The 144,179-nt window shown below is 41.6% G+C and overlaps 1 protein-coding gene across 2 annotated transcripts; it reads right to left on the bottom strand.

Moving 5' to 3' along the window:
* Positions 1–26,929: 26,929 nt before the first annotated feature.
* LOC126481498 (2-acylglycerol O-acyltransferase 2-like) lies at positions 26,930–141,265 on the bottom strand. 2 transcript variants are annotated; one of them, XM_050105284.1, is made up of 6 exons: positions 141,161–141,265; positions 76,276–76,500; positions 49,461–49,726; positions 44,032–44,206; positions 42,380–42,570; positions 26,930–28,017 (listed from the first exon to the last, which is right to left on the bottom strand). In XM_050105284.1, the coding sequence occupies exons 2-6, from the start codon at positions 76,497–76,499 to the stop codon at positions 27,857–27,859; spliced, it is 1,017 nt and encodes a 338-aa protein (XP_049961241.1). In that variant the 5' UTR covers position 76,500; positions 141,161–141,265; the 3' UTR covers positions 26,930–27,856. The 2 variants fall into 2 exon arrangements, with proteins under 2 accessions (XP_049961241.1, XP_049961242.1); XM_050105285.1 differs by having other exon boundaries at positions 141,157–141,207.
* Between the last annotated feature and the right edge of the window lie 2,914 nt (positions 141,266–144,179).

Genomic DNA, 144,179 nt, shown 5'->3' with positions numbered 1-144,179 from the left:
GATCTAACCATGTTAAAAACCAGTGTAATACTACTGACTTTTAAAACATTTTCTTGAAGGAAAAACACCTGACTAATCTTACCCATAGGTATAGACACCCTTGGGTGGAAGTCTCTATGAACTGTGTCCATGTGAGATTCGGATGCAGACAACAGTCAGTGCAATGAAGAAGATGAGAAAGTTGGTACAATAGCAGGCACTATGAATAACAGTGATGAGTGGAGTGACATTCCGTAAGGTCCACCAGTATTTGTGTTGAAGGAGAATGAGGGATTGAAATTAGACCTACAAAAATTTGGCATCAACGCACTTTTCTTTCCTGGAAAGTTTCTAGTGTCATTATCTAAATGCAAGCCAGGAGCAGAAAAACATGAGAGTTGAAGACCAACCAGGTTCTTGAGATGGAGAGATACAGATGTTGTGGAAATGATAGTATTTCTGGGGCTTTTGCTGTAAATAGGACCCTGTTGTTCCATTGATAGAACATTACTGGAGTACAAGTCCTTTATACAGTGTCATGGTCTGGAGATCTGTTATGAGTAGTAACAGATTTCATATGTTATCGAGATTTCTAAACTTCTCAGACAACTTGTTGCAGTCTAATGACTGGCTCTACAAAATTAGGCCCATTTTGGACCATTTCAATAGCATCATCAGCAATAATTACGACCAGACAAGAATCTCTGCATTGATTAATCAATCGTTTTGTGGCATGGCTATCTGTTTTCCAGGCAGTATATCAAGAATGAGAGACACAAGTACAGTGTAAAAATTTATGAACTATGTGAATCTAATGGTGTGGTTCTCAAAATAAAAATCTGCTATGGCAAGTCACAGGGGAAGGCTGAGATGGGTCATGCATCTGAAGTTGTTTTACACCTGATGGAAGCTTTCTTGAAAAACGACACATGCTTCATACCGACAATTTTTATAATTCTTTGTCACTTACAGAATTGTTATAGACTTACAAATCCTTTGTGTGTGGAACATTACATAACAACAGAAAGGAAAACCCAAAATCGTTATTTGCTATGAAACTGAAGAAAGGTTGGAGGGACATAGAAAAGAAATGACAGTGTTGCTGTTGGGAAATGGAAGGATGAAAGGGAGTTCCTGACCATTTCTAATATGCATTGTACTGAAGTGGTGGAAGTTTACAATCAAAATGGCAAAGTTGCTTTGGGACCAAACATAGTCAGAGACTATACCAATGGCAAGGCAGGTGTTGATCAATCTGATCAAATGCTGTCATATTATTCAGCAGTATGAAAAACTATTAGAAGACTGAAAAAGTTTGCTCTACACGTAATGGTTCAAATGGCTCTGAGCACTATGCGACTTAACGTCTGAGGTCATCAGTCGCCTAGAACTTAGAACTAATTAAACCTAACTAACCTAAGGACATCACACACATCCATGCCCAAGGCAGGATTCGAACCTGTGACCGTAGCAGTTGCTCGGCTCCAGACTTTAGCACCTAGAACCGCATGGCCACTCTGGCCAGCACATGTAATGGAAATTTATCTGCACAATGCAAGGAAGAGTACCAAGAATCTAGCTTTTAGAGAAAAAATTATTCAGTCATTGATGGGAGACAAGATGCCAGACACTCAAAAGAAAATCACAACAGATTGCAGCTTTCATTATTTAGAGGTAAAACCCAGTACCGAGCAAAAAGTGCGGCCAAGAAAACCGTACAGTGTGTGCATTCAACAAAAGTATCACTGTGAATCATGGTGCTTTTGTCCCACATCATGGTGCTTTTGTCCCACTTGAGAAGAAAAGCTGGGTCTTTGTGTAGATTAATGCTTCAATACGTATCATCAATAAAAAACTTTATTTTAATTACCATTAGTGACACAAAATATATATCTTATTTTTAAAGCTAAAATATTTGTATGCACTTTTCTGTTTGTTTATTCCAAGTGTGAAAATAAAAATCCTGCTCCAACACACCCAGACAATACTGTACCTGTCCCTGACATCCGAGATCTGTGAATAAGATGTATTTGCTACAAATTTTTCTGTATCTGACTTTATGCATAAACTCCTTTCCTTTGAGTTAATTTGTAGTGGGTACATGCAGCCGGGTCATCAGACACAAGATAACTCATAATTGGCAGTAATAATAAAATATTTCCTGGTGAACTAATTATACTCGAGTCACCAGCAACAGGAAAATTACACAGTGAACAATAAAGATTTACAAGTCCCTGCTTGAACAAGACATTATACATTGCAGTTATTAACAAAATGAAATCAGGCAAGGAAAAATATGATGTTGATATCAGAACTGGTGTAAAAACAAGTAGGACAATCTCACCCTGCTCTGTTACAACCACACTTCAAGTCATTAGCCTTTACTGCTTCTTCCTTAACTCTGCATGAATCATACCATCAGTCACATCAACACTATCATCAATACGTAGTAAAATGTCTTCACCACCCCCCTCCCTCAATACATGATTTCCAGAACCACCTGTTACCAAATCAGAATCACTGTCACATCTAACTTTTGTCTCAACATTACCCATGCATCAGCATCAGCATCCAACTCAAATTCTTCATTACACACATAATTAGAATTATTAATCCATTCACCTGATATGCCTCCTTGTTACACTACCCACAAAATCTCTGATTCCTCCCTCTTTAAACTCTTTTCTAAATTTGTTAGTCTAAGTTTGATTTACATCCCTTGTCACAAAATGAAGTGTTCCTAATAGTATGACATCAGTTTTCCCACACATTTCCTCTGCCATATGGTCTCCTGTTATCTTGTAATCTAGTTTTCCTTTCCAAACATCTGATTCAGTACTCAAATCCTTCTGTTTACATTCCTGTTACTTTCATTCCAATTAAAGACCCATTTATTTCTATTGCCCCCTTTCGCAACATTCATTCCCAACATTGCTAACTCTTTTTTCTCAAAATTTCCCTTATTAAATTGGTATAAATTATAAAAATATTTTGGTAGCAGGTAGAACTTGAAATATTTTCTGAAAACAGTAAGAACATATGCAACCACATGGAGTTTAAACAGTAAGTCAAAAAAGACAACATATCATTAAGGGGGCTGGTCCATGAATACCAGGGGAAATCTTGAAGAAATCTTGCAAATGAAATAAACCATGCTAAATATTTACATACATCATAGGTACACATTAGTCAAAATACAAACAAAGTAGAAGGTTTATTTTTTCCTGTAAGTTCTTTACACTGTTATCTTTAAAGCATACTATTGAATAGATGGTGCTGTCATAAATTGTGGTACAAAAAAGTTTTAAGTATGATTATCAAACATTTTGGAAATGAATGCAGGGTTTTTCTTCAAAAAAGCATTTTATTTTCAAAGTTAAGTCACAAGACTAGTCTGGTTTTTATTTAAGCATGTTTTAAGACAGTATACAAAATTTTAGCTCTCTATCTTTAATAGATTTCAGCCAAAGTGTACCAGAACAAGAAATAATTTAACTTTCGGGACATTCAAGGTGAAGTTAAAACCTGCTTTTTCTACTAAACTTGCATGGCGCTAATGCATCCCAGGTCCATATTCATCTTGTTTCCTGTGTTGTCCTTCCTCTCTTCTCTTTTTCACACTTCTTATTCTTGCTTCTTAGTGGCTTCCAACACTGATTTTTCTGCTTCAAAGAGTCTCCTGTGGCCAGTGGCTATTAGAGCTCTACGCATATTTAGTCCGCCAGGCACTCCCATCAGTTCCATAACATTAAGCCTTGACACTGCACCATCATTGATACATAAACAGTATTCTTTAACACACCTATTTTCAAAGTATTTAGTCCTACTAGAACAGCTTTTGGTATCCTTTCCCAGATACAATTGTTGAACCTTTCTTTGAGTCCTACTATGTAAACATTTCTCTAATAATCTTGTGTCACTAAGATCCCTATATGTAGGTTTTATAGCTTCTTCCATTATAGCAAATGGGAAAGAATGTTTATGGTTGTAGGTCTCACTCTGAGTAACAGCCCGGTGGTAGTCACACAATGTCACAAAACAAATGGCATGCTTGGAACAAGTGTTCCATAAGGCTGTTTAGCCAAGAGTCCTGTAGTCTCAGCTATACTCCATGTCTTCCGAGCCAAGATGTTAGCATCTGGAAATGCTTCAAGGCCACCATAATCTGCTTGGTTGCTCCATACAACAGCAAGTGTCAACCAGTTACTACCTCCAAACACTGCTTGTACACCACACGTGAAGTTCAGATGGAGTCCAGTGCATGACATGGATTGTCATCTGTGGAGGATTTATGAAAGAAGGTAGCCCATACTGCCTTTTTTACTCCCTCAATGTCATTTTTATTTTATCTTATGACTTGTCCATAATAATACTGCAACCTGTCTATTTCTTCGTCTGTAAGCTGATCACTCCACTAATGCTCTTACTATCAGCTAATTTCTTTCCCTAAAAATCCCTCTTAAAGTTCCTCAGTCTTGTACCTAACCTTTTCTGGACATGTCCAACACATTTTTGTGTCAACATAAGGTTTGGATTCACAAAATTTTTGGTACCCTTTTAAGTCTCCACCTCCTAGGTTATATCACACCATATTTATGACCTGTGAAATATCTTCACGACACCTTCTGATTCCATCCTACACTACAAAGACTAAAATTAATCAAAACATTTATGATGTTCATTTCCACTAGTACAGCCATGACAGTATTTGGTAATACATTCCACATCAATGACTTTACCACTGTCCAAGGAGGTAGCTGTCACTACACAATTTAGGGAACTATGGCCTCTTTGTTGCCGGGATGCATCCAGGGGAGCAGACATGCAAGTATTGCTGTCATTCATGTCCACCCTTTCCTGAACAGCATTTTTCATACTATCATTTGCTACTACTTCTGAAGTCTGTAGAATAATTTTATTGTACCTGTCAAACCTTGTTGGGAGAGGTAAGTCCATAAGAAAACAGAAAATCTGAGCACTTCTGTACCCTTTGCTTATACACCTCACAGCATAAGAAAGTTTAATATTTGTGTTATACACTCTCTGTTTAGTTATGCCACAAGTATAACCACATTCACTTAAATCACACAAATTACAAACAGTTCTTAATTTTGATGCACAACCTCTTCTACCACGTATCTCCTCAACCACCTTCACAACACTCTTACCACATTCTTTAGACTGCAAAGCTTTATTTATTAATTCAGACAGAGCAGAGAGTTCAACAATAACACAACCTGAATCAATAGTTGGCATCTCTGTATTATCAGCATTAATACTGTCAAGCCCATTGTCCAAATATATCAGCTTTAGCTTCGAAGCACTTGGAGCAGTTGAAGCTGATTCAAGTGTTATATCATGCTGTATTTCAGTATTAGCAGGGTTAATCCGCTTGGTGTACTGATTTCCATAGAATTTATGTTGTTTAACACTAAACTTCTTAATTCTTCCCAACACTTTCACGTGGGATAAAAATACTCATACACACAATTACTTCGCTGTAAACACAATATTTGCACAAAAACAACAGCAAACATGGACTAAACTCTCTGTATAAACAAAAGATAAGCAACTGCAAAGCTTTTGCAGGTTACTCAGCTTAAGGGACTAAAGAGCCACCACAATAAAACAAATGAGAGCAAAATTTTATTTTTAACGGAGTTGACTGTGTGCCATGGGGACGTTGTGGTGCATGCAGCCACTTTTAAATTCCTCTAATATGGTACTTCCTGTGGTCCATTTTCCTGAAAGTAAACATTTTCTCATTCAGAAAACTAGAGAGAATTTTTAAGACAAGAAATAAAAAATCGATTTTTTGACAGTTATTCACATACAAGTCCCCTTAAACTTATTTCTGTGCGTAACATCAGATACGAGAAAAATTATCACACAGTGACATTTATTGGCAATACGCTTGCACAGTGGAAAACTAGTTGATGACAAGATTCTGCAGTGGAGAGACGGATATGAAGTGTATTTTGTAGGTGATGAAAAGACAATGCTTCCTTATGCAATTTTAACTTCACTGTCTCTAGTACATATCTGCAGTGGTAAATACATCACAGGAGGTCATCTGCACAACAACACCTGCTAGGTATACCACATGATATGTAGCCCAAGGCCTCTGTATTATTTTGGGCTCTCAATATTGTTCAATCTCATCATCAACTAGTTTTCTGCTGTGCAAGCATATTGTCAACAAATGTTACTGTGTTACTATTTCACTTGTATCTGATATTTTACAAAGATAGAATTTTGAGATACACCTTACCATATTTTACAGACTATAAGATGCTATGGACTATAGGACACACACAATTTTTTTAGGATTTAAAGAAATATATTCTTAGTTCATAAAACTGAACTGACCTTTAAAATCCCTGAAAATCATAATCTGAACTCTCCTCTTCCCCCCCCCCCCCCCCCCCCCCCTCCCATCCTCTCATAGTTAATGAAATTTAAGAACCTCACCAGACATCATCCTCATCTTCACACTAAAGTTAAGTATTTCGTAAAGTTCTTTTAATAAAGTATTGTTAACTGTAACTTACTTAGTGTTGTCAATATTATTTTGTTGTAGTTCCACTCAACATATTTGTCTCCTGTGATAAAGCTGAGTGGTTGCTCTATGCTTAGCATGTTACCTCAATAACAGCAACTACTTTCTGTGGTAGGGGGGCTCCCTTTCTGCCAACTTTATGTTAAATGACAAGCTTATTTTGTGAACACAACAATAACTTTAGACTTAATTAGAGAAATTTTTTCATAAATATCACATTTGAATAACCCATCCTTCTTTTCTAAGGATCCTTTTATATCAGCAATTTCTGATCATATAACTTTTGTCCTCTCCTTTTTTTTACATTCTGATGAATCCAAAATTTTTGGAGTTTTTTCTCATTCTTCAGACAAGTTTAGTCTGACATTTTCAATCCTTTTACCAGCTACTTCCATCCAGTCATTGAGTTGTTTTGATCCTGATTCAGTATTAAGTTTTAATTCACTGATCTCTGCCTTGAACTTTTTTATTCATTGTCTCACTTTGAAATTTCACCGTTTGTTTCCACTAGCTGACAACACAGTTCATTTTTAGTTTGTCATTTGGTTGTGTAATTTTGTTCAGTTTTTGACTCATCAGTTGTGTTATTTGTTTCTGCTACCTAACAACTTATTTCACTTGTTAGTTTGTTCACTTCATTTTACTGCCAAAATGTTTTATCTTTCTCAACAGATATTCTGTTTGCCACGTCTGAAAAATCAAAAGAATTGTGTTAGAACACAACTTACAAACACACATCCCACCACAACATCACAAGAAATGTTCCTGCTCACATCTGAGATGTAAACTGCTTATCTTCATGAAATGGAGGTGTCTATGATTGTTAACTAAGTCCACATTCTTTTTGTTCACTGCAGGTAGTATTTAGATGATTCTCTTGAATATAATGCATCCTTACACCATCGGAAGTAATATTCTCATGACAAAAATGTTTAGACATTGACAATTTATTTGCAGTTTCTTCCCTTTTAACTTCTCCATTACAAAACCTTTTCATTATCAATCAGACTGAGCAACTGTTGTACCCTAACTGAGGCATAAGTTTTTTTACATATATAGACTGAAGCAGTGAGTGAAAATTTGTAACAAGTCCAAGAATCAGATCTGGGTAAATCATATCTAACAATGGAAAATCCAGGATGGAATAATGACAACATTACAAAAAGGAAAGTTGCTACTCACCATATAGCAGAGATACTGAGTCACAGACAGGCACAACCAAAAAACTGTCAAACAAAGCTTTTTACCAAACAACTCTGTGTGATAGGCTTTAAAAATCATATTTGTATGAGACCAGTAAAGTCTCTGATATTGTATCATTTAAGCTGAGGCTCAAGTGTTGACCAGGGCTGTAACCGTGGTTGGAGGAGACTGTCCAAACTGAGCCATGCAGTCACTTATGTAATCCTTTAACAATTAGAATAGTGTGTACTTCTTTGTTAAGATTTACAATGTAATTACAGTCTTATAAACCTACAAGGTTCACATTAAAATTTGCTTGACAGTTTAGATTCACACAACTGTTATGACTATTTTTATCATTATTTTCATTACCAGACTTTTCTAATTTTAATATTTTTTGTTAAAATCTTTCATCTCTGTATGAAAATTGTGTGGTATTAACAATATACCTAACATATTGCATATCTCTGTGGTTATTTTGTTTGTGAACTATTTCATTTTCTAGAGTAGTAATGCAAATAAAAGAAAAATAAGAAATAGCATATTGAATAGCACTGAACTGATACCATGAAGCAATATAATAATTGAAAAATTAGCTACAAGAAATGAAATATACAAGTGTACATGAGGTATATTAGTTGTGTGTATTGTTCTGAGAGTCTCAGAATGTTACATTACAAACTACAATTATAATTTTTTAATAAAAGTAATGTGTTTACTCCAATGTTCCTTGTAACATGAAGAATAAGATTGAGTTTGTTCCAGAAATGCAATTTACATCCCTTAAATACTGAAAGACACATGGTTTCCTCTTTGTGGCCATTATTAACAACTGGAAGTAATGCATTCAACAAAATAAAATAAATGTTTGCTGTGCAAATCTGTCCATTGGACACTGTTTCAGAAACTTACATATCAGTTTCATTGTTTATTTTCTGTAGTGCCATCAGGCTGAATAAATCCAATTGCAGACTTAACCCATACTAGAAAAGTTAAGCCAATCACTGTGGGTTGAACTTTAGGCATTCATCTCAGCAACCAGAAGGGCTACTAACCTCTGGCATAATAAGCACTCAATTTAGTGAATTCAGGTCTGTCAGACTCGAGTCAGTGGAAGTGATCAAGATCTAACAGAAATTAAACAACTTTGCTATTATATGAAGTTGCAAGCATACCAGTTTGCTCATATACTTTAATTGGCAATAGCGGATCAAATCTCTGTTTGCCCACTGAGCAAGAAGTCAAATCTTTTGCCATTCTTTAGTGTGCACAACCATGACAAAAAGGAATACCTTGAGAATTGGATGAGGCACACCTTATAAGAAGAAGACAGAAAGTTCTCAGACCATAGTTATGCTGCCAAACAAGGACATTAATTAATGAGGGGACACAATGAACAGGTCCTAGTAGAAGGACTGGGTAAAAGTTGAATATTGTTTGTTCCTTTTAATTAATATCTTGACTATATTTATTATCACATTAAAGTTGACCAATATATTACAAACATCATCAGCTCATTTCTTTTGAGAATAAATCTTTTTTACTAGCTGCTAAAATTAAATATTTTTCATCTATTAAGACAGTGTAACATTAGGAAAAGTTCATCTACATTGAGAATCCAAATTTTTCATTATATTCCAAAAGCATTACAAAAGCAGTTAACTTGCTTCAGCCACTGAATCTTTCTTATTAAAACAGTGCCATATAATTCTTTATGCTTCAAAAATTTAAGGCAAAACAATTTATACAAAGAGATTCCTTAGACCACAATCAATAAATGATGGGGAACAAATCAGGTATGAGATCAAGGTGCAAGACCACAGGCACCACATTACACTTCAAGGTAGACCTCGGGCACCAAAACTACAAGGCATGAAGTTAACACAGGCTCAACTACAACATACATAAAACCTCTCTTAAATAAAGCAAGGATAAAACAACAGTTCATTGGCCCATCTCAAAAGGCACTGTACTCAAAGCCAGAGCAGAAGTGGGCCAAGAAATTTGACAGCATCAAAACCAACATTATTCTGAAAAAAATTCATATTAAAGTTAATCAAGCATGCCAAACAATGCAGAGTATCTTTTCAGGGTGCAGCATGCCATCTATCAGTTACCTCAGTCATGAATAAATGCTTGGCTAGAAAATTTTAAGTTAACTACATTGAAGAGAAACAAGTGCTTCAGTATGTCTGAAGGATTACTCAGGCAACTATTAACTAAAACTTGACAAAAATTACAAATTACTAATGGCTCTGCACAGCAGTTGTCACTACTAGAAAAGTGAGCTTGTTTCTTAATAATAATAAAAAACACCTGAACAGTTAAATAGAAAACAACAATACAGGTCAAAAAGACTTAAACCTAAAATTATCTCCCAGTGCTATTTGCCTTTTTAGTTTAAAAGGAATTAGCCTTAATAGATCCAGTAATTTGTTTACGAAGTAGAGGGTTGAACACACATGACATAAGTTCAGAAATGTGTTGTTGTTGTTGTTGTTGTTGTCTTCAGTCCAGAGACTGTGCAAGCTTCTTTGTCTCGTAGTAACTACTACAACCGACATCCTTCTGAATCTGCTTAATGTATTCATCTCTTGGTCTCCCTCGACATGTTTTACTCTCCTTGCTGCCCTCCAATACTAAATTGGTGATCCCTTAATGCCCCATAACATGTCCTACCAACCAATCCCTTCTTTTGGTCAACTTGTGCCACAAATTCCTCTTCTCCCTAATTCTGTTCAGTACCACCCTGTTAGTTATGTAATCTACCCATCTCATCTTCAGCATTCTTCTGTAACACCACATTTCAAAAGCTTCTATTCTCTTCTTGTCTATTTATCGACCATGTTTCACTTCCATACATGGCTACGCTCCATACAAATATTTTCAGAAAAGATTTCCTGGCAAATCTATATTCGATGTTAACAAATTTCTATTTTTCAGAAACACTTTCCTTGCCATTGCCAGTCTACATTTTATATCCTCTCTACTTCGACCATCATCAGTTATTTTGCTTCCCAAATAGCAAAACTCTTACTACCCCAATTATCTCACTTCCTAATGTAGTACCCTCAGCATCACCTGATTTAATTCGACTACATTCCATTATCCTCATTTTGCTTTTGCTGATGTACATCTTATGTCTCCTTTCAAGACACTGTCCATCTATTCAATTGCTCTTCCAGGTCCTTTGCTGTCTCTGACAGAATTACAATGTCATCGGCAAACCTCTATGTTTTTATTTCTCCTCCATGGATTTTAATTCCTACTCCGAATCTTTCTTTTGTTTCCTTTACTGCTTGCTCAATATATAGACTGAATAACATCAGGGATTGGCCACAACCCTGTCTCACTCCCTTCCCAACCACTGCTTCCCTTTCATGCCCCTCAACTCTCATAACTCCTAGTATCTGATATGAGAGGGAGTTTCACCTCACAACTGAGCTTAGAGATACGTAGCCAAACTCTTGATAAATAAAAAGAAAAAGCTTCTCAAAAGAATAGAATAGTGCTGTACCCTAACAGTGCATTGTGAAGTACACACATGCTCAAGTGTTAGAAATGCTCCTTCAAAGCATGACAGCCTGTCTGCCATAAACAGTTGCATTTTCTGTTCATCAGCCATAACTGTTACAAGAATTAAATGGAAACATTTTAGGTAGTGCTTAGTCACAACTTATGAATGGCAATTAAAAACTCAGCTTACTGAAACCAGAGTTTAAGTGGTCACCAAGTGTTTTTCTAGTCATATTTACATTGCGCACACACTTTCTTTAAACTTCACTGTGTCACGAAAATATCATTGGAAGAGCCAACTGTTATGTTTGAAAGACAGTGACAGTCCACTCACAAAAAGTCCTATGTGAACATCTTTGATTTATTAACTGAAATAAACCCCCATCATCATGGAGGCACAATCCTCTGAAATGCATAGTGGAAGCAATAATAAATGTGCCTGATTACAGTAACTTGCACTTTCAGTTTATCTTTGGCTAATTTAGGCCTATCACTCAGCCTTAAAAAATGGACATAATTTCATCTTACAATTTGACTTACATTTCTTCAAACACCAAACAGTGCTTGGTCACAACAGCTACCTCATTATTTTCTGCACCTAAGCCATATCAGCAACCTGTGTTTCAAATTTACTGTGCATTATGTCAAGCAGCTTTTCATTCAGACTCATGAGGCTGTGTGGACTCCATTACAGAATTTTCCATTGTTGGAACAATCAATCCACTGACAATGTGTGATATGTTATTGGTGATGTAATGTGTTGTCTTTGAAAACACTGTTTTTATGTCTGGAGTTGCTTTGTGATCATATCATGTGTGTTATACTGTGAGCAATAAGGCGATTCTTTGTACATTAAGAGTTAATTTTATTTCTTCGTGTACAGTTGGGCTGAAATGAGACAATTGATTTTAACCTTATGTGAATGAAATTTGGATTTGAGAGGAGCAGTATCTGAAGGAGCTGTGGGCTGATAAGGACTGCAGAGCATTACGACTGTGTGTGAGTGTACACATTCAGTTCCTTTCATGTTTCACTAGTATTAGGATCCTTTAAGGGCAAGTAATACTGTGTAGATCAGCCATTTTCATTTACACAGTCTAAAGTTTAAAAAAAAATTAGAAGCCTGTAGTGCATGTTTATCATGTCATTTTGCTTCTGTTTTCCTGTGAGACAGTGTTACAATTAAGTGATTTGCGGTTACCACAAAATTGGTTCATTGTTAAATTACTGTTAGTGTGGAAGAGAGCATTTTTTCAAGAGTTTGAGTAAATTTTATGATGTGTTATGGTTACAACCCATCACAAGTTTAAAAAGGCACAACACACTGAATATTAAGCAGGTAGTGAACAGTGGGGAGCAGGCTGTGTGTAGTGAACAGGCGTTGGATCCTTTTTCTCAGATGTTAAATAAGATTCAGTCATTGTTCAAACACCAGAAAGAAGATCTGGTCCATGCACCAGCAAACTTTAAAACAAGATTTGTGTCAGAGTTTAAAGCAGGAAATATCCACACAAAAGCAAGAATTCAAACATCCTTATGTACTGAGATTGAAGGAGTACGAACTACACGAGAGAGAGAGAGAGAGAGAGAGAGAGAGAGAGAGAGAGAGAGAGAGAGAGAGAGAGAGAGAGAGAGAGATCCAGTTATCATGGTGCCTTGCAGAGTGGAATACAGGAAGTTTCAGTCTCATTCTACTCTGCTTAATTGGATTGCTGAACTTAGGAAGACGACAGGAAACTGCCTGAAATGGTTAGTAATTTACGTGGTGAAGTGTCAGAATTACACAAAGATCATGAAGCCTTATCTGGTACTGTTTAAAGATTAACAAACAGAGTTTTGCAGTTATTCCATGGGCAAGACTGGGCTCTAAACAAAATATATACTGCACGGAAAGAGAAATTAGATAACTTCCATACCTGGCGAACATATAAGGATACTCAATTGGTAAAGTGCAGGAGGAAGTCAACTCAGCTGTAGAGACAATTATATTGCAAAATGAAAATTTGACTAAAGCAATCACTGAAGGATTAAAGGAAGTGAAAACACAGAAAGCAGATGATTTTGGCCAATGGTGGACTGAAATAAATCATTTTCTAGAAGCAGTGAGTCATGAATTAGTTGGGGTAAATGGAGAGTTGTGTGATAACCAGTCTTTTATCGGTGAATGGACAACATTCCATGGCATTTGCTCCACAACATCAAATCACAACTAGTGGTATGAATTTGACAATCCAATTGCATACAGTGCATGCGGCTCAGAACAAATTAGTTGCTCTTACGTTGGAAGCGGAACTCATTAAGAACTGGGGAAAGAGTGTGTGTGTGTGTGTGTGTGTGTGTGTGTGTGTGTGTGTGTCTCAACATACCAACGCTTTTGTCTGGTAAGTTATCATCATCTTTGTTTTTAGATATATTTTTCCCATGTGGAATGTTTCCCTCTATTATATTCATTAAGAACTGGCAATTTCAAGATTTCAACCTGGAATGGAGGACAATTCAACCCACTGTTTTTCTTCGTGCATTTGAAGCTGCATTGCCATGAGTGTGGACTGAAACACAGAAGACTGGTTATGCGAGTGGATCTGATAGTACCCTTTGGGCAATGGATGCAGCTGAGTCATGCCATACCTATGAACAATGTGAGAAAGCATTTATTGCAAAATATTGGTCAAATGTTATACAGGAGCATGTGGGTAAAGAAGTATATGGTCCTAAACCTTTTAATGTTCATCAAGATCATTTATGCGAGTACTCTGAAAAATATATTTATAAAAACAAATATTAGATGGAACCAAGGGCAAATAAAGATTTACCATGGATTCTCAAGGCCAAGCTGCCACTTTAAATAAAGGAAAAAAGGTACATGTGAACAACTAGTCTGGAAGAGTTCTTGTTTGTGTTAGACTCTCTTGATCTGTTGTATGAGGAACACACCCATGCATGTTGCTGCCAGTCCTAAGTAGTCAAAATTTAGCTTCCTGCAAATAATATTTTTAGGTCACTTACCCTCTCCTACTGGTATACTACTGGATAACAAAAGGATTAGTGCAATTCAGAATGCACCTGTACTGAAGGACGTTTAGCAACTTAAAGAATTCTTAGAACTGATGTCATTTTAGTATCATTTTCTCTCAGATCATGTCATGAATGTGGAACCTCTGTTTAGTTTGCTCAGGAGGAATATCCCATGGCAGTGGACTACCGAGTGTCAGTTGACTTTTGAAAGGATCAAACAGCTTTAGTCAACTCATCTTTATTGGACTATCCCAACATGAATATCTAGTCTGGAATTATTACAGATGCTTCATCCTGTGGGGTAGGTTCCCATGTAAGCAAATGGAGTGCCAACGTTCTGTGCAATTGCCTTTGCTATACACATTATAGTGTTTGTGAATGGACTTGTTACACTACTGAATTAGAGGCTCTAGCAGTTGCCTGGTCATTTAGAAATTTTCATTACCACCTCAGTGGGACACACACAGTTGTGTATTATGATCGGCAGGCATTAAGCTTTTTACAGAAATGTAAATTACTCCATCCTTGCCTAGCTACATGGACGATTCTTCAAGAATGTGGATTTGAGATTGTTTATGTGAAAGGTCACGATAATCTAATTTCTGATGCACATTTTCATTTGCCTGAAGGATTAAACAAGAACAAAGAAGTAGATGAGCATACATCCAAGTTTACACACTTGATGGCAACTGGAAGGCCATTTTAGACTGTGCGGATTTGATGGGGTCCCTACCTCGAGCAAAGGGAGGGAGAAGTGTGTTGTAGATTTTCATGACTTATTTTCATAGTACCTCAAGCTATATGCCTTAAAAATAGCAATGTGTCAGCCAATAATTAAAAGGCTCACCAGACACACACTCCACACACAGGCAAAGCCGAGGCATTGTTTGATGGTGCAGCCAAGTTCACAGAATGCTGTTCACAGAATGTTGTTCACAACATTTTGTATGGGGGATTGGTATCGAGCAAACCCTGACATCACAATACAATTCTGATTCTAATCCAATTAAAGACTTTTCATGAATTGCAATGCTTTATGAGAACCTACTGTCACTATCGTCAAGTGACCTCAATCGACTACCTTCAACCATTTGGAGAGAGATAGAAGAGTGAGATACACACTTCTACCAATGCACCTCTGTTTGAGTTGATGTTGAGAAGGTGGGAAAAAAGAAAATGGCTTGACAGACTGCCAAGAGCTCCAACTAATAATGAGTCATGGGAACAAAAAATCAGAGTGTCAGTAATCAGTTTGACCATAAGAGCATGTGAGTGAAAGCAACTATATAACAAAGGTACCCCAAAAACTACAATAATTTGAAGTTGGCATTAAAGTACTTCTCTGGAATCGTCCTCAGTCTTTGGTCCTAAAAAGCAGGACGAGAAATGACAATTACTTTATACAGGACCATGCAAAATAACACACACACACCACATCCTGGGATTTATCATCTGGCATACCCAACGAGTAACCAAGTTAAAAGACTTTATCCCCATAAGAACTTAAAGAGGTACTGCTCTTGAGCATTAGTTCATGATCCTCTTTAAGAGTAATGTTTTTAGTAATTAGGGTTAACCTACGTCTTAAGTTTTTTTCTCTCCAAATACAGATAGGCTATTCCCTCAGTATATGTGTAATTATGTATAGTTGCAAGTTTCCAATTAAATGAGTTTTTTAGAATAAAATATAGAAAGGAAATGAACAATTTAACTAGGAAAAATATTGTGTGTTACCTAGCTAGGTTGTTACAGCATACTAGTCACAATGAAGTTTTATTAATAAATCTAAGTGGTTTGTCTTTTTTATTTTTTTATTTTTTTAATTACTAGAATCTTACTGGCTGCAACATGTCACACAAGGGTGAATTGTGTTAATAGGGATTTCTGGTTGTATGCTTATGAATTTTTCATGATTAGGCTTCAAAACCTACACTGTTGTACTGTCATGCGACTAGTAAACACCCAACCCTCAAACTGCTAAATGCCATCATGATGGAAGGAAGACATTACAAATTAATTGCACTAGTAGTTGATGAAGTGATACCAATAACTTGAATCCAAATATCTCTTGACTTTAGCTGAAGTGAAAGCAAGTGAATGATAACCCATACTGAATCGTTTTTTTTAACACTGATTAACAAAACAGTCTTTTCCATCTCTCATTTGACTGTTCATTCATTTCACATCTGCCACCAGTGGTGGTGGTGGTGTCCACTCCTACCTGAAAGAGTGCCGCCACCTTGCGGCATCATTCCACATTCAACCATTTCCCAGCTGGATCCATCCTTTCATGGACTTCCCAACTCCTTCCTATCACCATCTCAAGTCGACACCTCCAGTTGCAGACTTACAGCTGATCCAAAGCCGACTTCAAGAATTATGATAACTGTATCTTGTAGTGGTTTTTTTTAACCAACCTACCCTTGACTCACACTCATTCTTAACTATTTTTTTTAAGTGCAATAGCATCAGTATGACACTAACAAGCATTGACATCTACCACAATAACTTCCCTCAGAACTGAAGGCCTCACGCTCATTTTTAGCTGTTTTTCCTTAAGGTGTCCCCAAATGGGGAGGCAGAATTGTTAATGCTGGGTTTATGAGCTTTTCTGGTTTTGAGATACATAATTTTGGGTGGGAATGGGTTGTGAAAATTATACTATGCCTACACAACAATACAAGAAACTAATATCTTTATTTATTACTGTATTGACCTTTATCATATCCTGTGTACTGTATTAACTATGCTCATAAATTAGCTGTACAACAATGACTAACATATGATGAAAAAATGATTAAGAGAGATTCTTTACAGCACACTTTAAATTTTTATAATTTGTGGTGTGAACTTCCTTTATGTATACGAACTTTCTGCCATGCCAAACTTACTGAGCTAACTTATCTTCTACAAATAAATAAAATGGTTCAATGAACTCACGTGTTTCCATGCTTTAAGGATATGTTCCCATTTGGGGGAGGGGCTGTATCTCCAAAGCATGCAACAGAGTACGACAAAACATTATTTTGTCCACAGTAACATCTTTTTGGGACTCAGTTATAAAATAATCCATTGAAACTCGTGTCGCGGAATGTCTGGTGAACCCTGACAACGGCTACCAGCGGATAATGTGTGGAATCCCATCACCTCCATCTGCTCCAGATGGAGATGCCAGAATACTCTGATAACTTGTGGTGAGCGGCAATGCCAAAGACAGCTGATCCTTGCTGTTCCACCAGCAAGGGCGCTGACACTGGGTAGTGTGGTCCTCCTGTCACCACGACTGACACGTACTCGGCAATACTACAAGGGTGGTTTGAAAAGTTCTCTGAATGAAATAGAAAAAAATTACTTACATCACTGAAACTTTTTTTTTGCTTTTCAATGTAGTCTCCTTGTAGATTAATGCACTTGGTCCAACGATGTTCCAGTGCCCTAATCCCACCTCGAAAATTAGTTTCTTCCAGTCTGCAAAATAGTTTTCAACTCCAGCTATCAATTCTTTGTTTGAAGTGAACCTTCATCCACCAAGAAAAATATTCAGATATGAAAAGACATGGAAGTCTGATGGAGCAATATCAGGTGAATAATGTGGATGTGGCAACAATTTATATCCTGGTTCATGTAATTTTTATGGCGACAGCACATGTGCGGGCGCACTTTGTCTTGATGAAAGACGACTTTCTTCCTCACTAAGCTTGCCCTTTTTTCACGTATCTTTTGTTGCAATTTGTCCAGGAGGTTAGTGTAGTATTCTCCAATAATTTTTTGCCCAGTGGGGAGATAATCTGCATCTGTAACTCTGCCATTGCCGGTCCCAAGCCTGGGGCCCCATCTCGCAAGTCATGGGGAAGGAGGAGGGGGAGGAGTAACAACCTCGTAAAAAAACCTGGGTCCATCTGGCTCCGAACGGTAGCACCCAGTTAGGGCCCCTACCTAGGGTTACAGGTGAAGCCCGGCCAACGGTCTCGAAGGCGGAAGAGGAGCGTCGCTTCCCAACGGCAGAGAGTGGAAGAACCACTGAGGCATATCAGGTAGCAGCTGTAATCCATGTTAGGGGCGGCTACCAAAGGCATCTGCGTCCCCATGTCAGGGGTGGCCTGAACACATCTTCTGGGGCTAACAACTTCAGTCGTATAACTGGACAGACATGAGCCGTCCCATCAAAAATTTTTTTTAGCTCATTGAATGGATCGCACTATGGAATCAAGATTACCCCAGGGGGACAATCCCCCATTAACGCAAGCAGGCATTCGGATTCTGGGGGACCTACCAAAAAGTGCATAAGGGAAGAGTCAGAGCTCCCAAGAACCTCAAAGAAGATTAAAATTAGAACGACCTTCACAATTAGAACCATAAATGTACAGACAATGATTAAGACTGGCAAATTTAAACAGGTAATAGATGAGATGAAAGAGAGAAGCATTGGAGTACTAGCAATGCAAGAAACAAGATGCACTGACGAAGACACAGTGGAGTCAGAAGACTTCATAATACTGAAGGGGAAACCAGAAGTTAAAGTGGGAAAGGAAAGACATGCACCTAGATGCTTTGGTACAGGGTTCATAGCAGACAAGAGATATGAGGATGCCATAACTGAAATGAAGAGCAGATCAGAAAGGATATCAACACTGACTTTTCAAGCAGGGAACAAAAAGTATACAATAATAAATGGACATGCACCTACAAATGACAAGACCAGTAAAGACAAGAAAGTTGCAGGTAGTTGCAGATAGTTTCTCGGAAGAGCTAGATGATACACTGAAAAACATACCATATAGACATGTAAAGATACTCGTAGGAGATTATAATGCACAGATTGGAAGAGAGTAACAACATAAAGGAGTAGTGGGTGAGTATCCTGCACACCAGCAGACAAACAAAAATGGAGAAAGACTAATTGAACTGTGTCGAGAATACAAAATGAGATTGATGACAACAAACTTCAGGGCCAAACCATGTAAGAAAAAGACATGGGCAAACCCATGCACCCCCCTTGGGAAATTCCAAATTGACCACATAGCAATCAGCTGGACAAATGCTAAAGAGATCATGAACACAAAGGTCAGGAAGAACACAAGAATAGAATCAGATCACTATCTTACGGAAGTTAAGTGCCTTTGGATTCCAAACAGGGACAGACCGCCAAAGACAAATAGGACAGAAAACATAAAGGTAGACAGAGACAAATTAAGACACAATCGATCCAGATATGAAGAATGGGACGACATGAAGTGAAATATGGCGAAACAGGCTGAACTATGGGGAAAGGAAGAAAAGAAATGAAAGCACTGGTGGTGGAAAAAGGAATGTGAGGAAGTGGTAGACACTCGCAGGAATGCCTGGAGAAACTGGAGCAGCAAGAAGGGCCCAGAAAAATGGGAAGTTTTCTTAGGAGCAAGAAAGGAAGCGGCCCGAACAATAAGATGGACCAGAAGACAGAAGATGAAGCAGGAACTGGACAAGATTGAGACCAACTTCAGGAAAAACAGCAGCAGACACTTTTTCGGGCAATTCAAAGAGAGAGTGATTGGATACAAGGGTAGAGAACTGTTTATAAGAGAGAAGAAAGGGGAGCTGGCTGTCAGTGTGAAGGAGAACGTCGTATTTTTGCAGAGCACTTTCACAACCTGCTGAACTGTGGACCACCTGAAGAAGAGCTGGAACTGGGGACTGACACAGAAGAGAGAGAGAGAGAGAGAGAGAGAGAGAGAGAGAGAGAGAGAGAGAGAGAGAGAGAGAGAGCCATGCCCTCCAACCAGGGATGAAGTTGCACATGCCATAAGTGATCTGAAGAATAATAAGGCAACTGGAGAAGATGGTATAGCAGCCGAGATGATAAAGTGGGGAGGCAAAAAAGCAATACGCAACATGACCAACATAATTCACCAGATCTGGAGGACAAAGAAGTTGCCAGAAGGATGGATGGATGAATGAATGCAATTGTAGTACCAATACCCAAGAAGGGGGACAAGAGAGATGCAAACAACTACAGATGAATATCGCTACTAGAGGTTGAATACAAGGTGCTGTCAAAACTATTGCTCAAGAGAGTAGAAGAACAGGTAGAAAGTACAGTTGGTGACTACCAAGTGGGATTCAGGAAGGGAAGAGGTGGTGTAGAACAGATATTTATCCTGAAGCAACTGATAGAACATAGGGCCTTAAAAAACAAAAAGACAGAAATAACCTTCGTGGACTTCACAAAGGCATATGACTCCATCGACAGACAGACTCTTGTTAGGATCCTGAAGAACAGAGGACTTTATGGCACTGCACAAGAACACACACAAGAAATTCTGACAGATACAAAAGCAAGGCCGAGATTCAGAGGAGCAATGTCAGAAGAATTTGAGGTCAAGACTGGTGTTAAACAGGGACATGGATTGTCACCATTGTTGTTCAATATAGCACTGGACGAAATGATCAGGCACTGGAGAGCAATAAACGAGGAAATGGGAATACCAAAGACCCATGTGGGGGACAAAAAGGACAACAAGGCTCAAGTGGACTGCCTAGCCTTTGCAGATGACAAAGCAATAGTAAGTGAGACGGAGGAAGACGCAAAGACAACTCAGCAACTTAAGTAAGGTAGCCAGAAAGGTGGGACTGAGGGTTGCCTATAACAAGACAAAGACATTAAACACCACTGCAGACTGGGAAACACCGGAAGGCACTGTGCAAATGGTGGACAAATTTAAATACCTGGGAGAATTTATAACAGGAAGGAACAGGAGCAAGGAGGGAATAACAGAGGATAAAGAAGATGGGGTCATCCTTCTGCATGACAAGAGACATATACAATAAAAAGAATATATCCACAGAGGTAAAGATAAGCCACTACAAGGCAACAGTGAGGAATGCAGTATTATATGCTGCTGAAATGATGACACTAGGAAGAAATGGGGCAGAGCAACTAGAGAAAGGAGAGAGAAAAATACTGAGAAAAATACTAGGTCCCAAAAGAGGTGGACAGAGGTGGATGTGAAGACCTAGGGACAATATCAGGGGAAATCAGACTCAAAAGGGCAAGGTTTGCTGGGCATGTAGTTAGGATGAGTATGGTCAGAATGACGAAGAGTGTGGGAAACAATAGGGAGGACAAGGGGAAAGACAGGAACCAAGTGGGTCGTTGAACTTCAGAAGGACTGGTTGGAATTGGGGGTCAAGGTCTAAGGAAAGAAAAACTGGAGGAACAAATATACACTGACAAATATGCCGGAGATCAATGACAGAAGAATATAGGAAAAGATTAGGATGTCACCAGTGAAGCCGCCAGGAGAAACGGAAGCTGAAGATCTCAGAAGAGAGCGGGAGAGAAGAGAAAGAATGAAGAGGTTCTGGGAAAAGAGGAAGAAAATGCAGTCCACAAAGGGGCTACCTGTGGTCCTACAGAGGCCGTAATGCAAGAAGTAGTAGTTTCCTCTGTGGTCACAAGCTGATGCAAAAAAAGTCTTGTTCTTTTCTCATAAAATAGGCCAAACATTGTTCAGATATATCCATTCTTATGCGTTTTTGAACCAGCATCATGAGTTGTGGCACCCATCTTGCAGATAGTTTTTTCCATTTCCAATTCTTCAGTTAAAATGTGATATACCCTATCAGATGACATCTAACAAGCGTGAGCAATTTCACGCACTTTCAATCGGTGATTCTCCATGGCCATTTTGTGCACTTTTGCAGTGATTTCTGGTGTAGTGAGGCATCTTGGCCAATCACTGTGCAGTTCATCATCCAAGCTCTCCCAAACAAAATTAAATTTATTTGTCCACTTGGCAACAGTTGAATATGAAGGAGCCGAACTCCCCCAGTGTGTTCTGAAAATTGGTATGAATGTCCTTTGCTTTCATACTTTTCCTTATGAAGTACTTAATCACTGCTCGAATCTAGATTTTTTTCCACCTTCGCAAATCACTACATAGGAACAACAACAGAGCCATGTCACCACCACAGCTCTCCTCCAAGAGCACTGACGTGGCAAGTGCTTACAGGCAACAGTCCAATGAAGATAATGTGAACAACTCATTGTGATCTCGTGACGATTGCGAGAACTTTCCAAACCACCCCGTAAGGCGGATAGGAGAATGACTTCGTCAGTCTTTGATGGCTCACCTGAAGATGACTGGCAAGGGTCCAGTTGGACAATCAGCTGCAATCCTTACATCTCTTCGAACATTTAATTCACCGGGAAAATTTTAAAATTCACAGGCAGATTGCTGTCACATAACCATTCAATGACAGCAGCATAATAGTTGGTAAGCCCTCAGTTGCACTTCAGTGTCTATTCAGACTACTGAAATGCTGCTGCCACTGGTATACACTGTGGCATCACAGCAATTACTTTATACATGCATTCAGGCTTTTTTTCCTGGTTGACACTGCCATGCATGTCAGAACACTCCATGCTTCATGTGTACCTGATTGTAAGCCAGATAATCAATTGCAATTGAAAGCTGTAAACAACTTGGCATTTGGTACCACTGGACACAGGATTTTAATAGTCAATGGAGGCCTCACCGCTTCCTTTGAATGGACATCTCAGGTTGCCAACATGGATGAGCCTATTTTAGGTGCATATTTTCTTGCTCAGTATGCTCACAACTTGTAAACACAGCTGATAGTAATACCATAACTGGAACACTGTGTTACTCTGCCATTGCATATTTAAGAGAATAGACCACATTGGCATATATGACAGTCAGCAGCTGGCAACAGTTATGAACAAGAACACTGAAAACAACAGTCATGTGTCAGCATAAAAGGTATGGTGGTGGTGGTGGTGGTGGTTGTGGTTAGTGTTTAATGTCCCGTCGACAACGAGGTCATTAGAGACGGAGCGCAAGCTCGGGTTAGGGAAGGACTGGGATGGAAATCGGCCGTGCCCTTTCAAAGGAACCATCCCCAATAAAAGGTATGCAAAGGTACTGTAAATCCAGATCCAGTCAATACAAAACCTGTTCAGAGCCACATGGTGATCTATATAACTGTTCATCTGTTGGAAAATATTCTCCATGCTTTGTTATCTAACCTGGATAATGTCAAGAAGTAGTATAAGTGGTGAACAATGGTTCCATGTCAAAAATCACTACTTAAGATACAAGCCGTCTTCCACAAAGAAAGTTACAAGCTGTTGGGACAGAAACAGTGACTTTGAAGATGGAAGATGCTTTCTCCAAAAGCTTATGCAATCATCACATTGTGGAACTTCTGCTTGAATTATGGACACAACAGCATAGCATTAAACACAATACCATTTATTATACACTGAAGATCCAAAGAAACTTGCCTGCCTAATAGCTTGTAGGGCTCCCACAGCATGACATGGTATCGACTCTACTAATGTCTGAAGTAGTGCTGGATGGAACTGACACTATGAATCCATAAAAGTCTGAGAGGGTGGAGATCTGTTGGAAAATATTCTGAACAGCACATTGCAAGGCATCCCAGGTATGCTCAATAATGTTCATTGGAGAGTTTGGTGACCAGCAGAAGTGTTTAAACTAAGAAGAGTGTATCTGGAGCCACTCTGTAGCAATTATGGATGTGTGGGGTGTCACATGGTCCTGCAGTAATTGCCCAAGTCTGTCGGAATACACAGTGGACATAAATGGATGCAGGCAATCAGACAGGATGCTTATGTACGTGTCACTTGTCAGTCATATCTAGACGTATTTGGGGTCCCATATCATCTGACTGCACACGCCCCACACCATTGCAGAGCCTCCACCAGCGTCAACAGTCCCCTGCTGACACAGGATCCATGGATTCATGAGTTTGTCTCCATACCCATACATGCCCATCTGCTTTATACAGTCTGAAATGATACTCTTCCTTCCAGGCAACATGTCTCCGGTCATCAGAAGTCCAATGTCGGTGTTTAATGGCCCAGGCAAGGCATAAAGCTTTGCCTCTGGTGGTCATCAGGAGTACACGAGTGGACCATCATTTCCAAAAGCACATATGATGTTTCGTTGAATGGTTCACTTGCTAATACTTGTTAATGGTCCAGCATTGAAATCTGTAGCAATTTGTGGAAGAGTTGCATTTCTGTCACATTGAATGACACTCTTCAGTCATCATTGGTCCTGTTCTCGCAGGATCTTTTTCCAGCCACAGTGATATGGGAGATTTGATGTTTTAGCAGATTCCTGATATTGGTTCAAATGGCTCTGAGCACTATGGGATCTATGGTCATCAGTCCCCTAGAACTTAGAACTACTTAAACCTAACTAACCTAAGGACATCACACAACACCCAGTCATCACAAGGCAGAGAAAATCCCTGACCCCACCGGGAATCAAACCTGGGAACCTGGGCGTGGGAAGCGAGAATGCTACTGCACTACCACGAGCTGTGAACTTTCTGATATTCATGGTACACTTGTGAAATGGTCGTACAGGAAAATACCCACTTCATTGTTACCTCAGAGATGCTGTGTCCCATTGCTCATGCACCATGTTTGAACTCACTTAAATCTTGATAACATGCCACCGTATCAAAAGTAACCCATCTAACAACTGCACGAGACACTTGTCTTACATAGGCCTTAATGAATGCAGCACCACATTCTGCCTGTTTATGTATCTCTGTATTTGAATACCAATGTCTATACCAGTTTCTTTGGCGTTTCAGTGTATATGTACTGCTCTGTGCCAAACAGTTTCACAACATGTCTGTAGAATTGCACCTGAGCTCCTAACAAACAAAAGCAATTTTAGAGGACATCCTCCAGGCTGGAATTATACATTGTTTCCAAAGTCTGCTGTTGTTATCCTAGCATCTATCACCTAAGAATGATGATTCATTGTGTCCTTGTGGTGAATCCCAGAACTTTTCAAGACAGGTACCCAATACTAAACATTCAGGACTTCACATGTGCATTAACAAGCTAAAGAGTTTTCAGTGTTTTATAGTCTGATGTAAAGCTTAAAATCAAATTCCTGTGACACCCAACACATCCAAAAAACAGCAGTGATTGCACCTTCTGGTCTGTTTGAATTTTTGGTTATGCCATTTGGCACTAAAATAGCACCTAACTTGGCAAAATTTTGCTTTGCTTACCTGCTTGACATTATGGTTTTCTCACCAAACTCTTGTGTCTCATCAGATGGTATCTATGTGTTACTATATACCTCAAGGCCAGCAGACTATCTACAATTAAGACGTTTCCTTAAGGTGGAAAATTTTTGTCACCAACCTCTCCCAGCAACAGTTCAATAATCACCACTCGCAGATTCATTCTCAGGTCATGAGACCACAGGCAAAAACAGAAGCAAACTTTAGTAATGGAGAAAGCTTTCCACAATCGCCAGGCTAATCTCTCTAGTGCAGTGCTTGTTCACTGTGCCAATAACTATCATCATAGATGCTAGCCAAAATTCAATTGACCACCATTAATAACCATTAAGTTTTTTTCTAAAAGCTATCGAGTCTTTATGACAGAACATTTGGCCATTTATGGGAGCATTAGACATTTTCAGCCTCAAACTGAGGCTCGACCTGTAACAATATACACGTAGTATGTGACAGTCCAAAATGTGTTGTGTGTGGTGTCATGGTAAAATCAGTCACCTTAACTTCATACACATCAACTGTACAATCAATATAAGTTAAAACATGGTGTATGGACATATGTGATGTCTTTATGTTAATTACTGTGAAAAAATTGTTATAGATGGAAGGGGAGTAGAAAGACACTGAGCTGTGGGTGTTTCCAGCTGTACAGCAACATGGGCGGCACTGAGAGGCAGCTGGTCACAGAGAAATGTGCCAACAGCCATCATATACAAAACATAACTTAAAAAGTGGTGGTAGCACTATTTGTTCAGAAACTTTACTACCAATGAATACAGCAATTTAATGGGGAACTTTAGCCGATTTCTAAAAATGTTAGTATCCAGTCCTACAGAGGTTTGAAGACACAGTTCAAATGTTATACAGCACTGAATTGGATTCGCATTTTTGTTATTCTCAAATGAAATGAGAAACAGATTTCCATCTCCATAATTGTCCTATTTAAGGTTTTGTTCATTCTCTTATGATCTCTTAGTCAATCTCATGCTGAAACCCATCCTTTATGTCCTTCCTGTATTGTGTAATGGAACAGTTCCTCATAATGGGAACTATGTGGTAATGGATATTTTCCTTATTTCACTTTCCTAGTAATTCTTTGTTACAGTTGATAAGAAATGTGAAACTGTCAGACTATTTAAATGAGGATGTTGGCAGTGAATGTAGTAATCTTATCTGCACATTACCCATTAAAGTCCAAAACATCAAGCGTAAATTTCATCTAACATCAGCATGACTACCAGTACACAAACACACATTACATTGAAGTTTCAGGTGTCCTCAGAAGCAACAGGAAACCAACTCTCAGTCACACAGTACAGTATTCTGTATGAAATGTAACAATATTAGGATGGCGTGCAGTTTCAAACAGTCTTTTTGTTGTGCCTGTCTGTAACTCAGCATCTCTACTAATGGTGAGTAGCAACTATCCTTTTAATAATATTAGTACAATATTCTACTTAACTCTGGCAGAGTACCCTTAAATAGCACATTGCTTATACTATGACGAGAGAGAGAGAGAGAGAGAGAGAGAGAGAGAGAGAGAGAGAGAGAGAGAGAGAGAGAGAGAGAGAGAGAGAGAGAAATATGCACAACAATTTTCCTCTCTGCACTGGAATATTTTATTTCCAAACAACATTGGGTAAATTCTCCAAAAGGATTGAATATTTTCAATTTATTTAGAACAAATTTTATCCATAACCAAAAGTTTACTGTGCACATTGCCAAAAAGAAAAAGAATTCTGTACCGACCAGGTTTAAGTGATACAGTATATGCTAATCAGAAAAGCTGCTACAAAATAATTTTGTCCATGTTCACACAAATAATTGAGTAATCAGTAATAAATTGACAAGATAAATCTCAAGTCTCTTCAGCACAAAATTATTCTTACTTTATACTTATATTAATCCCTTGAATCTATTACAGTTACGTCTCTATTCTTACAACTAATCACAGCCATTACTGTCTTGGAAAAGTTTACTCCTTACAAATCTGCCACAATACAGAAGTTTGAAATAAAATACCGGTATCAATTTATAGTTCATTGAATGTGTTTTCTGTTTTATATGTGATACTTAATCTTCAATAAATTTTTATCTAAAAAAATTAGATTTAACAGTGTTATACTTCAGCATTGCAGCAGATTTGTATCTAAGCAAAAGTTAAGTAAAATTTGTATATTTATCATACAGACTGTTTTGCTTCAGAAGTTAACTATATAAATCTCTTTTACACGTACACACACACACACACACACACACACACACACACACACACACACACACACACACACACACACACACACACACACTAAATAATTTCATTGAGCAAAATGACTTACAATAATTTGTACAATTTCTGGCATATTTAAACAGGAGTAACAGTGGTCCTTTTCCTATTAACTGAATGCAGGAATGTGAATGCATTCATATTACAAGAAAAAATCAAATGCATATTATCCAATACTGTAAACAACAGACAATTGGAAGTGATGTATAAAACAGAGTCATATGCTCTGCTGACAACTAAGATAGTTATTCTTCAATTTCTAAATGTACATTGTCTGCATCTGAAATGTATTTGTGCTTGTACTTCTCAAAAAAGTTTACAAGTTCTTCAGAGAATTTATTGTGGAGCTCAGTGATTTGTTCCTGTGTCGGGTCTTCAACTTTCTTCACTTCAATTGGTGAGCCAACTGTAAAAAGAACATGTTAATGTGTTAGTTGGTTTGTTATAAACAATTAAATTTATTTCCATTTACATTCACTTACTTAAGGTCACAAAAGTGAATATTTCTACTATGTACTGATGAATTCCTCATACTGTAATAACAAACGACAATACTGACTTCACAAAATCTTATTTATGCACTTGCTATCCTAGAAATACTTATTTTCGTTTCAGTCAGTTCCAGCAACAAACTATACAGGAACAAGAGTTCAGGCCATTATGTACATCATTTTTTGTTCAAACTGTCAGTGTAAAAATGGAACAACTGCTGTCTTGACTCTCCACATCCTTGATCAGGATACCCAACCGAAGTTTTTGTCTGACTGATGTCATTATCAGTCTTTTCCCTTGCAACAAAAGTGACATTTAATTATAACCCACCTCATTTATGTCGGTGAATTATTTAATGTACCAACACATGTGTAGCCAGTTTTCAATATTTTTGGCACATTGACTTAAAAATGTTTTGTTACCTAATTGACTTTACCATTCAATGAAAGGTACCTACATTTCCCACATAATATGTTACCTCTTGCTGTTTAACCTTAATTCAGCTTTATGTTTAGTAAAGGGAGTTCCTGGACTTTGACTTCAGTTTTCTTTGCTACAAAGTAGCTTACTATTTCCTTGTCAAAACAGAAAGACATCAATCTCTTAAATTTCTGTCCAACAGTTGCTACAGTGGATGTTCATAGTTCATTTGTAGTCTGATGCTGTCTGTGTAAGTCACACTGTGGTTGGGATTCCACATTAATATTTAGGTTCACTTATAACTATATGCATGAGCTGCTTCTTAAAGGCAGCCAGTTCTACGAAGAAGAAATGACCTGATCCCTTGTTTTATTTTGATATCACATTTTGTTGATTGCTGTTATTTTTGGCTATTTCTATCGGTGTCACATGTTGGCTATTTGTACTACTGGTATCTGCATTTTACGTTGAGTTACATTCCATCTTGCATTTTCCATTGTTGAATTGTGTAGTGCTATGTAGCTTCAGAGTTTTTTCAATATCATGTTTCATTCTTTCTTGTTAGCTTTGGCTATTAGCATTACTGGCAGCCTTTAGCTTTTTGTATTGGTATCAGAATTTTAAGTAAAGCTCATAGGTCAAGTAACGTTTTTGTTAACAGTTCTAGTTTGTTTGCGCAATATGCATTTTTTCATCTTCGAAAGCAACTATCGTATATGGTTTTTCTTTGTTTCATTTTGTATGTTTTACTATTATCAAGATTTTGAGGCAGTTATTTTAGGTTTTTATCCATCCCTGCACAAAACCCCCAATTTCTCCTGATTTTCCCTGCATATTCAATGTTTATTATTAAGAATTTGTATGAGTATTTGACATTCATTTTTTGCGCCATGGGAACGGACAATGTCATTGGTCATCATTTTGAAATCACCTTTGTGTTGCTTTTTTTGTAGCTTATAATGCATCATTGGTCAAAGTCAGTAGATGATATTCAACACCTGGATAAACCATAGTCTTCAATCATAAGAATCTTTGACTACTTGTCCACTGATGTAAACAATCTGATTGAAAATAACATTAACTTCAAAACAAACAGAAATCTTATCTGGTTGACAACTACTCTGTTCTCTAGAAGAATTTAAACATTTTTAAGCTGATGAGGATGTCAGTACTTATTCTGCCCTGACTGTACAGAATGTTGTTAAATTGTAGAGTAACAATACTAATTCAAAATAATACAGTCCCAGATAAATTTTACAATGAAAGTAGTCTTAACATTCTCCAAGAGCATTACTCTGATTTCAGCCTCCAGGTATTAGTGTGTGCCGGCATTTCAAGGCAAAGTACTTGACAAATACAAATTTCAGAATGGTTAAAAAAGCAGCAGCTGTTGAATGGTTTAAAATATGATAGCTGTATGTTCTTGTATACAGATTACTTATGCTCTTAGAGTAATTATTTGTATCAAGTTCAGCTGGGCTTTTAGGGCACTACATTCAATCTGCAAATTATTTTGTTTAAGGTTATTCATAAGCATCCCTGGGGTATATGAAGATGATTGCATGTAAACAAGACATACAACCAATGAACACTTGTCAGTGGATAAAGCATCTACCGAAGTTTTTAACTTATAGGTGCTCAATATGACCATTTGTAATACTGAGGCAGTTCAGCATTGACGTAATCATTAACATATGAAGGCAAGTGTGGTGGAGCACCATCTAGTTGTAAAATGAAGTCTTCACTGTACTGCTGGAAGTGTGGCACAACCCATTGTTGCATTGTGTTCAGGGCATGGAACCCCCTCACAATTTTTCTACAAAGAAAAATGATCCATAAACTTTTGAAGAGGACATGGCATGAAAGATGCTAACTTTATGCGAGTCATGAATGCACTCCACAATCTTGTGTGGATGTTCTGTGCCCCAAACATATGCATTATGACGATTCAGCATTCCAGACATGTGAAACATGACTGACTGAAAGCCAGCTTCTTTGCAAAATGATTTTCCTCCAGAAGTCAGTACAAGTCATTGTGAAAGTCAGAATGAAACTTTTTTCAGAGTAGTCAGTGCATGTAACAACTGCAGACGATAAGCTTTTACACACAGATGTATGTTTAATAGGTCAGACAGTTTATTGCAGTATCTGCAGTTCTCTGCTTGGACATGTCTATTCTATGGGCTCCTGCCTATTCTATGGGCTCCCATCCATAAACTTCTCTGCTGATTACATCTGAAATCTTTTCTTCACAGTGTTACACCCCCAGAATGATATTCCGGATAGGTGTGAAAATATTCGAAGTTTTTCTGGCCAGTACCAGAGCCACAGTAGAAGTCAAGGCACACTAACGTACTATATCTAGATTGGAATGACAACCCAGAACAACAGCCAGTATTGCATGCAGCTTGAGCACACCACCAAGTTAAATTACCATAAACTACCCGAGCTAGTGGACTAAGGTGTCAACAAAGTGAAGTGACCCCATGAGGAAAGCAGGATAATGTCATTCTGTTGACCATGTGCAGGGAAGTAACAATACCAAAGACATACACAAGAACAGCTTTCAGAGCACACGGTGCAAAAGCAAGTGAACAGGAAGAGTGAAGAATGGAGTTAGTATACCACAACAGGGTGTAGGCTGCTGACAGGTTCAGAAAACTAGGGCACATTTGGTCATTTTTGCCGCACAGTAGCATCACCACTGTAGACTGATCTGTAAAAAGACCTCTACTTCTGCAGCTTACTTCCCAGTTTGCAGTTTACCAGTCCCAAGGTGGGCCCTGTGACACTCCATCTGTGGCCCACCTAGACGACTACAATTTATGCTGCAAGAGCCAGCCCATTGTGAAGGACTTAACTGCCACAGGCTGCTGCTTCCCCATCATTGATGCCTTCAGCCTCCTACCACCAGGCCCCCTGGAGGCCTCGTTGATGGTACCTAGTGAGTTGTTTAACTACCATCAATTCAAAGGGGCACAGCAGCTGCTGCCACCGCCCAACATATGTCTGCGAGTTGTAATGGTACTTGAATTATGTAACCATTACAGCACCTCATCTGAACCTCTCGATACTAGTAATATTCTACTGTGTTTCTGTAAAGTAGTTTACATATTTCTGAGGCAACATTCACATTTGATTTCATTTGTAATACATCAATATGTTTATGTTGCAATGATATTATTCTTATGTGTATTCTTTCTTTTGCCACTATGATCTTTGCCATACTTGTAACTCTGATTTTTGGGCACATAAGCGATAGTTAGTTAGTTAGTTAGAGTCGGACCTTGAAAAAATCAAGTCTTGGACGTCATATTGGAAAGACTCATAACGTAGCCAGTTTATAAAATGTGAACTTTAACAGTGACTGTGAGGAAGATGTTTCCAAGTATATTTTGTATTGTGAAGTGAAGTTGTGTGTGTTACGTGATATTGCAATAAAAGCAATTAAAAGGAAGTGTAACTTAAATTCGGAGCGCTGATTACTTTTTTACATCACTATTGTGCTAACTTTGAAAGATTTATCTTCAAGAATGGTTTGTGAAGCGCATCTACAAAACTTTTGAATATAGCAGAATAAAACCTAGGCCTTTTTGCATCCGAGCTTGGAATCACCACCACCTAGATTTTCGACGATTGAGCCATGATTTTACAACGAGACCAGCGTGGGAAACACGAAAAGATGAGTGCCTAGTTTATTCATTATTACATGAAATGACTTTATTAACTGTGCTCTAATGACACCTGCCACATAACAACTATGTTGTTGCCCGAAAATGCAGTATTTAGCAGCGTGAGCAACACCACAATCATTATTAAATTTTGACCTTTGTTGTGGTAGGGTTGTTAGAGAGAACACTGGAATCACTGGCTGGTCTCTCTCTGAGGGGCCATGACTGAACACTTCATGACTACAGCCAACTTATGCCGAGCTGTTGGCTGCCTTTCTTTGGCACAAACAGCATCAACGAAAGTGCCCTGGTAACCCACTGGCCATGTCTTATGCTGTCAGCACCAATGCAGGCAGGCAACACTGACCAACTTATGGCTAGCTAACCGATGTTGCAGGGTGCCAAGAACACACACCTCTCTCAGTGGCATTCAGGTGTGCACAACACGCCGGCCTCAGTGCATACCAGTGTGGCCAGCACCCTTATGCTCCCCTGGCTACTGGCAACCTTGAAGAAAGACAACTGCGTAACTATGAATAATAAATGTGTATTTAGAGATGTCATATTAGCCCTTCTGGTGTTCAACATGTCCTCACCACCAAGTGTCATTCTATGCCATCTTGGCAACATAAAGACCACAGATGCAGTCTTCTATATTTGGTGTAAGTAATTGGATACCATTGGTAGACATTTTCACGTGGTACCACACCTGCAAATCTGCAGTATCAACAACCTACATTATCTGCCAAGCTGCTCCTTTAGCTCTCCTGCTACATTTTACACTTGCCAAATATCCAGTGTGATGAGAGACTCATGCGTGCGTGCATGCGTGCGTCCATCTGGTTTGTCATATGAACTTTGAAGTGTCATTTGTTAAACTACAGAAGTCTGGAGATCTATCTCAGTTCCATGACAATTTTAAGGAAGCTTTCTTTCACCTGGTCAGAACCCATATTGTAATTTGTGTCTATATGAATTGCCACATATGCAGGCTGTGTCAGAATATGTAACATATGTAAAATGTTTGGAATGAGGCACATTAGTTTGCAAATTCTTTTTGGGCCACAATATGTTGCAAGGATTAATATAGTATGTTTCTCATATATGCATTGTGGGTACAGTTTACCAATGTTTTTCCTTGTATGACAGCAGATGGAGGTTACACAAATTGTTTACTGTGCATAACAAGCAGCATTCTATGTCTGCATACATTTGTAACATGTGGCAATATGCTGTTTAAGACTTTTCCAACGTAGTAAACGCTTCATCGGTTCACAAGCATCACGTTGGATAATGTAGTGGAAGTTGCACAATATTTCGACAAGACAGCTGCTCATCATCTTCAGGTGCCAAAGATTGCACAATGTTATCTGACATGACAGCTGTTAACTGATGAAGCATATGTGACAGTGTTACATGAGACACTTAAAGCCTTGAAAGGGCAGATAGTCACATGGTTGGAAACCACAACCAAACAGAAGGAGTTGAATGAAGCATTAGTAAAGAAAGTAGCAGCATTGGAAACTATTAGTGAGCAAATACAATCTGATCTGGGTGAGGCAAAAGCCTCATTCAATATACCAGTTCCTTAAGTTGATCCCATAGCAGGTAATCTAGCGACTCATTTTTCAGCAAAAACAGATGAGGTGTGTATTTATCAGTGATGTGAGGACCGCTGCTAAATTTAGGCAATCGGTTGGACAAAACTTGTTTAAATATGGTAAGTTACAGTTAGTGGGTGATGCAAAGACATCATGTACAACAAGACCCTTAGCAAGGCACAAACATTTGATGAGCTGGCTACTGGACTCATCCAGCATTATCACTAACAGAAAATCATGAGTTTTTTGTTTTGTTTTTTTAGGTAGAAACTCGGTGGATTGTCTCAAGAATACAGCAAGTGAATGAAGTCCTCCTCTGATAAAGTTAAGCACAGACTAGAGCTAACACTGAATGTAGAGACTAACATTTTGCACGAGTTGGAAAATGGAACTTCAGTTGTGTTTTTGAGGGGTATTTCCACCAATGTGTCAAGAAGACTGAGGGTAGAAATTCAAAGCGATTTGGTCACTGTCATTAGGATCACTACACAGCTGGAGGAAATTGACATTGTTATTCTGGGACAAAGCGACCATAGTGTTTTCTCCTCTGAGGTAAAGTGTTCTAGATGTGGGTGTATAGGATACATCAAGAAGCAGTGCCATCAGACAAAATGTTATGAATATGTAGAAGTAGGGCATGAGGTGCAGTGTAGCTAATGCAAAAGGCAAAATAAACACTGTCTGGGTAAGTGTTCATTAAATGCACAAGAGGGTGCCTCAACTGTCCAACGGCATTCTCAGTGAAACAAAGTACTGTACAAATGTGAACAGAAATAGAATGCTGCTTGTTATGCATAGGAAACAATAGGAAACTAGTTTTTGGTGGACATGGCTGCTCATGTGTATGTCATTGGTCGGAATCTCTTAGACAGGAAGAGAGAGGGATTACATGGGTAAGGTTATAATGTCCTCATATCATTGGGGACAACACTGCTCAGGTTTAGCGTTGTACCATGCATGGTTTGTTTTGTTTTTATACAATATTTGGATGAAATCATCTTCACTGAACTTGTCACCCACAGCTCTCTGTAAGTTTGTAACATATAGCAGTTTTGTTATAGTTTACCAAGTCAAAATACTAGTTCTAGTACAGGAAATCTTTGTTAATTAAAAAAAGCTTGAATAATACAAAAAGTACAAGTTGGAATATCAACAGTATTAGGAACCACACATTGTGCAACAGGATGGTCTACTTTGCTCTTGGCCAGAAGTTTGGTAGTGGCTGTTATACTGGCAGACAGCTGACTGGTAGTCATACCAATCCTCTAAGCTGTGCAAGCATTGCAGCAGAGCTGGTCTACAGCATGCCTGCTTTGACAAGAGGCCCAGCTTTTCTGAACTGCACAGATAATAGTTATCGTTACAACACATTCTCTGCTCCCAAAATTTTCCTGCCTACGGCATCCTACTGTCACCACACCATCCAACAGTTCGTGCCTTCCCTGCTCTATACCTCTCCCACATGCTGTGCTGTGCTGCCTTTTTGTAATATTGTAAATACTATAGAAAGTATATGAGAGTGATAAAGTGCTTTCTTTTGTACTGTATTTTTGTTGGTCCTGTTTATGCATTTGACATTGGACAAATTAATTTATATATATACAAGTTACAGTTATTTCTATGCATACATAGTACAATTAAATATTTTATATAATACTCTCCATACATTTGAATATTCAGTGGAGAAAAAGCAGTGATGCTGAAAACATGTCTTTGGAAAATTTTTTAAGTTTTTGACCCCAGTAATTGTTTTTATGTTGTTGGGAAGCATGTTATAGATTTTAACTCCCATGTGGAAATTACCCTTTCGGCACAGGGATGCTTTGATTTGGGTGGTTAAGTTTTTGTTTTGTCTGGTAAAGTGATGATGAATCATTTTTTGCAATCTATTATCCTTACCATTTACATTTATTTTAACGAATAAAATATTTTCCATAATGTAGAAGTATATCCATATTTAAAGTGATTATTAAAGTAGGCTCAATACACACACTTTACTGTCTTATCGCTGCAGGAAGATTTTAGTGAACAAACAAGGTAGCAGCTCTTTTTCAATTTTGCTTTAAGATATCCTATATGCTTATTCTACTTTGCATTGTTTTGTAATCATAATTTTAAGAATTTGGCATCTGTCCCATGACAAATGAGTTCACTATTGATACAAATGAGTTGTACATAGCCCTGTTCACAGCACTGATATTTTAATGCAATAGTTTTTTTCTTTTTATTAAATGCTGATTATTGTGTGCCACTTGCCAAGTTTACAAGTAACAATATTTACTGATTACTGTAATTCTTCCTAACTTTCCACCTTTAATATGATAGAGGTGTCATCTGGAAATATGACTGTTTTTATTAGTATCCACATTTAAACTTAGTTCATTAATGAACAAAAGCAACAGAAATTGTCTCATCACTAATCCATTGCATATTTAATTAGATTATAATCTGATAAGTGTTCAGAAATAGTTTTAAGGTTGACAGTGGGCTTGATGCTCACTGCTTGCTTATGATTGCTCAAAAAGAAATGGATCCATCTGTTGAACATACCTCAAATTTCTTACTTACCAGTCTTTGGGAGCAGACTCTTATGATCTACAATGTCAGAAGCTTTCACTAGGTCTACAGACACTGCTCTTCATTCCTTTTTAGTGTCTGTCAAGCTTAAGGTACGTTTACATCTGTGCACCTTGGGACTAATCAACACGTTGCTATAGCTTTCCCCACATGGAGAAACACACCCCGTTTGAATGGAACCACTAGCACACACAAGCTGAGGAAGAGAAATGCACCTACACACATCCCAGTACTTGCGTGCATGGCAAGAACAGTTGCACAGCGATTAAGTGAAAGGCTCACACGTGTAGACGCACCTTTAGTACGTACTTACCACACTTCATAAATGGCAGTAATTGTTGACTTCTTATTTCTAAATTTGTGCTGATTATTACATAGTATTCTGTTCTTAATTACAGTTACCCTACGTTTGTCATGCATAACCTTTTCGGTTTTTGAAATGCAGGAGGAAACTATGGTAGGTGCATAGTTACTTATATATTTTTACGTATTGAAATTACATTAGACAGTTCAAGTAGAGCAGAGAAAGTGTCTGCTTGAAGTGAGCAATCTCAACAAATGTGTAGGTAGTTAGCTGAACCAGATCAGAGCACTCATCTTTAAGATTGTTGCAGAGACTCTAAGTGCCTGCAAGTTGGAGTTTTGTCATTTTATTGCTTTTGCTACTTAATCTTGGGTGACAGTTGTGATTTACATTGATCTACTACACATGCTTATTAATTGGATTTAGTATTGTTATTTATGTTTGATATCGTTTACTGTCTGCAATACCTGTAAAAAATGATGTTAAATCAGTTGGCTACTTCTAAAGAGTCTGTTACTTTATTTTATTGTGGTAGTGTTGTATTTTTACATGATGCTCTGTTCTCACTAGTTTCTGTTTCTATGACACTCCACCTGGTGATTGCTTTATGTGCTGAATTATTTATCATTTTGCATTATTTTTGGTACTCTCATTACTTTGGAAAATTTTTGTAATGTGTATTTCAGGTGAAGAATTATTCAAGTTACACATTTTATGTATCAGTCTTCTTCAGGCATGAGACCCCTCATTCCATAGTGATCCAACTGTTTGCTCTACAATGTCCTTTATGGTTACAGTTTTCTGTGGAAATGCAACTTGAAGGTAATACATTAATACATGAATGAAGTGTTATATGTCTCACTTAGGTCAGTAATTTTAGAAACTTATCATTTTCTTTGCACAGTAGTTTGTTATCCTGACTGTAGCACCTACATGTGGTACTGAATACTGCCTTTTACCTTCAAGGTTAGTATGTGAAGTACATAGGCACTAAAGCCTGAACAGAACAGTTTTCGTGAAATGTTGAATAAACATTGTATAAACTTTATTTTACTAGAAACTGATCTAAAGCTGTTTCACAAGTGTGTATTACTCAGATAGCAGCATATACTACAGCATTTAAAGTCTAGTAAGTAGTAAGTTTCAAAAGAACCTCTGTCTACTTTTTGTAAGAAAATCAATTTTTAATTTCTTAATAATTATGAAGTCACATTCCATTTTGTTTTCTTTGTTTAGTAATGATTCTAATTTATTTAAGAGAAGTTCAAAATTTCCAGATGGTGTTTGGTAAACTTTAGCAATAACCAAACTGCAGTCTCATTGTCCTCAACATTTCTTTGAGTTAAGGGAATAGGGCCATCAAAATCTACATTTGCCTCTATGTACATCACTACCACACCTTACTTGCTGTCATTCCTGCAATAGTAGGAAGATATAATGAATTTAGTTATTTATGTGTGTTTTCCCGAGGGCATGCAGCTTTACTGTATGATTAAATGATGATGGCGTCCTCTTGGGTAAAATATTCCTGAGGTAAAATAGTCCCCCATTCGGATCTCCGGGCGGGGACTACTCAAGAGGATGTCGTTATCAGGAGAAAGAAAACTGGCGTTCTACGGATCGGAGCGTGGAATGTCAGATCACTTAATTGAGCTGGTAGGTTAGAAAATTTAAAAAGGGAAATGGATACGTTAAAGTTAGATATAGTGGGAATTAGTGAAGTTTTCTGGCTGGAGGAACAAGACTTCTGGTCAGGTGACTACAGGGTTATGAACACAAAATCAAATAGGGGTAATGCAGGAGTAGGTTTAGTAATGAAAAGTAAAATAGGAATGCAGGTAAGCTACTACAAACAGCATAGTGAACGCATTATTGCGGCCAAGATAGATACGAAGCCCACACCTACTACAGTAGTACAAGTTTGTACGCCAACTAGCTCTGCAGATGAAGAAATTGAAGAAATGTATGATGAAATAAAAGAAATTATTCAGATAGTGAAGGGTAACGAAAATGTAATAGTCATGGGTGACTGGAATTTGGTAGTAGGAAAAGGGAGAGAAGGAAACTTAGTAGGTGAATATGAATTGGGGCTAAGAAATTAAAGAGGAAGCCGCCTGGTAGAATTCTGCACAGAGCACAACTTTATCATAGCTAACACTTGGTTTAAGAATCATGAAAGAAGGTTGTATACATGGAAGAACCCTGGAAATACTAAAAGATATCAGATAGATTATATAATGGTAAGACAGATTTAGGAACCAGGTTTTAAATTGTAAGAGATTTCCAGGGGCAGATGTGGACTCTGACCACAATCTATTGGTTATGATCTGTAGATTAAAACTGAAGAAACTGCAAAAAGGTGGGAACTTAAGGAGATGGGACCTGGATAAACTGAAAGAACCAGAGGTTGTACAGAGTTTCAGGGAGAGCATAAGGGAACAATTGACAGGAATGGGGGAAAGAAATACAGTAGAAGAAGAATGGGTAGCTTTGAGGGATTAAGTAGTGAAGGCAGCAGAGGATCAAGTAGGTGAAAAGACGAGGGTTAGTAGAAATCCTTGGATAACAGAAGAAATATTGAATTTAATTGATGAAAGGAGAAAATATAAAAATGCAGTAAATGAAGCAGGCAAAAAGGAATACAAACGCCACAAAAATGAGATTGACAGGAAGTGCAAAATGGCTAAGCAGGGATGGCTAGAGGACAAATGTAAGGATGTAGAGGCTTATCTCACTAGGGGTAAGATAGATACTGCCTACAGGAAAATTAAAGAGACCTTTGGAGATAAGAGAACCACTTTTATGAACATCAAGAGCTCAGATGGAAACCCAGTTCTAAGCAAAGAAGGGAAGGTAGAAAGGTGGAAGGAGTATATAGAGGGTCTATACAAGGGCGATGTAGTTGAGGACAATATTATGGAAATGGAAGAGGATGTAGATGAAGATGAAATGGGAGATAAGATACTGCGTGAAGAGTTTGACAGAGCACTGAAAGACCTGAGTCGAAACAAGGCCCCCAGAGTAGACAACATTCCATTGGAACTACTGACGGCCTTGGGAGAGCCAGTCCTGACAAAACTCTACCATCTGGTGAGCAAGATGTATGAAGCAGGCGAAATACCCTCAGACTTCAAGAAGAATATAATAATTCCAATCCCAAAGAAAGCAGATGTTCACAGATGTGAAAATTACCGAACAATCAGTTTAATAAGCCACAGCTGCAAAATACTAACACGAATTCTTTACAGACGAATGGAAAAACTAGTAGAAGCCGACCTCGGGGAAGATCAGTTTGGATTCCGTAGAAGTACTGGAACACGTGAGGCAATACTGACCTTACGACTTATCTTAGAAGAAAGATTAAGGAAAGACAAACCTACGTTTCTAGCATTTGTAGACTTGGAGAAAGCTTTTGACAATGTTGACTGGCATACTCTCTTTCAAATTCTAAAGGTGGCAGGGGTAAAATACAGGGAGCAGAAGGCTATTTACAATTTGTACAGAAACCAGATGGCAGTTATAAGAGCCGAGGGGCATGAAAGGGAAGCAGTGGTTGGGAAGGGAGTGAGACAGGGTTGTAGCCTCTCCCCGATGCTATTCAATCTGTATATTGAGCAAGCAGTAAAGGAAACAAAAGAAAAATTTGGAGTAGGTATTAAAATCCATGGAGAAGAAATAAAAACTTTGAGGTTCGCCGATGACATTGTAACTCTGTCAGAAACAGCAAAGGACTTGGAAGAGCAGTTGAACGGATTGGATAGCATCTTGAAAGGAGGATATAAGAAGAACATCAACAAAAGCAAACGAGGATAATGGAATGCAGTCGAATTAAGTCAGGTGATGCTGAGGGAATTAGATTAGGAAATGAGACACTTAAAGTAGTAAAGGAGTTTTGCTATTTGGGGAGCAAAATAACTAATGATGGTCGAAGTAGAGAGGATATAAAATGTAGAATGGCAATGGCAAGGAAAGTGTTTCTGAGGAAGAGAAATTTGTTAACATCGAGTATAGAGTTAAGTGTCAGGAAGTCGTTTCTGAAAGTATTTGTATGGAGTTTAGCAATGTATGGAAGTGAAACATGGACGATAAATAGTTTGCACAAGGAGAGAATAGAAGCTTTCGAAATGTGGTGCTACAGAAGAATGTTGAAGATTAGGTGGGTAGATCACGTAACTAATGAGGAGGTATTGAATAGGATTGGGGAGAAGAGAAGTTTGTGGCACAACTTGACCAGAAGAAGGGATCGGTTGGTAGGACATGTTCTGAGGCATCAACGGATCACCAATTTTGTATTGGAGGGCAGCGTGGAGGGTAAAAATTGTAGAGGGAGACCAAGAGATGAATACACTAAGCAGATTCAGAAGGATGTAGGTTGCAGTAGGTACTGGGAGATGAAGCTGGCACAGGATAGAGTAGCATGGAGAGCTGCATCAAACCAGTCTCAGGACTGAAGACCACAACAACAACAACAACAACAACAACAACAACAACAACAACATGATGTATGTCTACTTAATTCAGGCTTGCACCAGTGTTCATAAATGCATATTTCTGAGATATCCTTTCGCCGTTATCTTATCTGTTAGTAATACATTAGTTTCACTAATGTTGTTATCAGAGATTTTACATATAAACGTTATAAATGTTTAAATCACGCTCTTTCACAGCTTGGTAGCTGCATGTAATATTTGCAGTATCTTACACCTTTAGCTTATATTCATATTGCCAATAGTGTCACCACCTTCATTGTTCTTGTTCACACACCAGTCCATAGTTCTTTACAGGTCTATACTCTTGCTTTGGTTTGGCAATTTCACTTTGTTACAGTGTTTTTTAACCCATCTATCCATTAATGTGTCATTTGTTTTATTTGTACATCTGAAAATAAGCCCATCAGGTGCCCTGCTGTTTCTCCTTTTCTGCGTATTTCTGCCTATTTCTGCCTATTTCTGCTCACATACTGGTCCATAACTTTCTTTCTGTTGTGGTTTGGTGGTTGTTGTTCTTCAGGGCAGTCTTTTTATTTACTTGTTTGTTCATTTGTGTATGCTGTATTGCTGGTTCTATACTAGGCTTTTTATATTTGCTAAATGTATGAAAGAGGCAAGTCTACTGCAAATGTGAATCTTTATTTATCTGTTTAGATGTAAATCATGAACTGTGTCTTTGCTTTTTTCCAGACATTCCATTTCAAAACACTCAGTCTCTTCCTACAAACAGTAGTAGTAGTAGTAGTAGTAGTAATTGTAATTTTTTGCTATGAAATGATTGGCTATTTTTCCATTCAGGTCTTTGGCATCACATTTAGAGGTACTTTCAAATGGTTCAAATGGCTTTGAGCACTATGGGACTTATCACGTGAGGTCCTCAGTCCCCTAGAACTTAGAACTACTTAAACCTAACTAACCTAAGGACATCACACACATCCATGCACGAGGCAGGATTCGAACCTGCGACCGTAGCGGTCGCGCTGCTCCAGACTGAAGCGCCTAGAACTGCTCGGCCACTTCGGCCAGTTTGAAGAGGTACTTTAAAAATTGTTATATTGATTTTGTGTCTTAGTTTTAATATGCATCCTAGAGGATCCGTAACGTTCATTGTCATTTGAGTAATCAATAACTATTAATGTATTGTTTACTGTGAAATCCTTAGTTAATTTATCCAGTTTTTGAACAACTTAATTTTGAGCTTACACAAACTTACCAACAGTAGTAACAGGATTCCTACGAGGTACAATACCAAAGGAGTACTGAAACAAACCACGACCAATTGGAAGCACTGGTGCCATTCCAGTAATCTTGCGGCAAAAGTGCTGGAATTTCAGAAGTCTTGTACCTTCTAGTTGATCATAGAGATCAGTCTCCCCAAATGAGATAACAGGAACCAGTGGACAACTGAAACAAAAGTGAAACTTACAATTCATTTTCACTTATTTTCACCTAGTTTTAATTGATCTTTTTTCCTTTTGCTTTCAGTAATGTTCTTTATTTGTGAGCCAGTGCAATTAAACAACCAAAAAATTAAAAGACATTTAACAATGACTTGGAACTTTACAGATACAAGAAGCATAAACTAAAAAGTCACTTGGAAGCACCAGTAATTACAGATGAGCATCATATTTATTTTGCAGATAAACAGCATATTACAATTTCAGTAATGTCATGTGTGTGAGGGATTTTTCAGCAGCTGTAAGTCATTTCAAGACATGGTCAAAGGTGTATGAAACACTAGCAGACAATGTGATTAAGCTGATTAAGTGTTATTTGGGGCTGCATGATAAGATGAGTCTTTTTTTAAATATTTCTCGTGTATTCATCCAGATGACATCGTCCAGAAGACATTATATTTTGTTAAGCCGGGAACCCCGCCTTGTAGCTGGATCTCTAATGTCTCTGCATGATGAACCAATGAAGAAAGACAGCAGCTTTCGGGTAAGCAAGATCTGGGACCAGTATGGTGCATTGCCAAAGCACAGCAATAATGTATGTGCAATTACACTTCTGCAATGGCAATTTAAGAATGCAGATCCATTGTTGAACATGCCAGTAGATACGTGCATCCAACACCAACTGAAGCACAATTGAGGACATTGCATGAAGTCAGAGAGAGAGGGAGAGAGAGAGAGAGAGAGAGAGAGAGAGAGAGAGAGAGAGAGAGAGAGAGAGAGAGAGAGAGAGAGAGAGAGAATGCCTGAAGATGGCAAGAAGTCTGTTTACTAAAATATCGCAGTTTCTGACTATTGCTACCCCACTGAACAGCCGAGAAATAGTCAAAATTTTCTTATGGCCAGAAAACTAAAATCACGCAAGGTGAGTGCTGTTTTGTTGCTTGTTAGCAGCATGGCAGAAACTGCCAGAACAACTTGCTCTAGTGTGTTACACCTACTTTGGAGCCAGCTATCCTTGGCAAGACTTTTCAGTGTATGTGGATAGAAAGAATTACTTGTCCATGCAAATGTCAAATCTCTAAGAAGGTGAATATTATGGGAAGAATGTTTTGATGTGGAAAGTATCATTTGTCAAAACAGAATCACTGATTATTTTTAAATGCGGTGTGGACAGGTAAGAGAAATCAAAAGTGAAGGACACCGCAATGAAAGTTTACCTGTTGATGAAACAAACATGTGATGTGGATCTGACAGGTCTTTAACTCTTCAGGGAAGTGGACAGAATGACTCTATGAAGCAGTGAATTTTTCCTACCAGTAAGACGTGGTTGTGTATCATGGATAGGCATTTAATATGAGATTACACATTCCCAATGCACGATCTCCATATATGTTAGCATTTGTTAATATTACAAAAATTTCTGCAGCACTGAAGCATGAAATGATAAAAAGAAAAATCTTTTACATACCCATGTTTCAGTGCTAGCCTGATGAAACCACGTCGTCGCTTCAAAATTACTCGATATGTGCGAGGTTTGCATTTCAGTGCTTCAGATGCACCACCCACAATTAACACAGCAGCATTTCCTCCTCCCGGTTTGTCCATAAGATACCCAATGCTTTCTGCAGAAGCGGAACATCCACCTAAAACAAATGATTTTTTTTCTTGACACAGTTCAAAAGGGGGTTGACAATTTTCTACTATGAAAACTGAATTAACTGAAGTACAGTTTAGTTTGTTCACTCAAATTCTAGTCTACATGAAACTCCTAAAAGTTACAAAGTATCTATTACCTGTGGCTTGGTGCTGCAAAATACTAAAGTAGTTCTACAGTTGACATTAATGAACTTCGTAATTATTTTGGGCAAAGCTGTGATACGAACATCACAAAACAGAGTGCAAATGAACAAGTGTGACAGCTTGTGAGTCTATTCTGAGCCATGTCCTTTGCTTCGACATATCTTCAGTAATGCCTAGCATATTTTAACATTTGAATCTAATGTGATATTAAAAACTGTTTCTTTGCACAGTGCAATTATTATGACTGATTGAATGATTAATGACGTGGACATTCCTTCATTTGATAACTTAACCTTCTACCATTGCTATGATGATTACATTTCTAGCATTCATGTAATTCTGCAGCCCATTGTTGGGGGTCCTGTTTCCACACAGTAGTCTATCGTATGTGTGGCTCAGAACTTATGTTTCAGGAATATTATTTAATATTACACTGATTGTTTTCATATTTTCACTATACAACTTTTCTGTAAGCTATTTGATGTGAACTGTCATATTACAGGTAAAATTTCTGGAGGAGTATTATCTAGCAGAAGGTGAACTTTATATGAAACTTCTGTTTTATGAAAGGATTGGGTAATATATTCTTAGAGTATGTTAAAGTATTTCCTGATGGTTAATTACAACCTACACTCTGCAAGAAACACTGAGGTGCACAGCAGAGGGTATGTCCCCTTGCACCAGTTATTAGAGTTTCTTCCTATTCCATTCATGAATGACAGACAGGAAGATTTGTCTGTCTTCAAGAGTCTTCCAGTTCAGTTCCTTTAATATCTGTGACACTCTTCCATGGATTAAACAAGCCTCTGACCACTTGTGCTGCCCTTCTCTGTATATGTTCAATATCCCTTGTTAGACCTATCTGGTATGGGTCTCTCTCACTATAGCAATATCCAGAACCAGTCATCATTTAAAGTAAGTCGCCAATCTCTGTACCACTTTGAAATCTTAAGACCTTACTGGATATTAATGCAACTATTTTCATATGGAACTTCATTATAGATAACTGCATCATCTGCAAAAAGCCTTATTTTACTATTAATATTTTCCACAAAGCCATTAAAACATGACATTAATAGTAAGGGTCTCAACTCTTCCCTAGGGCACACACAAAGTTACTTCTACATCTGACTCTCCAGCCAAGATAACATGCTGCATCCTCCCTACCATTATGTCCTCAACCCCATGCGTTCATGCTTTTGACAATAAGTGTAGGTCTGGTACCAAATCAGATGTTTCTTTGGTTCTATCGGTAACAGAAAGGTAGGATCAAGTGCTGTGGTAGGGACCATTTCTATACACAACAGAAGGATTGTCTGTGTCAGTATCCTACAGTACTGGCTCAAAGTATGAATATTAAACACTTTTGCCTGCGTAGGCAAATGGAGCAAATTATTTGGTTCTTTTTACATTTCATGTGGTCTATGGTGGGACTTATGAAGGGATCATTAGTTCATGGGCAGTTACATAAAAACTCAAAAAGGTGGTTTTTTACAATTTTTGTATCAAAATCCAGGCCACACATTCTGAGAATAATATGCACAGCAAATGGCTGAAATTTTTGTGATATATTTCTAAGATCCTGATCTCAAAGAAACCCTTAAAATTTTCTCAGTATCTTTATCCATTTCCAGGACAGAAGTTCGAAATTACACTATTTTTACATGTAAAACACGCATGTAAAACACGCATGTAAAACACGCATGTAAAACACGCATGTAAAACACGCATGTAAAACACGCATGTAAAACACGCATGTAAAACACGCATGTAAAACACGCATGTAAAACACGCATGTAAAACACGCATGTAAAACACGCATGTAAAACACGCATGTAAAACACGCATGTAAAACACGCATGTAAAACACGCATGTAAAACACGCATGTAAAACACGCATGTAAAACACGCATGTAAAACACGCATGTAAAACACGCATGTAAAACACGCATGTAAAACACGCATGTAAAACACGCATGTAAAACACGCATGTAAAACACGCATGTAAAACACGCATGTAAAACACGCATGTAAAACACGCATGTAAAATCTGGTGTGAGGCGAAAATTTAGTTCATGAAGTGATGTATCTTGGGAGAATATGCTATAACGTGACATATCTGAAGGATTCTGGGAACCCCATGTTGTTCTGAAACACATGCAAAACTTTTGTGTATGTAAATTGCGGTCTGAAGTGTAAAATTAATTTTGTGTTATTTCAGTTTAACATAAATAAACTATCAAAATTTTACTGACCCATAAAATTCTTTTTATATGAGTGACACGTCTTGTGGCAAGGAAAAGAAAGTAACAGTGAAAAAATGCTAATTGAGCATGAAAAATGCAATTATGATTCTGTTTGAAAGACTGGTTGAAATGTGGGGTACCAGCTGCCTCATTCTACCTCCCTCAGCATGTTTAAAATTTTTCCAAAAATTTTGGCATGTAAACATACACTATGTGATCAAAAGTATCTGGACAACTGGCTGAAAATTACTTACTAGTTCATGGCACCCTCCATCAGCAATGCTGGAATGCAATACGGTATTGGCCCACCCTTAGCCTTGATGACAGCTTCCAGTCTCACAGATATATGTTCAATCAGATGCTGGAAGGTTTCCCAGGGAATAGCAGGGAGTACGGCACTGAGGAGAGATATTGATGTTGGTTGGTGAGGCCTGGCACGAAGTCGGTGTTCCAAAACATCCCTAAGGTTTTTTATAGGATCCAGGTCAGGACTCCATGCAGGCCAGTCCATTACAGGGATGTTATTGTCATGCAGCCACTCTGCCACAGGCCATACATTATGAACAGGTGCTCGGCCATGTTGAAAGATGCGATCACCATCCCTGAATTGCTCTTCGACAGTGGGAAGCAAGAATGACACTATCACACCATAACAACAGCGCCTCCGAATTTTACTGTTGGCACTACACAGGTTGGCACATGACGGTCACTGGGCATTTGCCATACCCACATCGGATCGCCACAATGTGTACCATGATTCGTCACTCCACACAACATTTTCCCACTGTTCAATCATCCAATGTTTACACTCCTGACACCTAGTGAAGCAGCATCTGGTATTTACTGGTGTGATGTGTGGCTTACGAGTATCTGCTATGCCATGAAATCCAAGTTTTCTCACCTCTCACCTCACTTTCATAGTACTTGCAGTGGATCCTAATGCAGTTTGGAATTTGTGTGTGATGGTCTGGATAGATATCTGCCTATTACAACCCTCTTCACTGATGGCAGTCTGTCGGTCACAAAAATGATTATTTGCAACAATGTTAAACAATGCTATAAATATCTGAAATTGTGGTTTTCTTTTCATTTTAGTATCACGGCTTCTAAAAGGAAACTCATTCTGTTTGGCATTAAGCAGAGACTCTAAATTTTGTTAAGTTGAACTGAGGTTCCGCACAGGAAGATATTGCTGCTGCGCACAGTGCTGGATGAGCAACTGCTTATTACATCAAAAAAGAAAGAGTTATTTGACAGTACAAAACCCAGTTCGACAATGAGTTAGTAAAACAGAAGGTTATGTGAAAGAGAGGGAATGAAGTGGTCATAGCTGTTCATAGTACGAGAAAGATAGATGAAGATATCATAAGCATGTAGGAAAGTAATAGTGAAAGTGATGAACAGGCCATAGCAGGAGAGAACAAGATTTCTCACACTGATAGTGCCGTAGCTGCAAACATGTTCCTGGAGTATGCTATGCAGCAACCTTGTACAGTACTGATGTTATTGCTCGTAAAGTAGCTGCGGGATAAATCTTTCTCCTGTCACATGTCACTGTGACAACTGAAAATTTGGGGCATGTATTATAGTGAGTTATACTACTGGACATATACAGATGTAAGGACCAACTTTTCTATGAAAATGAGTTTTTCTTTGGCTTTAACGAAGTATAGTCTCTGTATGTTTCAGACAGTATCAATAATCCTGCAATTCCACTAAGCCAGCACCCACACATCAAGGAATGGCCAGATTACTGAGATTCTTGTGTATTAAAGTAGTTTGTGTGAACTCCATAACCATAATGAAGTCATAAAAAGCACGAGGGCATTGTCTAGTAGAACTACACTATGATGGAAGAAGAATGGGGAGACGGCAGCAAAAACATTAAAGTGAGAGTAAAAATACTGGATAACTATTGTGAATGTATACATATCTATATTTCTTTTCAGTATTATTTCTCGTCATTCTATCATTCACCAATTTTCTCTCTTCAGTCTGTGTGTAGCACATTTTTTCATTTCACTACTCATCCACAACTGTTTTATCTTTCATACAATGACAAGAGCTGTTCTGGTGTAGGCATATCACTTTAAAACATCAACTTCTCAACAAAAGTATTTTTGATCATCTAATTAGACATATAAGAACGAGTGTTTCCCATGATAGTTACTGGCAGTTTCATTTATATAAATCTGCATTCCATATTCAACTACAGTGCAATGTTATAGGAAATATTACCCTTTAAATATGAGTGTCATTGAATTCACATGTCAGATCATTTACTTACTTGTTATTGAGTTGCCCTGTATATAGTTACACTCAAATGGCAATTTTTTTTTTTTTTTAATGCATTCTTGTGTATCTGCAGACAATCATGATTTCTCTCTCTTTCCTTCTTCCCTTCCAGTCATGGAATTAGTTAAAACACTAAGCACATGCAACAGAACATTTAAACAACTATCTATCCATTCTGGAATACAAAAGTATTTTTAGTTATTTGACTAGGATAACTGGGGGGGGGGGGGGGGGGGGGGGGGTTGATGTTGCTGATAATATTTTGATTACCAAATAGAAATGTTATTAAGTGCAAGTATGACTGCAGGGTTTATGTATTGTATGCTTCCATATACTCTGATCCTTTCAGTCAAATGTGCCACTGCATAAACCACAATTCTAGAATTTATAACATAACTATCTTATGAAATGATAATTAGTAAAGTGTCTCCAATTCTCATAAAGATTCATATAAAATTTTTCATTTAATTTATAGACCCTTTATTTTTTTATATATATTAATTCTATGTCACAAACAAACTATCTGATTATTGAAAAAGTAGAAAAGTAAACCAACCTAAGGATAAGCAGAGCTCTCTGAAGAAAGGAACCTTGAAATGTTGTTCCAGTGTAAGAGGATAAACAGTAATTCCTGGGAAAAGTTTGTCCCACCCCATATAATCGGTGGAGAAGCAGCCAAAAACCCCTGCACTCAGCACACCATGTGGAAATGCACAGAACAGGTAATTGCGATTTGGATCCAATGGTTCAATACGTTCAAGGCGTAATGGAAAGAAGTCCCTAAAGTAGCGCCACCACAGCCATCGCCGTGCCCATTGTAACCTGTAACAAATGAATGTGTTATGTCAGGTGTCCAGTTTCAGAGTATATTGTAAATGGCAAAGAATAAATACTCAAATGTGAATGGACATGATTAGAAAAGGTCAATATCAGTCTCTGCAGTTGTCATTGACTTCATAATGGGGTTTAGTTATAGAAAATTAATATCAGCCATTATTATTTAATGTAAACACACGCACACGCGCACACACGTACGTACGTCACAAATATTGTTAGTATTCATACTGCTCTAATCTTTATCAGATTAAAGTGTACAAATACCATGAGCTTTCAAATTTAAGTCAAAAGGTAGATCTATATTTACTTACCAGAAGAAAATGGATGTAAGGGTAATAGTTTACTTCAAACTATGGAATGTGCTGATGATTTGAGCTTTTAGATATCTTTGTTTCTTCTCTGCTCAAAAAAATTAGATCAAGTTGGGGCACCAAAATGTGCACACGTATAATGATTCAACTAGTATTCACAATATGACAAGAAAGTCATTAATTTTAAATACTATGTTGCTGAACCTTTGTTAGCTACTGAAATAACCACAGTCTAAAGAGGAACTGTGGGGCTTGACATCAGAACCACTGATAATTGGTCATTTTTAGAACTGCCACTGGATTATCACTAAATGTTAATAAGACCCAGTTTGTGCATTTCCAAGTAAGGAAAAAGTTGAGGATGAATTAAGTATTACATTGAATGGCAGTGAGTTACTACAAGTTGAGTCAACCAAGTTTCTGGGAGTACACATTGACAACAGTCTAAAATGGTCTGAATATATTTTGCATCTCCACAAAAAACTGAGCTCAGCAACATTCGCTGTTATTATTTCCACTGTATGTGACCGAGACACCACAAAAACTGCTTTTTAGTTATTTCCATGCATTATTGCTGTATGGAATAGTTTTCTGGGGTAATCAGCCACTATCCAAAAATAATATTCATTGCCCAAAAGAGGGTTATTAGGATAATGAGCGGAGTCAGCCTAGACATTCTTGTAGGAACCTTTTCAGAAAGTTAGGGATACTGACAACTGCATGCCAATATGTCTACTCCGTGTTATGTTTCATTGGTAAAAATGGACAATCGTACAAAACCAATGACTCGTACCATACTCACAATACCACGAGGAAGATGGACCTCCATTATGAATCAAAAAAACCTTACTATTGCACAAAAAGGAGTCCATTACATGAGCTGCAAGATGTTCAATGCTCTCCCACCATCACTGAAATTACTTATCCATGAGCTTCCCAAATTTAAACAACAGCTCAAACAGTATTTATTAGATAATTCCTTCTATTCGGTAGAAGAATATTTCAGTAGAGTTAACTGTAATTGATTTTTTTCATTTACTAACTTGATGTGCTATTGTGCATTACGATACTCACAATCACTGTTAACATTACTGTGTCTTTCATTTAGCTATTAAGATATACCATATTTTTAATGTAATTTTTAATGTAATTTTTTCTATACCTATTAATGTGTATTTTGTCTTATACCAGATATCCTCTTGCAAGAGGTACTTGTGTGTATTCCTTTTGTATTATTTGTAATAATTCTGACACATCCTACATCCATGTGAATGCCTCGCAGTATTGGATATGTGGGATATAAATAAATAAATAAAAATAAATAAATAAAAAATCGCTAATGACCCAGGTGTTTGTTTCCCTTTTATAATCCTGTGTCAGAGGGTTATTGTAGCTACTACTAAATCTTTTCTTTTAAGTATTGGACATTTTATTATAATCTCACCAAAATAAAATAACTTATCACCTTATAAATTATGAGAACTTTTCTGAGTGTCCATATCAACTAGCATCACACACTGAGCACAAATTATAATCTTTTGATGTGCATTTTTTGCAGACAGTTTTTTTTACACATATGATACTTTACAAACGATTTGTTTCCAGCACTTGGACTTGACAAGGCAACATCTGGCTTCTTTTTCAGACCAGCCTCAATTTTCACATAAGGATGCATAGTGCTGACAATCAGGACATTCTTGCTGCTCTTTCCCTGAAAAACAGTAATGTCATTCTTCGACAACACTGTACTATATAACACTTTTTTAGCTTTTTGACAGAGGCTTGTATTTCCCTGCAAGATCACTTCATGGTGCCCACATTACTTTTAGCATTTGCTTTCAAGGTTTCAGACAAATCCAAGTAGGTTAAAAAATGGTCATTTATAACATTTCTTCCTGTATTCAAAGGAGGTCAGGCCAACATGTAAACTTAATTGTTGCAGTTGGCAAGTGTTTCTATGCAGCACACAGATAAACAAAAAATAAAACTATAAACATGCATATCTTCTTCAGCATTCAGTAAATCACTACATAGTGTAAGATGATGATCATACAAACTACAGGTTGTGGCAATTCTTACTCAGATGGAAACCCCAGTGGCTCACCTTCAGATTCATGAGTCAAAATCTCTCTTGTAGCATTTACTATGTCCTCCTCTGTTCTCAGATATTTTTCCATAATAAATATTTATGTTTCAAGCACTATTTATATAGTTAGAGTCCCCTATTAACGTTTTATTTCATGGAACAAAGCACTGGCAGTGAGATACTTGTGCACACGTTCAGATGTGTTTCAACCTGATCTCTCCCCTCTTCACTGCTACAGAACTGAACCATCATATACTGACAAAGTGAGTTTTGAGATTGCTGAGCAAACAATATTTCAAAATAAACATGAAGACATATATGATGTGAGATTGCTAAAACAGATGTAGCATAACTGACCTATCCACACTTCTATGTGGATCTTTATTTTTCTCTTTCAGTGTTTCCCCATAAAAAGTAAAATAAAATATGATTGTTACGCAACTTATTTGCTACAAAGTCGTAGAAATTCAGCAGTTTACACAATAATATAAAAAGTGACCTATGGAAGAATTAGGGGATGGGTCATGACCAGCTGCAGTTATGTTAAGAGTACACAGATTACCATCAGTTGCTCTGCAAGGGGAATGGGATGAACACGAAAATTAGAGGGAGAAGGAACATCATAGGCTGTGTGCCTTTATCTTTGACTATTTACACACTTGGATATCCATAGTTTCCTCAGTTAAAAGTCTGAGTTCAATTATTGCCATCACTTTCTTCATTATGTGAGAAGCATAACATGTAACTTCAGTATTCACTTAGGTGTTATCATTTAACACAATAATGTACAAATCTGGCATTTTACAGTTTCTAGAATGAAATTGTGTGTCACAGATGCTCTTCAATCACTTTTCTTTTCATTGATTACATATAGCTTTATTACAATTCTTGCTTGCAAGGACAGATTGACATTTGCACCATGAAAAAAGCCAGATCTCCCAAGGGAATTTTTATTTTATGAAGAGACCCTCATTCACCCAGCCATCAGGACATTTATTCAACTGGAAGAAGAAATGCTCAGTTCCTGTTTTGTTGAAAGGTGTCAGCTGTTGATGGATACACAACTACATCTGCTATTGGCTCCATCTGACAAACTGATGTCCATGCATATCTTTCTTTAGGTTGCCAAAGACATGCAAATCACATGGTGAAAGGTCTGGGCTGTACAGAGGATATTGCACTGTTTCCCAACGAAAATGCTCACTCATAGCCTTTGTCGAGTAGTGGTTCTTTGCTGAGGAACTTGTTTCCATATGATCACCAGAGCTGTGCTGTGAACACATACAGACAATGTCTGCTACACAGCTTTCTGAAGAGCAGTTGAACCATAGGCACTAGTTGTATGATAATATGACAGTTGGATGAACACATTAAGCCAGTCCACAAATTACATAGGCCAGAACCCAACAGCAGCTTGCACCTGTAATGTGACATTATGCCATTACCCTACCACAGCAGTGACAGTATCTTAACTTTATAGTGGTGCCACTTGTTGCAGACACTGTGTTATGGCAGGTATTCAGTTTTCATTTGACTGCCCCTTATAGTAGTGTGTCTAAAGTTTACTAGCAACACAATGTCTGGCATTATATGCTAATCAACTCCAGGAATGCAGGATTATTGCTGCATAAGCACTGACCTGTTCCTCGGAGTGGTCTGGTTCAGCTAAATTTTATATAACAGTTGCCAAGTTAGTAGTGGTCTTGGAAAGAAGTCAAGAGTACACTAGCACTTCACAGCACTTCAAACTGGTGAATCATCAGCATCTGCTCACAGAGCTGTGCATGTACTCAATCAAAAACCTTGCAGTGTAATGTTAGTACATCTCTTTAATACAGAGACTGTTGTTCAGCTTACGTACTGCAACTGGCTATTGCAGCCAGTACACAATGGGGAGGCTGATCCTGAAATGCTCTTTTTCTGATGAAGTATGGCTGTATTTATTGAAGCATTTGGACTCTAACAACTGACATATGAATTTTGAAAATCCTGAATCACCTCACTGTTGTGTGAAAACATGACCATTGTGTTCAATTAAAACAAAAAATAATTTCTGAATAATATTTTTTTATGAAACCTTAACTTCTGATAGGATATTCTGTATCATCAGGAAAACCTCTTAATACTGTGATAGACATGTTGACAATAAGTGCTCTTACACTGTCTTGTGTGAAACAACTGTGGGTTTTTTTCATTGGTTGTTAGTTCTGTTAAAATTGCTATATATAGTTCACATACCTTTGAGGCAACATGGTTTGATGGAGGACAATCAGTCCAATCTCCAATGACACCAGCACTCTACAAACCACTATAAAGTGTGTGTCAGAGCACACTTGCCATTGTACCCATTATTAGGGCTTTATTACTTCTCATTTACATATGGTAATGATTGTGTTTGCTGCGTTACTGCAAACCTCAGTCCCATTTTCACATCACGCAAAGACTCTCAATGTAACTGATGAGGATTTTCTGAACTCCAATGTCAATTTGTTCTTCAAGTTCAAGTACCTCAATAAAGGCAGCCACAGTTCAGAAAAAAGAGCATATTAAACTGGACATACTTGTTGCAGTATATGACACAAGTTGATAGTTCCATTAAGACTGGTTACCTTTTAACTATGAGAAATAATCTGAAGAAATAATAATAATAATAATAATAATAATAATAATAATAATAATACCCCGTGGAGGCCCGGGAAAAGAATCGGCCTCCGGTATGTTCTGCCAGTCGTAAAAGGCGACGAAAAGAACAAACCACTAATAGGGCTAACCCCCCTTTTAGTGTGATTAGTTGGTTCAGGACAGAACTAAAGAAGCCTCGGACAAGCACCGTCATGGTCGGGGACGACGCTTGAACCCTATGCCCGCCCACAATGGTAACGACACTGCTAGCCAACTGGAAAATGATTTAAATCCAAATACAGGTGTTTTGCAGGATATGCTTCCTGCAACCACCCTAGAAGGAAAACAAAGACAGAGGATGAGATGGTCAGATGAAGTTAATCGACACCTCATGTTCTGTTATTACCAAGCAACAAACCTAGGAACCAACACAACTGGATACAGATCACAAGTATACACAACATTTATTACCAGATACCCAGAATTAAAATTTTTAACAGAACAACGATTAGCTGATCAGATCCGTGTAATAATAAAAAATAACAGGATACCCCAGTCAGAATTAGAAAACATCAAACATCAAGTACAACAAATACTGGAACAAAATGTGCAATCAGAAGAAGAAGAAAATACAGTAATGGACTCAAACATCCCAGAGCAAACAAACAAAGAACAACATGCACCAATTAAACAATCAGAGGAAAACGAAATCTTAAGACAGCCACCAGAACAAGCACAAATAGAACACAAAGTGACACAGATGTTAGACATAGAAGAAAAATTTCAGCTAACATATATAGAATACAAAGACACAAATACAGACATTAGACCATTCTTGCGTAGACCACCAAATAACCCACAAGTCAAAACAACAATAAAAACTATCAACACAGTCATACACAACAAAATAAATGAAAATACAACTATGGAAGAGTTACAACTACTGGTTTATATAGGAGCACTCACTACACTAAATATACACACTAGGCAGAGATCAGAACCAACCAACACACAGAAGAAAACCACAAAACCAGCATGGCAACACAGGCTACAGATCAAAATAGAAAAACTGAGAAAAGACATCGGACTGCTAACACAATTTATAAGAAATGAAATCTCGGAAAAAAAACGAAAAAGGTTAGGTAAAATCTCACAACAAGAAGCGACAGAGCAATTAGATGAAAAGAAGCAGAAATTACAAGCATTAGGCAAACGACTCAGAAGATACAAAAAAAGTGAAAATAGAAGGAAACAAAACCAAACATTCAACACAAACCAAAAGAAATTTTACCAGACAATAGATAACACACACATTAAAATAAACAATCCACCAAACATAACAGATATGGAACACTTCTGGAGCAACATATGGTCAAACCCGGTACAACATAACAGGCATGCACGGTGGATACAAGCAGAAACAGACACATACAAGATGATACCACAAATGCCTGAAGTGATAATTTTGCAACATGAAGTCACCCAAGCAATTAATTCTACTCACAATTGGAAAGCCCCTGGAAATGACAAAATAGCAAATTTCTGGTTAAAGAAGTTCACCTCAACACATTCACATCTAACTAAATTATTTAACAGTTACATTGCAGACCCATACACATTCCCTGATACACTTACACACGGAATAACATATCTGAAACCTAAAGATCAAGCAGACACAGCAAACCCAGCTAAATATCGCCCCCTAACATGCCTACCAACAATCTACAAAATATTAACTTCAGTCATTACACAGAAATTAATGACACATACAACACAGAACAAAATTATAAATGAAGAACAAAAAGGCTGTTGCAAAGGAGCACGAGGATGTAAAGAGCAACTGATAATAGATGCAGAGGTGACATATCAAGCTAAAACTAAACAAAGGTCGCTACATTACGCATACATTGATTACCAAAACGCTTTTGATAGTGTACCCCACTCATGGTTACTACAGATATTGGAAATATACAAAGTAGATCTTAAATTGAGACAGTTCCTAAACATAGTTATGAAAAACTGGAAAACCACACTTAATATCCAAACAAACTCTAATATCACATCACAGCCAATACAGATTAAGCGTGGAATATACCAAGGAGACTTATTAAGTCCTTTCTGGTTCTGCCTTGCTCTGAACCCACTATCCAACATGCTAAATAATATAAATTATGGATACAATATTACTGGAACATACCCACACAAAATCACACATTTGCTATACATGGATGATCTAAAACTACTGGCAGCAACAAATCAACAACTCAACCAATTACTAAAGATAACAGAAGGATTCAGCAATGATATAAGTATGGCTTTTGGAACAGACAAATGTAAGAAAAATAGCATAGTCAAGGGAAAACATACTAAACAAGAAGACTACATATTGGATAACTACAGCGACTGCATAGAAGCGATGGAAAAAACGGATGCCTATAAATATCTAGGATACAGACAAAAAATAGGAATAGATAATACAAATATCAAAGAAGAACTAAAAGAAAAATATAGACAAAGACTAACAAAAATACTGAAAACAGAATTGACAGCAAGAAACAAGACAAAAGCTATAAATACCTATGCCATACCAATATTGACCTACTCATTTGGAGTAGTGAAATGGAGTAACACAGACCTAGAAGCACTCAATACACTTACACGATCACAATGCCACAAATATAGAATACATCACATACATTCAGCAACAGAAAGATTCACATTAAGCAGAAAGGAAGGAGGAAGGGGATTTATCGACATAAAAAACCTACATTATGGACAGGTCGACAATTTAAGAAAATTCTTTCTAGAACGAGCAGAAACTAGCAAAATACACAAGGCAATCACTCATATAAATACATCGGCTACACCACTGCAATTTCATAACCACTTCTACAACCCTTTAGATCACATAACATCAACAGACAAGAAGAAAGTAAATTGGAAAAAGAAAACACTACATGGCAAGCACCCGTATCATCTAACACAGCCACACATCGATCAAGACGCATCCAACACATGGCTAAGAAAAGGCAATATATACAGTGAGACAGAAGGATTCGTGATTGCAATACAGGATCAAACAATAAACACCAGGTATTACAGCAAGCATATTATTAAAGATCCCAATACCACAACGGATAAATGCAGACTTTGTAAACAACAAATAGAAACAGTAGATCACATCACAAGCGGATGTACAATACTAGCAAATACAGAATACCCCAGAAGACTTGACAATGTAGCAAAAATAATACATCAACAGATTGCCTTACAACGTAAACTTTTAAAACAACACGTTCCTACATACAAGTATACACCACAAAATGTACTGGAGAATGATGAATACAAATTATACTGGAACAGAACCATTATAACAGATAAAACACCACCACATAACAAACCTGACATCATACTCACCAATAAAAAGAAGAAATTAACACAACTAATCGAAATATCCATACGCAATACAACAAATATACAAAAGAAAACAGGAGAAAACGCGGACCTTGATCAAGCGTCACTTCCTTTTAACTGTACAGTATGTGTTATATTGCATTTAGGAACTTTCGGGTAATTGAACATGTATCAATAACTATGGATTTCTGTAGTTGTATATATATGTTTGGATGTAGCTGTATTGCATTGATGTACTGGTGGATATTGTGTGGTATGACTCCTGTAGTTGATAGTATAATTGGTATGTGTCAACTTTATCCTGATGCCACATGTCTGACTTCCTCAGCCAGTTGGATGTATTTTTCAATTTTTTCTCCTGTTTTCTTTTGTATATTTGTTGTATTGGGTATGGATATTTCGATTAGTTGTGTTAATTTCTTCTTTTTATTGGTGAGTATGATGTCAGGTTTGTTATGTGATGGTGTTTTATCTGTTATAATGGTTCTGTTCCAGTATAATTTGTATTCATCATTCTCCAGTACATTTTGTGGTGTATACTTGTATGTAGGAACGTGTTGTTTTAAAAGTTTATGTTGTAAGGCAATCTGTTGATGTATTATTTTTGCTACATTGTCAAGTCTTCTGGGGTATTCTGTATTTGCTAGTATTGTACATCCGCTTGTGATGTGATCTACTGTTTCTATTTGTTGTTTACAAAGTCTGCATTTATCCGTTGTGGTATTGGGATCTTTAATAATATGCTTGCTGTAATACCTGGTGTTTATTGTTTGATCCTGTATTGCAATCACAAATCCTTCTGTCTCACTGTATATATTGCCTTTTCTTAGCCATGTGTTGGATGCGTCTTGATCGATGTGTGGCTGTGTTAGATGATACGGGTGCTTGCCATGTAGTGTTTTCTTTTTCCAATTTACTTTCTTCTTGTCTGTTGATGTTATGTGATCTAAAGGGTTGTAGAAGTGGTTATGAAATTGCAGTGGTGTAGCCGATGTATTTATATGAGTGATTGCTTTGTGTATTTTGCTAGTTTCTGCTTGTTTTAGAAAGAATTTTCTTAAATTGTCTACCTGTCCATAATGTAGGTTTTTTTATGTCGATGAATCCCCTTCCTCCTTCCTTTCTGCTTAATGTGAATCTTTCTGTTGCTGAATGTATGTGATGTATTCTATATTTGTGGCATTGTGAACGTGTTAGTGTATTGAGTGCTTCTAGGTCTGTGTTACTCCATTTCACTACTCCAAATGAGTAGGTCAATATTGGTATAGCATAAGTATTTATAGCTTTTGTCTTGTTTCTTGCTGTCAATTCTGTTTTCTGTATTTTTGTTTGTCCTTCCCTATATTTTTCTTTTAGTTGTTCTTTAATATTTGTATTATCTATTCCTATTTTTTGTCTGTATCCTAGATATTTATAGGCATCTGTTTTTTCAATCACTTCTATGGAGTCACTGTGGTTATTCAATATGTAATCTTCTTGTTTAGTGTGTTTTCCCTTGACTATGCTATTTTTCTTACATTTGTCTGTTCCAAAAGCCATATTTATATCATTGCTGAATCCTTCTGTTATCTTTAGTAATTGGTTGAGTTGTTGATTGGTTGCTGCCAGTAGTTTTAGATCATCCATGTATAGCAAATGTGTGATTTTGTGTGGGTATGTTCCAGTAATATTATATCCATAATTTGTATTATTTAGCATGTTGGATAGTGGGTTCAGAGTAAGGTAGAACCAGAAAGGACTTAATGAGTCTCCTTGGTATATTCCACGCTTAATCTGTATTGGCTGTGATGTGATATTAGAGTTTGTTTGGATATTAAGTGTGGTTTTCCAGTTTTTCATAACTATGTTTAGGAACTGTATCAATTTAAGATCTACTTTGTATATTTCCAATATCTGTAGTAACCATGAGTGGGGTACACTATCAAAAGCGTTTTGGTAATCAATGTATGCGAAGTGAAGCGACCTTTGTTTAGTTTTAGCTTGATATGTCACCTCTGTATCTATTATCAGTTGCTCTTTACATCCTCGTGCTCCTTTGCAGCAGCCTTTTTGTTCTTCATTTATAATTTTGTTCTGTGTTGTATGTGTCATTAATTTCTGTGTAATGACTGAAGTTAATATTTTGTAGATTGTTGGTAGGCATGTTAGGGGGCGATATTTAGCTGGGTTTGCTGTGTCTGCTTGATCTTTAGGTTTCAGATAGGTTATTCCATGTGTAAGTGTATCAGGGAATGTGTATCAGGGAATGTGTATGGGTCTGCAATGTAACTGTTAAATAATTTAGTTAGATGTGAATGTGTTGAGGTGAACTTCTTTAGCCAGAAATTTGCTATTTTATCATTTCCAGGGACTTTCCAATTGTGCATAGAATTAATTGCTCGGGTGACTTCATGTTGCAAAATTATCACTTCAGGCATTTGTGGTATCATCTTGTATGAGTGTTTCTGCTTGTATCCATCGTGCATGCCTGTTATGTTGTACCGGGTTTGACCATATGTTGCTCCAGAAGTGTTCCATGTCTGTTATGTTTGGTGGATTGTCTATTTTAATGTGTGTGTTATCTATTGTCTGATAAAATTTCTTTTGGTTTGTGTTGAATGTTTGGTCTTGTTTCCTTCTATTTTCACTTTTTTTGTATCTTCTAAGTCGTTTGGCCAATGCTTGTAATTTCTGCTTCTTTTCATCTAATTGCTCTATTGCTTCTTGTTGTGAGATTTTACCTAACCTTTTTCGTTTTTTGTCTGATATTTCATTTCTTATAAATTGTGTTAGCTGTCCGATGTCTTTTCTCAGTTTTTCTATTTTGATCTGTAGCCTGTGTTGCCATGCTGGTTTTGTGGGTTTCTTCTGTGTGTTGGTTGGTTCTGATCTCTGCCTAGTGTGTATATTTAGTGTAGTGAGTGCTCCTACATAAACCAGTAGTTGTAACTCTTCCATAGTTGTATTTTCATTTATTTTGTTGTGTATGATTGTGTTGATAGTTGTTATTGTTGTTTCGACTTGTGGGTTATTTGGTGGTCTATGCAAGAATGGTCTAATGTCTGTATTTGTGTCTTTGTATTCTATATATGTCAGCTGAAATTTCTCTTCTATATCTAACATGTGTGTCACTTCGTGTTCTATTTGTGCTTGTTCTGGTGGCTGTCTTAAGATGTCGTTTTCCTTTGTTTAATTGACGTGTGTTGTTCAATGTTTGTTTGCTCTGGGATGTTTGAGTCCATTACTGTATTTTCTTCTTCTTCTTCTTCTTCTTCTTCTTCTTCTTCTTCTTCTGATTGCACATTATTTTGTTCTAGTATTTGTTGTACTTGTTGTTTGATGTTTTCTAATTCTGACTGGGGTATCCTATTATTATTATTATTATTATTATTATTATTATTATTATTATTACTATTATAGATGTAATACTAAAATAACGGTTTGCAGAGAGAAAATAAACCTATTTTGTAAAAACAGTGCATTGCAAGATCAATCCCGCATCATACAGATATGTAGTAGCCAGTTGCATTACTGACATCAAGCAACAGTATCTGAACTGGTTACTTTGTGAGTTTTCAGTTTTGTTTTGTTTTGTTTTGCTTTAGGGCACAAAAAACAACTCAGGTCATATGCACCCAAGTCAGAACTATAGAACACAAATACAGAGGGGAGTTAAGTGATTATATGTCAGTCCCAATTGACAGAAGAGAAGATAGCTAAAAACAGACACGTGGGAAAAAGGCTAAAAAAGAACAGAGGTCCAAAACTAAAAATTAAATGTCCTTCACCATATTGATTCAGCAGATAAAAAGTAAAACGCGGTCGACAGCCCGCTTGTCATTCGCTAAAATGGCTGATAAATCAGATGGCAAACCCAAGCTGGAAAGAAAATGGTTAGAAAAAGGGCAGTCCATCAGGAAGTGATGGACAGTTAAAATTTGGGCACAATATATACGAAGTGGTGGGGTAGTGCCACTTAGCAAATGATGATGGCTAAAAAGGCAGTGCCCAATATGCAGCCAAGTTAACCTCCTCCCAGCAGGAGGGCCGAGAGGTGGTCATCAGAGGCACTGGGTGAGGCTTAATAAGCCAAAGCTTATTCTCATGAAGGTAGGACCATTGACAATGCCAAAGGGACATCACCTCCTGACATGTCAATGCAGAGTTCGTCAGAGGGAATATAGCACTCGCAGGCTGAGGTACGAGGCCTGCAGCCTTGGCAGCAGCATCAGTAGCCTCGTTTCCTAGCAGACTGACATGACCAGGAACCCACTGAAACACGACACTGGTTCCACCAAGAGTGGTCAAGTGACAATTTTCCTGGACCCGCTGCACTAACGGATGAGCAGTGTACAGAGCGCATAGACTTTGAAGGGCACTGAGTGAGTCTGAGCACAGGACACAATTGAAAAGCCTGTGTCGCCAGATATACTCCATGGCCTGAATCAGGGCAAAGAGCTTGGCTGTAAATACTGAGGAGTGTGCTGGAAGCTGATATCAAAAGAAACGGGTGACAATAATGAAGGCACACCCGACCCCATGGTCAGCCCAAGAGCCATCAGTGTATACAAAGGTTCTATCGCAAAGTTCCAGGCAAATGTCCTGAAACTGAAGGTGATAGACCAAGGCTGGAGTAGTGTCCTTAGGAAGCAAATGAAGGCCAAGGTTAACACTGGCTGCTTCACAAAGCCAAGGTGGTGAAGGGTTCACATCCACTGGGAATGTTGCAGGTAGTGTGAAGTTACTCTGCCGTAAGAAGTGTCCAAAGCGGACTCCAGGAGGTAACAGAAGAGGGACAAGCCCCATACTCACGATCAAAGGAATCATCAAAGATGGAGGCATATGAGAGGTGGACACACATGTCAGACAAACTGCATGCATATTGCTGAGAAGAAAGCCATGGTGGTAAGACAGTGGTAGTTCAGCAGCTTCAGCATACAGACTCTCAACCGGGCTAGGGTAAAAGGCACCCATGACCAAACAGATGCCACAATGGTGGATAGAGTTCAGCTGGTGTAAGAGGGATGGGTGTGCAGATGCATGAACAAACGACCCATAGTCGAGTTTCGAATGGGCAATGGACCAGTACAAATGGAGAAGGGTGGCTTGATCAGCACCCCATGAAGTACCATTGAGGGACCGCATACAGCGGGCTGCTAAGTAAGATACATGGGAGAACCAAGAGTGTTTCCTATCGAGCATGAGCCCCAGGAATTTTGTAGTTTCAACAAATGGAAGGGCAACAGGCCCAAAATGGAGAGATGGTGAGAAAAACCACTTGCGCCATCAGAAATTCATACAGATGATTTTGTCAGTGGAAAAGCAAAAGCCATTGTCGATGCTCCAGGAGTAAAGACAACCAAGACAGCACTGAAGACACCGCTCAGTGAGACATGTCTGTAGAGAATTGCAATAGATGGCAAAATTGTCAACAAAAAGGGAGCCGGAGATGCCCAGCGGAAGACAGGCCATTTAGTGTTAATAGCGATAGCAAAGATTACAACTCCTGGATAAAGGTGTCCGACAAGGCAGAACCCACATGCACCTTGAAAACTCTGTCTTGTACAAATGCCCAAAGAAAACAGGGCAGACGCCCAAGGAAGCCCCACGTATAAAGAGTACAGAGGATACCAGTTCTCTACCAGGTGTCGTAGGCCTTCCCCAAATCGAAAAACACAGCCACAGTCTGGGATTTCCGCAGAAAACCATTCAGGACATAGGTGGACAAAGTAACAAGATGGTCAACTGCAGAAAGCTGTGCTCAAAGTCCATAAGTCCACACTGTGCATTCGCTAGTGAATCGCGAGACTCTAGGCACCACACCAGCCGGGCATGAATCGTATGTTCCATCACCTCACAAATGCAGCTGGTAAGAGAGATGGGGTGGTAGCTAGAAGGAAGGATTTTGCCTTGACTGGGCTTTGGTATGGGTATGACAGTGGCTTCACACCAGCGTCCAGGAAATGTGCCCTCTGCCCAGATGTGGTTGCACGTGTTGAGCAGAAAGCGCTTGCCCACAAGGAAAAGGTGCTACAACATCTGAATGTGGATGGCGTCTGGCCCAGGGCCTGAGGATCAGGATTAATGGAGAGCATGATCTAACTCCCTCATAGTAAAAGCGGCATTGTAGCTCTCACGATTCACTGGAGAGGCGAAGGGAGGCGAAGGGAGGCGAAGGGAGGCGAAGGGAGGCGAAGGGAGGCGAAGGGAGGCGAAGGGAGGCGAAGGGAGGCGAAGGGAGGCGAAGGGAGGCGAAGGGAGGCGAAGGGAGGCGAAGGGAGGCGAAGGGAGGCGAAGGGAGGCGAAGGGAGGCGAAGGGAGGCGAAGGGAGGCGAAGGGAGGCGAAGGGAGGCGAAGGGAGGCGAAGGGAGGCGAAGGGAGGCGAAGGGAGGCGAAGGGAGGCGAAGGGAGGCGAAGGGAGGCGAAGGGAGGCGAAGGGAGGCGAAGGGAGGCGAAGGGAGGCGAAGGGAGGCGAAGGGAGGCGCCCGAGTCACCTCCACTCTTTTCTGATGGAGAAAGGCAGGATGATGGTGGAAAGAGCTTGTAACTACCACAAAATGGTGGCCCAAGTGTCCATGATGACATCATCAGTTACAGTCAGGACAGAAATTGGGGATTGAATCTTGGTTCCAGAGAGCCATCTGAGGTTGGCCCACACAACAGAGGAGGGTGTGGAACTGTTAAAAGAACTAATGAATGAAACCCAGCGAGCTCTTTTGCTCTCCCTAGGAATGCAACGACACTTCACACCCATCTGTTTATAATGAATGCAGTTTGCCTGCATAGGGTGGCAGTTAAAATTGCAGACAGCACATCTCTGTGCATGAACAACACTGCGGCATGCCTCAGTCCACCAAGAGACTGGGACACAATGTGGTAAAGAGAAAGTGTGGGGATTGAATGCTCTGCAGCAGTAAGGGTCACGTTTGTGAGGTTTTCCATCTGGTCATCACAATTGAGGAAATCTTGTTCTTTGAAGGTCGCCAGGGAAGAGTAAAGCTGCCAGTCAGGCATGCATGCAGATGGGGGTAGGAGTCAGCAAACGGAGAGCACATGGGAAATGGTTGCTTGAGTAGGTGTCAGCAGAAAGAACGGACCATTGAAGATGAGGGGGGCAAGCTGGGCAGTGCACAAGGAGAGGTCCAAATGGGAATAGGTGTACAAGGAGTCTGTAAGGAAAGGGGGTGCTCCAATGTTGAAGCACAAGAGGTTAAGTTCGTTAAGGTGGTTTGCCAAGAGGGCACCTCTCTGGCAGGTCCTGGGAGAATCCCAAAGGGGATGATGTGCATTAAAGTCACTCAGTAGCAAAAGGAGGGGAGGTAGCTGCCCAATAAGTTGAAGGAAGTCTGCCCTGGTGACAGAAAATAATGGAGGATTGTATATGGTACAGAGGGAAAAGTCAGGTGGGGCAGGAAAAGGCAAACTGTGATGGCTTGAAGATTGGTAGTCAGGGAGATGGGTTGACTATGAATGTCATCCTGTATGAGCAGCATGACACCCCCATGAGATGGAATGCCAACCTCAGGGGAAAGATCAAAACGAATCAGTAAGAAATGTGAAAGCTCAAAGTAGTAGTGAGGGTGAAATTTCATTTCCTGAAGGCAGAGTACAAGGGAATGCTGCAACGCTAAAAGCAGCCATAAATCCTCTTTGTGGGACCAAAGGCCATGAACGTTCCATTGGGGGAGAGTCATGATGATGAAGAGATGTAGAGTGTCACCTCGACGACTGCCGAGTGACATCTGGGGAACAGGCACTACTACAGGCCACAAAAGGAGGAGGATCCTGCTCTACGGGGTCCATAGAAGCATCAGCTTGCTTGTGCAGCTGGTCTGTGGAGTCCAACACTGAAAAACAGTTGGTGCACAACGGCGACATGGAGGCTGACTGGGCTACGGTACCACTTGACACCACCACCAAAGAGGATCGTCGAGTTGGTGAAGGAGAAGACCGTTTGTCTTTGGTCGACTTCTTCGAGGCTTTCCTGTTAGATGAAGAGTCAGGTGTTGTTTAGCTGGAGGGACAGAGGAAGTCTTCATGGGAGTACTACTACTGTCCTTTGCAGCCTACCGGTTGTGAAGCTGGTGGCTTCACCTCTTGAGGTGAGAGTTTGACAGTTTGTTGCACAGCTGGATGGGGGGAAGGTGATGCTACCTGAACACTGGGCGATTTCACAACCTCAGAGCTGAATTGGAGGTCTTATGTCTGCATGGCCATGTCCTTCATGGAGCGAGGGGTAACAAGAACATATAGGTGCCAGACAGGAGAATGCAGGTTTTGCGACTAGGCACTAACTTGCGAGTGATGGGATACACCACCTTTTCCTTTACCCAGATCTCAAACAGCTGGCTCATCAAGATACACGGGACAATCCTGAGAGGAGGCAGTGTGGCCGCCATTGCAGTTGATACAGCAGGTAGGAGGAGGTGAGGAGGTGGACAATCACCCTTGTGCACATCCCTACCACAGGTGACATGTGGCTGGGTATTGAGAAGACGTTCTAGTGTGGTTGAATGATGACATTGGTAGCAGCCCATCAGGTTCAGAATGTACGGCCAGGTGGTGATAATTTCATAACCTGTTTGACGGAAGCATCACTCTATCAAAGGTGATAAAGAGAGTGCAGGTGGGCACTAAGGAGGTTTCTACCTTTTTCATTACATGATGCACAGCACTGACACCCTGATCAGAGAGGTAAGATTTGATTTCAGCCTCAGACTGTCGGGCAGCCTGGTGTAAATTATACCACAGGAATAATTCAAAGTTCTGTGGACCTCGACACGAACAGGGTAACCATGGAGAAGCTAGGCATCAAGCAGTTGTTGTGCTTGAGAATCAGAATTGGTCTCCAAAAGCAAAGTGCCATTCTGTAAACGAGAGCAGGATTTCACAGCACCAGCAATTGCATCTACACCTCTCTGAATAATAAACAGATTTACCATGGCGAAGGACTGACCGTCTTCAGTACATATTTCCCCATGATTGCCAGCGTCTCAGATGGCACACTCCTTCCAACTGCCCGCCCCCCCCCCCCCCCCCCCCCCAATCACAAGGGGGCGCACCCACCTTCAATTCAATGATTGTTCACACCTCACATCACACCACCTGAACACCTTACAGAGGGACCAATCAGCAATTTGGGGAGGTTACAGCTCAGGCAATCACCCCTCCCTGGGCCTGGGGTACGTGCGAACCCTACCTATCGGCCCAGGACTGGGAATTAGGCATTACTCAGTCACCTGTTATGTGTCAGACATGTGGGCCAGCCTTCAGGGGCACACAGGGAGGAAGACGAAACAGAGTATCCTCAAACACCAAAGCAGAGGAATAGAGGATAAGGGAAACAAAGGAGGGGGGAAAGGGGGGAATAAAGGTGAGACTGTTCGCTTATCAGTGACAGAATGCAAAACATTCCCAGTAATACCCCAGACAAGTTCCCCAAGGGAGGGGAAAAAGAATAGTAAGAGAATAGACATGCAGGACGGAAGAGAAAAAATGCTGCAAAGGCTGGGGCCCCATGGTAGCCAAGCACAAACCCACCAAAGAGTGGCGAGCCCCCTGGGGGGTCAGTTTGACTTGGTGCACAACTGTGAGCAACCAGTCTTAAATGCTACATGATGCAATAAAGTACTCTGATTTATTTATGAGACCTGTTTTAACTCTTCTGTTTTGACTGTAACTGATGCCACCAGACATGGTGTGAGGAGTAGACTAGTGCATGCACAGCAGATAGGGCATTCCTTGATGGAACACTGAATATAGTGCTTGCAACTTGCAAGAAACACCCAGTAGATCTTGATTGTACCTTTTCCTCAGCACAAATATACACTGCCAGGAAAAGTTAGTACATCCTTTTAGAGGTTTCCAGTTCACTCAAGATATATTGTTGCAACAGTGTATGTGGAGTACATGAAATTATTACCTTTACAGATTTAGAGCACTAGCACTTCTAAGGCACCTGATATTGATTCATGTTGAAACATCTCTATTAAAATGGTTCAAATGGCTCTGAGCACTATGCGACTTAACTTCTAAGGTCATCAGTCGCCTAGAACTTAGAACTACTTAAACCTAACTAACCTAAGGACATCACACACATCCATGCCCGAGGCAGGATTCGAACCTGCGACCGTTGCGGTCGCTCGGCTCTAGACTGTAGCGCCCAGAACCGCACGGCCACTCCGGCCGGCAAACATCTCTATTAGTATATTGTGTAGCCTCCATGGGCGACAATGCAGGTGCTGACTGGCATCTAGCTGATCATACACAGATGGTGAATATTACTCATCACATCCAGTCCCACATGTGTTTAACTGGAGACAAGTCCAGAAATTGTCCTGGCCAGGGAAGTTACTGCACACTTCACAGAGCATGTCGAGTTTCACAGGAAGTGCGTGGGTGAGCATTGGAACAACACATCACCTTCCTGTTGCAAGAATGGCAAAAGAACAGGCCCGACAACAATCTGCACATATCAAGTCCTGATTAGCATTTCCTCCAGACCATAAGGCCTGGGGTGGTGCAAGTGTGTCCTGGACAAATGCACTCAAGGAGACAGCACTACCAGGTCTATGTTGTATGTGTAGATGACAGTCACTTGCACACAGGCAGAATCTACTTTCATTGCTGAAGACCAGCGTGCACCATTCCATCTTCCAAGTGATCCTCTGATGGCACCAGTGAAGCCATGCATGTCGATGCTGTAGCATGAATAGAAGATGGGCTAGAGGAGTGCATGCCCATAGTTCCACTATTAATATCTGGCTTGCAACAGTTTGTGTGGACATCTCTGGGCTGTGGTGGCTGTACCGTCTGCCCCTGCTGACTTACAATACAGTGAACCCTAGCAGAGATCTGAGCTGCTTGAACATCCAGAACCTTGGCAACAGGTGTGAGAATGTCCACATGATCACTGATAGCAGCATTGTTGCACAATAGAACTTCAATTTTTTGTAGCAATTCATCCAAAGTACCATCACTCCTCTTGGAAGGTCAGAAGTTGGTCCCTTTCAGATTTGCTCAGTTGGCTGTAGGAAACACAAATGCCTCTGTGCCATGGTTGCCTGCTTGCTTGCTTCACACGTTTGCTCCACACGTTTGCTCCACACTGAGCCTTTTGGCTGTGAGCATTCCTGTTAACAGACAGACACAGATGCTCTGGTAGCTGTGCCACTACAATATCTGCTGGTGGATGACACTGAAATCACTATCAGTGTATCTGTTACCCCATCTACATCTACATGGTTACTCTGCAATTCACAATTAAGTGCCTGGCAGAGGGTTCATCGAACCATTTTCGTACTACTACTACTACTACTACTACTACTACTACTACTACTACTACTACTACTACTACTACTACTACTATGCTACCATTCCACTCTTGAATGGAGTGTGGGAGAAAGGAACACCTAAAACTTTCTGTTCGAGCTCTGATTTCTCTTATTTTATTCTGATGATTATTCCTCCCTACGTAGGTAGGTATCAACAAAATATTTTCGCACTCAGAAGAGAAAGTTGGTGATTGAAATTTTGTAAATATATCTCGCTGCAAAGAAAACTGCCTTTGTTTCAGCGACTGCCACCCCAAGTCGCATATCATATTGGTGACACTCTCACCCCTATTGCGCGATAACATGAAACAAGCTGCCCTTCTTTGCACTTCTTTTATGTCCTCTGTCAATCCTACCTGGTAAGGATCCCAAACCATACAGCAATATTCCATCATAGGATGGACAAGTGTAATGTAGGCTGTCTCTCTAGTGGGTTTGTTGCATCTTGTAAGTGTTCTGCCAACAAAGGGCAGTCTTTGATTCACCTTCCCCACAATATTATCTGTGTGGTCTATTCTATTTAAGTTTCTCATAATTGTAATTCCTAGGTATTTAGCTGAATTGAGAGCCCTTCGATTTGTGCAATTTATCCTATACCCAAAATTTATCAGATTCCTTTTAGTACCGATGTGCACAGACATCCATTTTGTGATATGACTGTCTTCTTGGGAGGACAGTGTAATTAGAGAATGTGTTAATGATTTACTTGACTCATGTGTACTTCTGTGTGTTAGATTCCCACACTAACAATCACGTTCTAGGACACCAACCAAGCACAGTATGTGGCTAACCAATCATCCATGTACAAATAGTAATAATCAAAACTCAGTCTGGCCATAAATCATAGATTATACAGCATCCGACTGCAAATGAAGTGTGTGATACGCAAACATCATGTAACCTGTATCACTGATAATAGCCTACTTTTTGACCACCACTTTTCCATCAGATTAGATTGAGGCACAGCTACCGATGTCAGACGTGTACAGGTAAATATGGTCAGGCTTCAACAGCCAACATTAAATTAGTTTTACTAGCATATATTGAAATGTGCAAGTAAGCAAATTTCTACAACTGCTGCATAGAACAAAATGATTAAGTTGGTTAAGCTAAAGACTGCAAGTTGAAGACATTGAAATCCTCGAACTCGCCTCAATCATTCTTTTGCTTTTTGTATTATTTTGGCGACTGTTTCATTGGGTGTATCTCCTCTCTTGTATGATTGCAGTATGTATGGTACAGTACAAGTGTGATGCTATGCATGGAAAAAATGATGAGGGGCACCATAAAAACAAGACCAAAACAAAACCCTCATTATATATGTGCTTATCTTTCAAACTAGATAGTTATGTGAAGTTATATTTCATTGGGTCATTTTAATCCATGTTTTTTTTCTATATTAAACTGAAGTAAAATGTGATACCAGACTTTGAAATGATAGTGTAATTATACAAGTTGAAATTCACAGGTCATAAAAGAATGAGCACGAGATGAAACAACACTCCAAAACCACCACCTTCACCAGGCCTATAATTTCAGCAATGACAACCAGTGACAAATTTTTGGCTGTTGAAGTAGCTATAATATTCCATACAGTGAAGTGCAATTTAAGTTATAATAGTGCAGACTGTGGCGAGAAACTTAAGATAATCACTAGTTGACTAAGCTGTAGTAGGAAATACGTGCCTGTGAATGCACAAAGGCAGAAACAATAGTGAAAATGTTTCATGTCTTAAGAATGTTGACTGTGTAAATATTCTTCAAGACCCTAGTAGTGACAATTTTTTCAGTTGCTACAGAGGCTTTGAATTTAAAAAATCAAAAATGTTCCCCATAATGGTTTAGTATTTTTATCTCCTTGACGTTATTAAAAATGAACTGTATTGAACAGGTAGATTAAAGTGCATGTGGGATTTATAGTCTGAGTAAGGGCACAATTGGAAAATATGCTTCAAGTTTTGAAAACCTGTCATTTTCCATGGACAATGTCAAAGTAAATTTTGGAAAACAGAACTCTGTAATTAAGCTCTTACGTGATGAAAATGATAGCACAATCAGTGCAAATAGCTGTAATCTTATTTTAAACAATGCTTGTAATCCATTAGATTTAGATATTGAGGTATATGCCTTAAAGATATTCAGTCACTTTTCTTCTTCAGCTAGATGGAGAGAGGAACCTTTTTTTTCTCATCTGTAGACAAATGGTCAGAATTCTGTTGCACATCATTAATGCTAAATCATTTCAATGTTTCACAAATTATCCAGATTGTCTCCTTCCTCCCTGTGTAACCAGAGAAGTTAATTTCAATGTGCTACAAGAGGTTTTAAAATATTCTGAATTTGATATAAATGAAGATTAACTATATGTTGAGTTCTTTAGTGTAAGGGAAATTTTAAATGAGAAAGTCAATCTTGCTGGTAATGCTTGTCAGCACTGGCTGTTTGTGTTTTGCGATTCTAAATGCAAAGGATTTAGTGTACTGAAATAGAAAAAAATCATGTTTTGAGTATTGCAGGATTGAATGCCCACACAAAGAGTTTTCAACTATGAACAATAAGTGGACTGATGTGAGACAGAAGTTCTGTTGAGCTCATTAAATGTGAACTGCAAATCTTAAAACATGAATCTAACTTGTTAAGAATTTTTCAGACATGCAAAAGGTAATAAGTTTCCTTCCAAATGCAAATCAGAGTGTAAATATTGGTAAACATGTTTGTGCATGCAAGTGTTTAATGTATTTTAAGTGAGAGAATGAGAATTCCACTGGTCTCATGAAAGTAAAAATTATAGTGGCTGTGAAATTTTCCCTCTGCCTTTGGTGGTAGAACAATGATGCATTAAAAAGACTACATGTTTATGATGATGTAGACACAAATTGAGTATTTAACAATTATGACAAAGAAATTTGCTACTCACCATACAGCGGAGATGCTGAGTTACAGATGCACGCACGCACGCACGCACGCACGCACGCACCTACCTGCACTCTCAGGCAACTGAAACCACACTGTGAGTAGCAGCACCAGTGCTGGATGTGAGTGGCTACTGGGTGCGAGTTAGGGGGCGGGGAGGTGGAGGGATAGTATGGTGGGGATGGTCGACAGTGAATTGCTGCAGGTCAGACAGAGCAGGGGGGGAGTAAAGGAAAAGGAGAGAAATAAAAGACTAGGTGTGGTGGTGGAATGACAGCTGTGTAGTGCTGGAATGGGAACAGGGAAGGGGATGGATGGGTGAGGACGGTGACTAATGAAGGTTGAGGCCAGGAGGATTATGGAAACATTGGATGTATTGCAGGGGAAAGTTACCACCTGTACAATTCAGAAAAGCTGGTGTTGGTGGGGAGGATCCATATGGCACAGGCTGTGAAGCAGTCATTGAAATGAAGGATGTCATGTTTGGCAGCATGTTCAGCAACAGGGTAGTCCACTTGTTTCTTGGCCACAGTTTGTCAGTGGCCAATCATGCAGACAACTTGTTAGTTGTCATGCCTACATAAAATGCAGCACAGTGATTGCAGTTTAGCTTGTAGACTACATTACTGGTTTCACAGGTAGTCCTGCCTATGACGGGATAGGTGATGTTAGTGATAGGACTGGAGTAGGTAGTGGTTGGAGGATGTATGGGACAGGTCTTGCATCTAGGTCTATTACAGGGGTATGAGCCATGGGATAAGGTGGTACAAAACAGTCCCCCGTGCCTTATCTTTCCGGTCTCCCACCACCACCACCACCACCACCACCACCACCACCACCACCACCACCACCACCACCAGGCCACAGAGGAGCAGTCCCTCATGACTCAGTACTACCCAGGATTGGAGCGACTGAATTACATTCTTCTCCAGGGTTTCAACTATCTCTCATCATGCCTTGAAATGAGGAATGTCCTGCCCACTATCTTTCCCACCCCTCCCACAGTGGTATTCCGCCATCCACCAAACCTACATGATATACTCCTCCATCCTTACACAATCTCCACTCCCAATCAGTTACCTCATGGCTCATACCCCTGTAATATGACCTAGATGCAAGACCTGTTTCATACATCCTCCTACCACCACCTACTCCAGTCCGGTCACTAACATCACCTATCCCATGAAAGGCAGGGCTACCTGTGAAACCAGTCTCGTGATTTACAAGCTAAGCTGCAACCACTGTGCTGCATTCTATGTAGGCATGACAACCAACAAGCTGGCTGTCCACATGAACGGCCAACAACAAACTGTGGCCAAAAAACAAGTAGACCATCCTGTTGCTGAACACGCTGCCAAACATGATACCCCTCATCTCAATGATTGCTTCACAGCCTGTGCCATATGGATCCTTCCCACCAACACCAGCTTTTCTGAACTGTGCAGGTGGGAACTTTCCCTGCAATACATCCTACATTCCCGTAACCCTCATGGCCTCAACCTTCATTAGTCACTGTCCTCACCCATCCAGCCCCCTCCCTGTACCCATTCCAGCACTACACAGACGTCATTCCACCAACACACCCAGTCATTTTGTTTCTCCCCTTTTCCTCTACTCCCCCTCCCCAGCTCTCCCCTGACCTCTGTCTGACCTGCAGCCTTTCACCCCCACCATACTATCCCTCCCCCTCCCCACCCCAGGCTCCTTCTTACCCCCACCAAGTCACCACTCCCATCATGCACTGGAGCTGCTGCTCGCAGTGTGGTTTCAGTTGCCTGAGACTGCAGTCGTGTGTGTGAGTTGCGTTTGCGTGAGTGTACGCATATGCATTGTAACATTGATGAAGGCCTTAATGGCTGAAAGATTTAATTGTGAGACTTTTTTGTTGTGCCTATTTGCGACTCGGCATCTCCTCTATATGGTGAGTAGCAAATTCCCTTCTTATAATTCTTACATTCCATCATGGATTTTCCAATGTTTGATTTTTGCAACTGTAATATTTTACAGCTATATGATACAAGGGAACTTCAAAAAGTAGATAACCACATCATCATCCCACACTAAGATCAGTGACCCATCAAGAGTAGTCATTTTCAGAGGAGAATACATATTCTGGGTTCCCTGTCTACAGTTTTGCTGTTGAACAGGTAATAGATGCATCCTAGTATGATTCACCATGAAATTCTGGCATACGTGGATGAAGTGCAATATCACATCCAGCAGTACAGAAATTGTGCAAGCAGTTTAACCAAGGCCACATAAATATGGTTGATGGTGATCAGGGAGGAAGGACATCAACGTTGACCACAGACCACTATGTCAAGGTGTACAAGTGCAGGGGAGGAGGAGGTGGTGATTGTTGCATTCCACTTATGATGAGAATGTACAGGTGGATGAGTGATCAGGATTTCAAAATGGGTATCAAGGGCTGATGTTAAATGGTATAACAGAAAACTTGGCCAAATAAAGGTAATATACTTTGGTGTATAGGACAAGAGGTGCACCTAGCAAGGAAATTACCAGGTGCAGACCAGTCTAGGAGGATGAAAAACTAAAGAAGTGGTTAACAGAAGGGGAGGCAGTTTGTTTAAGTCCTGTTTGTGGCCAGTCATGGTGTGCAGAGACAGATGCTCTTCCTCCCAAGAAACACATCTGTTCTAGTCGAGGTCTGGATCACAATAGATAAGCAACTGTGTTCTGCTCTGCAGAATCTTTGAGAGTCCACACATGTGACCTGCCTAGCACAAATGATATTGGCTACACTGCTGGCATGAATTCACCAGCAATTTCAACAGAGGGCTGAAAGTGTGTGCGTGTTAGCAGCTTTAACCAGCAGAACTACTGTGATCCCGAAAGCCAGGCACCTCATGTCCGTAGACATACTCAGATTTGCTGTGGGTGATGGTAGCTTTTGATGTAAAATTTTTAAACCAATTCCCTAAAATATTTCTTAACTTGCTGCCACACTGTACACAGGCAATCAAAGAAATGATTGCAGTGATCACATATTTCCAATGACAAAGACATTCACACAGTGGATAGCGGATCTGTAATGGACCCATAAACAAGGAATTGATTTTTATCACCAAGAAACCGAATGGTTGCTATAATATATCTACTGTTGTTTACAGATACCTTGTGACTATATTGAAATATAATGACATGTACCTGTCTCTCTTGGAAGTATTGTGCAGCATGTTACTTTTCCTGCTGCAGTAGTGTGCAACTTACATTTTAAGTTCTGTCATAGGTTAACGTTATAAAGGAGAAGCATGGATGCATATCACTAAAATATCATAATGAATAGGGAACTGAAGAGATGGCTTTTATCCAGCAGTTACAAGGTGTGATGGATAATTTACTATTTCATACCAGTTATGACTTATCACTCATGATTGGACAGATTATATCAGATATCGGTTTTAAAATACAACAGCAGGAACACTGGAGACACTTTACAGTTGAACAAAAGATGCTTAAATGTCATCATAATGATTCACATCTCAGAAATAATTACTGACAATTTCTTTAGCAATTCACTATTTCAGACAATTTTGCTCTAAGTACTGTAGATAATGTATGAATGACAGTAGTACGTTATATTGAGGGCTACTACTGGGAACCTTTCTTACATATTTGTTGACAAAGATTTTATCCATCCTACCGTCATTTTGATTGTGGTGAATTATAGATTTCATGTCTGTGACTGAAGATTTCTTGCTCAAGTTAGACATGAGCAATACAGCTGAAGACACACTTATTTCATTGATTTGATGATCTGCATTTGCACACTTTTTATAAGGTACCCTGTCAGTAATAACAGTTAACATCATGCTGTTGAAGTGACAGTAGCTAGAAATACTTGGGGTTCATTACCTGCGACCACCGCGACGGCAGACCTCCCAGTCATAGGCACACCAGGCAGCGTAGGCAAGTGCAATGTAGCGCAGGCGTGTATACAGGACTAAGTAGACTAGCAACAGCCATGACATTAAGCCGCCAAATGGCAGAATCACAATCCACATTAGAGCTGCCAATGTCTGCAGGCGCCGCTCCAGTGGCACGAACAATGGTGCAAACTTTATTCCCAGCAGCTCCATCCTGCAGCAATGAAAAGTTGACATTTATGATAAGGAATCACAAAAATGATCTTTCACTGGCTCATGCCTACTGATTCTCCTTGAAATGGGGCTGACTCAACCAGAATTACATGTAGATACAGAGGGAGGGAGGGAGGTTTAATGAAATGTTAGGTACATGCATGTATTTCTTTCTAATGTGTGCCTTCTTGTGATTTTGGCATTGTCATGTGGTCCTGAGAAGATAGTTGTATTCTGAATGCTGTTAAGAGTTTTTCCTTTTTTTTAAAATTATTTGTCATCATTGCCAAAGTTAATAATGTGAGAAATATAAACAAGTACTGCATATGTCATTGTTGTAAGCAGTATAAAACCAAGAGTTTTCATTTGGAAAACCATACTGATATTGAAAAACTGAACTGTGTATAACTGACAAAGCACAATGTAACTAGGTAATTCTGTAAGAAATACATAGCTCTTTAGAAAAAATATCATGTTTGTATCAGAAAGATTAGATTTGTAAAAGATCATAACTCAATTTTACATGAAAATATCCCATTCCATCACAAGAAGTCTCTTAAGAAACTATTTGAGACAATTAATTGCAATTACATTTACAACAAAGAAAAATGCTTGAATTCTTAAAAGCTTATAAATGCTATCATGATTGTGGTTGTTGGTATAGGTCTCAATTCTCTCAGTTTTCGTATCACTACTATTTCATTCATTCATTCGTTCAGTTCATCCTCAGTTATGTCTTTGTAATCGTTGCCTGAGTATTGACAAATAAATCAAATGCATGATCACTAAAGTCATAGGATAACACTTTTAGACTGACTTCAATTTTGTTTTAAAAATTAAGTAATGCCATTTTTGGAGTAGTTTATACAATTTTTCATCACAAATTTAGCCAGTGTGATGTAACTAATTTATTGCTACTGCAGTTAAACCAATTTCCAATCAAAATAAGGTTATTGCACAATTGGCTAATGACAAGTAAAAAGAAGGAGCACTTCAGTCTGCACTCAAACATGTCAAAACTGCCAGGTTTTTCTCTCAGTTATGCATCTATCCCTATTTTACCACCACCTACTGAACAGAAAAGCTGCTGTTGCTTTAAGGAGAACAGAGCCTCTGCACCAAGTGTGTGTTAAAATTAAGACTAATCAGCATCTATGCATGCACTCTGTAAGCCACTAGACACCCCATATTCGACAACTAGGCAGGATTCAACAAACTATGAACACGGACAAGATGTGGGAGCTGAAGGACCTTGTTACAGAGCCTACAGTCATACCCCCACTGATCTACTTATGTGCGGGTAAGAATCCTATGTCAAAATAGTGAATTTTCTTTACTGATTATCAGTTTTGGCTCGTTATTGGACCATCTTAATATCAATCTAACATAATGTTCAGTGTGCAACACTCATGAATTACACATTTTTTATGGTTAAGTTGCAGTAAAGGATGAGGTCCCTGTGAAAAACCACACCTTGTACCATATTTAGAGACTGGTGGGGGGTAATAGACACAGGAATTGTGCTAAGATGGGTACAGGCACGAAGGGCCGCAGATTGGGCAGCTGAAGCAGTTTTGATCAGCAACGAACCCGACCGCATCTTGCTCAGGGAGTCCACTTCACCAAACTTGGCTTCAATGTGTTCCACAAAGAATAAAGGTTTGGTATTGGTGAAAGTATCTCCATCAGTCCTGGTGCAAACTAGATAACGGGGGAAAGGTTTCACCCCTAGCCGATGGGCCTGACCCTCTTCCCAGGGGGTAGCCATGGAAGGGAAGGCCGAAGGGGCAAGAGAAGCAGCACTTGAAGAATCAGTTCCATGCAGAGAGATGGCCGCAGACGAACGGCCAGAGTTCTGGACCCATATGCGTTTCATTTGCATACTGTCCGCCCTGATACCACCCACTCCAATCAGGGGCTCTCGTCACAGGCACCACCCAGCCACAGCAAGGGCCGTCTGGCACGGCGGCCATTGCCGGGAGCTCCGATGCTCCAGGAGGACGAGCAACCCCTCCGAGGCATGCGTGAGGTGGTCACAGCTCAGTTATCAGAAGTGTGATACCTATGTGATCAGGGGGCTCAACCAAAAGGGTACACAGCGACCCCACCACACGGGCTGGCTACCGTGCTGGTTATGCACCCTAGCATCAGACAACGACGTGAAAGAAAAGGTGGAATGTACTAGGAGGGTGCACGTCGGAGACACTAGGTAAGGTGCTCTTCCCCAAATGGCTCACACTACGGAGGAGAAATTTTGTAATGGAGGTCAAACCCCAGAGGGGGACCAAGGAATGCCAAAAGGAGGAGATGATTACGCAAAGCCGAATTGTAAAACCAACAGAACCAGGAGGATAGCGGGGGCCAACATAAGCAAGGACACCAAGAGAGGGAGAGGAGAGGAGAGGGTGACGGGAAAGGAGCAAGGAGGGGAAGGGGAAAGAAATGCAGCCCTGGAGAGAGAGAAGGCTGCAATAGCTCGGGGCCCCCACGCACGTATCCACAAAAGAGTTGTGGAACCTCTGGGGGGTCTAGCTGGAGAAAACTGGACCTGTGCAACACCTACATGCACCCCCGCAAACCACCCTACGATCCAAGCCAGACGATAACTTGCACCACTGAGTCATTCTTGTTCCCATTCCACTCGCAAATGAAGCAAGGGAATACGTCTGTGTGTTTCCGGACGAGCCCTTATTTTTCTCGTCTTCGTGGTCGTTATCGAAATGTACGTTGATGGCAGTAGAATCTCTCTGCAATTTGTCGCAAATGCCAGTTCTCTAAACCTTCTCGTCAGCTTCTCGTGAAAAGAACTGGGGTTTGCGTTTGAGTTCACTGAGCACTCCCGTAATGTTAACGAGTCAATCGAGGCTACCAGTATCAAATATAGCAGCACACCTCTGAACTGCTTCAATGTCTTCGTTTAATTAGATCTGGTGTGAATCCCAAATACTCCAGCTATACTCAAAAAAGTGTTGGGCCCGCGATGTGTTTCACAGACGAGCTACACTTTCCTAGAATTCTCCCAAGAAAACGAAATCGCCTTCCCTACAGCCGACCCTACGTGCTAGGGTGGAGTCTATTCAGTGAGAAATATTATCCAAACTACATTGACCTAAGAAGCGACAGCGTAAATAAAAACCGTCATCAGGCTGAGAACTTTCCACCTGGTCCTCGTACTACGATGTAATAAAATTTCAGAGTGTGAGGGTGATAACGAGCTGTCATGCATCATCCACTCAGAAAATCAGAAAGATTGCTAAATGTCGTACACTGTCAAGCTACGCCTCAAAAAGAAATGTGTGAAAAAGAAAGCAGGTTGTATTGTTTGAAGTTTGCTGCTCCATGAAAGTGAGCGAAATAAATTGTGAATAAGGTAATTCATTACAAGTGATGGAAATCTGAATAAAGAGTAATGTCATCAGAATAAGCTACTCCAGTAAAAACAAAACAAAAAAAAAAAAACAAAAAAAAAAAAAAAAGAGGCTCTGAGCGCTATGGGACTTAACTTCTGAGGTCATCAGTCCCCTAGAACTACTTAAACCTAACTAACCTAAGGACATCACACACATCCATGCCCGAGGCAGGATTCGAACCTGCGACCGTAGCGGTCACGCGGTTCCAGACTGAAGCGCCTTTAACCGCACGGTCACACCGGCCGGCCGACCGTAGCAGTCCCGCGGTTCCGGACTGCAGCACCTAGAACCTCACGGCCACCGCGGCCGGCTTCAAAATACAACTCTGGGATCATAAACGAAGGACGGCAGGTACTCTATACAATATAAAGTAGGAAGTTAAAGCTGCTATGTCACATATTTAGAGCCAGCATATGCTTACCATGGTGGGAGGGAGAAAAAAGGGGCAGAACAGGCCGAGGTGGAACGTCTTCGAAGACCGTCACTCAATACTAGCAAACTATGAAAAGCTGGAAACCGAACAAAATGCCAAGTCATAGTCTTTTACAACACTGTTTTCTTCCTACAATTTTGTTTCTCTCAGTAGTGACATATTCCAGCTAGTGTGTTGTACTTACACAAATTAATATTTCTTACTTGCCCATGAAACAATCATGAAATAAATCAGAAGGATTCTTTTAGTAATGGTTTTTCTCGTATAAAATATTTATCATAAAAAATCACTGAATAAATTCATATATGATAAGAACACGGAGCTTTGTAATGTAAGAATGGGGTAAGTGGCGCTTAGGTAGTTGGGGGCGATGTGTGTGGTTTGTGGTTTCTGGATGTCAACAGAACGAGCATTTTATTGCTTTGTCGACAGGGTTATGTATGCATGAGAACGTTATGTTACCAGACAAATTACGCCTTCTGAATTTATTGAGTTACTTAACTCACTTTTGGAGCACTTACAAATCTGCAGTGGACTACAAAAAAGTAACTGTCGGGGTGTGAGGAGGAGGAGGGAGAAATTTAGGAAGTAATGTTGAGGTGGTCGAAGATCATCAGCTCAGCAGGTTAAGGGCGAGGAATAGCTCTCTAGCTCCACCATGAGCTGATTCAGGAAAATATCTTAGCATTCACTTAAGTTATTTAGGAAAACGCAGTAAATTCTACGTAATGACCGCACGGGGATATGAACCCAAGAACGTACCCAAAATTGTGTGTAAGCCAGGACGTCACCTCCAAAAGTGAAGAAAGAGCCACCTGTCAGTATCTGAGAGCGATGATAACATTGAGAGCAGAGTATATTTGAAGAGGATACGTTTATCGGTACCTGACTTTCCAGATAATGTCGGTTGAGAGGAAAGTCTTGGTACTTCAGGAACACACGAAAGCGAGTCGTGATTGTGCCGTTTGTCGGGTAAAAAATGCGAACTTCACCGCAAAAACCGGCACGCAGGTGCTCCTCAAGAAATCAAGAAAATCCTTAATAATTTAAAATAATAAGCATCATGTGGAGTACTAGATCAACATTACTATTTTACATTCAAGTATCAGTTGTCGAAATTGTGTGCTCTGGCATGGATTCACTTCGCTTGGATGCTCCTGAACATAGCTCTTATTTAGCTCGTAATGTAACCAGAATTCAGAAAAAACTACAAAGACTTATGTAGATGAACTGTTGCTTTGAAGGATGATTTTTGTTTTAGAAGCGGAAGTACAACTTCAAACAGCCAACATCGATTTTGTACAGCATTTATTGTGTGACTGGATTCAGCAAACTACGCTGCCATCATCAGAACTTCTGCAGTCCAGTTCACTGAATCTTAATCAGATGGGTATTGTACAATGTCACATAGGTCGATACATCATGAACATGAGATCAATAGTATATCAGCAAGTCAAGCATAAAAGAACTATTACATAAAATAACGCACAAATTGCACTCATTATACATGCTCCTGTTCGTACATTAGCAGAATGGAGACTCTCGACTTGCGGACACATGGTTCACGACATGGGGAATTTGGGTCTGACCGTGGAGCAAGCTCGGGTAAGGCGACCGCTAGCGATAAGCGGGAAATTCGGGTTCGAGTCTCTGACTAGCACAAATTTTCGTTGTCATTCCATTATGGTGAGTCCATATTCACAATTGCGAATACATTTCGTGTAATGAGTATGAAGTGTCACAGTGACAAAAAAATAAACACTCGTCTTTGGCGTTTTGAAGAACGGCCGTGGAATAGATGCACAAAATTATAGAACTATATCTCTGACGTCTATTCGAAGAGAAGATAAGCAAATAAGTAAAACAAAGACAGTAGAAATGACCAACAGGCAAGGAACAACCTCAAATACATTTCTAGAAGAAGTCAAACTAGAATCTGTTTCCCATTTCAACTACCTAGGAAGAATACGATTAAGCAGGAAATACTCAGCAGGCACAGAAAGAATCCATTTTTTACAGTCAAATCAGAAATCCTGTCTTGAAGGATAAAAATTCCACGAAAAGCAAAAGCGACCATGTACCACACCTGTTCCGTACCATATGGTTTATAAACATGTGTCCTACCTCGGCAGAATTGAGGCAACAAATGTATTCATTAGAACTATGACCCAAAAAACTAGAAAGGCCAAAATCAGGAATGAGGTGAATAGAAAAGTAGCTGGTATTGAGATTCCTGTTACCAGTGTCAAAGAAATGCAGGCTTCAGTGGTAATGGGCGCATAATGAGAATGAACAGCGAAAGACCAGCCAAAAGGTATTTCAAGCTGAACCTTGTAGCAAGAAGACCACGGGGAAGACCAAACGCTGGATACAGACTGCAAGATCAGATGTGGAGGAGAAAGCACACAAATGAGAAGTTGGCGTGGAACGATGTCTGAAGACGTAGGAGATGACGAGCGCTTCCACACCACATACGGGAAAACGGAGCTCGACGTCGACGACAATGATATCTGTGATAGCGGTCTGTTGTTGAATTTTCAAACACGTTTTATATTCTCATATTTCTCGAGATTAAAAATCTCCTCTGTAGGAAAACGCAACGCTTCCCGCAAACAAGAATCGTTTGAAATCCAACCAGCTCGCCCCGTTCGTCCACGAGAGAGAGAGAGAGAGAGAGAGAGAGAGAGAGAGAGAGAGAACAGTAGAAACTGTTTCGAGTAGATTGTTCCCAGACTTTCGAAATACTTTCAATAGTGTTCCCGCACTGCCGCCTAATTAAAATACGAACGCATTTAGTATCACATCAGCAGTGTGATTCGACTGAGGAGTTCCTGGCAAATAGAAGGCAGCGTTTTATTCGTAATGGAGAGGGGTATCTTCTGACGTAAAAGTAGCTTTAGGCGTACGCCGAGGGAGTGTTACTGAACAATTAATTTTCACAATACATATAAATCACCTAGTATATAACGAGCTTCCATGAGGATTTCGTAAATGATGCCGTTGTATAGAGAGAAATCGGAACGCTAGAAAATTGTTGTGAAAAGCATCGTGTACAAATAGGTGTGATGACCCAGTACTGTTCGATTACAGGATTGTCGGTAACAGGAAACGTACATCCATTAAAATATGTAAGTATGCGTACGGAAGTCAAACGACGTTATAAATTAATCGCAGGTAAGACAGATGCCACGTAGATTCATCGGGAGAATCTCTAAGAGAAAGATGTAGCTAACAAGACTCTCCTTCGACGAATACCTTAATATTTCTCGTCTATATGGGATCCATACCGGATAGGATTCACAGAGGAAATAGAGAAGATCGAAAGAAGATTAGCGCGTTCCTTGAAGGTTCATTCAGCAAGAAAGAATGAAAGCGCCCGTGCCATGTTTATCCAACGCCAATGGCAGACGGTACAAGAGTGGCATTCTGCATGTGTGGATTACTGTTAAAATTCTGAGAGTTTACGCCTCTAGAAAAGGAAGCCAACATATTGCTCCTACGTATATTCCTTGAAAGACCATGGGAGTATAATTAGGAAGATTCGAGCTTGCACGGATGTTTACCAACATTTTTTCTTTCCACAGACTACATGCGACTGGAACAGGAAAGGGGGAAGCGACAGTAGTACACAAAGTACTCTCCGCCATTCACCATTAAGCTGGCATCCGAAGCATGGATGTGTGTATAAAAATCGTAAGAGGTTATACAAACTGCCTAAAATTTGGGGGCAGCTTAATCATGTTCCATACAACACGACGTCTCGCAATCTGGGATGAATGCACTTTTCCGGGTTTGGAGGGATTAGTGATGATCCAACACACTACTCCGAACTAACGCCGAGATCCACAAATTTCCACAAGTTTTGGAGCCGCTAACAGTATTTCGCTGACAGCCCTGTGTGGAGAAAAAACTTCCACCACAATATCTGATAAAATTCTAAAAATTATTCCATTGCAAGCACTGTGAAACGTCACTATTGTGTTGCAAGGTTTGTCACAAAGACAGTAGTTCTGGAAATGACCATATCACCACAGACATTCTGAGGTGACAAAAGTCATGGGATACTTCTTAATATCGTGTCGGACCTCCTTTTGCCCCGCACAGCGAGCAACTCTACATGGCATGGACTCGTTGGAAGGCCCCTCCGGAAATATTGAGCCATGCTGCCTCTACAGCCGTCCATAACTGCGACAGTGTTACCAGTGCAGGATTTTGTGCGCAAATCGACTTCTCGATTATGCCCATAAAGGTTCAATGGGATTCGTGTTCGGCGATATGGGTGGCCAAATCATTCGGTCGTATTGTGCCGAATGTTCTTCAAACCAGTCGCGAACAACTGTGGCCTAGTGACATGGCACATTGCCATTCATAAAAACTCCATCGTTGTTTGGGAACATTAAGTCTTTGACTGGCTGAAAATGGTCTCCAAGTAGCCGAACGCACTCATTTATAGTCAATGATCGGTTCAGGTGGATCAGATGACCAAGTCCATTCCACATAAACACTGCTCTCACCGTTCTGGAGACACCATGCATTTGCACAGTGTCTTGTATGCAACTTGGGGCCAAGGCTTTTTGGGGTCTGCGCTACACACTAATCCTACCATCAGCTCTTGGTAACTGAAATCGGGACTCACCTGAGCAAGACAGTTTTCCAATCGTGTAAGGTGTCCAATCGATATGGTCACGAGCCCAGGAGAAGCGCTGCAGGCGATGTGCTATTAGCAAAGGCACTCGCACCGGTCTTCTGCTGCCATAGTCTATTAACGCCGCTCTGTCCGAACGGATACTTTTATGTCCCAGATTCATTTCTGCGGTTATTTCACACAATGTTGCTTGTCTGTTAGCACTGCCAACTCCACGCAAACGCCGCTGCTCTTGGCTGTTACGTGAAGGCCGTCGGCCACTTCGTTGTCCGTGGTGAGAGGAAACGCCTGAAATTTGGTATTCTCGGCACACGCTAGATTCTGTGGATATCTCAATTTTTAATTCTCTAACAGTTTCCGAAACAATGCGTCTAGCTCCAACTACCGTTTCGCTTTCGAAGTCCATTAAATCCCGTCGTGCAGCCATAATCACGGCTGAAACCTTTTGTCATGAATCACCTGAGTGCAAATGACACCACCATTGCACTGCCTTTTTACGCCTTGTGTACGCGCTACTACCGCCATACGTATGGGTACATATCGCTATCCCATGACTGGTCACTTTATTGTACTTAACAATATACCAAAAACCGAACAGAGAAAACACACTTCCATCTCAGAGTCCCTCTAAACCTAATGTGCCCATACCGTTTACTCCATGTCAGCAACCTGGATATTATCTGAAAAACACGTACGAGAGTTACGTTCGTCTTGAACCACGCCATCTGTAACTTCTTTCAAAGATTTCCTGAAGGCAAGAGATCATCCCGAGCATTTGTCCGCCCATTCGTAAAAACGACCTCCTTCGAACTTAGTATGGGTAAGAAAAGCAGAGAAGCTAAGGAACTAGTGTTTAACATCTAGCCGACAGCGGCGACGTTTCTGGCAGTTACAAACAAGTGACGGTACAGGACAAACGCCAACTCCGACAACATTTTTCAAGTTCCCCACGGATATTTTCTGAATACTTTGGTGTATTGATCTGTGGGCTCCGATGGTCCGGTTCAGAGTAATACTGTGATTCCAGTTTGTTCGGTTACCCCAATTACCTCTGTTTCTATGAAAATACGTTACCAACAGTGAAAACGTTTATTTTCAATCACCAAAAGGCTCAATATAAAACACAGAGTAATGCAACAACCTCAAGAGATGCTGTCGCTGTGTAACAACTCAGCACGGCATCGTGCCGCTCTACCGTCGCATTCAGTGAAATCACACACGAGTTGCACTGATGTGTGTGTTAACGTACAACTAATACTGCCGGGAAAACAAATCCGAGATTGAACTGAGCAGTAGTCAGTGTAAACTTGAGGGCGAAGAGGAAAATGGATGTTACTGTTGCCAACACCAAATACCGTTACTAAATGGAACAAGTTTATTTCCAAAAAATAGAGCATATATTTTGCATTTGTACTGTTCTGCAGATGCCTCCAGGCCAATAAAGATACGAAGTTAAATGGGAACAAGGATAACAGATCAAACGAAATATGCCTATTCTAACGAGTCACCGGAGACCATATGTTCCTGATATCGAAGTACCGAGTAAATATCCTTGAACCATCTCCAGAATTTCGTCAGTGCAATTAGAGTTCGCCTTGTATATGGTTTCCCCTTCAAAACTGACTATGGTATTAAACAGTACGTTTCCTCCACAAACGATCGGTACTGCAAAGTACGGCAACAAGATTTCTGTCACACGAACTCTGTACCAGACGACGTTGTACCGATTCACTAAAGCAGTGGTTTCCGACCTAGAGGTAATTACCCCTGAGGGGTAAAACGTATTTTTATGAGGAGTAAAAACAAACGAGTTCAGTTTTATATCGGTCTCTAAAGTACACTATTACTAAAAAATTATTACTACTATCACTATTTCGTAAGACCGTAATACTGATTTATATAAATTTTCAATATTTGTGTTTTTTTTAAACACTAACCTTAACGCATGACAATGTGGAGGTTACAGCTTGTGGAACTAATGTATCAAATATATTTTCGACAGATAGTCCGTTGAGATATATATATCACACATTCTAAAATATCTCATGAAAATTCCTGCTCCCAGTCAGTTCGAGCACTGTCAAAAATTACTTCATTATTTGCTCCATTGATAGCAAATCAACTAAATGACCGAACATCACAACCGTGACTGTGTAAAGGCTACTGCAATGCTGTAGATCCTACATAAAATTACTATTGACAGTGGTCAGATACAAAGCAATAGCAGCCTGGAGTCTTGCAATTTTTGCCACTTCAGAAGTAAGGAGTCCAGCAATCAAGTGATTTGTAAACATTGCGTATAGTGGACACATGTTAACTTGGTTGACTTGAAATGTGGGTGCAGCGTGCGGGTGAAGCAAGCGTCGCTATGGAGAGGAATGGGGCAGAGGATGTACGTTTTGTATTAAGTGCCTACCCTCCATGTGCATAGATTCCTTTCTTTTCTGGGAAGAAATAGTAAGTAGCAGACGCAGTGCACTCAGAATTACTTTCTCATTGTAACAAAAAGGTCATTCGAAATAAGTAAAACCAGTTTTCTTTGGCTCATTAGCTCGTGGATTAATAAAGTGCCTACATTTATCTTTCGTCATTTTAAAAAGTGTTCGAAGAAAAGGCTTCTTCATTTTAAAGTTTAGTTAGACACATTTTTTATGTAGAGGATACAGAGATCTACTCTATCTGGAGAGAGTGATATCAGAAAGGTTGGGAACCACTGCACTGAAGTGAATAATCGACATTTCCAGACTATAGTTACCCTTATAGGTTAAAATCTTTGGAAAAGAGTAGTTCTTGCATACGTTATAAGGAGTAAATGATAACTGTTGAGGTGCTGAATGTGGGAGATACCGGATCATATCCTTTACAGCTATAAACTGGCGCTTCTGGCCACTCAAAGATACTAGCGAGGTTTTCAACAACTTCAGGCGAATGCTGGGCTGATTGCTTATACTGACTACATTTTTTATGGGTCCCAAGCATTCTCTAAATAACGCTCCACCTACACTCACTCCGACGTCAACAACACAGTAACTAGTTATAGTTCCTTTGGATCTTAGTGGAGATGACGGTGGTGATTTGACTGTTGACAGATACTTTACCGGGTGCAGCCAATATGTCGAAGTAAACCACTTCTCTCTTTATCAGAGATGTATCTGTGAAATTATGGTAATGCTACACGTCACATGAATGCGACCATCAGGATGACTATGTACCTGATATATTCTGGTAAAACCTGTATCAATTTTTTGGCGGATAAGGAGGAAAGAGAAGAGTTAGCTACTCCAATGTGCATAATATTCAGGATTATTAGACCCTCTCCACTTTCATCAAACTTTGACATCAGAAAGGTACGTAGGGCCAGTATGTCCAATCCTCCCTAGTGTTTATTGTAGACGGTTATTTTGGCAAATGTGGTGGAAAGCTTTCGCTTGTACCTGACATGTCTATTGTGCGTACTGGGTCCAAGCGTTGCACCATTAGTTGATGTTCAGTGTAAACAACCAATGCTGGCAAGTATTTTTCATTCTCTTGTCACTACCGCAGACCACAGGTTCTGATTTCAAGTGAAATGGAACAGCAAGTGGGTATTTCTAAACGAACAAGCGCACCAAAGCCGTTTTCAATGGCTGTGAGCGTATTGTTGATGTTTCAGGTGATAAAACTACGAACTTATTTGCAGATTTCACTAAAGCGGATGATAATCCATCATATTTGTCTACCAGTTCAGGTTAGTTTAATCATTTCAAGCATCGGTACGGCGTCCGTTGTAATGAAACATGGGGGAGGCAACGTAGATGGCTATACAAAGAGCAAAACTGTAAACATTTTTTTACACGTTAAAGTCCATTTTAACCAGTATCAAAAGGGTTTATTTTCTGAACTAACAACTAGCCGAACAATCACTTGCATCCACGAAGAAATTGGTCCTAGTTTTAAGGCTGCTACGAATAGACAAATATTTTCGTAGGAAACGCTTTAGAAAATTTTAACTTGATCCCATTAAATCTTGCACTCTTAAAAACAGACGGCAATGAAGGGCTCTGATAGAAGTTCACTGTCGGACAACAAAAGCTTGAATGACATTTTCAAATTTCCGTTATTTTGCACAAGAACTTAGTTTTAAGTATACTCTGAAAGAAAAAATCGGATCCAAATGTTCATTACTGATGTCCCTAGCCGTCAAAGTTCCATTGAATAAAATGGAAATATCCAGGTTCAGTTTGAACTGTGTTCTCTAACGCGACAGACCAGGTTAACAAACCAACTACCAACAAGCTAACGGCTTTTCCAAAGGAAGTTGACGCTTCAAACGAATCCAGAGCGCCTACTTCAACTGCAAATGATTCGGAAAATCAACAAATTGGATTGAACGTAGCAGCAGAAATATTCTGATGCAGATGATCAAGAAACTATTTAGGTTGTTAAACTAGACTTTTGATGACTTAATAAAGCTGCCGTGCTGCGTATGTTAAGAGTGTTGTGTGAATCTTTTCTATCGCTGATTAATTTGTTTTCTGAATAACAACAACTTACAAAAAGATGATGCAGGTTATTTTTCGTAAAAGCTGCACAGTGATTGTAGGGCAGGACCCAATATTTCACATATGAGGTAGCTAATTTTATCGGTAGTGAGGTGGTATATGCCTTTAAACTGAAGAATAATGAAGTCAGTGGTCCGGATGGAGTTTAACTAAAGTTACTTAAGCTAAGCAAAGTCGATTGGTCTTAGCCTCCCAACAACGTTGTTCAGTGTTATCTGTGCATCAGTAAAGAAGATATCTTATGACTGGTCGAGATAAATATCTATACTACTGCCAAAGAAAAACTCCTTACGTCTTGATGACTATCGTAAATTAGTTTGATGTCTCACGTACTCAAAACATTTCTGCGAAACACACACACACACACACACACACACACACACACACACACACACAAGAAATGTGAATCCCATTTGAACGTGACCCGGTTTGGCTTCCGAAATGGGGGTTTTAACTCGTGAAGCACTCTTCTTAAAAATACTACTGCTGAGATGCAGAAATACAAATGTCAATGTGTTCGCTTGTTTCAGCGACTGTAAAAAAAGTGACTGCGAGAGACACAAAAAGATGGAGATTTTGGGGTCAAATGCTGTAGACCAAAACGATTTACTTATCAGGAACAGCAGAATTGGCTACAATTAGTGAAGGCGTTCGTCAGCGTTGTATACTGTTACCTCGCTTGTTAGCAAGTATTCTGAAGAAAGTTTTGTAGGTAGTGTTGGCGGTAGAAAGCAACGGGATCATTAGAAACGGAATGATACACAACAATATTAGGTACGCAGATGACATTGTTGTCAAAGCAAATGATCTTCCTGCACTCCAGCTCATGACAGACGTTTTAGTCCAGCGCAGGGAATAATTTAGCATGTTTTCTGACACTACCGAGACCAGTGTTAGTCTTCTTTGAAAGAAGAATCCAAGCAATCTTGTCAAAAGTAAATAAGATTGAACAAACATCTCCTTTATGTACTTGTGTGTTGGACTAGCAGTGTGACTGCAAGAAAAAGATCAGATCTAGAACAAAACAGGCCAGGAGACAATTTATTAGCATAAAAAACTTTTCTTAAGATCGGATATTAGTCTGCAACTGAGAATGCGAATGATTCGTTGCTACGTGTTCATTTTTCTCTATGGGTGCGAAAGCTGGACCATTGACCAATATCTAGAGAAAAGAACTGATGATGCGTTTGAAATGTATCTTTATCGCCGTCTATTACGCACTCTTGGATGCGGATAATTTCAAACTTAGGTCATCGGGTGAAAGAGCAGAAAAAACTATAGCTCACTGTAAAACAAAGGAGAACTGAATACCCAGGATACATAAGAGGCTAAAGATACCAGGTATTAAGACTCATCATTAAAGGGAAAATACAAGGAACAGGTCTGCTGGAAGACGAAGGAACTCGAGGCTGAAGGACACGGATGGTACCACTGTCTTCCACGCTGCAACGTCACATGCAGATTTGGCTAAGTGGAACGCCAACCTCCGCCAGGAGAAGGCGTCTTGAGAATTTTTACGAGATTTTGTTGGAGTTATGGCAAATGGTCAAAAGTATTAATTAAAAATGCGCCCCTGCAGGCCTGCACTAAAGGGAGAGATCATTTGGTGAACAAATTAACAATAATTTGGGCAAGTATGGAGATAGTTTGAACTTTCCGAGTTCCGGTGTAGTATTAGACTAAAAGTGAACCAGTTCAACTGTTTACGGGAAAAATGCGTCAGATCAGAGTCCTTATATTCTTTATGAATTACCCTCGTATTTAAGAGACAGAACGAACAATACAACTGTGTCATACGATACACAAAACGGAACTAAAGCTTTTAGTGTGGTTGCGAAATAACCTCGTTTGCATGTTCTAAGGTAACTAATTCAGTTTTTATTTCGGCATGGGAGTTCTATTTAATCATCTGAATGAAAACTATTAGAGAGCGTATGAACCATGCAATTCACTGACATTTTATGTAACTTATTAAGTGTTGCTGTAATTCGAGAAATTTGTCCTGTTCCATAGGTACATATGAAAAAAATTAACAGGCTACACGATCAGATACAAATGATTCAAATGTAGAAGCAGAACTGTAACAAATGTCTCATATACTTAGAAGAGTAATTTATTGATTGGAGTGAGGGGAAAATGGAATTCAACACAGGCTCGTTAATGCCCGATGGTTGGTTGATGGATTGATTTTCTTGGGGTGAGGAGGGGAGGGGGGGTGACGTGTAAGGGACCATACAACAAGGTTATCAGTCCCTCGATCCAAGAGTGGTGGATCCAGAAGTAGAGACGCCCATCAAGAACGTTTTCTTATCTGATAGATTCATAACTTGAAATTGAGAAGGCTAAAAGTTGTCATTTTTGTAGCGTCAATAATAAAACCAAGAAAAGGAAATCGAAAAGTATGCTGGTGTCTCCATGCGACAGGAAACGTCCCACCCACAGCTCTCTCAACCCTGATCCATTACAGTCAGGAGCGCCCACTATTCCAACAGTGCTACACCTAGTATAGAAAACTGGGTGTGCCAGGAAGGAGACAAACTGAATCTAAATGAGATTAGAGCAAATGAAAGAGGGATAGAAGAGTAGCCTGGTCAAGGAGGTAGTGTCGGGGAACCTACAGACGTAGCATACAGCTGGACGCACCCCATCCTCAATCACCCTGCCTCCGCTCCAGAGCTATATTAGAACCTTATGACTGAGAATAAAAACCACTATCACGGAGAAAACTAAGAACCAAGTCAACCGTCCGTGATTCGTCCACCAGTATTAGAGGCACCGATTCCGGAAGTCCATACTTAACACCGAGGCCCAAAAGACGGGAGCATTCCACCAAGATGTGCTACTGTATGTAAAGCTCCATAACTACAATGTGGGGGTGGCTCGTTACACAAAATGGTTCAAATGGCTCTGAGCACTATCAGACTTAACATCTATGGTCATCAGTCCCCTAGAACTTAGAACTACTTAAACCTAACTAACCTAAGGACACCACACAACACCCAGCCATCACGAGGCAGAGAAAATCCCTGACCCAGCCGGGAATCGAACCCGGGAACCCGGGCGTGGGAAGCGAGAACGCTACCGCACGACCACGAGATGCGGGCTACACAAAATGAACCTGGCATGACGAGTTAATGTCCATTACGTTATGTGCAGTGCACTTTCCGGTGGTGCAAGCAGTATTGCTGTCGAATGCAGTATTTTGCTGTGCTGGGGTTCGTGATAAAATCAACAGATTGATGCTATTATATATGGCGACACCAATGAAGCTGTTATTTTGTCCCTTGGTACGCGTCTTTAAGTTATCAGTTCTGCCTTTATTAGCTTAATTTCTGAGTGCAGTACAAATTCTAATAGAATCAATTTATATATAAAAGCGAGTCTGTATTGTCAAGTTTTCCATTGTCGCAGAACGATCTATGATTATGATTGCTCTGTTATTAGTAGGAGCCTCTGTTTCTTTTTTAATAGTAATAAAACCATAATATGTCCAGAATGATTATTCCGCGAAAAAATATTAATTAAAATAATAATTAAGAAATGGCTATGTTACCAAATGGTAGCGTTATCTTGCTAACATTAAGGACATAACGAAACAACATTAGGCCTACATTCTCGATAGTTTACATAATAAGAACTGAAATGCCCCACAGGTGTAGAAAAAGTGCAAATAATTATTAACGCTGTCATCCTGAATAGTTTTCATTCGACTTTGAGAGCTTCGATAATAACGTGCTTGCCCTCCGTGAGCTTTTTCCACTGCCTGACATGATCCGTATATCCGTTGCCGTTCTTCAATAAGAGCCCATGAGAATTGGTTGTTGATTTGGGGGAGGAGCCAAAGAGCAAGGTCATTAGTCCCACCAGATTATGGAAGGATGGGAAAGGAAATCGGCAGCCCTTTCAAAGGAACTATCCTTGCATTGGTCTTAAGAGATTTAGGAAAATCGCGGGGAACGTTAACCAGGATTGCCGGACGCGGGTTCGAACTGCTGTCCTCGCGAATGCAAGTCCAGTGTGCTTTCCACTGCGCCACCTCGCTCGGTCCATCGGAGTTCTTGAAAAGTGTGGTTGAATAGGACGACCGCAAACGTCTGTCAAGTATGCTCTACATATGCATAATGGGGCTTAAGGTCAAGCTTCACTGCCGGCCATTCTATTACTTCACAATGTCCAGGCTTCACAAGCCATCCCTGCTGACTCCCGCCACACAGACCTCGACATTAGCAGCAAGTCAGGGCCACCACCGTATGCCGCAGCCACCACATGATCCAACAGGATCTGTTCAATGCACTGCCTGGCAGTAAGGTGACCGTGAACAAAGACAAGATCTGTGTGGCTGTCAACACTGAAGCCTCCCCATTACATCACAGACCCTTAGGAATGTCTATTTCCTGGACAAGATGTGGCACGTACTTCTCACCACGGGTCTCTGCACACGAGCACGATCATCACCTTTCGTCTGGGCATATATCGACTCACCTGTCAGACGTTTCGCCACAGACTAAGTTTGCCAGTTCACATGGGAATGGCAAAGCTCATGGCGAGCTACAAGATATGTCAAGCAGGGTACTCGAACAGGACGTCTGGGTTGTAAGGTCCTTTCTTGTAACCCGTTCATTACAATCTCATAGGACACAGCGGCTCCATTGACATTTCCGAGGCAGTCTTCCAGTCCTCTGGCGGTATTCGTACGACACCCGAATCGCGGATGGTCAGATATCGATCTTCGCGTGCAGTTGTAAAGCATAGGCGACTTTGTCCAACTCGCCTGTCTCCCTGTAGCTTGTCCACAACCTATGGATGAAACTTTGAAAGTCATTGGCATCTGCAGCAACACGACCGAAAGTTCATCCTTTTTGGATAAAACAGACCGCCCTTGCAACTTGCACTGTATCAAGATGTCGCATTGCATGTGCCTAGTTGAATACAACGTCCACAAACGACAACTGCGATCTGTGTGCCTCACTAGAAAACACTGGGACACCAGTACACCCTACCTTCTGAAGGGTCGCCTTACACTACTGCATAACAAAACCAATAGACACCTAGTAGCTTTAATTGTTACCTACACAGAAAGCGAAGATCAATCCATGCAGTAAGACCACAGGTACCGCCTGACTCAAGAGATTTAACACGCCGGACTTGACGCGTGATGCCGGCCGCGGTGGCCGTGCGGTTCTGCAGTCCGGAACCGCGGGATTGCTACGGTCGCAGGTTCGAATCCTGCCTCGAGCATGGATGTGTGTGATGTCCTTAGGTTAGTTGGGTTTAAGTAGTTCTAAGTTCTAGGGGACTGATGACCTAAGATGTTAAGCCCCATAGTGCTCAGAGCCATTTGAATTTTTTTTTTTTTTGGCGCGTGATCCCCTGATTCCTTCGAACAGTGTAGAAGCGTCTCTGAACTGTGACAATACTGTCATGACCAATTTAGTGACGGATTATGAATCTTGTATTTGCCTCTGAGTGCATACATACAACAAAAGTTTCACATTTTTAGGTCGAAGTTGGGCACGTTATAGCTGTTTATAGCCTCAGTAAAGAAAGTGTTTATGTCGTATAAATCTGGAAGCTTCTATAGGCCTTAGATAACTAGCTGTTTACAAAGGTCCTCTACCACACGTTAAATATAACTGCGATCAGCGAATTTCCCTACACGAAATTTTACTAACATTTTGCTGGCTTACAGGACAAACTAGGAACAAAATATCATTTCTAACATTTTTTCCCAGATAACATATTTCCTGATAAAATCATAATATATATTCAGGATCTTGTATTACACAGATATCTACGAAGAGTACTTCGGTACACGCATACTAATAGTACGTACGTTAAGGAGAAGGAAACAGGGCTGTAAATTGACACTCAGGCACATGTTGGCAGCACGAATTAACTCCCGCTTGATGACATACTGAAACTCGTCATTTCGCTGTCGTCTAGGCACCTAACAAAACATGTCAGATGGTAGCGTAGAAAATTATTTTATTATAGATGGGACTTGAATAGAGGTAGTGTTACGCTTGTTGCACATTCAAATATATTATGGGGATGTCACAAATTTAATAAACGAATGTTCGGAAGTGACGCAGGTACGGACAAATGTGTCTGGTTTCCCTCTAGTAGCTTTACTCACGAAAGGTGCTCTAGAATACTTAAGTCTGTATTCCACCAAATGCGACCACCACTTAGTTCGCATTACGGCAACCGTGATATATTTTAAACAAACTCTCAGTCTTGCAAGCTTACCATTACGAACAAATTATGCTCCGCTATGTAATTATATCATGTGTTTTGCGTCTCATTTCATTTCGGGGAAATGCTTTAACGTGTTAAATTTATCAGTCTTCCAAATACAAAATTAATTTTATTTGCAACGCATTTGGCTTAATCCGCTGTTCTGAAAGAATCTGATGGTAATACGCTCATTTATCATCCATTCGGGTTGACAGCAACAACTGTCAGTCCGCACACAGGCATATTTATGTTTCAGCGTCATTTACTGTATACATGATTTATGGAATTTCGTAAAACGCAAAAAGTTTTTGTTTCGTATAGCAATACAAGTAATTATGGGGTGTGGTCTCTGAGTAACAGGCGTTCTTCACTGACTCCGAAGTATTCAATTTGAGTTTCGACTGATGTTCACGACGGCCGTTATTTACGCTATATTGCAATGAATTACTGTTAATAGAAATGTTTTTAAGTAATAGATATACGTCTTTTGAATATTTTAGAACCACAAATAGGCGTAACATACGTGCGTAGTGAACTGTGAAGCAATCTGCTCGCTTCCGATACATTCGAAAAGAGAAAATATTTATATTCCGTTTACTTACATCCCTAGCACTCCAACTGATTTGGAAAATTATTATTTAATTGAGGAAATTTATGAAAACGAATATATCACGTCTGAGAACAGTTTCCTTTTCGGCATTCACATGTTTCCTCAAAAGATAAAGAACCTCTGTGTTCATTATTAAACGCGTTGCTTCAAAGGAACACTTAACGGTATCACGGTCTGTTACAGCACCATATTAAATTTTAAGAATGGGTTTCAACCCTTGTCTTGCAGTCCCCTCCACATATTACGCTAACAGAAAAATTTATGCTTTAGCTCTTTCTGTAACGAATATTCTACTAGTACACAGCCCAAGTTCCGTTTCGTCAGCATTCTCAAATATTCATACCGATTTCTTTTTTCTTCAGAGAATCACGAACGATTTCTCTCCTAAGCAGCTGCCTTTTGGTGTACTCTTAACCAACAAGCCGAAGTAACAATGCCAAGAAGGAATGTTGATAGCTGTGCAGACATTTAGAATTCCCGTCTACACTTGGTCATCCAATTATTTATTCACTAGCATTTAATACGAATCTCGCGCACGTCTTACATGTAAAGCAGCCTCTGCTCTAGTAGACACACCTGATCAGGGTTCAGAGCAAGACACTTATAACACCGTTAAAAAACTGACACAAAAATTTTGTGTCTGGAACAACAACCCACACAAAGCAATAGGCAGAAGATGAAAGGCAAACGCAAAGGTCTAATGTTCAGCCACATATAGGGCACTGTCTGTGTCCGTAAAGATGGTCTTGTGCGTAAATGGTCATGATGGAACGGTTCAGGTGGTATTCAGCGTTCTGATACAGAATACACGTGCATTTGTCATTCCTATTAATGAATGCTCATCTAACGAGGTTAGCCTATCAACTTGAGACCTCTGTCAGTCGGCTGAAAGTTCATAGATAGTGTCTTGCAGTCTCAGCTAGTCCGCATTCCCTCTGACAGTTCAGAGAGGATGTAATACTAGTTTATCACAGTTTCAGTCATTGTTCCTCACGAATAACTATATGTTTAGGAAGCCCGCTGTTGACCAGTCTCTAAGGCTGCTTTGTGTCCATAGAGGGCGGCGTTCGTCTGTCATCTACTACTTGTCTCGTGTGGAGCTGCTATGCAAATCAGCTATATTTTATCTGTGGGAGTCGTTCTGAGGCGCACTGACAATGCGCTGTCGTGATGGTAACTTCGAACTGTATGGCATGAGTATGGTTCTCATAGTTACGTTACGTATTCCGCTTCAGAGAAAGTCACTGCTAGAGCTGATGTTTGCAGCCCCAACGTCTGGCCATCCCACGTTCTGCTTACAGTTGCAGACTGATTTCCGGGCACATATTTTCGTATCTCTGTTCATTCCCTGCTGTTTAAAGGTAAGAACTCTGTCCAATTTCATACTTACGTCAAGTGTTTTACAGTGTCGCTGTACTGTAATTGACGCAAACTCACTGTCTCTTTGCGTCTTGTCTGCTTCTGAGATGAACGGCACACGCATGGGTGTGGTCCGAGATGTTTTTTAGTCATAATGCAACAAGAGATGTTACAAAGCCACGCAAACAGCTTCGCTTTTCATTCTTCAAAAAATGTGTCCCCGGGCTGCCACTGTCGTATCACCGGTGTAAGCGATCACCGAATTCTTGAATAGATTAAGTGGTTCTTCGTGTACATATGTTGCAAAGCAGTGGTGCAAGTACGGTCCTCCGAGCTAGTCCATTTTTCTGCGTTTACCTTTGACCATACTGTGTAGCAGAAACGTCTAATTCAGTGCTGATCAGCTATCTCGGCCCTTACAGCAGATTCCAATTTTTTTCCATTCATTCGTAACTCTGCAATAGTGAGAAATTTATTTAATATATACTGTAATAATATCTGCAGTTATGTCTAGAGTATGAATCAAATTCGCACACACTGAAGTCCCCGCACGATTCCTTGCATACTAACAGTATAAAAATGTCTAACAAGATTTCATGTCCTGCATATTTTCGGAAAAAAATAGACGTCAAATAAATGCGATTTGGCAACACTAATATGTAAGGATACCTTGATTGAATTCTGTATAGCTTTTCTCCGAGTTTAGGCGTAATATTTCACTATCTAATTTTAGGCTGCGTGATATGGTATCTGGCGTCTTAAAGTTATACGGAAAATACAGCAGATCTTATGCAAAACATGTGCAACTATTCAACACTAACAGGGAAATGTGGAAACAAAGGCTTTACTAATCCACTTGTTTACTGTATTGCGCCGATAAATGTGGAAGAAGTGTAGCGCGATTCCACGCTGCTCTTTGCGATGCGGTTATACTGCGAAACGTTCAGAGTAGCATGATCCAGGGAGATCTAAGAACTTTTGTGAAAGACGTCACCGACACTGTATTTAAAATGTTACAAGTAGCCGCTCTTACTGAAGGTAGTATATATATATATCTTCTTATTGATAGGTTTTGTAGTTATTCCTGTCCTATGACAGGTAATGTATTTTTAGCTGATGGTCACTCAACATGAGTCTTCCTCATGTGTCTGACCAATAATTGCTATCACCAATTTAAAAAAAATAACACAGTAAGCTACAAGCATTTTGGGCTGATCAAAAACGAAAAATGCTGCTAGGCCTGGAATAGAACATTAACTATTCCGAAGCAAAACTAACCATGCGCTAACTAGGGAGCGCAGTGACAGTATTAAACCAAAGTACTTTTTCGCACATGCGATTACAGTGTTGCCAAAATGCCTTTGACGTCCGTATTATACCAAAAATATGCAGGGGACAAAATTTTGCCAACAGACCTTTTTGCACTGCTAGTATGTAAGGAATCAAAGTGCATCAAGCTTTATTCGTCGTGTATAACAAAACGGTTATTCCCAAACTGGCGTGCAGTGTAGGCTGAATGGAACCCGTGGATTTTCAACATTGAGGAAATTTAGGACTCCTGCATGCGATGATATTTGTTGAGGCCCTACAAATTTCTAGCATTCTCCAGCAAATGGAAATCCTACCTTCGTTCTCTCTGGAACAGCTTTTACGTATTCCACATCAAATCGCTTCATAGCACCCAAGCTACTCAATTGAAACGACGGCTCATAAATGTATCTGCAATTCATTAACCAAATACGATATTTATTCCTCCATATTACGCGTAGGCTATTTATCAGCAATGAATTTTAACTGGGTACACTCCGTTCCTAGGAAGTTATATCAGCAAAGACTCAAATTGGTACTCCTAAGAACCGTGACGCGAGATGAAGTAGAACTTATTACAACATATAATTACACTTAATGCTGTGTTTCGAGACACGTGGTGACAGATGTCATCAAAGCTGTATCCACCACACAAGCCCACAAATTTCAGGTTATTAGGCAGCGTAGGCCACAAATAGCAAACCTTAGTCCCGCTCAACATTACACCTATAGGATACAATTTGTAACACTGAGGCAGTATACTACGGTGTTTGCAGCCAACCTAATTCAGTTCTCAGTTGTGTTAACTGCCGAGTAGTAATACTTGGTTTGGTTGCGGTTTGCGAAAGTTTTGCTATCTCTTTAACTTTATACTCGTATGTGTGTATTGGTAGTCATACTGCGTTGCGGGTTCATCCTGTTTAGTGGCTGGTGTTATATTTCAAGGGAGAAACCACTTTCACAATCTGATATGAACACTCAAGTTCTAAAAAGGGCAGCGACGTCAGCGTCGACAACCATCAACCGTCTCTCCCTCCTTCCCCCCCTCCCCCCCCCCCCTCCCTCCAAGCATCCACCGCTGTTTCTGTTTCATTAAAAACTTCCTTGCTCCATCAAACAGCTATTCGCATACCTCAATGTTCCGCCCACAAACATTTCATTTTCATTACCATCATAATTACGTCCTCCAATCTTGTCTGGTGCGCAATCCATTTGTTTGCCTGGAATTAACAACATACATCTCCCATGTTGCTTACTGAGTAATCCCTAGTTTCTGATTCATCACTGAAAATCCGTCTACCGTCGGCAAAAATTCATAACATACACCTGCTTCAAATTTTCCTCTTTAGACACATTTCAAGCTTAGTTTTGGTAACCCTGTTTAATTTACCAGAAGCATTCTAGTAGATTTTACTAAATTTCTGTTCCTTCCCATTCAGATAATTGCCACTAATTCAAAATACTCATATGGTTCTATTAATTGACTGAAAACTTACGAGCACATCGAAAAGAAAGTGCCATTCCAAATCTTAGTTATAACCGAGATTGAGTCCCATTTTAAATGTGTTGAATTATCTTCTTTCAATCAGCGTAAAAATATCTGTACTATAGAAACAGTATCACCGTCCTTAGTGAGACAGCCAGCCCGTTTATGTTCCACTGAAACGTAACCCAGTTTAATGATCTGGAAAGTGCTACCAGAACTGATAACAGTTTTTGTGATACCGAATTTCTCTGCCTCATTCGTCTATTTTCTCGCTAACGTCATGACATTGATTGACCTGATTCACATAATTACATTCTTCAATATACTAAGATCAGTGCTTTGTTTCTCACGTGCTGTCAGCACAAATTTTATTGAAACTTAGTTAAAAACTTTCTCGAGATTATGAATCCCAGGGAGGCTTGTTAATCGTACTGTTTCGTTTACAGTAATAAACGTACGTACTTAGACTTCCTGTACTGCACTCATAGGTAGCACACCGCGCCTTGTAGACGTCCACCGCAGCGCACGGGGGGCACAGCACCAAGTTATAACACCTGAAGACGGACTTATAGGAGCCCGAAACCGGTCGTGTCATGATAAAAGAACATTACAACTGAAGCGCTATTTTCAACCTCTGGCATAATGCTCAGCTGCGGATGTTCATCCAACAGGATTATTTGTAAAACTAAGTTTCATTTGCTACTAAACATCCTTTCTTCCCAATAACTATTAATTGGAGAGAGAGAGAGAGAGAGAGAGAGAGAGAGAGAGAGAGAGAGAGAGAAGCGCTATAGTTCTATTTGTGCCACGAAGAATCAGAGCAAGAGGGCAAGGACGCCAAGACGAGTCTCCTAATGCAATGGCCTGCTAAGCCCATTTCTGTGATCCAGTTCTTGTAGGTTACGCTTTACTCGACTTCGTGTGATCGCAGGTTTTCGCGAGCGCAATCAGGTTCCATAAAATTAACTCTCGGTTGTAAGCCGCTCGTGTAGTGAAATGTAGAACTAACATTTCCGTCCAGTGCCGTAATTGATCTCGTTACGCTCGTAAGTGAAGGCTGCATTCGAACAAATATTTTAGCACTGCGCGATTGTGCAGGAACTGTACCGAGAGTTGCAGGAAATATACTGAACGTAATTTAACTGGAACATATCACAAAACCAGAATGTATTTAGCTGATGTGAGCGTGACTCAGGACCGGCTCCAGGGATTATAGCACCCCGTGCGAAGATTTCAAGCGCCGCCAGTCTAGACACGCAAAACGATATCTCCAATCTTCCTCCAGTTGCGAAGTACTGCTATGAACGTGATGTAGACACTGAGTTACGTTGGCAACCATAGATGATACCTGAGCAGCGAAGAGCAACAAAGTTATGATCTTTGCTTTGGACCCATATCTAAGTATCAGAGAAATCGTTGGGCCAGCTTTTAGTAAAATTTGCCATATAGGGTGGCCCAGGAGGAATGGTCAATATTCAGGGATGACAGGAACGATCATTCGACACAAAAATATCTGGTAAACATAGGCTCCAAATGCATACCTTACGAGAAATGAGCCACACTTTTCGAATTTTTATCTGAAGATGCTGCCATGAAACGTGGCTAGCTAGAGAAGCATTGCGGCAACATAACGTGCACTGGAAGCCCACCAAATGCTTTCGAGGATCATATTACAGTGCCCGAATCAATAAGTCTGCTGTTGGAGTTTGATTAGTGTCGTCGATGAGTTCAACAACGACGTTTTCTTTGCCAACATCAGACCTGTTTACTCTTCTTTCACCAACGCATCTATGAAGTTTTATTGGTGTTTCAGTGTAATACCAGTGGCGAAGTTTTGGTGTCGTCGACGTACGTAAACTGCATCTCCGATATGCGGCAAACTGTGATACACACTGCTCAGTATAGGCGTGTTTTTGCAGCGTCATAGTTTATCTTACTGCCGAGTTGCAAAGCGAATGAATGTCTTAACAGCTTTCTGCCACGTCATGTTGCTGTTTTAGCAGTTTTAACGTGCATCTAGGTTAGTTCATTTGAGCATAAAAACCCGAAGAGGTTATCACCACCAAAAAATCAATTATTGTACTTAACGATATAAGATTAAAGTGAAAATTATTTAATTGCAGTGACGAGACAAAGTTTTATTCTTGAGCCAATGCATAGGTAGCGGACAAGATATTCTCTGCCTTACCCTTCTCTCTTCGGGCGCTAATAATACAAAGGAGGCCGTCTTAAACACGAGACACTAGAAAGGAGCTATCGTAGTACAAAGCTTTCAGTCTGGGAACTGGGTACGCTAAAACGGCTCGAGTGGTAGAGCAATGCACGCTACAGGCGTCTGGGCCCGATTTCCAGTCCATGCAATGAAATTTCATCGTCCCGTTTACTTTTAAAATGCGGATCCTAGTTAAGAGCGCCAGAATCCTTCGGTTACTCAAAATACATCCTAACAAATATTTCAACCGTAACTAAAGTGTGGTTCAAGATATCCAAAGATCCCAGAATTTGGAAACCATTGCCAGAATATTGTTCAGTGTTAACTAAGCTATTAATGTCTGTAGCACAGAGAAATAACACAAAGTATGGATTCTTTCATAACACGAGGACAAGTGCAATTGAATCTCTGCTGATGCTAACATAGAATTCCGAGTGACATCTTTGGAGAATTAGTACGTCATATTCTGAATTATTTGCACTGTTAAAACCCACGCGCCCATTGTATACATATACGAAGATCCGGCCCTATTCTCGTCATTTATTTGGTCTAATTTCCTCACTTTAAAGTTTTCTTCAGTAAATCAAATATTTTGATCTTATTCGCTTAAACTACTACTAGTAGATTACCAGCACCACGTGCCGTCCAGTTCAGTACTAGTCCTTTCTGATCACTGAGCTACACAAAACTCAGGTACGAAAATACATGTATTTTATCCATCACACCATGAACGAACGCCGATTAAAATTACGTTGTGTGCAAATAATGAAATCCCTCGAAGGAACGTAAGAACTTCAGGAAGTCGTCACATGTTGTCCACGATAAGACGACTGCGCAAGAAAGAGTGACGCATTGTCAGTTTTCTGTGCACAGTTCTGGATCGGTACGGATAGAAGGTGATCACAATGGGAAGTGTGGGGGAGGAGTGACATGGCGCGTTAACTGGAAACGTACTGCAGAGCTGAACTACGCGGGACAGTAAGGAGATTCTGGGCAAAATGTCTCAATTGCACACAGATTCACCTTGAAATTCTGGTGACGTATGGACGAAATGTCGCGCCCTAGCGATAGTGAAAGGGTGCCAACAATGTTATCAGAGCCACACACACGTGGATGATGCTGATTGTGAAGATAGGCCATCGACATCGACCATAGGCGACAATGTCCAGCCAATCGAGAAACAGATTCGCAGCAATCACAGAATGACTATCGCGGCCACAGCTCACAAGGGAAGCTCTCCACCGCTCCCCCGTAAGATTTTGTGGTAAGACGGCACAGTGGACAGCCTGTCTAAAACTGACCACAGATCAACCATTAGAACAGAAAGAAGGTCCACTGAACTGTGAAAAAAGCAAAATAGAAACAGTGAACAGTCCAAGGTAAAGAGGTGCATCGTAGAGATGGGCAAACTCGTTCATCCTTGGGAACTGGTTCACTGGTGATCGCTCTTTTTTGGAATTGAAAATTAGTAGCATAGGTGACTGAAGATGTAAGCCGCCAAGAGGGAGCACTTGCATCCCCCCTGGAGTACAGAGTTTTTGTTCAAATGGCTCTGAGCACTATGGGACTAAACATCTGTGGTCATCAGTCCCCTAGAACTTAGAACTACTTAAACCTAACTAACCTAAAGGCATCACACACATCCATGCCCGAGGCAAGATTCGAACCTGCGACCGTAGCAGTCGCGCGGTTCCAGACTGCGCGCCTAGAACCGCTAGACCACCGCGGCCGGCTAGTTTTTGTTCATAACAGAATTTTTACACACTTTTCGTGATTCTGCAAAACCTCTTATTTAGCCAACTGTAGCGTTATGTGGCTGATCACAGCCACAATATAAGGTGACGCACGAAAAACCGGCCCCGAGTACAGACTGTTCAATTGCGCGCGATTTGTTGACCGCTACGAGCAGAATAGATAAACAAGTAATAATTAAGCAGTGAAGAAATAAATAAGCTAACGCAAACAACAACTTCGAACAACACGTGTGGATTGGTGAGCAATAATGAGCAGTCTAATACTCGGTTGGTTGGTTGTTTGAGGTTAAAGGGACCAAACAGCAAGGTCATCAGTCCCTTGTTTCAAATAGACTCCATTCTGCTAACGGGACATCTCAGTATAGTCAGAAAAATAAAACGGATAAAGGGGAAACGTAAAAGGGCAGTCACGTTGTCATTAGTAAAAAACAAATGAGGGAAGTTGGCAAGAGAACGGACCCAACACTATGCTGAAACAGCATAGGCAAGACCACCTGTGACTTATAAGGTACAACTGCTATAATGCAGAAAGTACGTATGGGAACAGAAAAACTAACCAAGCCTTAAAAAGAAGGGGTAAAAACAGAGTAAAAGGGAAAGAAAAGAGGATTCCGGTCAGGGAGGTGAATCGGGAATCTCTGAACACTGCCTACAGTGGGAGACACCCAAACACTCACCGCCCTGCCCCAACACCAGAGGGAGATTAAAAACTTTAAAACTGAGAATAAAAACCACTCTCCCGGAGGAAACCTAGAACCAGAGAGACCATCCGGGAATCGTCAGCCAACATCAAAGGTAAAGTGTGGGGGAGTCTGTACTTAGCACGCAGAGCCAAAAGAAGGGGGCATTCAACCAAAATGTGGGCCACTGACTGGAAGGCTCCACAACCACATAGCGGGGGTGGCTCATCACGCAAAAGGAAACCATGGGTCAGCCTGGTATGGCCAATGCGGAGACGACACAGTGTGGTCGAGTCCTTGCGGGAGAGGCTAAAGGAAGAACGCCATGGGCCTGTATTCACCTTAATGGCACGAAGTTTATTAGACAGTGGAGTAGCCTCCCAAGAATTGGCCCATGACTGTGCAAAGTGGGATTTGATGTGAAGCCGTAAATCCGCTGCAGGAGGGGTTACAGAAAACGGGGGGTAAGTAACTGCTCCCCCAGCCAAACGATCAGCGAGCTCATTACCCGGGATACCCACATGGCCCGGGACCCATAGGAAGTCAATGGAACAAGCAGCACGGTGAAGATCAGCGAGATGGTCATGGATGGCAGAGACCAAGGGATGGCGCGAAAAACACCGGTCAATAGCAAGAAGGCCACTCATCGAGTCCGTACATAACAAAACGCGGTTGTGTTGGGATTGTTTAATAAAGGTAAGGGCCCGGGAAATTGCCATCAATTCCGCAGTAAACACCCCACATGAGGGTGGCAGTAGATGATTTTCCGTTCCAACAAAGGACGTGAAGGCATACCCAACATGATCAGCAGATTTAGAACCATCAGTGTAAAAAACAACAGCATCCCGAAACTCCCATAAAATTTGGCGGAAAAAGGAACGGAACACCACGGGGGGGATGGAATCTTTCGGACCGCGGCGGAGATCCATCCGAATTCGAGGCCGAGGAACTAACCAAGGAGGGGTGGAGGGGGGGGGGAGCGAGGAAGACAGGACAAAGAAGGAAGCCGAAAATCACGGGTAAGAGACGCAAGGCGCAGCCCAACCGGTAAACCCGCCCGAGGGCGGGAGTCAGGCGGGCGACGCCCATGGTCTGGGAATAGGATAGAATAGGAAGGATGAGCGGGAGAAGAACGGATAGTAAGGGCATAAGACACCAGAAGCTGGGACCGCCGAACAGAAAGGGGGGGGGGGATCCCAGCTTCAACCAGGAGACTATCAACAGGGCTAGTAGGGAAGGCACCGGTGGCCAAACGGATACCACGATGGTGGACTGGATCCAGCACGTGCAGCGTGGAAGGAGCAGCTGAACCATAAACTTGACAACCATAGTCCAAACGTGACAGAACTAGAGCACGATAAAGACGGAGGAGGAGGGAACGGTCCGCACCCCAGGAGGAGTGGGCAAGGAAGCGAAGGACATTGAGTTTACGGAAACATCCTACCTTCAGGAGTCTGATATGGGGCAGCCAAGTGAGCTTGTTGTCGAAAAGAAGACCTAGGAAACGAAACTGTGGAACCACAGGCAATCTTTGTGCAGCGAGATAGAGCTCTGGATCAGGGTGGACCGTAGTACGGCGACAGAAGTGGACCACCCGCGATTTTAAAGGAGAGAATTGAAACCCGTGGGAGAGGGTCCATGCAGAGGCACGCCGTATAGCCACCTGGAGCTGCCGTTCTGCAGATGGCATCGAGGAGGAACTAACCCAAATGCAGAAATCATCCACATACAGGGCAGGGGCGACCAAGGGACCGACAGAGGCCACAAGTCCATCGATAGCAATAAGGAAAAGAAGGACACTCAAGACAGAACCCTGTGGGATGCCCGTCTCCTGGGTCCGTGGAGAACTAAAAGCAGTACCAACTCGAACTCTGAATGACCGATGGATCAGGAACTGGCGGATAAAAATCGGGAGTGGGCCCCAAAGACCCCACTGATGAAGGGTTAGTAAGATGTGATGGCGCCAGGCCGTGTCATAGGCCTTGCGAAGGTCAAAAAACACTGCAACCAAATGGCGGCGCTGGGAAAAAGCCTGCCGAACTGCGGATTCCAAGCGAAGCAAATGATCGATTGGAGATCGTCCCTCTCGAAAGCCACACTGGTAAGGGGACAATAGATCCCGAGATTCGAGGACCCAAGTGAGCCGACGGGCTACCAGCCGTTCAAGTAACTTACAACCAACATTGGTCAAACTAATTGGCCGATAGCTGTCAACAGATAGGGGGTTCTGACCAGGCTTAAGGACAGGAACCACAATGCTATCCCTCCACTGAGAAGGGAAGTCACCCTGGAGCCAGATACGGTTAAACACCCGAAGAAGATGGTGCCGTTGTGGAGCACTGAGATGTTGAAGCAGCTGGTTATGAATGGAATCTGGGCCAGGAGCCGTATCATGAGAAGCAGATAGAGCAGAAAGAAATTCCCATTCAGTGAAAGGTTCGTTGTAAGATTCTGACTCACAAGTGGTGAAACATAAGGTGACAGCTTCAGCCTGCTGTTTTTGATGAAGGAAAGCAGCTGGATAGGAGGCCGACGCTGATGCCACTGCAAAATGGGTCGCAAGATGTTCTGCGAGAACTAATGGGTCCGTACAAATGCCATCTGGGAGGTGAAGGCCTGGGAGGGTGGACTGCCGATGGCAACCTTGGAGAGAGCGAAGTGTAGCCCATACCCGTGACAGAGGGACAGTGGAACCAAGGGAAGAAACGAATCGTTCCCAACATATCCGCTTGCTCTGTTTGATTAAATAACGGGCTTTAGCGCGAAGGCGCTTAAAGGTAGAAAGGCTGGCTACAGATGGGTGCCTCTTAAAGTGTTGCAAAGCTCGACGGCGATCACGGATGGCAATGGCAATGGCCGTACTCCACCACGGGACTTGCCGACGACGAAATTGTCCAGATGAGCGCGGGACAGCAAGGTTAGCAGCGCGAACAATCGCGTCAGACACGTCACGTAGGACGTCATCAATACAACCCGACAAAGAGGGAGAAAACTCGACCTGTGCAGTATATAGAGGCCAATCGGCGCGGTGGAAAGACCAACGAGGTAACCTCTCCATCGGGGAGCGGGAAGGGAGCGTGATAATCAACGGGAAATGGTCACTATCACAAAGGTCGTCGTGTGGCGACCAGTGTAATGAAGGGAGGAGAGAGGGAGAAGAAAGAGAAAGATCAATGGCAGAAAAGGTACCATGACCAGCACTGAAATGAGTAGGGGAGCCATCATTAAGAAGGCACAGGTCGTGGTCTGCAATAAATTGGTCGATAAGAAGACCTCGTCTAGATGGAAAGGCACTGCCCCACAAAGGATGATGAGCATTAAAATCCCCAAGGAGGAGGAAGGGAGGAGGAAGTTGCTGAAGAAGGGTGGTTAAGGCAGCAGGTGTAAGAGTCCTGTCAGGAGGGAGATAAAGATTGCATACTGTGACTGCAGAGTCTAAGTGGACCCTAACAGCAACTGCTTCCAATGTAGTTTGGAGAGGAATCCACGTGCTAGCAATGTCTGTACGGACCAACGTACAAACGCCACCAGAAGCCCGCAAGGGTCCGACCCGATTTCGACAGAAAACACGGAACCCACGGAGGGTCGGTGAGTGAGCATCAGTAAAATGAGATTCCTGGAGAACCACACAAGCTGCTGAGTAGGACGAAAGAAGGGATTTCAATTCCGGAAGGTGACGATAGTAGCCATTACAATTCCATTGGAGAACCACAGAACGATGGTTTAAATGAGGGCTGAACACGCTAAATCCAGTCATACCGCCGGGTCCCCACCTGTCACCGACAAGGAGGGGGCGACATCCATAAACGACAGGTCAGAATCCGGTTGTGAAGCCGGGGAAGGGACCTCCGGTGACACCAGAGGCTCTTTGTCCCGGGACTTATGTTTCTTCTTCTTTTCAGGCTGAGATCGAGGAGGGCTGTGTGGCATAATGGAGCCAGCTGCAGCAAGATCAGGAACAGAAAGAGACCGGGCGACCTGGGGGCCGATAGACCGCGGCTCTCGCGGTCGCCGCGCTGCAGCAGACCTTTGACCTGGAAGGTGCCGGGAAGGGGCATCCCGGGAGAGGCGCCCTTGACCGGCAGACGCCGAAGGAGTGGGACACTTCTCCGGCTGGGGAGGGGGAGCGGCGCCCAGAGGAGAAGGTGTGGGAGCCGCAGGGGAGGGGGGAAGGAGAGGGGTCCGGGACGGGGGTAAGGAAGGGGGAGGAAGGGATGAAGATGTAACCAAGGCGTAACTAGATGTCATGGACACAGGGTGCAATCGTGCATATTTCTTACGGGCCTCTGTGTAGCTTAAACGATCAAGAGACTTATACTCCTGTATCTTTTTTTCTTTCTTATAGACTGGGCAATCTACTGAACGTGGAGAATGACTACCATGACAATTTACACATACAGGAGGGGGAACACAGGGACTCCCCTCATGGAGTGGACGTCCACAGTCACCACAGAGAGGGTCCTGGGTACAGCGAGAAGACATGTGGCCAAAACGCAAGCACTTAAAACACCGCATAGGAGGTGGGATGTACAGCTTCACATCACAGCGATAGACCATAATCTTAACTTTCTCAGGAAGGGTATCCCCTTCAAAGGCCAGGATAAAGGCACCAGTATCAATACGATTATCTTTAGGACCCTTCTGAACACGCCGAACAAAGTGAACGCCCCGCCGTCCGAGATTGTCCCGAAGTTCCTCATCAGTTTGAAGGATGAGGTCTCTGTGAAAAATTACACCTTGTACCATATTTAGAGACTGGTGAGGGGTAATGGACACGGGAATTGTGCCAAGATGGGTACAGGCACGAAGGGCCGCAGATTGGGCAGCCGAAGCAGTTTTTATCAGTAATGAACCCGACCGCATCTTGCTCAGGGAGTCCACTTCGCCGAACTTGTCTTCAATGTGTTCCACAAAGAATAAAGGTTTGACACCGGTGAAAGTATCTCCATCAGTCCTGGTGCAAACTAGATAACGGGGGAAAGGTTTTGCCCCTAGACGACGGGCCTGACCCTCCTCCCAGGGGGTAGCCACGGAAGGGAAGGCCGAAGGGGCAAGAGAAGCAGCACTTGAGGAATCAGTACCACGCAGAGAGACGGCCGCAGAAGAGCGGCCAGAGGTTTGGACCCTTATGCGTTTCATCTGCATAACGTCCGCCCTGATACCACCCACTCCGATAAGGGGCTCTCCTCACGGGCGCCACCCAGCCACAGCAAGGGCCGTCTGGCACGGCGGCCATTGCCGGGAGTTCCGATGCTCCAGGATGACGAGCAACCACTCCAAGGCATGCATGAGGAGGTCACAGCTCAGGTATCAGAAGTGTGATCCCTGTGTGTTCAGGGGGCTCAACCAAAAGGGTACATAGCGACCCCACCACACGGGCTGGCTACCGTGCTGGCTATGCACCCTAGCATCAGACAACGACGTAGAAGAAAAGGTGGAATATACCAGGAGGGCACACGTCGGAGACACTAGGTAAGGTGCTCTTCCCCAAATGGCTCACACTACGGAAAGAGAAATTTTGGAATGGAGGTCAAACCCCAGAGGGGGACCAAGGAATGCCAAAAGGAGGAGATGATTACGCAACAAAGCCAGAGTGTAAAACCAACAGAACCAGGAGGATAGCGGGGGCCAACATAAGCAAGGACACCAATAGAGGGAGAGGAGAGGGCGAGGGGAAAGAGGTATGGAGGGGAAAGGAGGGGAAGGGAAAGGAAATGCAGCCCGGGAGAGAAAGAAGGCTGCAATGGCTCGGGGCCCCGTGCTCGCCACGCACGTATCCACGAAAGAGTTGTGGACCCCCTGGGGGGTCTAATACTCGGGGCCGATTTTTCGTGCGCCACCCTGTACTAATGAAATGACGTAGAAGTTACTATATTCTCTTTACAAAATGTGACAAGACACTATTATGGAGCGCGGGCTTCATTCGATTGTAAGTTTGTCTGCCTTCCATAACAATGAACATGCTCTTTTACCTTGGATCAAAAAAAGAAGGAAAATGGCCACTCGTGTATGCCTTGCCAACTTCCTTTGCATGTGCAATAACAAAAATCTTGCCTTTTTACAAGTATTTCTTCTGCTGTTTATCGAAATAATGAAGTAAGGTGATATGCCGTTTTGTTACCTGAAAAGATGTATTACGTACCACGTAATTTTTATGTAATGTACGTAATTATAAAATACATTTTAATTACCTGTCATGGGCGCTGAATAGAATATGAAAACAACCAGAAGTTCGGAGTTCAGAAAAGGTTTGAAACAGATCTAGAATGGGCGTGCGCAGTGAACGAAACGAGTAACAACTCGATACTGAACTATGAGCAGTCTGCAGTGGAACTGCGACGAGTGGCCACGCGAAGGACGGGTTCGGCCAAGAGAGACCGAGACAGAGAGAGACGGGACCGGGACCGAGGCTGGAACGAGACCGGCCGATGTGCCGTTGCGGGAACGAGGCCGACCGTACCCCGTTCCCGGAAACTATAACCCATAACCGCCGGAATTCATTTTTTTGTGATTTTTAAAGAATTTGCATTATTATGTCTGTAAAAGGCATAAATTACAGAACAGTTGTTTCGACGAAAGTTATTACCGTCATTAGCGAGATATTTGATGTTGCCATATGGCAACGCTAGGCGCTTTCACTACCTAAATTTATATTGATTACAACTTTAACTAAAGTAGGTTATTGAAATTTCTTATTACATATACAAGTTTTGTGCAAATTTATTATTCAGTCTTCATCATACAATTGGTACCTTATAACACAGTACAATTAATAATCACAAATTAAATCTTGAACTCAGCATTATTTTGCATGAAGTGGAATAAAACAGTCAATACACAGTCCCACATTACACTTTGAACCCGTTGTTCTCACAACAGATTTACAGTCCTTGTGTGGACACCGTTTCTTCTTCTTTCCTTCTGTGTGCTGGATGAGGTGGTCAATCTTATCAAACGTAATTGAATCTGATATGTGGCTGTCGGATCATGTCCTTGATGCAGATGGTCTCCCGGCTTCTTTTGGTAAAGCTTGGTGTCTTTGCAAGTACACTGTTGCTACTTCTCTCTTGAAATCAAGCTGAGAAATAATTTAGTTTCTTGCTTTATTATACAAAATCCTACTGTTTTGTATGGCGACATCTAACATCCATGTAAAAAGACACCAGTACCATTTCTTGCTTCTTATTGCAATGCGATAGCATATAGCATGCTAGATTCTGATCCATCTGATCAGTACCTCCCATAAATGTATTATATTTGGCTACCAGTTTTGGTCTGGGAATCACCATATTTCGCATTTTTAGTTGCGAGAATCTCTTGAGTTGGCCAACTTGTTGTGCACCACATGAAGAAGAGATCATTGTGACAACTGAGTTGTCCAGCCACCGCACATACACAATCTTCATCTGTGTCTACATTCGGATCTGGGGGCTCAACAAACACATAACGTTCAATATCGTCATTATAAAGAATCTCCAGCGCCTCAGCAAGGGAGAAACCTCTTCTAAAACAAAAAAGAGAAAATTCGTCCTTTTACTGAGTACAAGTGCTTAGCGTTGCCATATGGCAACACCGACGTTCAAACGGCCTAAATGAACGCAATTTATTTCACAGCAAGTAGTAACCTCCAAAGAAAAATATATATTTCCAACACTGCTTACGCCCCAGAATTTAAATGTATTGTTAAAACTACTGCATTGTAGTGATCTTTACAGTCTTGCAGAACGGAATCCAGTGCTTCCAACACACTCGCTTCGTTGATGTCGTGGGATCAACAATTTTTAAAAAGTGTTAAACGTTGCCATATGGCAACGCACGGCCGCAATTGAGGTGAACTATGAAAGACCTATCCTTAGAATTCGTTCCTCGCTCGTTCCGTTCATTTTTATAAATCGTTCCTTTGGTTCCGTTAGTTCGCGAACGACATATCTCTAGTGCATGGAGCAAAGTGTCGGTGTCGTGGTTGTGTGGTTACAGTACTGGAAGGGGAGGTTGTGTGTTCAAATTTCCTTCTTGTCCATCTATTTTTTTACATAAAATTATTAACTGTCCGTCCGGTCATTTGTGTGTGTGTTCGTCGCGTAACGTCCGCCTGCAACAACGAGGTGTAAGAAAGACCTCCAGACGTACGTACCTCCTATTTGTTGTATCCAGGTACCACGTATTATGACGCTCACCTTCCGTTTTGGAAGTTGTGTCTCTTGCATTATTTTTTGCAACATAGTTCACACCAGTTTGTTTTTTTCATTTTTGTGGCAGGACTATGGAGCATCCCACCTGCTCTCACTATAACATTTAGTTGCGTCGGTAACTATTATATGACTCTATAACCAATGTATAGTGACAATTCCCAAGACTACAGAAGGAGAAAGTTACGTCAAATTACCGGACGGAAAGTTCATAACTTTGTGAAAACGTGGGGCGTGAGGGAGGTTTGAAAACGGAACTCCCCTTCGCAGACCTGTTTTCATGCTTGATCTGTGTTCAGTTTTTGACAGACTGTCGAATGGGCCATTTTCCCACAAAATCTGAGGGGGTTAGATGTCCATGTCAAATAGTCAGTTCTCGTTTCGTCGTCCGCGACCGTCTGCAGTATCGGAAATTTGCACACGCCGGCTTCTGCGTTGCTGTGACGTGCACACAAAGGCGCAATATTTATGCCCATAAGGAACAAGATGCCAGGAAAGTTAAACAAAGAAGGTGTCCCGCGCGACAGTGCAGCACTCGACACGGCGCGCACAACACTAGCTTTGCTTCAGTGTTTTCTACGGGAGATTCGGAAGCATCCGTCACACAGTTCATATCTTGCACCATGCAATTTCCATCGTTTTCGAGAAGCTGAAAGAACATCTTGGGAAAGTTTTCCCAACGACGATGATGATCACATACTGGTCTTTGAATTGCTCAGTAAACATGGGGCGGATTTCTATCTTCGAAGAATTGAACGATTGGTAGAACGTTCCGACTGCTGTTCACAGAGACCTGGTAACTGTGTTGATAACTAGTATCATGTATCTGTGTCACTTTGAAGTTTAGTGCAGCATTCAATAAAAGTTACTTGGCCTGCCATCATTATGTGTAATTTTTTGATGTCCCCTCGTACGTCACTGTAGATGCACGCAGGGTAATCAGTCCAGACACTAAAAACCAGCGACTGTTTTATATGACCAAAGTGAACGTCGCTCTTTTGTTAACCATGACCGTCAAAATTTAACAGGCAACGCCTAACAATTGAACATAAGAGTGCGCCACATTTATGGACTCAGCTAGTCTCACTGACTTCTAGGAAACACTGGGTAGCAGGATTCGAGTTTTGGCCGGTACCGAATTCCAACTCTCTGTATAAGAAATCTAAATATAATTAGTGGATAGACTTATTTAAGAATTTAACCAGAAAATATGCGATACATGAGCAGTCCCTTTATAGTATGTGTTCTCAAGCTCCTCTGTAAGAAGTAACGCAAGGAAAGACAAGGTTCTCTTCCGTATGTACAGTAGTAACACTTCAAGCGCTGACGTCACCAAGACCGCCAGAAACGCCTACAACAGGAATACCTATAAAAACGCATGGCCTTCCAGCCGATTTGTTCACTGTAACAGTGACTGCGTCTCGCCTGAAGTGCAACACATCCAACGCCCACAGACGAAAACTTGTTTCCATAACTGGGAGTACCACTATAATAAATCTGCCGTTATCTCTCCTTGTCTCCCGCTTTTACTTCACGCCACTTCTCAGAGCATCCTTACATTTTTCAAACTGACACCACGCTCTGTTTTCGCTGACATCCGATTGAAAATGCGTCACAAAACAATTCAGAAGAAAATGTAGTGTTTCATTTTAACAAGTGAAAATTCCTAGGAGTACCAGCGTGCTCAGAAAGCTCTCGAGAACAACTACAGGTTAACTGTACAAGTGTCAAACGTGCTGTAACTATTTTATCTTGCACACAGTGCATTAGGATAGAACATTCCACAGGTTCAACAATACTAGCTCTAGAATAACAACATTTTATTCTAAACAACGCATTGCTATAAAAGCCTGTTGCAGAGGACGAGTACTATTGTATTATAAGGATTTATTCCAGATCCATTCACGTACGGAACTGGAGAGGATGAGTAATTGTGCATCCCTAAAAGAGCTATTATTTCCTAGTTCCATAGATAATTCGCGCGTTTTATATCCAAACGTTTTTCTGACGATAGATTTATAATGTAGGATTCCAGTACACCATATAATTCCTCACTCTTTTGGCCACAAAACCCTCTTTTTCGACAATCTCCGTTCCATGTGACGGCCTTACGCCACCTCACTGTGGGGTGACGTTGGGGGGGGGGGGGGGGGGAGGAGGAGGCTGTATGCCCTCATGGTATCACTTTACTGGTAGACGTCGGAGTCGGCATCTTGCTAATGGGAGTGTGTTTCAGCACTACCAACAGAGCCGTCCAATTGTGCAGTGAAGTTTCGGAGAGAGCCGCAAATCATCTCCAATGAGTGTCCGCACATTCCAACATTGCAGGAATCACAGTTACGAGAAGCTGGTTAGCACGAGGGAGATCGGGCGGGTTCGTGCGACCTTGTTGCGATGATGACAGACGCCTCGCCCAACGACTCACCGTGCTTTTGTTCACTACCAGGTCTCCGTAAACACTTTGCAAGCACCTCTGAATATCTGCGATGCTCTGGTTTTCCGCCAACAAACTCAATGACAGCTCCGCTTGGATAGCACCTGCGTTGTGACGCCATTTCGAAGGCTACGTATAGCGCTGCCACGTATTGGGACTTCATGAAACTATGGGACCTGAAGCGGGAAATTTCATGATGTCCAACAACCAATACCGTATTTTTCCAACCGAAACTGGCACAAAAAGTGCTTCATTATTTATTGAACGCCCCTCGTAAAAACAAATGTTAGGGACTCACTGTAGCTTAAATGTAGTAACATAAGTATTTCTACTGAGCTGATCACGAAAGACGACTACTAGATCAAGTATTCTAACGGCTCGGTTTTGTGCAGTCAGATTTTTGCAGTTTGTTACTTTTTACAGAAAATCTTGCCACTAAACAATCAGTGGAAAAGTAACATATGTTAATTTGTAAATTTAGTAATTTTTGAAACCAGTAATTAAGTGAATAGCACAAGTTAAAGTGTAAGTAGAGCAGTATATATTTGTTCAATTTCAGATGTTTATCCATGTGTGTAATTTTATGTTCACAATATTCTCGTCCTATAAGGGGCTGACGCCGGTTTTTGGAATGTTTTATGTACGTTTTCGCGAGATAAGCAATTCCCGATTGTCTTTTCCAGTAGTAGTTAGAATCTCCATTTTGGCAAACCTGTGTCTATTCGCGTCGCCATTTCCTTCGTCCGGAATATTTCAGTACTTATCTTCTGTAGATAAAACTGCGGTTTCCAGTATCATGAAATCTGTCCCTGCCATTTATAATGGAGATTAAGTAATTCCTCTCCATATATCCACAGAAATATAAAAGAAGATGTACGTATGTATGTTCCACATCTCCTCCTAAACCACTGACCCATTTCAAACAAACTTGGTACACATTTACTGTATAGAAAGAATCAACATGGGAGTTAGAACCATCCACCTGTCAGTGGGGTGGCGGTGGGAGGTGAGAAAGCAATATAGCCCACGACATGCGAATAGCCATACTTTATTTGCCCAGTATTTGAGAATGAGAGCACTTAGAGTGTTGCAACAAACTGTGCACATAATTTCAAACCTTTAAGAAACTACTACTCGCTGGCGCTCACATATCACTGAATGTACCAGAAAAATTATGAGATCCGTGTATGACACTTAGTACAAGTCTTACGATGCCAAACACAAAGCGTGAAAAACTGCTGCATATCACACACTGTTTAAATTTATTACTTTGTTGCTACTAACTACTTTAACACTTTTCACAGACAGTATCCGCATTTGCCACTGAATGTACTGACAAAAATTGTATCTGTACTGCACATTGTTCAGGAGATACGACGTCAAATACTGAGATGCAAGAAAAAACTACACAATGCATGACGTTTCAATTTATTACCTCTTTACTACTAATTCTATTCACAACTCATTTTGCATACACTAGGCACACATGCCTTTGGATGTACCTGCAAAATTATAGGCCTATTACTGTACAGCTCATATTTCAGGAGATATACTATGGAGGTTAAGAACCACCTTTGTATTTGGGTGAGCGTGATCACATGGAGATAAAAGGGAGGATGAGGACATGGATAGATGGTGAGGGGAAGGAAGAGAAAGGCACAAACAGGTGAAGATGGTTTACAGAAGGGAGAGTGGGAAGGGTCAGACGGGCAGAGCAGGAATGGGGACAGGGGAGAGACTGGCAGAATGTGAGGAGGAGGAGATGTTCTAAGAGAAGATTGGAGTAAATGAATAGCCAGGCAATGCCAGGTCTCTCAGCTAGACTACACATACAGTAAAGAAGACTGACTCATCCAGACTACACCGTCACGTAGATTGGTGTCGGGATGCTGAGAAGAACCACAGCTCTACCATGTGCTGGTTATCAAACCATCCTTTTTTGTGGTTTTAAGGCGCACAACTACAATGGTCATTAGCGCCCAGACTAAGTTAGGAATGCACCGCAAGGCACAAGGTTAGAACAGCAACTAAAAGGGACAATACTATAAAAGACAGAGGCAGAGCATTAAACAGCATAATCAAATGTCCGTAGACAGGTTTGTCAAGTTGATAAAACGAAGAACGCGAGCAGCTGCTCCTGGGTCATCCGCTAAAATGGCATCCAGAGTACATGGCAGGCCAAGATCAACGCGCAGTGTATTAAAATTCGGACAGGACGTTAAAATGTGGCGTACCGTCAGCAATTGCCCACATGGGCAGAACGGCGCCGGTGCAGCCGCCAGCAGATGGCGATGGCTGAACCGGCAGTATCCAATTCGTAACCGGGCCAAAACTACCTCCTCCCGCCGAGAAGGGCGTGAGGAGGACGTCCAAGCCGCGGAAAGAGGTTTCAAGGCCCGAAGCTTGTTGTCCGTAAGTGCAGCCCAATCGGCATGCCACAGCGATAAAATGCGCCGACAAATGACCCTGCTACAGTCTGATGAAGGGACACAACAAGAAGCTCTCCCAAGCTAGAGGACCGCAGCCTTGGCCGCAGCATCTGCAGCTTCGTTCCCAGGGATACCGACATGGCCAGGAACCCATATAAAGCTAACCGGAGAACCGTCGTCCACCAGCTGCTGAAGAGAGCGTTGGATCCGGTGCACGAAAGGGTGAACCGGATACGGATCACTGAGGTTCTGGATGGCGCTCAGGGAATCGGAGCAGATGACATAAGCAGAATGTCGGTGGCGGCAGATGTAAAGAACAGCTTGGTAGAGGGCAAATAGCTCAGCTGTGAAGACCGAACAATGGCCATGGAGACAATATTTGAAACTGTATGCCCCGACAATAAAAGAACATCCGACACCGTCATTGGTCTTAGAGCCATCTGTATAAATGAAGATCATATTAAGGAACTTCGAACGAAGTTCGACAAAACGGGAGCGGTATACCGAACCGGGGGTAACCTCCTTTGGGAGCGAGCTGAGGTCAAGGTGAACGCGAACCTGAGCCTAGAGCCAAGGTGGCGTTCGGCTCTCGCCCACTCGAAAGGTTGCAGGGAGTGAAAAATCAAGGTGCTGAAGGAGGCAACGAAAGCGAACTCCAGGGGGTAGCAGGGCAGAGACATACAACCCGTATTGACGGTCGAGAGAGTCGTCAAAAAAGAAACCGATAAGACGGGTGGTTGGGCATTGACAATAGCCGACAGACATACCGACAAAGCATTATATCGCGCCGGTAGGTTAGTGACAATTCACCGGCTTCAGCACGAAGACTCGACGGGACTAGTATAGAACGCTCCGATCGCAAGAAGTAAACCCCGATGTTGTATGGAGTTGAGGCGGCGTAAGATGGACGGCCGTGCAGAGGAGTATACGAAGCTCCCATAATCCAGCTTGGAGTGGACGACTGACCGATATAGGCGAAGTAGGACGGTTCGATCCGCTCCCCACGACGTACCACTGAGAACACGGAGGACATTTAGTGAACGGGTACATCGGGCAGCCAAATAAGACATGTGGAGACCAGCTAAGTTTCCTGTCAAATGTAAGACCTAAAAATTTTGTCTCCACGAATGGGAGAGCAACGGGACCGAGTCGTAAGGACGGTGGGAGAAACTCTTTGTAGCGCCAGAAGTTAATACAGACCGTCTTCTCGGCAGAAAAACGGAAGCCATTGGCGACACTCCAGGAGTAAAGACGGTCAAGACAACGTTGAAGACAGCGCTCCAGGAAACATGTACGCTGCGCGCTGCAATAGGTGGTAAAATCGTCCACGAAAAGGGAGCCTGATACATCAGCTGGGAGGCAATCCATTATTGGATTGATCGCTATGGCGAAGAGAGCGACGCTCAAAACTGAGCCCTGTGCCACCCCATTCTCCTGGCGAAAGGCGTCTGACAGGACAGAACCCACACGTACCCTGAACTGTCGATCCATTAAAAAGGCACGAATAAAAAGAGGGAGGCAACCGCGAAGGCCCCATGTATGCATGGTGCGGAGAATGCCCGCCCTCCAAAAAGTGTCGTAGGCCTTATCCAAATCAAAGAACACAGCCGCGATCGGGCTCTTCCGCAAGAAGTTATTCATAATGAAGGTCGACAAGGTAACCAGATGGTCAACAGCAGAGCGGCGCCTACGAAATCCACATTGTACATTGGTAAGTAGGCGTCGAGACTCGAGCAGCCAAACCAACCGAGAGTTAACCATTCGCTCCATCACTTTACAGACACAGCTGGTAAGCGAGATGGGTCGATAACTGGAAGGCAAGTGCTTGTCCTTCCCCGGCTTAGGAATCGGGACAACAACAGACTCACGCCAGCATGCGGGAACATGTCCCTCAGTCCAGATGCGATTGTAAGTACGAAGAAGGAAACCTTTACCCGCAGGAGAAAGGTTCTTCAGCATCTGAATATGAATAGAATCAGGCCCTGGAGCGGAGGACCGTGACCGGGCAAGTGCATTTTCGAGTTCCCGCATGGTGAATGGGGCATTATAACTTCCACGATTCGAGGAGCGGAAGTTAGGTGGCCTAGTCTCCTCTGCCTGTTTTCAGGGGAGGAAGGCAGGGTGGTAATGAGCGGAGCTCGAAACCTCCGCGAAAAAGCGGCCGAAGGCATTGGAGACATCCTCAGGGACTACAAGGACGTCATTCGCGACCGTCAAGCCAGAAACTGGTGAGTGGACCTTAGTGCCAGATAGCCGGCGCAGGCTACCCCAGACAACAGAAGAAGGAGTAAAACTGTTGAAGGTGCTTGTGAAAGCAGCCCAGCTGGCTTTCTTGCTTTCTTTAATAATACGACGACACTGTGCACGTAATCGTTTATAAGTGATGCAATTCGCCACTGTAGGGTGGCGTTTAAAGGTGCGTAAAGCACGTCGACGAGCACGTAAAGCGTCTCTACATGGTGCGGTCCACCAGGGGACCGGTACGCGACGTGGAGAAGAAGTAGGGTGAGGGATGGAATATTCAGCAGCAGTGAGAATGACTTCCGTGAGGTGTGCGACCTGATTATCGCAGCTTGCGAAGGTTTGATCCTGAAAGGTCGCCCTGGAAGAGAAGAGCCCCAGTCTGCGTTGGAGATGTTCCAACTAGTTGAGCACGGAGAGGGGGTATGATGCAAGAGATGGATAACACACGGGAAGTGTTCGCTCGAATATGTATCAGAAAGTGCATACCACTCAAACCGGCGTGCAAGTTGGGTAGTACAGATAGAGAGGTCTAAATGGGAATAGTTGTGAGATGTGTCCGAAAGAAAAGTAGGGGCGCCAGTATTGAGGCAGACAAGATTGAGGTGGTTGAAAAGGTCTGCTAACAAGGAGCCCCTCGGGCAGGATGCTGGAGAGCCCCAAAGGGGATGGTGGGCATTGAAGTCTCCAGTTAACAAAAATGGTGCAGGTAGCTGAGCAATAATTTGCATCATGTCTGCCCTGGTAACGGCAGACGACGATGGAGTGTTAACGGTACAAATGGAAAATGTAGAAGTGGGGAGAGTAATTCGGACGGCAACTGCCTGCAGGCCTGTGTGCAATGTGATGGGATCGTAGTAAATATCACCCCAGACCAGCAACATAACCCCTCCATGAGCCGGAATACCTGCCAGAGGGGGTAGGTCAAAACGCACAGAGGTATAGTGTGCCAAGGCAATTTGATCACATGGGCGTAGCTTCGTTTCCTGGAGAGCTACGACGAGCGGACAGTGCAAGCGGAGCAGCAACTGTAAGTCCTCTCGGTTGGAGCGAATGCCGCGAATATTCCAATGAAGAAGTGCCATCGTGAGAAGAAAAAGGAGAAGTAAGAAGGGGTCACCTCGAAGGCCGCTGAGGGCCTGGCTTCGAGCGAGCACTACCGCCGCTATTTAGGCGGAGAGTCATCATCCATTGGTTCAATAGGTTCATCGGCCATCTTGTTAAGATGGCCGGGAGGGGGAGCATCCTCCGTCGGTGAACGGCCAGATGTTCGGGTACCAGCGGTGCGGCCAGGCGAAACGGATGACGGCCTGGGGCGGCAACTGCCGGGTGGCGCAGGAGAAGAAACGCGCCGTGGCGGAGAAGGAGAACTTTGCTTCCTATGAGCCTTCTTGGAAGGTCGTTTAGTGGAAGTACTGGTGGATGGCTGGGAGTTCGAGGTACGTAGGAAGTCTGCACGGGACGGTTCCTTCTTGAAGGCCCGTGCATCTGACTTCTGGGTCTTCGTCTTGGCAGAAGCTGATGAAGGTGCTTGTGTCTTAGGGGTGACGGGAGTAAGAGGAGACGTTGACCGGGCGATCTTAGCACTGGCCGAACGGACGACCGTAGTGCTGAAGGTCAGATCGCATGTCTGCGTCGCCACCTCCCTGGTAGTCCGAGGAGAGGCGAGGACAGTACTGTATTTCCCTGCTGGGAGCAGCGTGGGCTTCCTACTAGCAAATAGCTTGCGAGCAGCCGAGGTGGACACTTTCTCTTTGACCCGAATTTCCTGTATACAGCGTTCTTCCTTGTAGATGAGACAGTCGCTGGAGGACGCTGCATGGACACCCTGACAGTTCACACAACGAGGAGACAGAGGTGGACAGTCACTCTCATGGGCATCCCTGCCACAAGTGACACATTTAGCCGCATTAGACCAAGACTGGCGAGTGTGATTAAAACGCTGAAACTGGTAGCAGCGCGTAGGTGTCGGGACATAGGGGGCGAACAGAAATAACCTCGTAGCCCGCTTTGATGCGCGACGCAGCTGAACACTATCAAAGGTCAAGGAAAGTGTCCGGGTCGGTACAAGGTCATTGTTCACCTTTTTCATGACCCTATGGGCAGCCGTCACGCCCTGCTCAGCGAGGAAAGACTGAATCTCCTCGTCAATCAATCCATCGAGTGATCTAGTATATACCACACCACGCGACGAATTCAAAGTTCGGTGAGCCTCCACATGGACAGGGAACTTTTACAGGAGTGTGGCCTGAAGCAGTTTTTGTGCCTGAAAGGCGCTCTCAGTTTCTAGTAACAAGGTACCGTTACGCATCCTCGTACAAGACTTGACAGATCCGGCTATGGCATCTACGCCCTTCTGGATAACTAAAGGGTTGACAGATGAAAAATCCTTTCCATCCTCAGACCGAGAAACTACGAGGAACTTTGGGGCAGGCGGTAGTACTTTTGTCACTGGGGACTGGTCAAGTTTCCGTTTTTGGGCAGAAGTCGAGAGAAGAAGAAGAGAAATCCATTGCGGAAAAATTCCCCATGATTGCCAGCGTCTCTGATGGCGCGCTCCTTCCTTGTGGGGCCCTCTCACGTCACTCCCACCCTAGGTGAATGGTTACACCTCAGGTCACACATCCCGAGAAACGGATGGAGGGACCAATCGGCATGGTTGGAAGGTGTCAGCTCAGGCAATCACCCCTCCCTGGGCCTGGCCTTTACCAGGGGGTACGTGCGTGCCTTACTTGCCTACCCAGGGCGGGGAATTATGCGTTACCCCGTCACCGGCTACAAATGCGAACATGTGGGTCGGCCTTCAGGCACGCACAGGGAGGAAAGAAGGAGAGGAAGAAAGAAGGGAGAGAGAGGACAGCCTGTCTCAAACGCCGAGGCGGAGACCAGAGGGTGGGTAAGGACGAGGAGGAGGAGGCGGCGGCAAGGAGAAGGAGGAGGAGGCGGCGGCAAGGAGAAGGAGGAGGAGGAGGCGGCGGCAAGGAGAAGGAGGAGGAGGAGGCGGCGGCAAGGAGAAGGAGGAGGAGGAGGCGGCGGCAAGGAGAAGGAGGAGGAGGAGGAGGAGGCAAGGAGAAGGAGGAGGAGGAGGAGGAGGAGGAGGAGGAGGAGGCAAGGAGAAGGAGGAGGAGGAGGAGGAGGCAAGGAGAAGGAGGAGGAGGAGGAGGCAAGGAGAATGAGGAGGAGGAGGAGGCAAGGAGAATGAGGAGGAGGAGGCGGCAAGGAGAATGAGGAGGAGGAGGCGGCAAGGAGAATGAGGAGGAGGAGGCGGCAAGGAGAATGAGGAGGAGGAGGCGGCAAGGAGAATGAGGAGGAGGAGGCGGCAAGGAGAAGGAGGAGGAGGAGGCGGCAAGGAGAAGGAGGAGGAGGAGGCGGCAAGGAGAAGGAGGAGGAGGAGGCGGCAAGGAGAAGGAGGAGGAGGAGGCGGCAAGGAGAAGGAGGAGGAGGAGGCGGCAAGGAGAAGGAGGAGGAGGAGGCAAGGAGAAGGAGGAGGAGGAGGCAAGGAGAAGGAGGAGGAGGAGGCAAGGAGAAGGAGGAGGAGGAGGCAAGGAGAAGGAGGAGGAGGAGGCAAGGAGAAGGAGGAGGAGGAGGCAAGGAGAAGGAGGAGGAGGAGGCAAGGAGAAGGAGGAGGAGGAGGCAAGGAGAAGGAGGAGGAGGAGGCAAGGAGAAGGAGGAGGAGGAGGCAAGGAGAAGGAGGAGGAGGAGGAGGCAAGGAGAAGGAGGAGGAGGAGGAGGCAAGGAGAAGGAGGAGGAGGAGGCAAGGAGAAGGAGGAGGAGGCAAGGAGAAGGAGGAGGAGGAGGCAAGGAGAAGGAGGAGGAGGAGGCAAGGAGAAGGAGGAGGAGGCAAGGAGAAGGAGGCAAGGGAAAAAGTAAGGAAGTAAGGAAGACAGTGAGAGGGAGATGGACAAAGAAAGGAACCAAACGAAGGAAGAAACCAAAATAATTGATAAACCAAAATGACCACAATTATAAGTTATGGAACTGTCCATATCCGGACGCAGGCACAAACTACCCCCTTGATGGGGAGAGAGTCCTTTTAGTCGCCTCTTATGACAGGCAGGAATACCTCGGGCCTATTCTAACCCCCGGACCTGCAGGGGGAATCAAACCACCTTCTCTACCCCTTGGAGTAGAGGATGAAATAAAGATGGGTGGTCAGTCAGGGTTACTTAGCGAAACACAGAGATCAATTCCTCACTCAAAAGGTAGCTGATCTGGAGTTAATAACATCTGGGAGAAATTTGATCGGATTATGGAAGTATGTAGGAGTGGTAATATCGAGGTCTCTCCCCAAGGCTCACCTGTGATGAGAGAAACCCCTTCACATATGACCCCTGCAAACCCAATGAAGGACAAAGACCATCTCAGGATAATTCCAGGTGATTCGTCATAATAAAAGTGGGAAGGCTAAAAATGTAATGTATCACATGGAGCGATGATAACAAAATCTTCCAGAACTGCTAGCATGTGGGGGGGGGGGGGGGCAATCCCTTATGCAGTCCCATCCCACATCCCACCTCCAACCAGTTGTTGTCACTGCTGCTGCTGCTGCTGCTGCTGCTAAAGAGGGGAACACTACCTATTATTCAGAGTGCAACTCCTAAAATGGAAAATAGTTGACGGCAGAGAAAGGGGCTATCTGCATCCAGAAGCAATTAAAATAGGAAGAGGGATGACCAACGCAGCTGGTGAGAGGTAGGATCGAGGAGCTCTAGACCCAGCATGCAGTGGGAGGTACCTCAATCCCGACAGTATATCTTCCCCCTCCTCCCATTCCGCTAGAAATTGGAAACTTAGTGTTTGAGGATGAAAATCACTCATTCATTGAGAAAATATAGATCCAGTTCCACTGTCCACGAGTCATCTGCCAATATTAGAGACAAAGAATATGGAAGACCATGCTTCAGTCATAGTGAGCCAAACAAGAGGGCATTCCACCTAGATATGAGTTACTGTCTGTAATGCTCTATAACCACAACATGGGGGTGACTAATTACAAAGGAGAAAATTGAGTTAATATACTCTTAGTATGACTGGTGCAGGGTTGACATAGGATAATGGATTCCTTCTGGGAGGAAAATGAGCTCCTTGTAGCAGTAGTTGATAGTGCAGAGCTTTTTAGAGGAGGCAGTAGCCCACCAGATGTTCCACTTCCGAATGAGGAGAGATCTTATTTGCACCTGCGAATCAACACCTAGAATCGTCAAAGTCAATGGAGGGGGGGGGTAAACGATTCTCTAGGCATATGGTCGGCCATTTCATTCCCTGGGATACCCACGACCGAGAGAATGACTGCTGAGCATATAATACACCTAACGTCAGAGGAAAGGTCATGACTAGCAAATAGAACAAGGTTACATGAGTAACGTCAATCAGTAGCCTGTGGACTGCTCACTGAGCCATTACACATTAAATGTGTCTAGAGAGGTTGTTTAATAAAATGTAGGGCTTTGTTCATGGCTACCTGCTCTACCATAAAACCGCAACAGGTTCCTGGCAACAATAGATGTTGCTGACTGGTGGAAGATGTAGAAGCATACCGCATTTTATCCATGGCTTTAGAGCCACCTGTGTGAATGGCAGCAGCACTCATACTCCTGAAGAACATGGAAAGCACAATCTAAGACGTTAGGCGAATGTTGTGGCAGAGGGCCTCGAGAGGCACTCGACCTGGTAATCCCACTTGAAGGGTGTCAGGAAGGGGAGGAGTCGATGCCCTTACATGGAGAATTCAATAAGTAGAAGGATTAGGAAATTGTTGGACAGTGATAGTATCAGTAAGAAAGTGTTGGTACCATCACAACTGAAGAGCAGATCCCCTTGGGCAAGCACAGTGTTTATTGGACTAGACTGGAAGGTGGTCAGTCTCTCTTCACTATAATGGACTGGGTCCAACAATTTACAGCTGAACGTGCCACTCAACCGTGAAACTGTTAAACCATAGCCGAATCAGAATTAGACAAGGACTTGGTAAATCTGAAGGAGAATAAAGCAATCCATGCCCCAAAATTTGTTGACAAATGAATAGGGGGCAGCCATGCCAGCTTTTTATCAGGTAAGTCCCAAAAAGCATCTAAAAGCATTTAAAACACCAGAAAGGAATGACCAAGGCAAATGCCGACAAAGGAAGGGTCGAAGGGACTGCAGACGACCCACCATGCAGCAGGAGACACCCCAATCCCAACACACACACACACACACACACACACACACACACACACACACACACACACACACACACACACAATTATATATATAATTGTGTGTGTGTGTGTGTGTGTGTGTGTGTGTGTGTGTGTGTGTGTGTAAGTTTTTTATATGCAAACTGAGGTGACGAATGGGAATTTGTGAGAAGGCTGGGATTCGAACATAGGTCTGCTGCTAACTAGGGAGATGCATTACCACTATTCTATTTAAGAGCTGCATGGACTAACCTAGCTCACCACCTTCCTCACACCGAATTTCCTCTCACGCATCAGCTCACTTGGTCTCGCTCCTAAACTCGAACAGCACTGCAAAGGCTCTCCAACTGTACAGTAATACCACCTAAGCATAGAAAGAAATAGGTGATCCTGCCTGAAACACAGGTATATGTGCTGTGAAGTATATAGTTCCAGGGACCTTTCCAAGTCTCGAACATCTATGATATACGCAAAGCCACTGTGCAGGGTTAGGTCTGCCTTGTATGCAGGAGATCAAGGTTCGAATCCTGGCCTTAGTAGAAATTTCCATTAATCACTTCAGTCTGCGTATATACAACACATTTTTAAGATTTTAAAAGGTTTCTGGAACCACTTAGTTCCATAAAACTGGATTTTACTGTTGTGCATATCCAGTGTACTAGGAAGAATAGATGATTAAATTTGTAAGTGATTTGGGATATGAAAGCTGTGAAAGTGTACCGTGCTTTCACCTTTGGCAGCAACAACGGCTCTAACCCTGGTTGGGAATCGAATCTACTAAGTTTGAATGACAGGTAGGGGGCACGTCATTCCTCGCTGTTTCAACTATGCCAGAGTTCATCATTCGTAGTAGGTAATTGGTGGTATGCCAGTCCCTCGGCAACGAATGACCATAATTATGTTTCCAATGGGCGACATCCTGATGTGGGAAACTCCCATCGCAGCCCCCCCCCCCCCCCCTGATTTAGTGGTAAGAGGTCCAGTGGATGATGATGTCGCGGTCTTCAGTCCAGAGATTGGTTTGATGCAGCTCTCCATGCTACTCTATCCTGTGCGAACCTGTGCTGTCCGGTGGATAGCCCGTCAAAGGCTAAACACAGATCAAGCACGAAAACAGGAAGGTATACTGAACTGCGGAAAAACAGCAAAATCGAAATAGTGAATGGTCCAAGAACAGTAAGTGCAATAAAGAGCAGCCTGAAACAGCAATGACGTTATAGGTAAGTGGTCATGGTGTTGGACAAGCCAGGTTCAAAACTCCATCATGCGATTTTTTAAATTTTTTTCACAATATTGTGAACTGACAGTCCGGTGATTGCAATGTTTGTTCTCTTTCTGTAGTCTTGACATTTGTCGTACTATCCACTGGTTATACAATGAACAGCCAAAGGAACTTTTAAACTTACCTAATATCGTGTAGGGCCCCTGCGAACATGCAGAAGTGCCCCAACACAACATGGCATGGACTCTACTAATATGTGAAGTAGTGCTGCAGGGAAATGACAACCATGAATCCTGCAGGGCTGTCCATAAATCCCGTAAGAGTACAAGGGAGTGGAGATCTGAACAGCACGTTGCAAAGCATCCCAGATATGCTCAATGATGCTGATGTCTGGGGAGTTCGGCAACCCGCGAAAGTGTTTAAACTCTAACGTGTGTTCCTGGAACCCCACTAACAATTCTGGACGTATGGGGCGTCGCATTGTCCTGCTGGAATTGCCCGAGTCCGTCGGAATGCACAATGGACATGAATGGATTCAGGTGGTCGGACAGGATGTTTACGTACGTGTCACCTGTCGGTCATACCTATACGTATTAGGGGCCCCACGTCACTCCAACTGCACAAGCTCCACACCATTACAGTCTTCATCAGCTTGACCACTCCCCTGCTGACATGCAGGATCCATCGATTCCATACTCGTATACGCCAATCGGCTCAATACAATTTGAAACGAGACTCATCCGACCAGGCAACATGTTCCCAGTCATCAACAGTCCAATGTCAATATTGACGGGCTCAGGCGACACAAAGCTGTGTTGTGCAGTTGTCAAGGTTACTGAAGTGGGACTTCGGTTCCCAAAGCCCGTATCGATGATGCTTTGTTGAATGGTTTGCATCTGACATTTGTTGATGCTCACCAGTGAGATCTGCAGCAATCTGTGGAAGGGTTGCACTTCTGTCACGTTGAGCGATTCTATTCAGTCGTCGTTGGTCCAGTTCTAGCAGGAATTTTTTCCGGCCGCAGTTATGGAGATTTGATGTTTTACCAGATTCCTGACATTCACGATACACTCGTGAAATGGTCGTACCGGAAATACCAATTTCATCACTGCCTGGGAGATTCTCTGTCCCATCGCTCGTGCGCGGACTATAACACCAAGTTCAAACTCACGTAAGTCTTGATAACCTGCCGCTGTACCAGCAGTAACCGACGTAACAAATGAGCCAGACACTTGTTGTCTTATATAAGCGTTGCCGACCGCAGCACCCTATTCTGCCTGTTTACGTATCTCTGTATTTGAAGACGCATTCCTATACCAGTTTCTTTGGCGTTTCAGTGTATGAGTCGTACGGTAAGACTACGTTACCATCACAAGTAAGTGTGATGAATAGTGAGAGCATGCGAGATACCACATAGACGTCTAACAGAAATGAAAACTAACGAGTGTGAACTATATTACAACAATGGAATTCAAGATTCAAAACTTCCAAAACGGAACAGAACTTCAGAAACGTTAAAAACAAATGTTGTGTCAGAGCATAGAGAAACTGTGATTGTGAAACCTATGCGTTTATTTGTTGCAACTTACATGACAAACTATCATGTTTTCGTCATTTTCTTAGGAGTGATCACATTCACACTCATACGAACACCTGTATCGGGCAAGGAGGCATATCTCATTTACCAGTTGTACAAGTCAGGTAAGTCGATAAGCTATTCCTATCATATGACACACCGGCACTAATGCCGTGTATGATACACCAGACGATGGAAGATTCGGTTGATTTGTCGACTTGTCATCAAACGTTTGCGGTTCCCATTTGAAAGCCACTTCCTTTCGGCTGCTAATAGAGTAGTTGTGCAGAATCAAATGGTGTTATAGGACCCTAACATACACATCACTGTTGACAAGGACGTTACACCACGACACGGACAAAAATAAAGCGAACAGCGAAAAGAAAAAAAATGACACGAGGGAGGGTAGAACCACCACCACCACCACCACCACCACCACCACCACCACCACCACCACCTCTAGGCGGTGGTGTTAGAACCCGGTTCGCCAGCTTGGCACTATTAGTCTTAGAACCAGAGCAGGATGTGGATCAGGCAGTCCCCAGGCAAGAATATCGATTATTGGCATCATCTACCAAAACTAGAATACAGAGGCTGCAGCTATGATTACTAGTACGATCCGGAGACTATAAAAAATCCCACGCTGCAAAAAAGTATGGAACTGGTATAACGCACCGAAATTTCTAGCTGTGCGGCCAAAATTATTTCAAAAGTTGGCTGGATACTACTCTTACACCCGTGAGTAGGTGTGATCGTGCATACGTGTAATAGGCTCTTTGCGTATTTAACTTGCAGAAAAAGCTACAGCCTCTTGGCCTTACTTGAAACACTTTGAACTTCGAAGCCATCCTGCATCACAATGGCAATGTATCTATGTTCTTTGATGAGTGCCTGATCTACATCCAGGTCTGGTTCTGTGACCACTAGTGCGTGTTATTTTCGTGCATTGTTTTCCTTGTGCGTATCAGCGAAAACAATGAGGTGAAGAAGACCTACATAAACAGAACGTTGCAGTAACAGTAAATCTCTTGCGTGACGTCAGTGTCAGCGGGCAGAGGGCGAGAAATCCACAAATTCATGATCAGTGTAAGGAAATAATATGTATGTAATAAATGCCCCGCCATCCTGGCCATGATCGGTAGATGTAAAGTTATTTAAATTCGTGTCGTTACCACTTACAGAAAAGTGATCGAGTGGCAAAGCAAAACACATTTTCCTAATTTTATAATCTAGTCATTTTTGAAAGGATATTACTCCAAAATCTTAAATTTCCAGGAACGAAGGAAAACGGATGAGTTAATGGAATATAACAGGACGGGATTTACTGTGTTTAAAGAACAGAATGAAATGGATATTTTGCCATTACTGCAGTTGCTAAGCTTCGCAATCTCTGAAAGAGTCCAAAATCTTCGAATAAGGTCCTTCCTTTAATGTAATTCACAGGCATGGTCACGTTATGTTTTTAGCAGTGTCTTAAGTTCATTTTTTGTTGAAATCTTCAGTTGGTTAGCTTGATGGCGAAGCATTAGCAATCACTCCACAATATTTTTTTTCGCCATACTCTCATGATTACCCGTTCCACCATGAAAAATTTCCGGTTACATACTGATGTATCTGCCTATATGTCAAGATCTTATGGCTGAAAATGGCTAATGCCAAAACTGCAATCGCAAAATTAAATTCTGACAACTGAAAGCAAGCTGAAATCCTCTAACAAATTATAGAAGCTATGGACCAAATCTTCACGAAAATTATAGGAATGTTCACTAGTGGGAAAAAGCCGCTCCACTTTATAAAAATGTTTAATGGTCACTCGAAATGCACACATTCGAATCATGCCTTGATTCTTATTTTACCTAATGCAATAGTCGAAAAACAAACTCAGCTCTGACATTTTCTGGTACATCTTTTTTATAATCACATAGGAAGAACAACACTTCATTTGCTCCTTTTTGGCAATGTCTTCATGGTGTACATGCATTACACTCTCATTCTCCTTGTTATGGATACAAAACACCTTTATTATTATCTGCCTTAGATTAAATGCATACTGTATAGGCAGTTTTGATAGTAACGAGTTTTACGTTAAGTCAGTCAGCATGCTTACATTCTTCCTCTGATTTTCATGCTCTTGGGGAACTTATAAGCTCTATGTTTATGTAAGAGCCTCGCAGCAACTATTCTTTTAGCAATATCGTTCTACAGAGGACATTTCATTTCCTAGTTCTCATTTCATGCATTTGTTACTAGTGATGAACCGAATGAAAGATTGAAATGTTTCCTAAAATGTTTGGCATAGTATTATTCCAGAAATGGGATTTATTTTTTGAGACAAGCCATAAGTACCCTGAATTGTGTGCCTGGAGTCTAAATATCTAAATTCACGTGAGATTTACGTGACCCTTATTCAGGAAATAATTGTGCGATCATGTATGAGTTTCACTTGTGCAAGTGCTATAACACGGTTCTTATTACCAATACCGCGCACTTCTTGCGGACAACTGCCGAAACAATTAAGTCTACGTAGTATTTTTCTTGTTATACCAAAGAGAGAAACTAAAGCTGTATGGGACACTACGTCGTTCATTGTTTACTGGGAGAAAAAACAGACATTTGACCATTTCCTAGAAGGCTCATACTCCCTGGACGTCGTCCTACGTATTGGTTTTGCAACAAGGAAACCAATTAAAAATGCGTCCTGTTCATTTTTGTGTTAAACTCTTGAAAGCACTGCAGTATACCTATATAGTCATTTCCTGTAAGCTTTTAGAGACTCTTGGCACGGTAACTAAAAGAAAGTAAAACGAAAACATTTCATCTTATTTTCAGACGCAATATGCACCAATAAACGTAATATATTTTGATACAGCTATGAAAGCGTTGTACTGACATTCGTCGTTATCAACTTTTCCTTCTGCAACGTTTTCCTGTGTGGGTAGTATAATCAAGACTTTTTTTTGCAAAATTCTGTTCGAAAGTTCCAACATTATGTTCTACTTTTCTAGATACTGTCGGTATGTTTCAGATCAATACTTGACGCCATTTTACATCTCGCAACACTTTTTCAGAAATAACATCTGAACTACGAAAAGCGGAACGTAATGCACAGTGCATTAGGAATTCGTCTAGTGTCATGCGAAGATGATCAATGATCACCACTGAAAAGGCATTATTCCAGTAGTAAATGGCTCCAAAAATGATGTCGCTGTAACGAAGTCGCAAAAACGTTTACAAAGTGTAGAATAAAGCCCTTTTCATGTACAAAGATGTTTTTGTGTCCATAGAATCTGGTGCCGTTGTTCATCTTTGTCAAAATTTGGAGGAAGGCCCTTTCAAAACTGATCATCAATTACAGTTTTTTGAACTATTTTTTCTGCAAACATGTCGTACGGAGCCTATTAACTGCATCCTTCGGTGTTAGCAGCGGTTAACCAATTATTTACAAAGAAATGTTACTGCAGTAACTCACTAACCACGTAATTGCTCTATCACAAAAGTTCTCTTGAAGAAACAGTCACGAGACATTTGTGCCCCAGCATACCGTGCGAAAAAAATTGAACTATGGGAGCTGACAATACACGTCGCTTACAATGCATTCGTTTACTTAATGAAAATAAAATTATAAGACCGATTATCGAATTACAAAATGTGCCTGGGAAGGGAGTAAATTTCGCAACTGTTTGCGACATGCCTAGAATGGAAAAGATAATTGTCTTGGTGCATACGGAGAGCCAGAAATCCACAGTAATAAGTGTCTGTAGATCTTTCCCTGAATTATTGTTCTCTGCATATATGTAGAGATTTCAGGCTTTCGCTAGAAGCGTGCAGTCAATAAAGAGCTGCTCGTGCAAAAAACATCTTGTCCCCAGATGAATCTCTGCCACTTAACGTTGTCCTTGACTCATTTACAAGGTCACTTTCAAAGGGAACTGCAAGCGTTTGAACTGGAAAGGAAAGTTTGTTGGAACGATAGGAATTTGTGGTATCTACACAGTTTCTCCATTGGCTCTGCCGGTGATGGTGGCCTGCATGGTATGCTTTCTCAGCTCCGTGGTGCCCTACCTGGTGCCAGCACACAATCTTAGCGCATCCAAGTGCTGTGAAGTATATGTTACACTTTCACGGAGTTCATTGATTTTATCCTACGTGAACATTTCTGCCGTCTTAGATTTATGTACATATTTCATTTGTCAAAACAGTATACAGCTAATCTCGACGCTAAACTTTAAGTACTGATTTAATAGTTAACTTTCATGAATGACTAGTTTCATTACCCTTTCCCCGCAAGCAGTAATCACGTTTTCGGAATAAAAATTAGTCCATTTGTTATTCCGGGTGTAACACAATTCCATTCCAAATTTCTTCCAAGCCCGTCAAGTCATTTCAGTGTGAACGAGTAGAAACACTCAAACTTTCGCATACGTTTCATAATACCGATTGTTTAATACACACAACAATTTATTTTCTCCACAATTATTTTTGAATTATTAAATATAATAAACCCCACTCCATGACCGAGGACGGGCACAGAGTAGAAATATCCATGCGATATTACTACTCGCGGAGCAATGTCCACTGCTGCTATTGTATTCCCAAGCTGAAGTCTTATTTAGGTGAATTTTAAGAACTTTAATTAACGTTATCATCTCACTTCGATGAAAATCGAAAAGGGAGTAGTGTGACAAAGAATAAAGTATATGTGACAAAAAATGTTTTCTTACGGCACTTGCACAAGTACTTTAGCGAAAACCACAATGTCCACGTACCAGTTTTTTTGTGATGCATGCAAAATTTAAATAGTGCTTTATCTAGACCTTGATTTCTCAGTAAAACTTTCTTCACAGCCGACTCAAACTATGTACTCATTTCCAACAGAAAACTACAAAAGACTATTTTTAACTTTGTGATCTCTATACGTTTCGATGTGACGGTTGAATGAATTTTATTCAAGTCACCAGTGTGTGTAAGAGCTGGGGAAGCTACGAACGTAGCAGTAACTTTCGTGCAGTAGCAGCTTATCAATTTACGTGTCATATGTCATTGGAAACCAAAGCATTCCACAAATACATTGCGTAAACGCCCGTCTCACATGTTGCAGCGCTGTTCCTGAGGCTCCTGCTGGCCCTCAGTGACGTCACTTCGTCGGCCAGTAGCACTTCAGAACTGTCACTGCCAAGCCGTATTTCTTCTACAGACCTTGCACATTCGCGTGAGCCATATGATCCGACGTTAGCGAGCATCAGTACCGCAGAACGATAAACCGCTGTCCAGATACGCCACAATGCTGCCACTGTCAAATTCCGACACGCAGGCACGAGACTTCAGACAAACATTCAGTTGTGATTTCTAAATGGGAAACCCACTGCGAAATTTTCCTCTTGCGCAAAATGTATATGACGTAAGTCCTGTGTGTTCCGAACGATTGCATATCCAAGCACGCTGTACACGTCGTTCCGTCTGTTGCATACGACCTTCGTCGTGCTGCAATTTAAAGGATCGGCAGAAGTTTTAGAGAAACAATGGAATCTGCGTGGGCGATCGTGCAGTCGAACCCCGCTCTCCCCGGAAGCTAGTCCAGTGGCATGATCACTGCATTCTATTTTAAAATTCGGTTACCATTGACTAGTTTAAAATAGGAGGTATTGTAACATCCCTCAAGCTCTTATATGGATTCCACTGATTACCTCTTCCTCAAAATGGCTTTCGAAAACTAGGATACTGTGGACGCAAGAACACTGGCGCGGAGACGAAATCTTATAACTTGAATACGGTTCTAAAAGGACGAATTGAACACGACAATATTTTACATAGATGAAGAGTGATAACTTGTAAATACAAATGATTTATGAAATCTAGTCTTGTGTCTTACTGGAAATTGTTTACGGTATTGTGAAACAGATGACAATCGGAGCTCTGGCGTTTGTCACTTTGGTTGCGTCTACCAAAATAGCAAAGACTGCTACTGGCAGTTGACGTGCTTGTCAATCGCCCAAAGTGTAATAATAGTCCCATATATTGTTAGAAGAAGCATAAAATATACTATCCTGTAGACCAGAACATAAAATTGATTCAATTACCCTAAGGTCCAAATCATTAACAGCTCTTTGTATAACTAAGCCCATATCAAAAACCTCTTAAATTTAGGATCAATAAAATTCATAAAGTAACCATGATCAATTGTAAGCACGTTTGTGATGTCAGGTGGTATAGAATTGTACTGAATTAGTACGGAAAGAATCTGGCGCGCGACTGTTGACGGGTTGCACCCTTTTCCTGTAACGATCTGTTTGCGTCTCGAATGAGACTGTTTACATGGTGCTTTATTTGCGTGCCGCTGTTCGCTGTCACCTTCAGATTTACTACTTCCCCCTGCCAGTATTGTTTGGTATCCTGAGAGGCAAGTTTCCCATCGTACAATTCAAGCTGGATAAGGTAGTCTTAATGGCTCCTTTAACTCAAATTTGTCCGCGGCCATACCCCTTTTGCACGTAGTATAACAGTACATTAAGCCAGCCGGTGTCTGACACTGCTGCAATTGCCCTTTTCTGCCTATGGAGCTTCGTAATTCTGGAGGAAATAAATGCATCATTTCGGAACCAACATCTGCATCTCCTCGAGGAATAGACGCAGTCATGTACGAGGTGGAAGTGGTCTCCGTCTTCTCCCCGGAACAGAATTTCTCCAGTATATCTTTTTGAGAACTCAGTTGTCTACGCAAGATGTCAGCATCTCCCGGCTTTTCTGTGACAATGACGTCACTGTAGTACCACCTGGTAGAGACCTCACATAATTTAATAAATCCTGTAAACCATGGGAACATGAGTAGGAAGTCAGTTCGTATTTTGTCAAACAATAATTTGTTATATTCAAGCACGTCAACAAAGCACGTGATGTTTATTTCTACCAGACACCTGCCAAACACTTGAAATATACCTACAAAAGTGAACATAATAAAGAAATAAAGTTAAATGGCAGCATATGATGGCCTAACAATTCTATAAACGCCTATTAGAGTATCGCTTACAAATACTTTGTAAAAAATAGAAAACGAGTATATAAACTATGCGTTGCCCATAACATGCCAGTCTTTAACCAAGACGTTGGGACGTTTACACATAGGAAGATGTATGGCATCCCCCACCACTCCCTCTCCTTTGGCTCTGCCACTAACACCATTCAAATTGCTCTTGTCACGGTCCTGAATTTTTTGTACTTTATCTAACTTCTTTAAGTTTTCACTCACTCCCCCCCTCCCCCCTTTTTCTCGACACAAACCTCAATGGAAAGAGAATATTTAAGGTAACAAAAAACCTGTCAAACCCTTAAACTTCCTGGCAGATTAAAACTGCGCGCCGGACCAAGATCCGAAATCGGGGCTTTTGCCTTTCACGGGCAAGTGCTCTGCCGACTGAGCTACCCAAGCACGACTCACCACCCGTCCTCACAGCTTTACTGCCGTCAGTACCTCATCTCCCACCTTTCAGACTTGACAGAAGTCTCTCGGTGGGCGAGGGGGGGGATGGGAGCGGCACTTAAATTCCACACGAGGCGGCAAAATCCTGGAGCCCGCTCTGGAAGCACAGGCCTTGGTATTACAGGAAATTATCTTTGTGAATTAGGTTGATATTGGAGCTGTAGTACTTCATATATCTAATAAAGCCGTCATAAATGTTTTCTTGATAACCAAATGAAAATTCCTTTTTAAATTGCTCGCTTGTAGCTTAGCTGTGCTTACGTTCTCATTGAGACATGTAGGCGCTATATTGTGGGAGGACAAGATGAGGCGACCCCTAAATTGATCCTTAAAGTAAACCAAGCCAAAAACTGATTTGGACAATGCAGTGGTCTGTAAAGCACTGTCTTAATACAAGGTTTGTCTAGTTTGCTATCAACATTTTGTCACGAGTACTTGGTGAAAAGGACCGTGGTAATAAGCGACCTTGCATATTTACATGAAAACATTCCCTATATCCGACTTAAATTTATGGAGAAGTAAAAAACAAACCAAAACGGCAGGGAGCCTCGGGAAACATCGAGCACCGCTCATCCCAAGCAGTCCCGACCTTACAAAGTATCACACGAACTTGCTTTCTTCCCGTCTGATCTTCCGAGTCCATAAACAGTTCACTTTATTGAAAGACAATATTAATGTGGAAACAAAGGCACGATGCAGCTCGGCTGTTTGCACATTGTTTAAGTAAGTTAAGAGTTTGTACCAGAACAATCTTAACATCGTGTGGAACTACCTCAGACAAACACCGAATTACTTACCAGCATTGATTTTCAACATTGCTAGTGGGTATTTATTTAGAAAACAAGAACGTGAAAACTTGTCAGCTTGGGGTAGTGGATTCAGACTAAATTGTTTGCAATGCAGGGGATAAATGTTACCCCTTTCGTCTCCAAATACAGACCAAAACTACTTCAAATAACCTGGCAGACCCAAGATTGCAATCTCAAATCAGGAAACTCGTGAAGTTTAGCTTATTATACACCACTTCTATGAGGGAAGACGGGCATTGCGAAGACCACATCATGCCAAAATCCAATAGATTAATAACACTTTAATAAAATCTACTGACACTGAAATAGTCGGTATCAGTACAGGAACTCGCCCCAGCCACGATATTAAACGTTATGGGAAATAGTGTTCCAAATTGGGAAAGGAAAGTTTTAGTATACTTGTTAGTGTGCACAAGAAGTATAAGCTTAAGCTATGGTATAGTCATCTATGTAAAAACATTGCCCCTCAACTTTTAGCAAGGTTTCCCAAAGTATGCTAAACTTGATTTTTGGCTCCGTTTACCGCATTTGTTAAAATCTGGAGACACTGCCGCTTAGTTTAGTGCACGAATCTAAGTTTTGCTTCAATGGACTAGATGCAAGCTCGCACACCTTTTCAGACACACAGACGCACGTTTACGAGACCAGTGTTTCACAAAGAGAACGTTAAAAATTTAGCAAAAATTTAAAAAACTACAAGCGAGTATTTTTGTTCGAAGCATTTACTGTTGAATTTGTAACTCAGTTACGGCTGCTACATTACTCGTAAAAGACAAGGACGTAAAGTGGTTTTAATCCACTGGCCTTCATAAACGTTTATGACCTTCGTTTGCCCCGCGAAAGTCCTGTGCGACAAACAGGTTGTGCTCTTGAGTCAGGAATCTGCGCAAACGAAAGGCAGCCCTCGGAAAACCGGTTATGCGCGCTGACGAGTCGCTTCCTTCCCGCTTTTCCGAAGAATTCTGACGCATATATCGCGCGACGGTATTTTCCGCACGCGACAACCTTCGCCTGTTCCTCATAAGCAACAGAGGAAAGGCACCTCATCTCCTGAACATTTGATGTCTATGTTTAACTTACGCGATTGAGAAACCTCCAAGCAGTAGACTCGTCAGATTTTTCAACTGTCAGGATATAAGCATCATAAGCGTGCATTATTTATCAGTTTGCGCGTCCGCAGCCTCCGGAAGTTCAACGCTCTCTGCAACTATTTTGTATGCGACGACAGTGGCAATGCATGAGGCAGACATCTGGTTTAATATCCTCACTAGACGAGGCATTAGTTCTTTTGAAGTGGCCGTAAGTCTAGATGAGTGAAGAATCTAGAAACATATTACGGTCATTCTCCTCCCCCCCTCAGTGTCGCCGCCGTAGATGACACAGTGATAAGATTAGACTAGTTACGGAGGAGGAGATTAGTGTTGAACATCCCGTCGACACCGAGGTCATTAGAGACGGAGCACAAGCTCTGATTAGGGAAGGATGGGAAAGGAAATCTGCCGTGCTCTTTCAGAGGAACCGTCCCGGAATTTGCCTCAAGCTGTTTATGGAAATCACGGAAAACTTAAATCTGGATGGCCGGACGGAGGTTTTAACCGTCGTCATCCCGAATGCAAGTCCAACCACTCTGCTACGTCGCTCGGTGACTAATTGCATTACACCCAGAGGAAAAGAATCATTCTTCTCGTGCTCGATATACGGATGGAATGGGAAGCTACCTTAATACCCAGTGTGATGTGAAGTAGCCTCAATTATGCATTAATGCTGTAAATATTAACAGTTCCAGTTTAATGTTTTTACCAGTGTTGACAATCCCCTGACAAATTAGCGGGATAGTAAGTATTGTATACATATGTTTCATGTTCGTATGTTATTCTTTCTGACATGTTCCACAACCACGAGAATTCTCATTTTTGGGTCTATGGAACGAAAACAATCTAATCTAGTGGTCTACAGATGGATGTAGATTCAGACACTGCAAGGGTTCTACCTAAAACATCTGATTAACAATATCTCAAAAAAAAAAGTTTATGAATGAATAAACCGCCATTTGAGTGTATTACTGTATTTATCGCTTATACCATCTAGATCTGCTTTTATGTCATCAAGTATAAAGCTAAACGTTCTTAGATCAACATGTCATACCTATTAAGGCAGTCCAAAACAGGTAAACAAGTCTTATTTACCTGCTTTGGAGTGCCTTAACAGATAACATGTTAAAGCTCTGAGAACTTTTAGCATAGTACTTGACAATGGCATAAAATCCGAAATATAGATAGTAAAGAAAATACATTAATACACAGTCAAACGGCGGTTTATTCATTTAAAAAATTGCGTGACTGTGGCTCAACACCATTGGAGCTTTAAACTCGCCGAGGCCAAAGGCAAACAATGTCTCCAGGCTGCAAAATGTCTCCAAGCAGACTGCTTAGACAATTCACAGAAAGCTTAATGATTTTGCCGTATATGTAAATCGATATGATGGAACATGCCTCACGTAAAGATTTTTCTTACAAGAGCAGAATTTCAAGTAAGCTACATTACGCTGTGAAATATGTCTCGTCCGTCCACGGAGTTCACAGATATTTGACATACGATACGTCATTCATAGCTCTCCCGAACGTTTCCTCAGCACCTCAGACTTTACTACCAGTTCAAACTGATCTGACGACGTAATTCTGAAGTGTTGCTGGGGTTTCCACTCTGTACGAATAATTCCCAGAAAAATTTCTGTTAAAGTTTCGTGTCTCAAAGCACCGGCCTTTTTTAGAAAGACAATTGCGAGATTAATACAACGGAAACCTTGAAAGTAGATACCTTACATGACTGCAGCACTCTTTATACAAGCGGTATACACACACCAAAGTACTTAACGTATGACAAAAGCGACGCGACGAAGGTAACAAGTTATTGAGTCCAAGACCATTAGGACTAGACACTTTAACATGGAAACAAGTCCAAGTGCGCGAAACTAAATGCGCTAAGCCATACGTTCACTTTTTGCACGCTGTCCCGGCAATGGCAAGTATTCAAACGTGAGACTGTAGTCTCCAAACGTTCTAGAGAAATAAATCAGGTGAGCAGATGGCTACATGAAAATTACCCATTGCAGACAACCGTGACTGGACTGCGCCCGGTGACACACCTGTGAAGACTGTATTAATCACAGCTACGATGCCAGCGGATTCCATTCAACGTCGTTCTAAGCTACCTATCAACGGATCACCTGATGCAGATATTTCCGTTGTAGTATTAAGGCTAAACTGAACGCAAGGGACGAAATATGCTGGTACCCAAACGACACACCTACTTCGCAGACGAACTGTAGGAACAGTGATATGGATCCAGCACAAAAAAAAGCGTGAGAGGGGGGGGGGGGGCGGAAGCTTGGCGCAGACAGCTCGGGCATACAAAAGGCGCGCTGCTTACTTACTGAGAGTCCCACTAGGCAGCGCTGCGCGTTCTCCTCCGCTCCGAGCCCAGGCTCACGAACGACTGGCCGTGTCCGCCGTCGCTCGCCCCCCACCACTGCCGCTCCGCGCGCACGCCGGCCGACAGTCCGCTGTTAACATGTTTACCTCGAACCCAATAGCGGCCGCGCTGGACCAGCCCTTTGCCAGTCAGTCGCTAAGCCGAGGATTAGAGCGAAAGGCGACAAAGTTGAGGCGTGCGTGTAGAGAGGCACGCTCCTTTTTTTTTCCTGGCTGCCGTCTTTTACTATTCCGTGCGTGCCAGGTCGTTGAACTTGATACGCTGCCCAACGGATCTCGCGCCGTGCCAAGTAAAGGCATCCCACCACCTGTCTCGTTTCCTGGGCGTAGTAACGACGAATCGGGCTATTCAAGAATTTTGGTTCTTTGAGGCATCCAATATACCTCACGTCTTGCTTCTACTACATAAAATAAAATTATTTTTAAGCTTCAGTCTCTGTATTTTCGAGGTGTGCGAAAAATGGATTTCTCACCTGCATCACCTGTTCTCCTCCACACCCATTTTCCATTCGTGCGGGAAGCGCAACTACCGATAGGACGCCATAAGCCGAAATATTTCACACACGGGAAAGACTGTTGCTGGTCCTTCACGTCCACAGAAAAAAAAGAGTGCTTCCAATCACAGTACACGAGATAAAAGAGGATACAGACTTGGTTAAATGAATCACTTACCATCCGATTGGTGTCCGCCCCCGGTAGTCGAGTGATAGCCGGCACGGTAGCTCAGCGTGTTCGGTCAGAGGGTTAGCAGCCCTCTGTAATAAAAAAACTGAGTTAACGGCTCAACGACGAACTGAAATGGGTGTCTTGCGACATCCGCCCCGAGCAGATACAACGAACGAAAACGAACAAAATGAGATTTTTAAAAAAAGTGGTCAGCGCGACGAACTGTCAATCCTAAGGACCCGGGTTCGATTCCCGGCTGGGTCTGAGATATTCTCCGCTCAGGGACTGGGTGTTGTGTTGTCCTAATCATCATCATTTCATCCCCATCAACGCGCAAGTCGCCGAAGTGGCATCAAATCGAAAGACTTACACCAGCCGAGCGGTCTACCCGACCGGAGGCCCTCGTCACACGCCATTATTATTATTATTATCTGATTAGTCCACTGCAGACAACACATAGCCCATGCTACACATTAAGGGGAGGTTTACTATCTTTGGCCCGAAAAAAGTATGTTCTTTGAGAATTTTTTCTCGGGATGTGTTATAGACATCGATGTTAAATTTGGTCAAAATGTTTATTGATATTTCCTCTACAAACTGGAATTTTTTCGACGGGAAATGTCGAAGAGCAAAGGCGGAAGTGCCGTCGGAACGAAACAAAATTTCGATGTAGACCTCCACGCGCGGTATGTCACAGGTCAGCCTGCTCGCCTGAAATCAAAATTGAGTTGACGTTAGCAGAGTATATAAAGTTCTTTAGTAGTTGTACCTCGCATAAATTATTTGGACCATAGGAAACAAAATGGCGGCCATTTCAAAGAAATAGGGTTTTTTCCATCTATTTTCCGACTTCGTCGGCTAAGTAAAAATGTTTATAGTAAGATGGATCGGAATAAAAGTGGTACAATTCCTAGACAATTTAGTTAGCTTCGTCAGAAACAAAGAATCATGCCAATCAGTTCAGTAGATATGAAGTTACCATACCGCGCGATAAAGAAAGTCATTTCGAGAAAAATGCGTTTGAAGTTTTGACTACTTATAAATGCAATATTACGCAACTTACGTTCAATCTGCTATTCCGGGTCCATAAACTAGTCCTTCCTTTTCCTCATAGAGGGCGTTCTGCTCGATCTGGGCCATCCTGCGTTGCTCCAGAGCCGCTCCTACAGCCGGTGACAAACGGTTGTAAGTAGGCTGTTTAGGTTTTTGCGTTAGTAACGCCACGTAACGCTCTGTATGAAAATCACTGACTGTGCTGTGTGCAATCTGTGGCTGGTTGGCATTGTTGGAATTTTCGCTATTGTAGTGTTGGGCAGTTGGATGCGAACAGCGCGTAGTGTTGTGCCGTTGGATATGAGCCGCCAGCAGAGCTACCAAAATCTTTCATTTGCTAACTGTGCCTATCAGTAGTTAGTGCCTTCAGTAGTTAGAATCTTTTATTTAGCTGGCAGTATTGGCGCTCACTGTATTGCAGTAGTTCGAGTAACGAAGATTTTTGTGAGGTAAGTGATTCATTCCATTCTTTTGTAGGGACTACACTCCTGGAAATTGAAATAAGAACACCGTGAATTCATTGTCCCAGGAAGGGGAAACTTTATTGACACATTCCTGGGGTCAGATACATCACATGATCACACTGACAGAACCACAGGCACATAGACACAGGCAACAGAGCATGCACAATGTCGGCACTAGTACAGTGCATATCCACCTTTCGCAGCAATGCAGGCTGCTATTCTCCCATGGAGACGATCGTAGAGATGCTGGCTGTAGTCCTGTGGAACGGCTTGCCATGCCATTTCCACCTGGCGCCTCAGTTGGACCAGCGTTCGTGCTGGACGTGCAGACCGCGTGAGACGACGCTTCATCCAGTCCCAAACATGCTCAATGGGGGACAGATCCGGAGATCTTGCTGGCCAGGGTAGTTGACTTGCACCTTCTAGAGCACGTTGGGTGGCACGGGATACATGCGGACGTGCATTGTCCTGTTGGAACAGCAAGTTCCCTTGCCGGTCTAGGAATGGTAGAACGATGGGTTCGATGACGGTTTGGATGTACCGTGCACTATTCAGTGTCCCCTCGACGATCACCAGTGGTGTACGGCCAGTGTAGGAGATCGCTCCCCACACCATGATGCCGGGTGTTGGCCCTGTGTGCCTCGGTCGTATGCAGTCCTGATTGTGGCGCTCACCTGCACGGCGCCAAACACGCATACGACCATCATTGGCACCAAGGCAGAAGCGACTCTCATCGCTGAAGACGACACGTCTCCATTCGTCCCTCCATTCACGCGTG

This window comes from Schistocerca serialis, chromosome 5 (genome assembly GCF_023864345.2).
Source record: "Schistocerca serialis cubense isolate TAMUIC-IGC-003099 chromosome 5, iqSchSeri2.2, whole genome shotgun sequence".
In the NCBI taxonomy this organism is placed as follows: Eukaryota; Metazoa; Arthropoda; class Insecta; order Orthoptera; family Acrididae; genus Schistocerca; species Schistocerca serialis.
The sequence above is the reverse complement of the archived record's forward strand: the minus strand, read 5'-3'. Positions and strand labels throughout refer to the sequence as shown.

Bases quoted from the DNA above. Each gene is read 5' to 3' on its own strand.
- LOC126481498 (XM_050105284.1), bottom strand. From the start codon at position 76,499: ATGGAGCTGCTGGGAATAAAGTTTGCACCATTGTTCGTGCCACTGGAG. The intron at 49,727-76,275 runs GTAATGAACCCC...CATTTGTTACAG, and splicing joins TGCCGTCGCGGTGGTCGCAG to GTTACAATGGGCACGGCGAT. The intron at 42,571-44,031 runs GTATGTAAAAGA...CTTTTGTTTCAG, and splicing joins AGGCTAGCACTGAAACATGG to TTGTCCACTGGTTCCTGTTA.